The sequence below is a fragment of the Diorhabda sublineata genome, chromosome X (assembly GCF_026230105.1).
Source record: "Diorhabda sublineata isolate icDioSubl1.1 chromosome X, icDioSubl1.1, whole genome shotgun sequence".
In the NCBI taxonomy this organism is placed as follows: domain Eukaryota; kingdom Metazoa; phylum Arthropoda; class Insecta; order Coleoptera; family Chrysomelidae; genus Diorhabda; species Diorhabda sublineata.
The window spans coordinates 16,300,144-16,422,039 of record NC_079485.1 but is presented as its reverse complement, the minus strand read 5'-3'; the positions used below and the strand labels follow the sequence as shown (position 1 = coordinate 16,422,039).

General features: G+C 32.5%; 2 protein-coding genes across 2 annotated transcripts; both read right to left on the bottom strand.

Moving 5' to 3' along the window:
- Positions 1 to 238: 238 nt before the first annotated feature.
- On the bottom strand, positions 239 to 71,349 carry LOC130451477 (pituitary homeobox homolog Ptx1). The gene is made up of 5 exons (XM_056790509.1): positions 71,011 to 71,349; positions 62,146 to 62,490; positions 38,325 to 38,441; positions 26,530 to 26,765; positions 239 to 8,564 (listed from the first exon to the last, which is right to left on the bottom strand). The coding sequence occupies exons 2-5, from the start codon at positions 62,414 to 62,416 to the stop codon at positions 7,962 to 7,964; spliced, it is 1,227 nt and encodes a 408-aa protein (XP_056646487.1). The 5' UTR covers positions 62,417 to 62,490; positions 71,011 to 71,349; the 3' UTR covers positions 239 to 7,961.
- A 1,940-nt stretch (positions 71,350 to 73,289) lies between these two features.
- LOC130450623 (uncharacterized) lies at positions 73,290 to 76,677 on the bottom strand. Its single transcript, XM_056789115.1, has 3 exons — positions 76,672 to 76,677; positions 73,664 to 75,097; positions 73,290 to 73,574 (listed from the first exon to the last, which is right to left on the bottom strand). Exons 1-3 carry the CDS (start codon positions 76,675 to 76,677, stop codon positions 73,290 to 73,292), a joined length of 1,725 nt encoding a protein of 574 aa, XP_056645093.1.
- Positions 76,678 to 121,896: the final 45,219 nt, after the last annotated feature.

Below are 121,896 nucleotides of genomic sequence, written 5' to 3'. Positions count from 1 at the left end.
TAACTGAAGTCCTGTGGGGCTATATACTGAATTTGCAAGCATCACAATAAAATTGAACACTATAAAGTTCGACGGAGAAGCTTTTGTAATCAATAACGCAGTAAACGATAAATTTTAAGTAAGTTGCCTCAGAGGCTGTAGTCCTGCAGTCCGCTGAAGAGCTTATTGATTTTTACCAGTATTTGAGAATCTTCCTCTCTTAAATTGGTAAATTGGTGAGGAGATAAATAAAAAACTATTTTGATATGGATATTTTTATTGTGACTAGATGGTTGAAAATTTTTGAACAATTACAAACGATATTCAGAGTATAATCGAATAAAAGGTACGATAGATTTTCATTTTTTTTTTGGAAATCTCTAGATGTCCTATTTTATATAATATAAATAATGAAATAACAAACTTTCTTTATTTTTTTTTTCATTCATTCATCGTTTCATTCAACATATCTACGACATAATTTTACATTGCACTTTGCAGCCTTTGTACATGGAGCCTGCAAAAAGGGCCCCTTACAATCACAAAAGAAACAAAACCATTATGCATTCGTACAGAATGATTATTTACATTTTACATTTCGAAAAATATGATTTGTAAGTTAGGAGAATGGTCTGTTTAGAACAAATTTCATGTTACTTCAATTAAGGATATAATAATACTGAAATTTATTATGGGAGGGGCTGACCATGATGTATTTGACATATTGAGGAGTAATACAATGTATGGATAGAAGAAAAATAAATTAAACAAAAGGTGTCTTTATTAGAAAGGAGAATATTTGAAAACAAGGTAGACGAAATCAAAATATTAACGTGAATATGTGAACTTGATACAAAATCAATTTTTAACAATACGAGGTATAAACACGAAACTGAAGAAAAACTTTATAAATCAATAATATCACCAAAGGAAAAAGTCTACGAATATTTAATTGAAACCATAAAATTGGTACTTAATTGAGATTATATCCATCAATATGGAATCTATTTATAATTCTGAGACCATTCTACTGTGCGGTCCATCTTCATTGAATATATTGATTATATTGATGTTTTTCTGATCATATTACTCTTTCTTAACAAAATTATATACTCCTCTTTCAGATTTTAACTACCCCTTCAAAGCTTCAGCTTAACAGCCGGGATTTATTGTAAAATATGAATAATAAACTGGGAATATTAGAAATCGAAAATGATCAGGTTTCACCTCTCCAGAATAATAAAGTGAATGCGTAACGACTTGAAGAATTGTTTCAATTTATTTAGTCCAACCATATGCACCAATAATTTCAATTCCCTTCCATTTAGCAACCGCAAGCTCCACCTTATCAAATTCACTGAAAAACCATGGCTTAACTTTGTAAAATTCACCTCATTCTGCTACCAAGGCTTTTGGTCTTCGAGGTCTGTACATGAACAGTTATAAAGTTTCCCTTCCTCTTCTCCGCAGGACATGTTTTTTACTTTTCACTCCTCTAATATCTCTAGCACTGGATCCAGTGATTTTAATGTTTTTCTAACTTTTCATGCTATTGAGAAGCGGGAGTAGTTTTCGCAAAACGACCAAAAAAGTATTGTAAAATATATATTTGCTTAAGTCTTAACTGGTTTTTACCACATTTACTGTGCCACGAATTTAGGAAAGCTAGGCAATAGAGCTATTCTGGATTCTTAATATAAAGGACTCAGGAGCAATTAATTTGCCGATAATCTGGTCAAGATTAGAGGGCACGTGGAATTTCGTTATCATAGACAGGCAAGACTCTGTGCAATTGAGAAGGAAAATTGGAATTAGTCTAGCTTTTATTAACTCAAAGAAGATAATCCTAGGATTTCACGTAGTGGAAGAGTTTTGCTTTGAAGCCGGCGATGCCTGAAGGATAATCCAATTCTGTATATTCTCTATAGGCTACGACAACCAAGGTGACTGCGAATGGATAACACGGGTAACCCATTCTTAGTAAATGTGTTAACTCATGCTACTTCTTCTCTCTATTGTTTATTTTACATATCAGGGACTTGAAAAGGGGGCATTTTATTCAGAAAGTGTAATCTATGAATAAACCACATGTTAAAATCGAATTAAAGTGCTAATATACTTCATAAATATCGACCGCAGCATATAAAAATAATCAAAATGCGTTAAACAATTCAAATTAAAGTCTTTGGATAAATCTGAAAACATTTGGCACAATAACAATGGTTATTTTTTATATTTGTACTAGATCAAGGTAGTGCAAGGAGTTTGTTTGTTTATTATTGATGTATAAAACATTCAAACTTTTTGCATTATCTTAAATAAAAAAAATATTTGAGCAACTCTACCATAATAAAATAAATTTATAATTATTGAATAAAAATGTTTTTATCTATCTACAGTACGATGGGTTGGCATTTATGTGATATGATTACATATTTTTTGTTGTGTACTGTGTTTTCAGAGAATTTTCTAAAATATTATTTACAGCATGAACACAAATACCAACAAGGCAAAATCCAAGTCATTGCCAAGATTAGTTTTTAATAATTTAGATTTCTCAATAATTGTCACGATATTTAGTATAAGGGTAGTAATTAAGGCAGAATATGATACTAAATAAAAATGGAAGCTTTTTATATAGTATTTAACTTGAAGATTTAAATATCTATTCATTTCTGCTTTCCTAAATTTACTAATAAATGATCATTTAAAAAAATTTTCTGTAGTGTATTTTATAACTTTCAAATTGGTCTTTAATTGAAAATTATCTTAGAAATAATACAATAAAGACATAAAAATAATCCATTTTTGATTAGATTATCAATTTTTTGTGTTGATAAGAAATTGTTGTAATCTTGAGAAGATATCTTTTAACGGCATAATAAAATCCTTTACCGACGTCAATCTATAAAAAATGATTGATCAGTATTAAATGATACTTTATTAACAGGGTAGTTTTCTACGTATATTAATACTTAAATTTTATGTTATATAAAAGATATGCCTTGAATGTCATTTTCTGAATAAATAAAATGTTACATTACACATACAGTCATTGGAAATAAATATACAGGGTTTCATAAATAAGTCCATACATAGAAAATGGTTTAACATCCATCCATCAACAATTTTATTCTTAATAAAAATTGGGGAAACTAGTATTTGAGATCAGAAATCTAAATTTGAAAACATTTTGAAAAATATATCGATATTTTCAAATGGTCTACAAGCATAAACGTTTTCCTCAAGATAACTCAATATAAAAAAAACTGAAGGATTGAGTATCTACTCATTTATATACTCTTCATTCTCAGTTACCGCTGATAAAATTTTTTTTTGTGATTCATGGTCCAGTGTTTCTTATCTAGTATGTTTTTTGTTATTGTCTATAGATCTCGTGTTTTCAAAACATTCGTCCTACATTTACTTATGTGAGATTTTCCGGATGAAGTATAATAAATATTTCTTGACTTTTCTGTTTTCTCCATGGAAGAGAGTTGTCATCAAATCTTTAGTTTGCTAATTGCTATATTATTATAACGCATATTGTTTACTGTTTCAAGCTTTAAAACGTCTAAACATCAAAAGTAATACATTTTTAGCAATTTGTAGAGGGATTTCCTTCCTAAAATATAATCTTTATGAGACCCCTTGACAGGATCCAACGCTATGTGGATGCAAACAAGCTCAATCTTTTTAGATGAGACGAACCTCTCAAACTAGGTGACGGACATATTGTAGGTAAGGAAAAGAAACGCAAAGATTCTAGGTAGTTTCTGTGGAATAGAGGAGGAAATTACGATATGCATCTTCTGCAATTGTCAAGTTATTAGTTACTCAAGAACGTAAATCCTAATATGTGAACTAGTAGGAGAACTATAGTAAAAATCGGAACCATTTTCTACAAACGAAATCATAGATCAAATCTAAATACTGTTTCTAATTCAAAATAACTTTTTTAGAAGAACTTTTTTGATAATATCGAAAATGATGGTAGTCTAGAAATTACTATTTTTTGCTTTCCTTCGTGTGTCGTGTCAAATGTAGATGATTGACAACTCAACTACCAATTTTCCATTGTGTACCAAATTTAATCTAAAATAAAATTTCGCCAGAAATATAATAATAAACACATTTCCATATAGCAAGTTTGAACCCGCATATTATAGTCGACGGAGCTCGAAAGTAAAAGTCAACATTTGGATGTGTAATTTGACAGTTTCTATAACATCCCGCTCATTGGTACATCATGGAAATATCTATTTCATCATAATTGTTAGTTTGAGCAGTAAGCATAGTTTTATTATGAGTTCTGACACTGCCAATGTAAACTGTTATAGTGTCAGCATAAACTGTTAGTGTTAATCAGCGCACATATTTTCATTACACCAAATATTTCAATAATGATAGATATGCTTTTGTACTTACGCAGTTTTCCAAGATTATCCAAACTTTGCTATTAGCTGAACCACAGTAAATGGGGAGGATTTCATTTTGACAATGACATTGGAATTATGAACACGTGAAATATCTATTGGAGTTATTCACTCTTTCCAACACTTTACAACGCGTCGAGAAATATTCAGTACTACAGGGTTATCGATCTGAAGAGCTTGAAAGGATAATAATATTTTGTTTCTTGATAGTTTTATTACCTCAAATGGAAAACCAAAGAAAAATTAACTTATTATAACAAAATAACACTAATAAATGATATTCTCCATCAATGCTCACAATTGGATTGTGCGTAGTTTTGATGTAACGGCAGTTATTAAAGGAATTATTTTTGCTCTCATTGTCATTGCCAGGTTAAAGTAACAAAACCTAACATTTAATAGAAAATTTAATAATTGAAATTGGCTGATAATTATGCTAATTACAGACGTTGTCGCATAGATAATTTTATATATGAAAATGCCTATGCCTCGATTCGACAATTTTTAACTTGTTAAGACTAGTTTCAAAAGTTCAAGCCGTGGCAGCAAGGAAAATATGTAAAATTGAAGGGAAAGACACAGCTAATGAGCGAACAACACATCGTTGGTTTAATCGTTTTAATAGAGGTGACCTGCGTGGAATATTGTGGTTACAAGGGAAGCGGTAGAATACCAACCATACGTCACCATTTAAAATCATTATGTAATATCTACAAAAGTTATCGAATTAACTGAGATTCATGCGAAATGTCAGTAGATGTATGTAAACAGATCGTCAACCTTCCGATTGGCGTATTGTGATGAAACGGGAAAATTCAATAGTTAGACAAAGGACGATTATCAGAACCCATAGCAAAGAGAGGGGAAAGTCTTGTTGTGTGTTGGTGTAATTATGAATGTTAAGTGTACTCTAAAATAATTTTCAAAGACCGATCCATCAGGATCACTATCGATGGACCACCTCAGAAAGGTTTGAGCTCAACGGTGGTGCCCCCGGGAATTCACCTACTCTCTTTCTTTTGTACATCAACGATCTACTCGACAAAACTTCAAACCCGATCTAAAGTTACGCCGACGGTAGCAGACTGGTGTCGTAAGTTAAATCAGCCGCTCAAATAAACTCAGCTAACACCCAAATTCGTAGACAGCATTTCGAGTGGGGTGGAAGCAATCTGATTGAGTTTATTGCTGCAAAGACGAAGGCTGCTGTTTTTACGAAGAAAGCTAGCACTGCGAGTCTCCGGATTTGGTCCTGTCCTGTTGGATGTTGAGGTTGAGGGCAATATTTCCTAGCATAGTCATGTGACCGATTAGCTGAAGCAGCTTCACAAAAACTTACCCCTCTTGAAGACCAAAAAGCTATATACTCCGCAACAGCTTCTAATCCTCTACAAGGCCTAAATTCGTATATCTTTATACTATTGCTCGCATATTTGGAATTTGGCTCACAAGCATACCTTGAAGATGCTCGACTCAATACAGAAGAGAGCAATTCGTGAACCAGAGCTGAGAGTTTAGTGCATAGAAGAAATGTCGCTAATACCGATACTATCACGGCAGATACTCTTCCGAGCTGTGTAACATAAACCCACCTAAAGCAGTATTGGGAGTACTAATGGACAGGCAGACGTGGCTTATAAGCAGCGATTTCGCCTGCAGACGTCCATAATTTCAATTTATTGGGAATCCTTTTTTTGGAGAAGTGCGAGCTTGTGAAATCAGCTACCAGGGCACGTCTTTACCAAACACTATAGTCTACAGAAGTTCAATATCAATATTCACACGGCAGGCATCACTCGAACTACTAGAATGTAATAGGGTTTACCCTCTTGTGCTTACTTTATACATAAAAAAGATATAGAGGTATTTAAACAGCTCCTTGCCTTGTCGAAAGATGATCGTTTAATTTGGCGCCAATCGGTACTAAGACAAAAAAGAGAGGTTGATTCAAGCGGAAAGTCTTATTGTTGTCTGGTGGAATTTTGAAGGTTTATTGTGCTTCTAAATCATTTCAGATGATCAAACTATCAATGTCGAGGTATGAAGTAAACAGCTAAAGTGAATGTATGAGATTATACCGGAGGAATATCCAGGTTTAGTCAACTGAAAGCGGGTTTTTTGCAGCAATACAATGCTAAAATCACATACTGCGAAAGTTACGCGGAATAAGATAAAAGAAATTGGAGATATTGAGCTCCTACCACATCCAGCATTTAGTGCAGATCTTGCACCTTCAGATTACTATTTATCCATGGATCCATGGCGTGGAAAAAAATTTGAATCGAAATAAGATGTTGAAAATGCAGTTCGACAATTTTTTGCCCAAAGAATGGTTTTACCAAGGTCTCAAAGAGCTTGCTGAAGAGATCAATTATTAATAAAGGCCTTTTGAATAAATAGAATAAGAAAAATATGGAAATTGTTCACTAAAATTTCTGAAAAAATGGAAAAATTCCATAATAAAATTTAAATTTGTATTTTAATGACCAAAAATCACTATTTTTATTTTAAAATCAATGTATATGACCAAAATAAGTGGATAGTTCCATAATAAGGAATAAAACACTATAATAAAAAATGTTTTCCATTACCCATCTCTGGATTCCTTCCAAGGTACTATTGTAAATTTCATTTCATTTACTTGTGAATTGTGATTTTTTTTCAAGTTAGGCTATTCATATGGAAGACTCAAGTTGAAAATTAAACTAAGAATGCGTCTTTCAAGATTTCAAAATTTCTCATTTCAATTGTTTTACACATGACATCAAACTATAGTTTTTACATATTTACACAATTTGATCAAAACTTCGAAATTCCGGTGACCCTTTAATTTTTCTTATTTCATAATAAATATTTCCGAAAAAACGGGAATGAGCTTGAAATTTTTACACCTTCTAAACATTCTGAACTTCAATCAAATGCAATCGGAACCGTGATACTTTTTTTTTATTTGTTATATTTGTATGCATCAACTTGTATTGGCTTTTTAAGCTTTCCAAGTACTACCTGGCATCTAACTTGTTAATATTGTTTTTCGCTGGTCTGTCGTGACCTTAGATTACCATAACATTAAGTTTCTTTGGAATGGCTCTTTCCAAACTAAGATGAAGTCCACGATTATATTTTCCAGATCAAAATAAATCGTTTCAGACGACTATGTATTATGCTACTTTGATAGAACCTATCTTAGAAAAAATAGTCTCACTTAACCAGTTGATTCTGTCTCAATCACTGTGTTAATTTAAAGTAGTTAATATCGGCAAATACTGATAACATAACTTTCAAATTCGAGTGAACCGGCATTTGGTACACCCTCTAAAATGGTAACGTAAAGCCAAATGTTAGAATTCATAAATTTGGTCGAAAAATATTTCAAATAACGATTTTTCAAGTGCCGTATTTGCTAATTTTTCATTTTAATGTATTGAATATTGCTTATATCGTCCAGAATAATTAAAAACTTCAATACCATGTCCGTAGGTCACTGTAACTTCAATCGTCTTGGTCTTCGTGCTTGAGTTGGGCCACAAGGGCCACCTCCTGCTCTCAGCCATGCCTCTCCCCTACACCTATCCCACTACCTGCATACTGACAAGCAGATAAACCTGTCGACGATGATCGAACAGGACTTACACTAGAATACCCCACAAATCCAGTATGTTGCTTAGCTTTTAGTCTTAACGAAGCTATACTAGATGACATAGCTGTGCAAGGTTCAGCTGCACTTCTGTGATGATACATAGAATAAGGATTTGCGGGAGTAGTGTAAGGACAGGGTTGCGCCGACACAGCTCCGGGAGTCGTTGATGTCATCACCGTGCCCATGGCGCCTGGAAGCATGCTACTGACCGCGCCACTCATTGTTGCTCCTGTTACGGAAGATGCAGCGTTAAAACAATTCACAGGGCTTTGGTGATGATTCGTAGGAACTACCGGCCAAAATGGTGGTTTAGTTCCTAAAGGACTCGGTACTTTAGTTGCCCAATTGTTGTATGTGGAGTAGGAGTAGAAGCTATCGTCGCTTATTGTTGGCATAAGACCGTTGAATTGAGTACCGAAACCAGTTTTGAATTCCGCAGCTGCGTTCATGGCATTCATTGCGTTTCTCTCACGTTTTCTCCATTTTGCTCGACGGTTTTTGAACCATACCTAAAACAAAGAGAAACGAAATTGAAGAAAAACAAAGCAACTAAGAACATAGTTATATTCTTGCGATCATTAATGATGGATTAGTGCATGCTATTGCTCTGTTCATTTAAAATCATTAAAGCTTTAGTTCTCATAAATATAACTAAGGAAGTATTCAAATAAATATAAACTATTAATAGTATATTTTGTATTAGAATAGTCATCGTGACTGATTATACACTGCTATACACTGTTTTTGTAACACAAACTTTGTGATGATTTTTATTTGTTTTGATATACCCTCATTAAAAAAAAAACTTATTATTTGCTTCAGTCACATCCAATTTTTTTGTGACAGCTATATTCTTTTCTGACCTCATTTATGTGTTTTTGATAATTTAAGTTTAGCGATTACATTTAACTAAATTACGTTTGTTACATTGGACAGTTTTTGTTAAGTGTGTGAAGAATTAACTCTTACATCTCAGCGTCGAACATTTACGCTATTAAGACTATTTTCGTTTCCCTCTGCGCCACTAAGATAAATCCTGGGCTCTGTAACTCGTATCCTATTAGGTTGAGCTAAACATAATTTAGACATTTGTCTTTTGGTATACTAATGATTTGGACGGAACAGAAGTCGTCTCATCCATGTCCAAACACACTATCCAATCCTACATAGTACCGAACTGCCGGTGCTAAAACCAGCCAAATCAAGCAGAAAGTCAGGATTTTCTTTCTATTCAGGAATTTGTTCTTAGTCAACCCGATAAGGTATCTCAAGAGAGTGAGCCAAATTATGAACCTTCATCTTCAAAATAACCACATTTATTGTTACAAAGTGATTTAAACGATTTAGTACGTGATTTGAATTTGTCTAAAAAACAAGCTAAGCTTTTGGGGTCTAGATTAAATGATTGGAATTTAATTTCTACTGATACAAAAATTTTTATTTCCCACATCGTGACGATGAAATAAAATCTACTTTCTCCAAAACAGATTATTTATTATATTGTAATAATATTCCTGTAGTGATGAGTTCATTGAATTTCGAATATGATCCAAGTCACTGGCGATAGTTCATTGACTGCTCAAAAACTAGCTTGAAAGCAGTGTTGCTATACAATGAAAACAAATGTCCTTCAGTAATGGTTTTCCATAGTCCTAATATGAAAGAGACTTTCGAGAACTTGAAGTTACTTCTTGAAAAGATTGAATACAGTTTGGGAAATTTGTGAAGATTTTAGTCATTGCTCTTTAACTTGGGCTACAACTTGGTTACTCGTTTGCGAATGAGACAGCAGAAATAGAAAAAGTTACTACACAAAGAAAGTATGGTCCAAGCGTGGATCACTTACTCCAGTGCAGGAGAATGTTGAAAATAATCCTTTAATGAAGAATGCAGTGAAGCTGAATGAACTGGAAAAAGTCGCCTGGATATGTTTTGTGAATGTTGTCCAAAATTCCCTCAAAGCTTTGGGATGTAATACATCTTTGTGCTGTGAGTGACGAACAAGGCGAAATATTTCATCAACAAATTTCCTTAATAGAAAAGCAATAGATAGAAAAAAAGTCCAGGAATGCTAGCAGATTACTGTTGGAGATTTAAAAGGGATCTACCAGAAACCAAACATTCACGGAAATAATAGCTTTTTATTGTAAATTAAGGAATATTTCTTCTAAGTACTTATACTTTTTATAAAAATATGTCTTGATCTCACAAAAAAACCTGATGTGTCAATTTTTTTCCATTGATATATTATTGTTTGGTGGCCATAGTATATTTGAAATTGGGTATAAGTTTTCGTGTAACAAAAAAAGGTTTAAATGTTGTTGACTAGTGTTAATTATGTATAAAAATCGACTGCGTCACGTAGCTATTGATCAAAGCATACTCATGACCACAAATAGCATGACAAATATACCAATTTATATTCCGTTACACACAGCTCATTGCATAGCACGCTTGACCGTTCAATCACAGCTAACATCACCAAAATGGCAAATAAACGACGTCCGAACGTAACACGACGGCCACCCTTAATCGCAATTCTTTCCTAGACAAAAATAATTGCTTTTCGATATATTTCAACTAGGGAAATTACTATTCATTGCCTCAATAAATCGAAGGTTTTACCAAACTGATATAATTAGTATCAAAACAAACCTTATAAAAATTTCAATTGCTTGTTTTAGATATTTGTTCATACTAGATGTTAAAGAATTGGCGGAAAACGTAATGTATTACTTCTCTAGTTTAGAACATATTTTAGGAATTAATTTCACATTTTTTTTCTATCTATAAATAGCTCTAAATTCCTGTCACGTCAGATAGAATATTTTAGGGAAGAATGTATCAAACTTATTCAGTGGACTAAATTTATGACTTACTCATTATATAGTCTTTCAAGTCTATGTGAACCGAGATTTTTAATTCATTTGATGGAAATCTGTTCAATGCCGTGTCCAATTTTCAACAAATTGTGTTTTTTACTGATTTTGTTATTGTTTCTTAAACTCTATCAAACTTTAACAACGAAACATTTGTAGAATATAACAATGGTTATGAGAACTTAACTCCTTTTAATGTGTAGAGTCTCAAAAACTTGACTTACTACCCAACCTGACAAATCCAGAGTTTTTATTTTCGGAAGTTCTGGACTTCAAATTATACCATTCACGACAGTTCTAAAAATAAAGCATTGTGAATGCTACAGGACGATGTGACAGAAGGAAGAGGAGGGAATGCAATGACATCTTCTCTTTGGACAGTTGAGTTAATGGGAAGTGAAACTAATAAGCTAACAACAATCTCTCGAAGGTACAAAGACTGGCTTGCATATGTAGCAGCAGGGTCCATTAAATCATACTGCACTAGAAGTGATTCTAAAACTCCAACTTCTCCACATAGTACTGGAAAGCGTGGCAGAAAAAACATCACTTATAATGTTCAGAGGCGAAATCATCAACGAAAACACGTTTCCAAATAATGACCTATCCTGAGATATGCCTCAGGACTTTGTATCGTAAAAGTTTAGCTAGTTTTGAGAAAAATATCACTTCAATAATAAACTGTAAAAGCAAGGGGGATCAGAAGACCATACAAGAAATGAACAGAAATGCCTCAGGATGTTGTATTGAAAAAGTTTAGTTAGTTTTGAGAAAACTATCACGTCAATAATAAACTGTAAAAGCAAGTAGGATCAGAAGACCATACAAGAAATGAACAGAAATGCCATTAAATGGAATACGGATGGATCAAAAGCACCAGATAGAACTGGAATAAGAGTGTACGAGCCCAGAAATAAACACTCTGAAAACCTGTGTGACACACCAATCATTTACAAACAGAAATATAAGCAATTGAAATATGTGTCCAGTTCAATCTAGAGAGGAACTATCGCAAACAGGAGGGATTACCTATAAAATTAAAAGATCGCTAAAGCGGGGACAGACAAGTTCTTCGTGGACCTGGGCTCTTCTGTGGTTTCAGCTACAGAACAATAGAAAAAGCATTGAAAAAGAAGTTAGATAGGAGCAAAACTAACTATTGGGACCGCCTACAGGGACTGAGATAGGCAAAGACTCTTATGGGAAACTTTAACCAGAGAAGATCTACTGAATGTATCAATATAAGTGAAAACAATAAACGAATACTTACAGGAGTTCTATCCCGGGCACTGCGGCGGCAGATAATGCGACGAGCAGGTTTTGTTACACCGAGACGAAGCCTCTATCCACATTCTCTCGAAGTGTGAAATACTAAGGAACTTCAGAGCACTACACCTGGGAGCGTATGAAATAGAAGACGAGGATCAGCTGTAAACACTGGGTGGTTTTCCAGTATCGCAGCAAGAAAGGCGGACACAATAGATCCTTTGGGCCGCAGTGTACATGACACCCCAGTATCCACATTCTACATATATGCATTCAATACGCTAATGGTATAGATAGATAACTGCAGTGGACAAAACCAGAAGAATATTATATTGATCAATTGATCAATTTGAAAAGACTTTCTAACTTTACCGAAAACAAAGGGCTACAAATATCTCCTATCGAAGTCGATGGATAACACAGCATCATACGAAGAGCATAGAAAAATCAAATAGTAGTTTTTACATGCAACTATTCGGTAAATTTCATAGTTAACTGTAAGAAGAAGAGCCCATTCATTCTTCAAAAAATGTATGTAAATGATATCCTTGATTTTTTATCTCTCATAAAGACTAGAAATAGATAGATAGACGCATAGATATTTAGAGCAAGTCACTGAAAGTGAACATTTCAATTTTTGTTTTTATATTCAACTCTATTATCAGTATCATCCAATGTCAACTCATTTGAATGGGGCGTCAATTCAAAAGATTTCCTTAATAGATCATCTCGAATTACTTTTTTAAATAGCCTCTAAATGACCTTTAGGTATATCAAAATAACTCGTACTACAAATAGTTATAATAAAAACAAAATCGCTACTGAATATATCTGAACAGAGCTTAAACTCAAACACGAGGACACTGGAGGAGAAGTAAATTATTTCAAAATTCTTTTAATAATATATGGATAACTAACTGACTGGGTTTTTACTAATGCATAATATTCGATCAAACCAATTTGTTGCTTTCTTTTATTTTAGTGGTAAGCCTGTGATTGCCGGTAGTCATATTTTCAAGCATCTTGCGTCTGTTTCAATATTTTCATTTTTTATGTTATCCTTTTTCCTCTGAACAAAAAATTTTTGGTTATATTTTTCTAAAATTAATTTTCATGGGAACGTTGTCAGCTGTCGCTGGGTAACAACTCAATCCGTCTACAGTAGCAAAAGGAGCAGGCAATAAAGCGCGTAAAAAGTTGCACAAATTACAGTTTGATACGCGCATCGGCACGCGTAAGTATAGACGACCCTCCTTTACAATTCGTAGCAGGGTAATCGCGTTAGCCACGCCACACATTCACACGCCTCATCTAATTCTGATTTTCCCTTGCTAAACTCATTACTTAGTCTTAGAGGGATCTAGATTAAGGAGAAGGTTCCTGTTTTTGGTAGATAATTCAGAGAATTTATGCACAGTTTTTAAGGGTAATAAACACATGTATGAATGCTTCAGTTTTCTTACGTCTCAAGGAAGAAATGCAGGATAAACAAAGTTTTGAAGCAATACCGAAACAAACAAAGACAAATTAACAAGGAAAACTATAAGGGAAATCAAAGATAATGCCTAAAATGGATAGATCAAATTGTGAGTAACCATAAGAATTAAAATGATTTGTGGAGATGAGATAATGGAAGAAACCTAAGAACCCACGAATTGAGGCAAAATTCGATTCCAGAACATATAACGAATATAAGAAAAATCTAAAATATTTAAATGAAAAGTTTGATGATCATTGTTCAAGTTTTATTGATATTGAATGTTTTGTATAATAATTTTGGCAGTATTCTGATTCTGGGGAAGTTGAGTCAGGTTTTCAACGAAGGTCGAAAAAACAGAAGTTAACAAAACTCACAGCACAAAATATAACTAAAAGGGTAGAGTTTTTTTCTGAATTAAATAAACAAGCAAATATCGATTCAGTTGACCAAGAAATCAACAGAAAACAGGGATAGGTCATACACTACGGAAACCAGCAACAAACATAACCAACAAGCATCAAATTATTAAATATAACAAACAGGTCTGTACTAACATGGAGGAGAAATTTTGAGAAAAAAACTGCAACAACATGGAAAGAAAGTACAGAAATAGCTAAAAACAGAAGGAAATGGAGAGCCCTCATCAACAAAACGATGGATGAGGATAGGAACTTCATCAGTTATTGAAACCCATTGCTCCATTCGGAGATATTTGACGTGGAAGACGGGTTTCAAAGTGCTGCCAGTTAACTTGTTTTCTTCATTTATGGTCACATCCGTTTAAAATTATTACAATTCAGATGACGGCAGGAATAAGTAAAATAAAAATAATTTGTCATTGATTTTCGAATGATCTCAATTAGGTATGGCTTTTAATATTAGTTAAACATATCCTGGTTGTTTTGTTATTGGAAATATAAGAAAAAATGTATATTTGGATAAATAGCGAAAACTACTATGTCTCTAAAGAACTTTCATTGTGTTGGCGTGGATACACAATTTTTGTCATAGCTGCAAATCACTAAATTACATGCATAAACCAAAAATGACAGTTATGAAAAGTTTTTTTATTGAAATTTATTCAAGAATTAGTGTTGATAATAATGGATGTGTCATTACGGAAGAGGATTAGGGGTGTGATATATCTAAAATTAACGCTGCTTAATACCCACTTACCGAATATTTGTTGCTTTTTATTATCTATAGAATTAACAAAATTTGTTACTGGCAATAAATCAGATATTAACCAGTAGCTTTACATATCCTGTAAATATCTCATTGAAAAAATCATCACATCCAACAGTGAAATATCATAAATAAGATAGCATATTAGTGCTTAATATTTAACAGTCACAGCAATCCTATTATGAATCCCAATATTTTATATAATATAACATTTGTCTCATAAATAATGTCGGTTTCTGATGTTCACTTTGTTTATTAAATAATCATATAAAAAGAAAGTCTTATTATTCGAAGTATAGCCCAGTGTATTCTATGGTTTCAAACCAACGTTCAGGAGACCTAGGAAAGATCATTCTCTTGGCACAGATGAAAAAAATTGTCGCTCTGTATTTCCAACATTTCCTCTAGATTAAAATTTTTTCCGTCGCAAAAATTCCATCATGATAAAAACTAGTAATCAATCTTTCGCAGGGCAAGCAGCTGTTTACGCACCTCTACTCGATATTTAGCTTGCCGTATAATTCATGCGGCACAACTGGACAACTTTTATAGATCTTACATACTTAATGATATACGATATCTTTAGAAGGTCAAAGAAGTTCCATTATCGGCGGCTGCTGGAACTAGGCTGGTTTTCTACTACTTCCCTTGTAACTTCAATATCCCAGACAAGTGGACGATATAAGCGCGTACGATCATCAAAGGTCAAATCTCCACTATTTAAATGATTGAACCAACCAACGCTATGCCGTTCGCTCATAAACTGTATCTTCCCCTTCATTGTTACATATGTTCCTTGCTGCCACGGCTGCTTGAAATTTTTGTTTCCAATAATGTCTTAACGATAGACGAATTTCATTGCAATCCATACTATTTATTATAAAAACGTACTGCGTCATCAATAAACAGAGAGAGATGATTAGCACAAAACCATTGTACTTTTCATATTAGAGTTACGACATATTGGGGAGTAGGATTATTTATATATGAAAAACTACATTACTTATGAGATACCCCTGTAGTTCTATCAATTGTCAAGTAATGAGTTAGAATATGACATAAAAACCTTGCAGACCCAGTCATAAGCTATTATCTATCAGTTACATTTTTTCCATGGTAGAAACATCATCCATTCCCCGACATCATCTTCCATTACGTTGTCGTTCTATTTGGGGCGGCAGGGCAACATAAATTGCTCTCGCGAGGTGGCGACGCCGCTCCCGACCCCCCACCCAACATGGCCAACGACCCATCTAATTGCGGCGACTGGAATGAAGATCAACGAGCCGCTCTATTGGCCGCGACGTTTGTGCGAAGTAAAGTTACAGCCGATGGGGGCGAAGGGGTTGGAATGAGGGATGCGATGCATTTCTCCCTTTTATTCTATCGTGGAAAATCCGACGGAAAATCGAAAATTTATTCGAGTAAAAGAAAACGTTTTGGTAGGTGGTAGTTTGGTGGATAACGGTAGCACATTATAATCATTATACATATACAATATTGGAAAAAAATACCGAATGTGTCAAAATTATTCCACAAAATTCAAAAGAACCCTTTGTGAAATTTTGATGAAAAATCAAATCAAGAGGAAATGGCATTGGAAGAGTTGTAAATATCAACAAATCAAGAAAAATGTGGGGAAGTACCGTCCTATTTAAATGAAAGTATTTTTCTAGAAAGATCTGCATTTGATACATTGGGAAACATAACAGTTATAGCAGGTACTGATTCCAATCTTAAAAAGTGTGAGTATCGTTCAGCTGTACGGCTTTTCTCAAACATACATTTACTGACAAATAAAACATAAAACATAAAACCTTCACAAATCCAATGTAGACATTTACGATTTTAAATATGATAATAGTGCCTATTAATTACTCTATTAAAATGAAGAGTAGCTCATGAAATTGTATACGTATGTCATTGTCATCTTCCAAAACCTTCTGAATAAGACATATATTTTATACGGATGATTTTTTCTGTTTTCAAAAATCTTCCAATCGTTTATGTAGACGCAGCGTGGTTTTTGGGTTAACTGTTGAAACAAATAAATCTTTCTACAGAGATAAAGCGATGTAGTATTTTCTATTTTCATCTAAAACATGTGGCTGGCCATCGATTTACCACTCTCTTACTCTTTCTACTCGCTATTAAAATCAAAACTTGTTATTCTCGTTTTTTGCCGTTTCCAATACCCAAAACTGTGACGTCGTGGTGATCAAAGCACATTAGAGAAAAGAGAGATAGAGTTCAGAGATTAGCAGAATCCCAATTCACAGAAATTTTTAGAATCGAACCAAAATATTTATCAAATCAACAAAGAAATAACTTTTTCCATTTCTAAAATACACTGCTCAACAATTGCTTATGATTATACTCATTTTATGTTTCAGATGTTCTGAAAAGATAAATTCCAATGAATGTTGTGTTTTAAGTAACATAGGAAATCAATAGAATAGGGAGCTCTAGATGCCCAGCCTGGCTTGTTTTAAATACAAAATCATTCAGAAACCGGTTTTGCCATTGCTTGGGAGTCTGCTAAATGTAATGTGGAGGATCTGCTACGTTAATCTACCTCTATTTCTTAATAGCTCCATAAAAAAATGGTATGGGGGATTCAATTTGTCACAAAGCTTTTCGATTCTCCTACATAAGACATACCTCTGCATTTGAAAAACAAAGTTGGGTAGGACTGAAGCTGAGAGTTTGAAGGTGGAAATTTTATTTTATTGGTACCAATATGTCTGGTCTCGTGACCTGTACATAATTATCGTTTGTGGATGGAATATTAAAAGGTGGACTATTTGAGACTTGATTACGATAAGATATTGTTTATTATTGGTTTGCATTTATTTGATCAGTAATAAAATAATATTTTTGAAATGTGGGCCATTATCATTGTCGACTATGGATTGGACGGATGTTTGGCGTCGCGGGAGGCCACAATAAGCGAGAATCCCCGTCGGGACGCGTGTGTGCATACACATATAACTTGTTAATCAGTTAAAAGTTTCATTATGCGACCCTTGCCGTTCGGAAATTTAACACACACACACTTTCGCCCACTGAAATTATTACATCACCATGTCGATTGGTTTTTGGTCACAGGACGGAAGCAATTACAAAACAAAGATGAAAATTGATTTTTAATGGTAAAAATGATAATGTATACAGCGTAACCAATTAAGGTTTACCCGATTTTTTCGAATTGAAGCTAAAGAATTGGATCCAACAACAATAAATAACAACGTTTAAATAGAAATAAAATCAAGTTTCATGAACAGTTTTCAACATGGAAAACCTCAATTATTTCTGAAAAAGCTTGGACTATTTTTGTAAATTTTGATTCGTAAGGACTTAGTAATATTGCCGATATTTTGATGGTATCAAATCAAATATTCAATGTTGATTTTAACAACTCAATTTCTCTCATTTTTGAGGTATCCAATCTTTCACATTCTTAATATTGACAAGTTTTGTTTTATGAATTGTTTTTGATTGATCCCATAGGAAATAGTCTGAAGGATACTGGTCGGGTGATCACAAGGGCCGTCCAAACACATTTATGTATTGCCTCATATCACGCGCATAGTGAAGTGGAGGTCATCTCATTGTAGTGAAATATTGTTGTTTGGAACATTGTTATCGTCTGGAAGTATAAACCAATGATATTTTTGCATCGAATAGCAATTGAAAATACTTATTAGGATTTGGAAATAACGTAACCAACTTATATTATAAGGTAAAATATTATTCACTAATATAATTTATCACATAGGTTCATTTAAGTTTTCTTCAATAAAAAGGAAGTTTGACGTTTATTATTCCAGCCATGGACTTGAAGTCCTCCGTTCACTGTTATCTGTTAGTAATGTGCGTCCAAGCCCGTATTATTAACTGTCACAGGATTTGGTATTTAGAAAGTCCTGATTCTCGCATGGTCAATTTCTCCAGTCTGCAATTTAACATTAATAGTCTATCGAAAAGTTGTTATTGCTGCAATTGCAGTCATCTTAATGTATTATTTCAAGGTTTCAAATAGTAGTTATAGGGAACATTACATGAAAAATATTCAGCAACCGTTAAGGATCGTGTTGATCTAATTGAAATAGCAAAATTCATCTTATATACAGAAAAGCAAAATATCTGACAACACAATAAATAATAATGGGTAGATAAAGAAATATTTACGTATACGCTGCGATAGAGTTGTAAGAAAAAATATAATTCAATTTGATGAATAGAAAAAAAGTACGTACACCAGTAGAAAACAGTTGCAACAAATCCCATTTATACAAATTTTTATTTCAGATATCTACTGAATATGAAGGGAAATTGAAATATTAGTATGAAAATCAGGATAATTTATTAGTTTTTGAATTGGACTAGTTTGTGTTAATTTGTGTTTTAATTATTCTGTTAACTCGACATTCAACTAAGCACCCTCAAACTATATACAACTTCTCTAATCATATACTTATCGAAACAAATGAATCATTAGAGTTCGTCATAAAAAGTCCTCAAATATTCAACTGAGTGATGCTTTGCAAATGCGCTAGTCCGTTCCTGTAATCGGATATACCCCTAAATCAGTTTACTTGGTGATTTGGCGGTGGTGTTATATAAAGGGAGTAGCAAAATGAACTTAAATCCATTTAGGCACGTGTGTGTTTGAATATATAGGTTTAATTAAGTTTTAAATGGAATAAGATTGATTGATGGTGTTGAAGATATTTTCACAGTCAGAGAGTTAGTCATTTCCTTTATACCCACAAAAGTGACACAAATGTTAAGTGTTTTAATATTATCATTCAAATGTAGAATATCATACCATTGAAATAAAAAAAAACATCAAAGTGTTCAGACAATTCTAACGATTTAGTACGATCCCAACTTGAGAATATCATTTTCTGAAAATTTAACATGCAACTAATGAATTAAGTTCAGTAATAAAATGGCGTCGAATGCTTTAATTTGTGCATGTAGTTGACACAAAACAAAGAGGAATAAAGCAATCAAATCGAGATTTGTCAAATACACTATTATAAAGTAATAAATTTAAACCAATAAATCGTATATTAAATATACGTATTGATTTACGTGAGCTTTTGGTAGTAGTCCCGTGGACGCTAAGCGTCGTATAATTCACCTAGCATCGGCGAGAGTTAGAAACCAACCACACTTCATTAAAAATAAATTCCGGTGAAGAGTGCCTTGGCCGTTAACGGAGGCCCTAAGGATCTACTAGGATTTCCCGGATCTGCTGGAAGCGCCGTTGCTTGCCTCCCCGACGCTCGACGTCGGTACAACCACGACCTACGGATGCGACTCTTTTTTCATTTTATATAGTGGGTAATATGTTTTCCAACTGGCTTTTACAAATCAGTTCGATGGTATGTTTGTTTTTATGACGTTAGGAATTTGAGATTGTTTATCTTTTTATTTATTTCAAGTACAAATAATTTGAATATTCAGTAGACATATTTCCAAGACGCAGAGGGCATTGTATGTATTGCCGACATTTAAAAACTCACTCTATCAAATAAAAATTTTTTCTTTATATAAATATTTGATTGATTTGGCGTTTATAAAATTTGGATATCTACGTATACCTACTTAAATTGTATTCTAGTTTTAACTTAATCAAGCATATGTTTTCGGTTCTCACTTTGATAATTTTGGGCATAGTCTACATTAAAAGAATCCACACATAAAAAAATATGACAAGACACATGTAAGTGGATAAAAGAAAGCCGTAGTTTTAAACTGAAAACTTCAATTTGGACAGTGCTATTTTTGAGATTTTCTGTCATAGATTAGGAAAATATAAACTACATAATCGTTAAATCGTGAATAGTTTCCATAATAAACGGACATCCATAATGTACGCATTTATGGGTCACACTGTAAACCAGTTGGTGTAAACGATGGTATATAGTTAGAGGGATTTTATGTTTATCTTTCGATTTACTACATTCAGAGCTGCATCCAAATATGTGGTTTAGAATTAGAGGTCCAACAACTCAGATTTGGCGGTTTCAACGGATAGTATAACAGATTACTTCACTTCGAAATTTATTTATAATTTGATTATGGCGGATTAAAAGTTTTGCTTTCAAATTTATTCATGAGAATCTATTCACATATTTCAAATATAAAACAAAAAGATGTAATCATACGATTATAATTATTTGATTTGTTCATCATATTAAAATTTTCATCATAAAATACGTTTCCTAATAAAAATTTCTTCGTATTTTATACAATGAAACTTACTTCTAAAACAAGTATACAAAAGATTTTATTTGCATTGCGATGCCATTCGCACTTCTACTATTTTACATACAAAAGGAATCAACACCTGAATGATGTATAGAAGGATTCAGAGTAAAGCTCCGCAGAGATCTAGAAAAGCTTCTAAATGCAGTAAATGGCCCTCATTTTCTGCGCCAGACTGAACTTTATCCAGTGGTCACTAGATTTATAACTTTTTGAGGAATAATCTTAGAACTCGGTAGCATGTATATGTACTCTTATAGTATAGAATATAATTGACTAAAGATAAAAAAAAGAAATACATACTATCAATAAATCATATATAAATTAACCAAGAGTAAAAATAGAAAACAAAGATAAGAGTTTGTTCTTGATTTCTGTCACGATCTAAAAGGGCAGACGTGTTCGCAGAAGTTCTTGGCCATTAAGAACATTATGAGGATATTTAATATTATTCGTTGTATGGTAACTGGAGAAAATTAATTGGTAACATTTTTTTTTAAATAAAAATATTAGGATAGTTCAGTACCGACATCGGCTGTTAGCTGTTATCAAACTTGGAAGGAGCCTTCTAAATCATATTCGCATCACAAAAAATATGTAGACAGAGTATTCGTCTGCGTCCTTTCTGTTGAATGGTTTTATTTCAATTGTGAAGTTACAAAAAATTTCATTCGAAAACCTAATTGAAAGCCAGAAAATTTTGAGAATCTACGAAGAAAGGAGAGACAAGTGACTAAAATAAAAGATCCATGTCAACGTGTATCTTCAGGAATGATTGAGAGCTGATTCAATATCCACCTCCTTCGACTGATTCGTACCAGTTTTTAACCCAGATATGAAAAGAGCCTTAGCTAGTTACTGCAAATAATTATATTCCGAACTTACAAAAAACAGCGTTAGCCTCAGATTTCAGAGATTTTATGAAATGAGGGAAAACAAGTGTTTGTTTCCATTCTGCAAGTGTCTCCGGGTGTTTCAGGAATCAAGCCGTGCAAGTGTTCGAGTGAGTCGTTTTCGATAGCTTCATAAAATAATTAAGAAGCACAAATTCCGCTACGATTATCATCATACTATGCAATATATCAAAAGTGCTCTTACTGGCAAAAAGATTAAATTGGAATTTTTGGAACCGTTGGTGATATTTTCAGTGTATAAACTCAGTGTGCGCCGTTAGTGGTACTGGAAAACACGAATAACCCTTCTTCTTAATATTTTCGCGCAAAAAACAAAGAGAGAACTGCTTAATGATGCTCCAGCTAGTTCTATTCAACTGGATTTTTTTTGTGTTGATATTCTTAGTTTACCAATATAAAGCTTCCATTAAATGCAGTTTCTTAATAGACAATTTTTCATATCCTTTTCTTTTTCTGTTTATGGAAAAGTTACATGTCTCTAATCTCAGGTGACATAGCATTTTCTAGCATTCCTTGAATAAAAAAAGCCGTAAATGCTTTTTCTTCCTGTGGAATTTGGCCCTATATATTCATGCCCGAAAATTTCACACTAAATATTGTTTACATCTGAAAAAGATGGTGCAGGCTACATAGCATATGCAGGATTGAGGGCCAACTATGTTCAGAACGGATCTGAGTAAATTTCCCATGGAAATACATTCGTACTCAAAGTGCAGTTTTTTATTTGATAAGTAAAAGAAGAAATTATCCAATGGAGCAAAAAGAATGTATTATATTATGACGTGGTAAATATTTAAATTCTGAAGGTTCGTATAACCCTTTCTCGTAACCACATACCCACGCACGCTAAATACCTATAGTTCATATAAGTATACATGGCAGTCCACGATGGCGATCGCGTTAATCCACGGCAGATTTATGGTGTTAATCATGCAGGGATTACTCCACAGCATTCGGCCTTTCTCTCTCGCTCTTCCTCTCTCTCTCTTTCTCTCTCTCTCTCTCTCTCTCTCTGTGTGTACCTGGTTAGTTGTCCCAAAGGAATTAAGGCTACTATATCACGGTTCGCTCGGATGCATATCTCATTAATGTGGTATGATATAGTGACGCGCCGTTTCTGCATGGTGTTTATGCTAAATGAGTTATTATGACGCGCCAGCTGTCCGCTGATTGGTCGCTACAGATTACGTTTAATTATTTCATAACGGAGGTGACAACAAAAAGTAAATTTATCTCTCTTGGGGATAACTGACTTTGTTTGCTATTAAACTGAATATTTATCGATAAACATTTAGATTTTCCATTATAATACTGGAAAGAGGTACACATCGTCTATTTTCTAATACTCACAATGTTATGAATTTATAAACTATTATTGATATTTTCGAACTTATGTATGTATTATTAGCCATTTTATTATATATCAATAGATGTGACTCATTTAGAAACATGTAAAAATTGTTTTCACCGATTTGAACAGTTTTTTTAATATTTGGCAGCGGTCACACATTTTAGTGACATTTTGAATTCATGAATATTTCAGTAACATTGTTTATATACAGTTGTTTGGTTATGTATCACGACTGAGAAAAAATTAGAATAACACGCCTTTCAGAAGGATGTGAGATATTCATGACAGATCGTCCTAGTGTTAATATGGGCGCGAATCTTAGTACCGAGGATGGCTGAGAGGTAACACAATAATCAAATTTCGATCTACTACTTAAAGCTTACGTAAATACTATAAACATTTCCAAAAAAAACATATATACAAAACATAAAACTAAAATCAGCCGATATGCACCACGCGTGTCTGACCTCTAGAAGCAGCGTAGCTGAACGTTCGAGATCTGTTTCGTTGTCCTGTGAAAGAGTGAGTCCTGAACACTTGGATTTAAAACAACTCGTTTGGTGTAAGGAGGTAGGTATATTTGTTATTCCTGAAACGTGCTACCAGGTATATCTGAGAAATTAAGTTGATTGCATGCTGTTGGGACACTAAGATGGGTGACTTGGGATTCTCAAAGAAGGCAATTTGGAATTCTCTGGGTCAGAAGTCGATCAGTTAGGGGTTGAAGGATTATTTTTCTATTCAGGAAGTTGTACGACGAAACGGTCGAAGAATGAAAAAGGTCGTAAATGAACTTGTACTCGTATTATGCATTTTTAAATGCGACGGGAGAGTTCCATACGGCGTTGTTACCACATAACTCCCCTTCCAGTTATGAAGACACAAAATTGTGTGCGTGCGTATATGTGTAAACGTGTGAATTAGTATTTGTGTTCTCAAAAACCCGGCTTATTGTCAAGTGATCTATTGTTTTTTTTTTCATCGTTCGATCATTCGTAAGTCTGTCATGCGCAGCGAGTTTTTGACTCCGCGTAGAAAAACGAGTTTTTTTGTGAGCAGATCTTTGACAACGAGCGGTATACGTATGTTGTGTCGTAGGAGGTGGAAAAGTTGTATTATGTATATTTTTTAATGCGGTAGGACAGGTGTCTGGAACTGATGTGGTATAAATAACTTCTAAAAATTGTTGATCAACCCGCATTTTACGCAGCAAGAAGCTGACGAGGAAAATCGTTTTGAATATTGCAGATGCGTTCCAAAGGAATATCTGAAGTTTTTTAACAAATTTGATTTCTATCAATAAAACCACGTATACTATACATGCAGTAGTTGCTATCCATGACCCTCCAGTGAATAATAAACTGTTGTAATGAATTTTTCCAAAAAATCAACGTCTGGTGAACTGTGTGTACTACCCAAATTAATTACTAACTACGGTTTTACAAAGGACCTTTCAAATTTTTTGGTAAATTCCGCCAAAAACTGTCACTGGTACCTAAGTTAAGGAAGTAGGTAAGTATCCGTAAACGGAGAAGGAACAATGGTTTTCACTCAATCGGTACACATTTACATTTTAATATAATAATATACTTAAAAGTGGTTCATTTGGTTCAAGTATTTTAACCCATATGTATTTTAATATCACAGAATTGTTTATAAAATGTGACTTTCTATGGGTGTGCACTTCGTTTTATTGCAATTAAAACTTTGTCTTTAATTGATTCACTCTTGGCATTTTTTACTTCAAATGAAATGAATTTGAGTATTTATTCTGGTACACTTATCTTAGAAAAACGACTGGGAATACCTCTAAGTATAGCGGGGATATAAGAATACAATTCTTGGAAAATTTTAATCATCGTTAGCTTAGGTTAGGTTAGGTTTTTATGATTTCAACCCTGAAATCTGTCAGAGTTTACATGTTCAAATATCGCATTCCAAATTTGTCTTGCCGAATTTACCTCACCAAAATGTCATGTACTTGCTATCTGATCCAATTTATTACAACCACAACTCATTCATTGGCCCTTTCTCTTTTGGAGAAAATTTCATCATGCAGAATTTATTAGAATATACAATTGAAGGTTTATGGGATGCCATTCATATGCTAGCAATTAATGAACGTTTAATTTTAGTCTATTGATTAGCCAAACCGATGGAGAAGCTGTAGTATTCCGTAGATAGATTGGCTAATTATGTCTCCATTCAACTTTAGATATGATAAATGTGATTCCATTAAAAATGAGTTTCTCTGTATATCACATTTCTTGCTCTATCGCTATTCTCAGACAAGTTGAACCTTTAAAAATTATGTCGAGCGGCTTTCGAGTTACATTTGAAAAGCATTCAGTCGAAAAACCATTGATTGATCGCTTCCTCGGCATACTTCAATAAACATCAAATAACAAACAAAACAGTAATTTTTTGATCGGAGTATAATGTAAGTGCGTGTTTCCTTATCGGATGACAAGAAAATCAACACAAGAGGGTAACAACCACCAGTTATCTAGTTAACACATGTTTACACATGTTCATCTGTACTCTCGCATTCTTTGATACCGCCGCTTCGACTTTAAGTCGAGTGCCTACCTGAACAAACACAGGCTTTGAGAATATTTCTTATTTGTTATGTTTTATTTTCATTTTAAGGACTCTGAAATTACAAATAGAACATTGTTATACTTTTATATACAGGGTTACGTGACACGCCTGTAATTAGTCGATAGTTATTAATTTGTAAGATACAGAGTATATAAAATAAGTAAGTGTTATTGTTAACTTCTTTGAGAATATAAATAGACATCTAGTAATTTTTCTTACATCTAATATACTTCAAAAGAATTAATTTCATCACATTCCAATATACTTTATAAATAATCCTGGTTAGTTTAAAAAATTCTTAAAATCAAATAATGAAAATAAATCAGACGAATTTTATTTCGTGTTTTATATTTCGCTTATTCTCGGTAATACTTCTCTATAATCAGTATTATTAATTACCAACCGTTAGTTTTCTTCCTTCTACAATACTACCCCTTATATCTTCTCACTAATAGTATTATAGTGGATATATTTAAAAATATTTGATTAGAATCTCAAGTAAATTATTTTCGGACTTACCCTAACGCGAGCTTCAGTAAGATTTGTCCACATAGCTATCTCTTCTCTAGTACTCATATCGGGGTATCTATTTCTTGCAAAAGTTGCTTCCAGTTCTTGCAATTGTTGACTGGTAAAATGCGTCCTTTGTCGCCTTTGTCTTTTATTCTTTTTATCGTTTTTGCCATCATCAGCTTCAGAAGATTCCACGCCTACGCCCGTTTCTGTCTTTATCGTATCCGATAAAGATCTGCTAGCTGTAACAAATAATTTTCATTGAAATAGTGGAAATAATTTTATAATTCTTTAAGAATAACGAAAAAATATAGCAAACAAGATAGAGGAAAGAAGAATAGTATATTAATATATTCCGAACTGTTGACAAAAATTTTTTTGGATATTTATCAATGCTATATATATACATATATATATATATATATATATATATATATATACTTTCTGTAAAGCAATTAGCGCACCCACATCAAAGTTGCGCGCATAAAATATAACAAGACTTCTAGACTTTCGCTCTCATTTCCCAATTAATTTGAATTTGGGAAAGTTGGTAGCGTAATCCCCCTATGTCAGAGTAATTATTTAAAGGCACAACCAAAATAGCCTGCCCTCTTCTTCAACTTACTGGGATTAACTTTATAGGATCTGTATAACTTTTTTAATGTTACATTCCTGTCTTCTTAGACATCGTACATGCACATGATTTCTCACAAATAGAGGCAGACATGTTTTAAATATACTGTCTATATATTTCTCTTTGTTAATAGATTTTAATAGATTTATAATTTATGTGTGATAGTCATAAAAAAGTTTCTTTTAAAACTGAACTTCGGGAAATGTTGAACTTCTTGTAATTTCTGCGATTTTTTCCAACATATGGTAGTTAATCAAAACATGGTTTGTATTTTATTCCTATTCAATACACTACGCAGCGAAACTAACGCATATTTTATATATTTAGTATAATCCTTAAATCTTCTTAATGGCCTAACATGATAGCTTACAACTGTATTAATAAATTAAACATTTACTCGACATATTATTTCCCCTTGCTTAGAGTACGAGGTCTGGGTAGTAAATAACGAGACCTTCGCGTCTAGAGGGCGCCCTATACGGACGGGGTAAAAAACGAGTAGTGCGTTGTGTATCTAGATATCTTGTCTATGCACGTCCCAAAACACGTTTCTGTCACTATTATGGTATTTGTACAGTAGCGATTTGAAACGAAAATGTTTTTTGCGGCGAAAAGCAGGAGCAACGTATCAATCTCAAATTTTTCGTTAAATTGAAAAAAACTCCGACTGAGTGCTATAAATTGTTGCAAGAGGTCTATGGGGACAATTCTCTATCTCAAGTTGCTCGTTAAATTGAAAAAAACTCCGATTGAGTGCTATAAATTGTTGCAAGAAGTTTATGGGGACAATTCTCTATCTCGTGCGCGTGTTTCTGAGTGGTATAAGCGCTTTAGTAAGGGCCGAGAGAGCACTGAAGATGACCAGCGCCCAGGTCGCTCTGTGACTGTTTCAACTGATTGCCGAGGCTGTGAACGCTGATAAAGAAACGGTTAAAAAAATTTTACACGAGGAATTACACATGAAAAAAGTCTGTGTGAAGTTAGTGAATTATATTCACTTTTTTAACTTGACATACTTTATTTCATATGAAATTATTCCATTGATACCTCAAGGTTTTTATCGTGTACCGCTGGCCACTTTTTCAACTTCTACTATTAGAGATACTCCTCCTTCTCTCTACCCTCCATAAAATAAACCATAGAAATAGAACAACGAAAACTGTCAGGAATGAACAATAATACAATACACAGCGTTCTTTGATTCCAAACCGGTTGTGTTTGTACTGAATATTCAGAAAACGATCATCGTTGAATAAATGGCTTGAAACCGATATCGTTCTCAAATTGATGCTTCCATTTTACAAAATTTGCGTCAATTTTGCGAGGACTACAGACTTCATATATGTACCTACACACAAATGTGAAAATCTTTCAATATTAAATTATCTACATAACATCATTGCTTTATATTTTCTCAAGAACCTTATAATTTTTAAAGTGACATCATATTCACTCATTTTTTAAACAGTTTTTAGCGCCTCCAAGCTAAAATAAGAATGAACTAAACGGAAAAAAAACCGGCTTATGTGTGTGTGTTTTCTTTTTTCTTATTTTGTTCTTTTTTTATTTAGTAGGAATATTGGGAATTAGAATTTTCAGGTAAGTGAAAAATTATTTATTCGGAGATTTCAGAATTTCAAAAATCAATTATGCTTTTTTCAGATTATTGCCGAAATGTTGGTTTTATATCCAAATAAATAATTTTTCACTTTACTGAAAATTGCACATTGTTTATGTAATTTACAAATCTAAAAGAAACGAATGATGTTTTATATAGCAGCGCCAACTACCTTGTCTAAGAAGTAAACAAAACTCAGTTTCAGATCTCCCATTTGAGTGTCACACCTTGCTTTGGCTTCTCTGAGTCGCATCTCTCAACGCTTCCCTGTTGCGATCTTCAGCAAACTGTAGTTAACAGTGCGTGCTTATAACAGTTACACGGTTTTATTGTATTTTTAGAAAGTACTTTGTTAAAGATATTATTTGATATTCGTTTTTTTATCCATCATGTCAAATAGAAAGAGAAAAAAATTAGGTGATGAAAACAGAACATTTAATGTAGAATAGGAGTTAGATTTTTTCTTTACTGCTGAGAAAGATAAAATGATGTGTCTGCACCTACGGCGCACCTTCCATGAGAGGCAAAAAAGAAGGATTCGTTGGTGTTAAAAAAGGAAAACTTAAACTTGGAAAAATTGATATCATTTCACTAAATTTTGGATCAGCAAAATCTTTGCGCAAAATCTACCATTTTGCAAGACACTCTGAGTAGAACCATTGCCATTGTCTACTATATTCGCTTAAATGCAATGCGTCCTAGTGAATTTCGGCAGATGCCCTCTTTAGATGAGGAAACGTATAGTGTTGACCTATCATACTACTGCAATGTTCGCTGGCTATCAACAGGTCAGGTTTTGATAAAAGTTTTGTCTTTACGACAAATTTTAAACTTTTATCAAGAACAAGGAAAACAATGTGATCTATCGGATGAAGTATTTCTCAGAAACCTTGCATTTTTATCTGATATGATGACAAAACAAAATATTTAAATATTTACCTGCAAGATCAAACGGGGTATATTTAAGAAATGTGGCAAAATATCCAAGCGTTTAGAAAAAAATTATCATTTTTGAAAACATTGCTTTGTCGATCGGAAATATATGCAGAACACTTCCCGGAGCTAGCTGAAATGTTAAATGAGCAGAACTGTGAAAATAAAATATTCGATGGATATCTAGGTGTCTTGGATTGTTTAATAGAAGAGTATACTAATAGATTTTCTGATTTTGACGAGCACACTCCTGCTATGAAACTGGCATTTGAACCACACTCAATAGATATATCCGAGGCTCATGCAGAACTACAAATGGAGTTAATTGATTTAGGGGAAGATAGTATCATCAAATCTCTTTTTAACGCTAAAAAGGATCCCCATAGAAATCTGGAAAAATGCTGTTGAATATCCATGCCTTCGAGAAGATGCTCGCCGTTTACTTTCCTGCTTCGGAAGTACCTACTGTTGCGAGACATTTTCTCTCATGTCAAAAATAAAAACAAATATAAGAACGCAAATTACAGATGCACATTTAGAGGATCAATTAAAGCTGTCTGTTACGAAGCTTGATCCAAATATACAATTACTGTCAAACAAAAAACAAAGCCAAATAAGTCACTAACTTAGTGAATAAAAAAATATTTTTTATTGTATTCTTTTATAATATTTTTATATTATTTCATATGTATATTATATTTAAAATTTTGTAGTATTATATTTTATTTTTTCTATATAATGCAATAAATTGTTAAATCTATAGAAAAACTGTAATAATTTCATAAAAGTCACTTTTTTAGGTCAATCAGCTTATGCGGCCTCTCTTATTGCTGCCTAATTTAAATGTGGCCTCTAATGGTAAAAAGGTTCCCCACCTCTGAACTATATAATAAAACTGATTTAAAGCAAAAAGTTTATTTTTAACATTGAGTTATTTACTGTAGAATCAAAATAATATATATATATATATATATATATATATATATATATATATATATATATATATATATAATATAAAATAATATATATTATATTATATAATATATCTGAATGCAAATGATAAAACGTTAGTCGATTGTTAAAATGTCATAAATGACAATAAATTCTTATATAAATAGAACCTAATTAATTTTGTTTGTCACTGTCACTATCTGTTATAATGTTATAATAAGGCATCCAACGAAAGTAAGTCATTATTTGAAGTACAAGTGGACGTGTGTGAATTGTGTGAAGTATCTAAATTTATATATTTATATATGGCTGTACACCCCTTGTAGGATTGAACCGTATGAAGCTTTCTAGATCCTTTTTGCGGGTTGATCAATCCTCATTGTGTATTCATTCCACTCTGTCACTAATTAATCTCCATGTGATTCTATCTTTGTTCTGCTTCTTTTCTTTCCTTTCCCCTCTCCTTCTATCTCCTGAATCCCATTGTAGCATTGAAAAGCTATTGTTTCTTTGCTAGCTCTTCACAGATGGCCTAGTCTTCTTATTATTTATTTCCTCTTTTATTTCATAATTCATATGTTTTCTGTATTCATTTTCATCAATCTTTATTGGTCCAAATATATATAAAAATATCTCTTTTCACAGAAAACAGGTTTTTATCAGAAAAATAAGATAAGTAGAATAGAATAGAATTTTTAGGCTTTTGTTATTTCTTAATATTTAAAACACTTTTATGCTTCTAATCTCATTTGTTAATCAATTCAGAATAATATTTTAAAATTTTTATTTTAGCGTCACTTGAAATCTGTTATCTATAGATATAACATTCGCTTTTTGACCGAATAGGAATTAGTTTTAACCTAAAACTCCGCCTTCTTTATTCGATCGCACATTCCATGATTAATTTTTCCAAATTTATAAATGATTGGATAACAAAATATTATTCGACAATCCACCATTACCAGATAAGCCAAAAACATGATAAGGATTCTTTTAATAAGCACCGCCTCCATCAATCAAACATTCAATGACAGCCGACATTCTTAGCTGTCAAAACAAAAAGTCGAGCAGCGCTTACTTCGACGTACTTGCAATTATATTTTTATCAGAATTTGTTTGATTGTTTGGAGAGACGTTTGAAACGGTTTCGATAATGGAGATAAAATGCCCCCAATAACTGATAATTTTTTTTCTATTTGGTTGCAGAATATTCCTGCCGCTGCGATAACGTTTTCTGTTATATGTATTTTTTCTGATACTAGGAACGTAATTAATTTATAGGTAAATATTTGTATAATAGAAAAGGTATGACGTTCTCCAATTTTAGATATGATACCAGGGCGGATCAACGAATCTGTAACTTTGTTGGAAACAAGTTTCATTATTTAATGTGCGTTTGACAACGATTGATAGCAGACTACCTCAATAGAATAATAAAAAGTGAGATTTTTGAGATATCATTGTTTGAGAAAAATAAATCACGCAAACTAAGGCTAAGATTAATAAATGGTGGAAAAAATGGTTTAGTGAATTCCGTTTTCGTACAGAAAATGCCGAACTTTCTAGTCGCCCAGTTGAGCTCTATATACAAGATATGTTGGAAGCCATAGGCACCTCACATAGTCCAGTGATTTTTTTCGTATTTTTCAGTCGCAATATTGACAGTTTTGAGCCGTTTCGTAATCGTGGATCTACCAATCCGACCAGAGATAAAAAACAGTGGATTTCTTGGAGTAAATCGGCGCCAAAGAAGGTCTAGATTTGTCAGCCATAAAGTCTAAGTCACCTTTTTTAGTGTTCTCAGAGAATACCTCAAAATAGTGCACATATGTAGTGTCCCCTTAGTAAAAATATATGATTCAAGATAGAAATTGCTCTTTATACACTCCTGCTACTAAGTGACTATTTATTCTTTCCAATCCTGAAGAAATATATTGACTCATAAGCACATATCTATTTTTTTTTGGAAAAGTTAAAAAAAATTGGATGGACTTTTGTATACTAAATAATTCAACAACATAAAATTCCCATTGGTTTACAATTAAATTAAATTTTCACAATTACAGTTTTATATGACTGACTGAATGAAAGTATAACGAAATGTAAACATTTCCGTCGTCTCATTCGATTCAATCGATTCCTGCATTCCTGTGAAAGCCAAGTTATGAATTCAAAGCTCAAAATACTCCTTTCAATTATGCGGACTCTGAGCATACTTGATACAATGATACAATGATCGTTTTCGTCCCAAGAAACTAAGTTAATGAAGACCTATTTCTGTACTAATCAAATTACTACTACTATATCAACTGATCTAAAGGAAAATATCACCACGAACTTGTATTCTCACTACAGCTTGACATAACCAACCAACCTGATGTGAGGAACCAGGGTTACTTCAGGCGGTTTCTTTTCATCATGATTGAATAAAAAAGAAATCATTGACAATCATTATAAAAAATGGTAAGGAATACTACAAAAAATGATTGATGATGAAAAATTTTTTGCAAAAATTAAATTCCAACAATAACAGTAAAAGGAATGTCATCTTTTCTTTCTTAACATCTTCATACACACTCAACCTACTCATTACTCAATATTTGTTCTGCCAAACGACCCTTGTGTTGGATAAATTTTTAAATTAACAGGAAAAATCATAAGCGTTTAGCGAATGCTGGAATGGTTCTATTTTTTCACACCATAATCCAATTGCAGTTTACATACAATTTTTTTGCATTTACGAGAAAACAATGAAATTTTTCCAGATTTTGGAAAAAAATCGAATTATCGAAGTGTGCTCTAAAGATAACTAGAAATGTATATAATTTTTTTATGTTTTAAGATAAAGAAATGGGTTCAGTGAATTAAAAAGCCTTCCGTACATTGCTGACGGTTCCTGTTGAAACGATTTCTCTTGAAAAATAATCTACCTCATATTGGTCAAGAAATCAACCCCTCTCAAAGTGGCTCAGTTGACTTCGGTCATCGTCAAACTATATTAGATGGTTAAAAAATACTAACACTTAATCACGAATTAGATAGAGAGAAGTGTAATTTTTTTTTAAACCCGGGCTTGACATTGTAATTTAATTGCTTCCTTAAGAAGTCAAAATAAAAAACTCTATGGAAATAATTAAAAAATATTATTAATAAAGGGTGGAACTTCACAATTTCTTTTTACTTAACTCTTTAAAATTTTGCGTCTTCAGTGCTGAAGACTAACCAGCCTATATAGGATTTTACGATGGGCCCAGTATAGGCCCAAACTTGGGCCAAGTATGTACAAACTGGCCCTAGCTTGGAAGCCATTATTGGCCCTGACTTGGTGGGACTCTGGGATGAAAACAAAGACCCTCGCTTGTATTGCAAGCCTAAACTAGGCCTGGTTGCCTAGATAAACCCAAGACTGATCTGCAGCCCTGTTCTGGTTGATTGTAAAAATAGATTTTTAATATATTAATAATAAAAGTATAGTTTTATGACAAATTTCTCTTAATGCACTCTACTAATTAATGTACATAAAAATATTAGTTTCATAATAACACATGTAAAAAAATGATACTATTGTCTTTTATGCAAAAAAAAATTATTACTTTTAATGTTAATATACCTATTATGGATAAGATATTAGAATGAAACTTTATATAGTTATTCGGAGTTATGCCAAGCCTGGCTGACTATAGGATGGCCGAGGTTGGGTTACATAGAGTTCAGCCAGTCTTGGCTGACTATAGAATGGCCAGGGCTAAGTTACCCATACTTCAACTAGGCTTGGGCCATTATTGGTCTACCAAGACCGGGTTTCCCAGCGTTGATACAAGCTAAGCCTCGTCGTTCAAGTCTGGGGGCTCCTACATGTGAGAAGATATGTCTACATGAGAATTGTAACTTTAATTATTTATTGATTTGCTAATAACCATTTAATACTTTTATGTGAAGATAAACAAAAAGTGATAATGAATTGTTTATTTTTTTGTAAAGCTACAGATACCCAGTACATTTAGAAGTTTATCAATTGAAAACGTACCAATATAAACCAATTTTATCCGACCACAAATCCTTAAATCCATTATATAAACATAAGATAAACAAAGATTATTTTTGATACACCAAAAGCAAGCTACTCCCATTATAATTTATAGATGGCACAGATGGCATTCTAATAAATTGGATATGAAACGTCTTTTTGGTATTCGTAAATAAAGATGTAGGCACTGATGGGACGAAAATATACTAAAGGATTTTAATTTCACGTCTCTTCAAGCTTTTGAAGTTCTCAATTAGTAAATAAAAACTTAAATCGCATTGGGTATTAACATGTTGATTTTATGTGAAGTTTATGAGCACTACAGACAAATACAAGGAAATAATGTTGTGTCAGTAGTAGGTGAAAGTTATCGCCTATTATTTGTCACCTTAATCAGAATTATTTCGACACATTTAAATTTATTAGATTATTATTTCGAAATACGAAACAAAACAGAATGCATACATAAACAAATAAATGTATTCATTTCTAGAAATTTTAGTTTATACCAGGTTCTGTCAAATGACTTTGTTATTCCAAATGAATCATTCTAATTGAGGTATTAGGCCTCGGTCTCCTATTAAATTCTATATGCGGCGTCTGACTTCATGTCGACATGTTTTGATCGAGGCCTGAACGCTAGGCACAGCGTCAACGGTCAATACATCTCATACGCCAACGACGACGCGTCGTTCACAACAGTAGTCGACAAATAGTGTGGTCGTGTGATATCAAATTAATTTAACTTCGACACAAGACGACTATATAAGAAAAAAAATTAGAGTAACCGAGGCACCGATTATTTATAATGAGGAAGAAAAAAAAATGTTTCCAGATTTTGATAATAAAATACTTAAAGAAACAATACTAAATTTATTGAATATTTTCATGTTATTCAAGAACAATTCAAACATCGTAGAACTTGTGCGGGAATATATAATAAAACTGCCATCAAAAAGGAATCCTAAGCCCATATCACCAGAAGAAAAACTTGTATGTCATTTTCATTGTATAATGCACAATAACATTGGACTTATTCAATTTTCTTTATCGAATTTCGACATTTTGTGCTGACGCCAGATACGACGTTTATGCTGCAATGGTTCGAAATAACTAGCCGCGGCGCAAAGCATTTATATGACGCCTAAGTGTACACACGCTAACGTCAGCGTGTGCAAGAGACCACAACAGTACATTTCTATAGTAAACATTGTGACGTGACGCTGTACGCAGCCGATGGCGTTTATAGGAGATCGTAGCCTTACATATTTGAAACGCACTTTGTGTATAAAGAAAGTTGATATGGTTATTCTACCATGTACTCGTATTATTCTGTTAAATATAGAGGTGAGACAGGTTAATAGCTTATAATTTTTTCACATGAAGATGATAATGAAAAGCTTAATTTACTGTTGCGGTTGTAACACAATGAGTTGCCTCAATCCCTTGATAGGACCTGCTTTGATTATACGTCTCACTCTTTATTATATTTTTCAACAATCAAATTCAACACAAGCTTCCTGTTTTATCCTGAGTTTATCCCATTGTTTTCTGAGAAACTTTTGAATTACTTATTAATTTATTTCTCATTCTCATTAAGTGTCAATTTTCCCATTTCTTCTTCTTTTCAGATATACATTGCTTAAAAGTCTTCTTCAACTACTTCGCATTCTATCATGTGCTTCAGTTTTTGTTGTCTTATGTATTTTCATATATTATAATAACTGATTTTTTTATCAAAATAAATAATAATTTTCAGTTTCCCCAAAAAATGCAGGCTCTAAACGCCCATGCAGTACTGGCAACACACGAGTCGCGTCTGAAACATTGCCGTGTTTGAGAAGCTGATTAAAAATTCTGGTGCTAAGCCCCGAAAAGTGCTTCAAAAACCGATTGGAAGATTTCGCGATTATTTTTCTTTCTTTTCGTTTAACATATAGATGGAAAAGTGCACAATGGTTGTTTTTCATTTCCTTTCTCGCTTATTATTTCCAGGTTCGAGGTGGATTTAGCCGGTATGTTCTGTTTATACATTTAATCGACCCTATGGGGTTGTATATTGGAGAGGAATCGGATAATATGGAAATAAGGAGATTTAACAATCACGTATTCTCAAACGATATGCGGCTTAAAAATGGATTCGAATGCTTGATACATTTTTAATATTCGTTATCACGTGTTAAACATTTTTCACGAGATACGGGAATATATAGAATTTAAATTATTTTTACTTATCGGATAGTATTGTTGAAAGCATTGAGCAGAGAAACACATTTTAAAAAGTTATGTCCATAATTTCTTTAATTCCTCCATATCTAGACCATTTTATATATTTTTGATGATCATTGGTCTAGATTTTAGGACTCTCTTAATGAATATATTATTATTTCAGGGAAAATATTTCTTAAGTTTGAGCTTAATATCGTGCTATATCAAAATTTAATCTGGCAATGACAATTCGCATAATTATATCAATCCATAGATTATATACCACATGAATATTATATCTTTATTTTTTTATCCTTAGTCACATTATAAAACAAAAATTATTTTTATACAAGGGTTGTCTTCTCAGTTTTTAAGGTTTATACGTTTTTGCATACGCTCAAACAAATTCTGGAAACATTTTTCCTATTCTTTAGCTGTTATAGTAGAAAAACGGTTTCGAAGGTCTTCAACACTTTCTTGAGGAGATGAAATCTGAAACATCTTTTGTTTGACAGTGGGTAGCAAGAAAAAGTTATTATTATTATAAACAGGGTGAATACACGACGTGCTTTGGGAGCTGGTGTGTGGAATCCATCTGAAACATTTTATCTTTCTCACATCTAAATATTCATGCATAATCGATTGTATTCTAGTCTTCTACATTTTTTGGCCGACCTTCTCGATATTCATCCCAGACGGACGCTCGACCATGATGAAATTCTACAAACCAATTATAAACAGTCTTCTATGATGCTTCGTTACCAAAAGTTACACGAAACAATTCTATGCATTGTTTTTTTAAAATTATAAAAAATAATCCAACATAAACCATCACGGGTGATTACCATTACCACAAATCTCCTTTTTTTGAACGTTCACTATCAACAAATAAATTTCCATATTGCTACTAATTTCGCAATTACAAATGTCAATGTTCACAAAAACAGTATTCTCACAACTCAATTTGAGACATTTTGAAAACAATTTGAAAGAGTGATCGTTCGATCTCTACTACAATAGATTGGAACGAAGCAGCAAGTTGAAACTTGTGACTCACGCATGCATAAAGATTTTTGTGAACGCACTCTATTTACTATATGAGGCCAAGAACTCATGGACCGTACTACGTATCCTCCGAAAATCAATACGCCTTAGAGACTCTCACAACTGCCTAGTCACATAGACGAGTTTTTCCTTCGAAGCTAAAAAGAAATCTTCCATAGTTGAGTCATAACTTCAATCACAATAATTCTACTGATTGCGCCAATTAAGTAGCGTAGATTTGAAAACACTTGAAAAAATTCATTTTCCATATAGGGGATTTATTACATAGATTAGAGTGGATAAAATAATGTGGCAAGATGGTTGTGAACTAAGAACATAAACATATTTGGGAAAAACTGTTCATATATTTCTTAAGCAAGTTTTACCTTTTCGTTCCCTTGTTCTAGTTCTGACAGCAGCGGCAAAAGGCAGTTGTGGATGGTCCATTGTCGATCCCGACATTCCATTGTGAGCATCTCGGAAATCTCCGGTTTCAGCCCAAACTATAACAAATTATAGACAATTTATAATAAAATTTGAATATTCTCGGAACGAGATTTGTATAACGAAATAAAAGTTTTTATTAATATGGGATTTAAATTTGTGTTAATGTATTTTTTTATTACCAAACAATCCTCCATTCCAAGCCGTCTAAAATGGTTAATTTCATTTACCTATGTGAAGTACTATTAATAATTCATCATTTGGAATGAAATGGAACTGATATCCAGGGAAAAATTTATTCACAAATATATCATTAATATGATTAAAGTGGCACAAATTCTAGAAGAGGAACTAGAACATTAATCAATTAATACTACACAAGATATTTAAAAGTTTATTTATCTCTTCAGTTGATCTTTACATTGCGATGTTTGGACTCAACAATACTCTCTATAGTTGAGGGATGGATCTGTTATAGATCAAGAACGCTTCATCGAAGTAGGTCATCTTTATAAGCGAATTTTGGACAAAAATCAACAATAAAACTATTTGATGATCATTTATCAACTCTACGTTTTTCCTTTTTTTGTTTCGTCGTTTTTGTGTTCACACTGCTTCAACGTTTTCGAAACTGTTCTAAATAGTTCCAACTTAACGGAGATTTGTTTCATGCAATTCTTCTCATCACATTCCCTCTTTCAACCTAGTACCTGTCCAAGATCGTTTCCCAATTATTCTGCCAAGTTCTCAAATTGTGGTTTTTTCCAGTAGCTGTCTTGTTTCAGTTTGTTATTTTTACTTCTCCAAAATGTGTTATTTGGAAGAAAAAACGCTTGGAAAACATTCAATATTCCCAAGAAAACATTAAAATCGTTGTCTCGAAAATACTTTCCTTTATTATTTTTTGAACAGTTTATAAAGAGTAACGTTTTTTTAGTCCGCAGTCGATTATATTTTTAGCCACCTACTTTATTGCCACCGATTCACAACTATCATCCCAGAAGCCACGGAATGTTTGTTCAAGTTCAGAAATTAGTGGGGCCTATAACTCACTGTCCTTCTCTCACATTAATTGGCGTTAACTGCCTTGTCATTTGTGCTAAACGATTTTTGAGTTTAACATGTGCTTCCAGAAAATTAGGACTCAACAACTACCTTGTATTCGTTCTTTAAAAGATCGTTTAATTTATTGCTAACAGAAGTTCGGAATAATTTATTAGATTTTTTGGTATTAAGGATGATATACGAGGAATATTCCAATGTTTGAAAAAATGTATAAAAGTTTTACTATGCACAAAATTATCTCTAATAAAAATTGTAAGTAAAATCATTGATTTGTTTTCTATTATATTATTGACAGTTCTCCACGTGTATCAACTTTTTTATTATTAAAACCATAATTCTTTGTTTATCATTCATAACTTCTTGTTATGGTTCTCAATTGTATTGAAATATTCTATAGCTTTTTTTAATACTAATGATTTTTTACAAAATTATTATTATGACAGCCATTAACACCTTTGCAGTTATAGAAAGTTAGCTGGTATTAACTCTATGGATATTAATTTAGAAAAGTCCAATAAAAAACAAAGTAACAAAATCCAATTAACATTTATCTGAAAATTAAACTAAGTGATATTTTTCTTGCCTCGTTTTTTGTATTTTTTTAGTTTCTAGTAGTGTGATACTTTTCTAGAATTTTCGAATTATTGTATACTGATTTAGGCTATGAATTTTGTCATACAAATATTTGGTGTGACCGCTATTATTTTTGATGTCTCAATATTGATCCTCATTCTATTTTCTTTTATGTTTCACTACGCTATTGTAATATAACGGTATTTTTTTCATTCTACATACAATTTTCGAAGACGAGATCGCACTATTCATACAAATACATATTTAAATGTAGAAACAAATACACAGCGACAATGACTATATTTATCTCCATATACATGTGTATACATTAAAGGCACGAGGATGTCATTGTTACTTTTTATTTACTTCAAAAAAAGGATCTGAATAAATATAATTTTTGGGAGAAACACGGTTTTCCTCAAATACAACATGTTTGTTCTTTTTAATAAACATTGTAAAAGACGAACGTCTACTTACACAAATATTGTTATTTAAATAATAGTTTTATAACAGGCTGTTATAAAATTAAGATACGTATCTGATGATATGGAGACAACCTCCAGTTTTTTTCATATTATAATGCATCGTTATACTGCAGTTTTCTATTGGTTTTAAAACAATATTGATGATCAATCTCATCTATATATGTGCAAAACGTTGGGCTAAAATAAGTTCGTTACACGAATTGCTAAAAGTTAATTCATCTGCTAGATGTAAATAATATAAATGATAAAAAACGACAAAACTAGATATAATAGTAGATAACTGTAGAATCTGTGATCTTCGATACAGCTCTCAATTTTCAATATCGATACAATATGAAACATAATCAGTTCCATGTGGTCTCGCGTTATTATCAACAGAAATAAATCGAGAGCCTATAGCAGCAGCGATTCTTGCCTAGGCCATAATTGTATCTACTTCAAAGAGGTTAATTTACTAGACAGGTCGTCGATACAATGAATTTATCAATATTCTTTCCTGAGTACAATCTGAAAACAATCCCTAAAGATATTCATCGGTGAAGCATTCTAGCACTCATTGTTGGTGTTAGTGTTCTACCGCTAAAGATTTTTACGAACTGTAAAGTCCAAGTAACAATAATCAACAACGGTTGTTACTCTGGGTGTTTCGACAATAGTTTAAGTTTCTTAGAACCTATCGAGCATACTCAAAATGACACTTCGAGGCGTAGCTAGTCAATTTGCAACATCCGTCTGTGTTGAGCCCGCTTCGAGTATTTCAATAACTCGAAAATATTATTCGATGGTTAATTCTCTTAGTAGCTTGTTAAAATCAACTAATATCTTCATAACTTTTTATTTGAAGACATTAGCATTCATGAACACATGGTGGTCACCTGTACGAGAAGATTCAAAAGTTGATAAACCACCTTTAATAAAAATAAAACTGTTTGAACTGGCGACGTGTGTTAATATCAGTCTGCGCTCCTTTCCTGATGGTGGTTTTGAATCAGTAGATAAATTATTTGGAAAAGCCTGTCTTCTACTTCTAACAGTTTCATATTGCCAAAATTTATTTGCTGTATGCTTCTTGTTGATTCATGTTTCATCTAAATAAAAAATATTTCTTCTTTGGTTAATCATTTCTTTTATAGTCGTCAAGTTATTTCGTTTCCATACTACAATATTGCCCCTTTTCATTGAACTTCACTCTCTGAAATGGTTTTTCCAACGATAACCTTTTTCTCTAAAAAAAAGCCATTCATTCAGTTCAGGATATTCTAACCGTGACAATCTTCTGTCCGAAGTTCTTTTCTAAAGAAGAACGCATATACTTTCCTTCGAAGTCTTTCTTTCAATTTCTATTTGAAATTTTGGTTTTCTTGGAGCTTTATGTGATGTTTGAAAGTCACAACATTTTTCTGTAAATCGTAACTAAGCGTACTACTATTTTCCATTTCCATTTTTTCCAGAATCACACTGGAATTCACAATAGACTGCACCTTGCAAGTTGCAACTAAACTAAACTATTAAAAGTACACAATTTCTACCTCCTTACGTAATGGAAAAACCTAAAATCGCAATTTCGGTAAAATTTATTATGAAGAGATTTTTGGAATTAAAATTAAACAAAAATTCCCACCTTTTTTGGCAAATAGGTACTAATTGAAGAAAATCTTATGTTACGGTTATGTAAACTTTAATACAAAAGGCTTTTGGCCCGTCAAACCTTTATCTATTGTTGTGTACAGCTTATGGTTGTAAAATACCAATGAAAGACCGAAAACTTTATTAGCTCAGGTACATTTATGAAAAATTTAGGAAATATTTAGATGATTCTTTAGTAATATTTAATATGGCCGTATTTGTAAGTTTTGTATTATAAATGAGGTTTTATTACTCTCCCGTATATAAAAACGGACTACAGTTGATTTTTATTAGTTCGCTGTACACCCATAAGAAAGAGAGCAGCATGAATATCAATAATGAATAATTGATCTTATAATTTCGATAAGGTTTCGAAGTATATATCAAAATATTGAAGAATAAATGAATATTACGTAATGTATGCATATGACAAGTGTGAATATTGTCACAATTGCAGTTGATTACCGAACACAATAATAATTCAACGTGTTCACCCCTCCCCGAATCTAAACAAAGCGTATTAATTTCTAATATGAGCGTATTGATGATATCCGCAGACCCTTTTGGCAGCTAATTCATGCGTACCACACACACACACACAGACATACACACAAAACATTCAATGCCCTGACGGCTCTTTTATGAGGCCTGACGATCAATCAAATATTTCACATCGACGCTACACAAAAAATAATGACGAACGATACGTTCTACTGTGAATATAGCATCGGAGGGACCTTTTGTAATAGCTTCAGCCAGTTGAAATAATTCGCTAATCTAACGCGAGGGGCGCCGCTATCATAACTGAAATGCCGACACTTGTTTCGATTCTCAGGCGTTTTTTTCGGTAATCTCAGCTATTTTTCATTCGACATGATTTTTAATGGAACGTTTTGTGTTCCGCTCGCGCAATACTGTCAATATTTAAATTTTATTGTTCTGACAGATAAACTCGTGATGTATTGGTTTTTCTTCAAAATAATAAATAACACAATGGATCACACCAGATGAAAAAGGCTATTAATTATTTGAATGGATCAATGAAATTTTCCAATAAAAAATTATAAATAACTAGAATGTTTTCTGCTCGAAGTTGAAATAATAACAGAGAATTCTCATAATCTAATCTGATTTTTTTGTTTCACACGCATGTAGAAATGCAAAGCAATCGTTTTATGTTGATCAACCAAAGTTCGATCAAGATAGTCGTTCACTTCCACGTAGCTGATCAACTTTTTAGTGGATCAATAAATGTTTGATCGAATCAATTGTTCAACAAACTGAATCGAGTGGAAATCGCTCAGAGTCACGTTTTATTTCCCTTAATGAAGAGAGTTCTATTGCTTCCAGGTTTGTTTCATTAGTATATAACGATTATGTTTTTTTGTTGTTTTTACGTTCTTTATCTTACTACACTCAAAACAGTCTACAAAAAAGCCATGGATTTCATATAACAAGTTGTGATGAAACTGGACTTTTAATTACTCTCAATTTATTCTTCCAACATTTATGCCTTGATTCATGTGGTTTATTAATTTTCAGTTTATCGTTGGTACAACTACACAAACGTCAGATTTTGTTGCTATTTTTGAGGCAGCTTCGTCTTGCTGTAATGTAGAATCCGAGCTCCTCTATCACAGATGTTTAGATGGATCACAACAATGTCATAGGTTGGCAACTCAGTACTTTCGCTTTTTACTGATAGAGAGCGTTGCTTTATTTTTCGAATAACTTATGTTAATATTGTACTTTGCCGTTTGTCACGTGATACTGGTCACATTGACGTAACTTTAGAAGCAAGTAGTGCGTGATTTTTATTAAAGCTATCAATGGAGTGCAGAAACGAACATTTTCGGCATATTTTACTCTTTTATTTCCACTTGATATTTGGGTACCTCACGAATTTAAATAAATTCATGTAATAAAAAGAATCAACATTTGCGATATGCACATTAAACGATGAAACCGACCCTTTTTTGAAAAGAATCGCCACTGGTGATGAAAAATGAGTCCTGTACAGTAACATAGTTCAAAAAGGATCTGGAGCAAACATGATTAACCAGCACAAACCACATCGAAAGTTGAAAAACAAAAAAAGCTCATGCTGTCAGTTTGGTAGGATTATGAAGGTGTTGTGTATTTTGAGCTGCCTCCAACAAACTAAACAATCAATTCTGATATTTATTGTCAACAATTAATGAAACTGGATGAAGTAATCAAAGAAAAATGGCCAGAATTGTCAAATCGGAAAGGTTTAGTGTTTCATCATGATAATGCAAAGCCTCACACTTCTTTGTCAATTCAGCTTGGCTGAGAAGTGATGCCACATCTCCCAAACAGCCCTGATCCGCTACCATCTGAATACCATTTATTTCGAAGTTTGCAGAATTTTTTGAAAGGTCAAACTTTCACAACTGACGATGATCTTCAATCGCACCTGTTTCAGTTTTTTCCTGATAAGGAACAGAAATTTTATAAGTGCGGAATCATGAACTTGGAAGATGGCAAAAGGTCATTGAACAAAACGGAAAATATATAATTTTTTTTAAAAAAGTGTTATTTTTTATACTACAAAATCGAAATTACTTTGGCCATTAATAATATTAATTCTAACCAAATTGACGACGACTGGGGAGTCTGAATTTGTACTACTGATATGCCATCTTTAGTAAAATACTGGCAAATTTGAATTTTATTAATGGCGCGCGATTTAAATTATTTGAAGGTAGTTCATAGTACTACCTTACAGGAGAAAAATATTAAAGTTATTGCAAGCGCAGTTTTGTCCTTACTCAAGTGAAATGTGGACAAATCGAGTTTTGGAAGTAATATGAGAATTTTTTAATTATAATAATAATATAAATAATATAAAGTGAAAATAAAACTTGAAGAAAATATATGTTTTCAAATGAAATATTGCATACAAAAATAACCAACCAGAATGTCTAATTTTGATAAATTTTATCACTTGAACTTCAAAACAAATCCCTTGAAGTTAACTTAGTTTTATCCATAGCCTGCAGCCGTCTATTAAAACGTTCTAAGTCCTTATGCGGATTTGAGAACAAATGCATTATATTAAAGCCCCATCCACATGATTGTCAAACAGTGGCAAACAGCAAATAACAAACAGCGATCACGATCGTGTAGATGGGTGCTTGTTGTTGTTTGCCTGTTTGTGTTTTTTAATCGGTGTGGTTTTTCTTGTCAGATCAAAGGATGTTTGGCAAACAGTTTGCGATCTATCCACACATTTGGCAGCGATCAGTGATGTGCGGGAGCTTGCGGGACGTTAATGTATTTATTTGCTGCACTTTCGGTCATGCACTATCATCCTCGCTTTCTTTTTTTTTCTTTTTCTTCCATTTTGCTTGAATTTGTAATAAAAATAGGTCAACCCGAAATTAAAAGCTTCCACAATCCCGTCGTCGGCCATGTTTGCCGATGCGGAACGTTATGAACGTTCGCCAAGTATGTGGATGGCTGTTTGTGTTTGTGGTTGGTGTGATAAATAACCAACGTGTGGATGGGACATTATACACAACATTTATTGTCATTTAAAAAAAATAATAACTAACACTATATATACAATATCAAAAGAACACAAAAAGACGAGCACAACACAACGATAATGAATCATCAAGAAAAACTATACAATGTGTACCAACATTAAATTCGTCAACTTGATATCTACTGGCAGACCCATCTAGGGCTCTGAACTTTAATGACAAAAATGATTCTATCTTAGGCCATATGTGTGAAACGTCTATAAAATAGGTGGTTTGTGTCTTTTATCGTGTGTAATATTTCTTATGAATATTTGTTCTCGTTATTGACAATACCATCTGTGAAGTATAACCAACTTTGACCAAAATCGCCTCAATACTATAACGGTTGCTGGAAATTTAACTTTTCATTTAAGACAATCTGTATGACTTCACATTTCCAATCCTGGTCCAGGTAAATTTCTTTTTCTCTAATGTTCCGATCAATAAAAGTTGACCTTTCGCCTGGACAAAACGATATTAAACAAGAAAATTCGTATTTTTCAAATATCACTTGAAGGTTCTTAGCTTCGTTGTGCTACATGGATCTTGAAACATGCTTTTCTACAGTATCAATTCAAGAAACATTCTCTTCAACATTTGTTTCTAACTTCTTCTATGGTTATCAGTGAAATTGCTTTTCTTTGTCACTTAATGAATTTTGTTAAAATAAATATCTAAATATATTCCTCTTTAAGAGTATCTTTTTGTTGATGAGCACGAAAGTAAAATCCTTGGCTTTTTCCTTTAATTTTGTTACTTTATTTGCTTTTTTATATGTTACGTGGGAGTATAGGACAGGGCTTCCTAAACTTTTTTATATAGCGACCCCCTTCAAGCTTAGGAAATTTTAAACGACTCCCTCCTCCATATAAACGTTCAGTTGAAAATCGAGGAGCGCGTTGTATTTATTATTTTAAATGCTACTTCCATATTTTCATTTATAGACCCTACATAACAGATTTGCATTGCCACTTTTTTCAAAAAATAGTTATAATAAAACTACAATAGTATTTTGTATGATTTTTATTTGTATTTATATTTGTACATAGTATGTATACTAATTTTAAAATTTTATTTATAATGATTGAAAAGTATCAGATCTTTGCGACCCTTTTTCAGTAGTCTCGCGACCCCTCTGGTGGTCGCGACCCTCAGTTTAAGAAGCCCTGGTATAGGACAAACTACTTCAAACTTATGTCAGAATCACTAAAATAATTCCTTTTTATCTATTCTCAATATTTTAGTTCAGTCTCTTTGTTGCAAAAAATAACAAATTCATCGTAATTATCAAGAAAACTACTTCGAGTTTTATGAAATATTCGAAATGGGATTTGTTGAAATATGAATTAGAATTGTGACGGTCCAAATGGCTTGATGATGAAGAATATGAACTACATCGACCAATATGTGCTAATGAAGGTCTTGGAGAATGCATACCACATGTACCCCAGTTTCTATGTTCTAAACGCCTCATAACTTATTTAAGAAACTCCACATGCCATCACACAATTGAAATCGATGAGGTATTTGACTTTCGTTGTGAGATAGCTAGAAGACTAAATTTAATTGTGCAATAAAATGTTAATATTTCTATTGAGTTTCTAATGAATATTTATAACACATGATGAGTTGCAAAAGTTTTTTCTGTTATACCGAACCAAACGCCCCCTCCCGATTTTTTTTTGTTACGACCTTGATTGATTTCGATAATAACATCAGGACGATGAAGAAGAAAGAAAATTTATTCATTTATACGATTCTGAAATCTCACCAGAAGCTCATTAAATTTATTATAGAACACACTCAGATGATTTTAATATTCCATTTTATTCTCTAATTCTTATTATTTCGAAAAACCATGGTACAAACTAATTTTTTATCAGAAGACATTTAAATATTACGCAACTCTTTTCTAACTATTTATTTGTAAATATACTGTAAATAACTGTCACCAAATAATATATAGAAAAGGAAAGTAATGTTTAGTAAATCGTTTTACTTGAATCTTCAATGATATGGTATACTTTGGATAACTTAGTAATTATCAAAATTGGAATCTTGAACCATCTAAAAACTAAAAGTTTAGACTGAATTGCTTGGAAAATGTTTAGCACTAGATTTAGGACTTAGAAGTATGAAAATATGGACAAAATTCCATATTTCAGTTTCGTTAATCATGATTTCTAAGAATTTTTTCATTTTCAGATAGCTAAATCTTTCTAACTGACATTTTATAAATGAATTTAGTTCAGACTATGAAAATTGATTTGTAATATGTGTAACTTTTTTCGAAACTTCATTTCTTTAACTAAAATGTAACTTCTATATTTAGAATCGGTTTTTTTGTTTATTATCAGGTAGACGACACAATCTCAACTATTTTCCTCTGTTTAAAACCACCAAACCACGGAATCAGCTATACCATCACGTTTTTTGAAACGCCCAAAGACAGATACCTGACCCCGTTCACGTTAACGTCACCGGTTGCGTCGCAACTTTTTACTTTCATTCAGGGCCGTACTTAATCAAAAATGGAAAAACTTCTCTACGTAAAGTAAGCAAAAAGTATAGGAATCAATTGAAAATTTAAAATAATATAAACTAATAAGTAAATAGAAAATTAATAGTTAGTCTAATAGTTATGGGAAACAAATTCGACTACTATGAGAACTGGAACGTCCGTGCTGCTTTCATTACACATTATACTCTAAATTTTTTGTCGGTTTTTTAATGTATTCTACAGAATAATTTTAGTTTAATGATATTATTCAAACTCTCACAGCAAACGTTTGAGAGAAGACCATATCTGTTACTAACCGGTATCGTCATAGCATCATTCAACATTCAAGAATCAATAGTATGTTGATTAAACTATAATAAACATGTTCAAAAAGTAAAAATAATAATAGATAGTTAATATTATTTGTGACCCTGATTTGCATGTATTATTGCAACACATCTTGCATGTTTTTAATATATTTGATCCCAGATTGTGATTGCATGCTCTATGATATATAGATCAAGCATCTGGGTGGAAACAGTAGATGAAGAAAGCCTCGATTTTCTATTCCTTCTAAAACCACCGCATCTTGATGTGGTCCCGCTTTATCCAATACAAATGAACATCTCTGGTCTATAGCGGCAAGAAATTGTGGTAGTATGTCGGCCATCATTTGTTCCTCATATACCTATTCTGTCATCTTTCTATCCAATACTGCCAAGACCATAACTGTACTTCCTCGAAAGGAATGAATTTCTTGCATTTCTCTATGCATTAAATAAATGTGTGTGCTCCAATCACCAAGATAATCTTTACTTTCCTTAAAAGTAGCCAGGACCTCACATAAGAATTACGGATTCTTTTCCTTATTGTTGAGATACAGATACTAAAATACCTATAGAAAGTCTTTCTCCGAGGATTCCAAAAGTATTAACTACGAGTCGTGATTTCCAGGTAACCGTCATCAAAGGTTTCAGTTTCCTGAAACCGATTTAGCATCCCTCTTTGAGACACATTTAGTTAATTTGCAACGTACGAACATTTTTCGATAGTTAATTTTTTTTGTTAGCATGATTGAATCACAGATCCTAAAAATTGAGTAAAAAGGCGAAAAAAACATCAGAATTATTTTTTTCTAATGATAGTAAATTTCAATAAAAAATTCTAAATGATCGATTTAGTTCCAATACAGGGCGATTTACTTTTGAATAAGTATATATTCATGTAATTGATCAACATTGACCATGACATTTTATAGAAAACTATTTTACAATCTAATTTAAATTTGATAACGAAGAGTCCAGCGCTGTGTAAATTTTTCTCAGGTTGACAGTATTGCTGACTCAGAATGTGGCGAGGAGAAGGCGTAGTTACGAAGAGGGTTGATTCTTGCCGTCAGGCCCACGACACGTCCACTAAGCCTTTAATCTCACTTTCCTTTAGGATTTTAGGAAGTCATTTATCAGTCACATATTAGACCGCCAGGTGGCGAGACCATAAACTAACACTTTGGAACGGATTCGAAGGATTAACTAGGAAGATTATAAAGTGTTATCTACTTTTCGAGAACGTGTACACCGTTTTCAGAATCGAATAGTTTGTTTAGAATTTTATAGGAAATTCGGTACAATGTTGTACAAAACGAATATGGTAGATTTTAAATTCATATGACTCAAGAAATTATATAATTTAAATTACCACTGAGTGTTAATTTACTATACTCAACTTTACAGTTACTCAAAGGCATTTACCTCAATTAGTTTATTTTTATTTGGAACACTTCCCCTTATATTAATTCTACTAATCAATACTTACAAATTATTAGCAACGTATTTTTGCTTATAATCATCTCATATGCACCCAAGCCTAGCTGAACTCTCGGTAACCCAGTCTCGGCCATCCTTTAGTCAGTCACGCATTGCAGAATTCTGAGTAACCCGACCTCGGCAATCCTATAGTCACCCAAGCCGGGCTGAGAGCTCTGGGCAACCCAGCCTCGGCCATCCTCTAAATAACTATATAAAGTTTTGTTCTAATATCGTATCCATAATAGATATCTGAACATTAAAAATAATATGAATATGAATAACATTCATTCATCCATAAAAGACAATAAAGAATAGAATAAAAAATAGTATCATTTCTTTATGTTTAATTACTTAACTAATAATTTTATGTTCATTAATTAGTAGAGTGCTTTAATAGAAATTTGTCATAAAACTAATTTTATTAACAATATGTTAAAAATATATTATTACAAGCAACCAGGGTTACAGACCAGTCTTGGGTTTATCTAGGCAACCAGGCCTGATCCAGGCTTGCAAGCCATGTCTGGGCCAATAATGGCTTTCAAGTCTGGGCCTATATTGGGTCCATCGTAAAATCCTATATGGGTAAACATTGATTTAACAGCCTTTCCAATCTTTTCATGCCATTTTCATAAAAAAATCTGTTCGAGTGACGACTTTCTTAAGATTGGTATTTTTCTCCTTGGGGTTCTTTTTTCTGATCTGAAAAGAGCAAGTAGTGTCTTGGTGTCAAATCTGTAGAATATGGCGTATGCATTTCGAAGTTCAATTTTATCGAATTGTGCATAGTCCCGATTTTAAGAAAATATTTTTCTGCATATGAAGCAATTTCTTAATGATTTCCTCCTTCAATTGGTTAAAAAATGTACAGTACTAGTCACGATTAATTATGTTTACTTTATTAGTTTTTTGCATCTTTTCTCTTTAATTGATGGTTACATACAGAAGCAAAGAATCCTTTTTATGTCGCCTGGATAGCTTCAAACAGCTTATCAATTCATTGTTGTTTACGTGAGGAAACGCAGCACCCCTTTGAGATTTCTTGATCAGACTTTTCAAGCCAAGCCTTTGTTCTAACAATATTTTTTTAATCAACAAACAATGCTTAATCAAATAACGAATTGTAACCAAAAAACTATTCTAGGGAATTATTTGATAGTTGTCACTTGAGAAAAATATGCGGTGATTTCTATGCTTTATAGTAGAGACTTGATGGATTTTGTATGTGCTTTTCAAGTTGTTTTCAGCCATCCCTTTGTAGCATCAATTCATAATAGCTCAACATTTGAATATTCTTATTTCATTGATCTGATACAAACGATGTTTCTATTTGTATCACCTCAAAGAATATAGACGAACATAATTTCTTTCCTTCTGAAGAGTGGTGAACTTTTCTTTCTTAAAGATAAACTAGTATGATGGAACTGAATTGGTGAAAAAATATGCTATAGATTTTTATTTATAAAAATCCATGGAACACGTTTATATTAATTAATTTATGATTGTGAAATATATATGGAAAATCATTGATGTATAAAATTTTTAAAAATATATTTTGAAATGTCATGTTAACAAATTAGTTCCACGCCTTTACAAAATTCTTGCAATTCTAACAATTTTTGAAACATGATATTTTTCAAAGTAGTTTTCAAGCGCCCTATCTCAAATTTATTATACTGATTGAGACAAATATTGGAGGAACACACCTCAGACATAATCTGAAAAATGAATATCGAGTTTCTTTTTTATAGTTCGGAACGGATTTTGTTACGGATGGTTTGTGGTTTATTATAAAAATTTCTATCGTTTGATCCTCTAAAATAATAATTATACCAGATGGTGATCTTTTAAAACAACTTACGGTGGATTAAGTTTATAGTTAGTGTGGAAATTTAGATTATGAGGATTCATTTTCTGGTTGTATAGCGTTAGTTTATATTTCATTTAATTTTTATTCAATATTTTCGAGTGTTTACATTCCATTTTTCACTTTTCATGACATATCTTTCATTCTCTTCAACAATTCACCGAGTGCGTACATCATTTCCAAACGTTTCCAAATTTCCTTACCAAGTACCAAAGAAGCGCAGATATCCAGATATGGAAAATATCAATCTTGTGACAAACACATCCTCCAAAGCGAAAATTTCAAAATATTTGTCCCAGAAGTGGAAAGGTCGATATGGTCAACTCTTGGAGTTACTCTATACAGAATATTAAACCAATGTTAATAGCATCAATAAAAAATAAAAAAATTTTATTTTCTTATGTTGCAGATTGAGTCGAACATTTTCCCATTATTTTTAACTTAGATAAAGTGTTGAATCTTAGGAAAATACATTGTTTAAATATATACGAATAGACTTTTTCATTTCGTTACCTTTGGTATTTTCCTCTAGTTTAACATTCCCATTCACCTGTTATAGGATAAACCGTCCAGCAAATTGTTTGACTCTTCGCCACATTACTTGGACAGCTTTGAAATGTCTTGCACAGCAGAAGTAGATCTTTTGTGAAAGAGAAATATTTGAATTTGAATAAACTCTAGCTGATCTTTTAGAAGCACTTCTCTATAACAAAATGCATTAGCTTTTGCTAGATATACTTTATCTCTCCCAAGCTCCTTTATTTCAGTTAAGACATTTGCTTTTTAATGTTCTTGTGATTCATAAGTTTAAGACTCCAACGAATTTAGGATAACACCAGTTTCGTCACAAATAAATACAGCGGGTGTCCGGCCTTGATTAACCAACACCAATTTGAAATTTTTCATTAAACATTTCTCTGTACCTATTAAACGATATTCTTGAATAAAGACATTTAGTTCTTTGGGTTCTATGAGTCTTTTTCAAAATATGAAATATGTTGACAAACATCAATGATTCTTTCATCTGTGAGCTTGTGTGGTCGATTTCTGTGTCTGCCAGACCTTCCAAAATCTTTCAAACTTGTTTGTATACTTTGTATTGTACGAAGCGTTATTCCATGCTGAGTTAAAAATGTATATATATAAAGTATTTTCTTTTTTTCTGATTTACTGATTTTCCAGAAGCACTTTTATATCTAAAATCTGGACTAATTTCATGACTTTAAACTCTTAGTTTCTTTGCAACGTTCGTTATTTTTCGGAAACTTCCACGATTTTTAGTTTATTCCTCCATATTCCACATAATATGAACAAAAGCAAAGATTACATATGTCAAAACGTTAATTTAAAAATGTCTCGGAGTGTGTCGTAAATTCAATCGACGCTCTTCTTCTGGAATATCATCGTTCTTTCCAGTTATGCACGGAAGTTCTGCGAATGCTATCATTATTTCGTTTTCTGATAGTGGCAAATGATTTATCGACCCAAGATATAGATATAACATCACTCAATAAGTCGTGTGACTGACACACAGATGGCGCTAACATTGTCAAATCCATATGACATGAAGTACCAGCTCTCAAAAGACTATGTTTAAAATTTCGATTGATCAGAAAAAAGGGATAGCCATTTAAATGAAGCTACTATTGTTATTTTCCAAGAAATGAATTCGAAACAATTTCGTGTCTTAATTTATCATTGCTTCTTAATGAAAAAAATACTGTATAAACTCAGCAATGACTTCAAAAATGTTATCCGGACTCTGCCCCATCGAAAAGAGCTATTTGTTATTGGTTTGCTGAATTTAAGTGTGATCGTACAGACACCGATAATGGTGAACTTTCTGGTCGTCCAAATGAGATGGTTACTCCAGAAAACATAAAAATGTTCACAAATTGATTATATCTAATAGTAAATTGAAATTTCGTGAGGTAGCTGAGGCCGTAAAGATATCAGAAGGCAGTGAGTTTACAATTATGCATAAACATTTGATCATGAGAAAGTCAGCTGGGAAAGTTATGGCTTCAGTATTTTGGGATGCACATGGAATAATATACACCGAATATCCAAAAGGATGAGACAATCAAAAGCGAACACTACATAGAGTTGTTGGATTGCTTTAATCCAGAATCAAGGGAAAACAGCTTCATATGTCGAAGAAAACACCACTGTTCTACCAAGACAATGAACCGGTTCACAAGTCGATGGCAACGATGGTTGAATTAAACGAATTACAGCTTCGAATTGCTTCCTCATCCATCGTATATTCCAGATATGGCACCCAGTGACAACTGGCAAATCGCTGTTCTCAAAAAAACGCTCGTCGGTAAGAAATTCAGCTCAAATGATAAAGGCAATTTTTAGGTAAAAGACATATTGCTCTCAAAGATCACATTGATGAATAAAATTGATTTTTGGCAAAAAATGTGTTTTTCTCAGTCATACGACTTATTGAGCGATGTGTTATATTCTTGTTTTTGAAAAAAATGGGTAAGTTCCATTTTCGATGTTGTGATACCTTTCCATTTTACATTTCTCTCGCCACACGATGTATGTCGAACACCCGGTACAGGAGGGCAGTAATAGATTGTAGGAACTTGAAAATAAATATAGAGACAAATATTTGCCGCGTTTTACCTACCCAAATTATCGAATTTTCAGTTTCATACGAATCTATCAATATTTACCCCTCTAATTGTTCACATTAGAAAAGGATATCCTAAAATAATTTCACAGTTTGGTGTTACTTTGTTATCATCTTTTGATAAACCATGTTCAGTATAGGATGTTACATATTATTAGATAAAACAAAAATCGTACCAAGAATACTATAGAAAGATCTATAGTTATTTAAGTTAATGCGATTTAATTATAGATGCAGAAAAAATTTGTTTCATTATTGAGAAATCTCTGTTCCTGCTCTATAATTGATTTTTTATGGTCGCTCCATTAGTTATACTCCAAAAATTAATGCTGTAGAAGAGAAATTTGAAAGAGTCGACAAATTCAAGCACATGAAAATAAAAATAACAATCAGAGAAAAGGTAGTAAAGCTACTGGATCTTTTTGAGACTCCTAATCCTGAAATTAGATTCAACGAAACAATAACATGGATAGTAATATCTGCAACTAAAGGGATACGAACAAGACTGAACAATAAATGGAACTGTAGAATGAGCCAAAAAAACAAGTAAGGAGAGAAAATGGTAATGGCAAATACCACATGATTGCAATATCACAAAGATTTACAAAATCAAATATCAAAATTTGGTATTTTGTACGTTTCTCTTAAAAATTTCTTTTCGATCTTATAAACATGCTCACAATGAGTCTTCAATACCTATTCGTATCGTTTAGCAAAATAGGCAAATAATTGTCAGCTCTCAGGACATGAATACCAGATCTATTGCAAATCTTGAATAAATTAATTGAAAACAAAGTGAGAAAGTAACATAAAGTTTAAATTAATTTTTCTTTATACTACTGCCATTAGTTAATAGTACACTTATCTCAACGTTGAATACATGACTGGAAGCATTTCTGGAAGGCTTCTCTCTGAATAGGTGCTGCTCTGTCGTGATAAATCTTCTTTTCAGAACATTTATATTTTCGACAGTTCGCATGGTACTAAATCTGGGAGATAGAATAGATAGAAAAACTTTCGATGCAAACCTTAAATTCGGAGTTTAGTGTTATTGTCCTCATAATGAACTATTTAGACTAAAATATCCTTAAATTTTGACTTTGATTCCTGAGCAAGATACTAGTTTTCCATTGAGACTTCTGATTTTCTATCCCTGTGTCATAGCTATGGACAGGTCTTAACATTTCGTGACCTTCGATAAATTTTTTCATCTTGAAACAAAACTTCTTATCCATAATTTCGTAGAAAAATATATACATGCCCTTATCAAAGACAGTTTAACGGATTTATGTTTGCTCGGTATAAGATTATTCAAAAACTACTTTCAATTATAAAAATAATATCCTGAAGGGTAGATAGTTGTTTTATTATATAATGTCGAAGAAAACCATTTTTACGTAATGAATAAATGGTCCCTAATTCATTCAAATTTTTATATGTAAATTGAAGGAATACTGGTCCCAGTGAATTATCATCCAGAATTCCTGTTCAAATAATGACTTTTTGCTGTTTACTTTAAAGAGATTCATTGAAAGATATGTTTATTTCAAAATTTAAAACCTAAAAATTTGTGAACCTAAACAAATTCCATAAAAATACCGAATTGTGGTGGTTGGAAAGTACGTAATATTATTTGGAACATAAATTTCTTAGTCGTAATGTAATTAAAAAAATATTTTTATGAAAAAAAATGAACACGTAACCATGCAACTGGAAAGTTTCAGAGCAATTCAAATAAAAAAGACTGTTAAACACACATATTTGCCAAGACAATTGTTAGTCCTGTTTAATCTTATCATTTTGATGGTATTAACAAATACATTTCAGCAATAAATTATATGGTTCACAATAAACAAATTCTATTGTACTGAATTTTTGACAGCTTAACGAAATCTGAGAATAAATAAAGAAATTCAAATACAATGTTAACTTAAAACACAGTCGCGAATTTGGCAATTCATTTATTTAAAAAAGGAACGTCTCTAGATAACTTCAACAAACAAAAGTATTTATTTTATTCTGATATTTTAATAATATTTCAATAAATATCTCACAGTTATTATATTACTACTCATGTTTTATATATGAAAATCGCCCAAGTTGCTTGTTACAGCACTTTTGTAATTCGATTGTCTTCGGAGAAGCAAATAACAGTAAAAAAATTTATTGATAAATCTTGATCAACAGAAACAAACTTTTAAGCTGCACTTTTTCCAACACCACTAAATGCCATTCATTTATATATAATTTTTTCGAGAATATCGAGATAAATTAATTTGCATAATTAATTTTCAACTTCATTGTCGAGATCCTCTCCATAGATCTCCGATGTTATATTAGTATCACTCAGTTTGTGTTAATAATAATTTGTACAAAGTGGCCTGTTTTTATCTTTTATTCACTAGCTGATTATAAAAATTGATTCAAAAATATGTTTCAGGATCGAGTAGGATCGTCAACAGCTTCATAGTCGAAATCGTTCTATGGGACCGGGCAGTGTTGGCAGCTACTGTTTTTTCAAAGCTTGGCAAATAATAGTATAAAAGCGAAAATCAATTAGATAAACGATACTATAACTTGTAATTAATTGAATAGTTAAACAAAAACGATTATTGAAAAAAATGTTTTCATTCATTTATTTTTTTATGCGTCGTGCTTTTGAAACATGACAAGAAATTTGCCAAACGATAATACCTCTTAGATCGAGCTTACAAGTGTAATACTATGGCTTAGAGGGATCATTAAAATTATGCTTGGGAATTATGGTATAAAACTTGATAGCGCATCGAAGATTATCCTGGATAAGCATGTTTTGAGAAAGTACTTCTAATTTATTTTTACTCTGTTTTATTTACTTGGAGATTTTTCTCGCTTTTTAAGATTTGATTTAGTAATCGTGGCATAAATACAGATTATGAGATAGTTCAGATGGTTTTATTTTCTTAACTTTTTGTAATAACCGGAATTATACTGGCTTTTTGAAGTTGTTCGAAGTTATCACACCTCTCCAAAGTTTTTATTTATTGTTTATTTTATAGTATCAAGCGACTAACAAAAATAACACAAAACCAGTTAAATAAAATATTGAAAAAGCAGAAATACGCAGGATAGAGATAGAGAAAGAAGAAAAAATCAAAAAGTGTGACAATAACAATATTTTGATAAGGACTCCAAAAATTATTCCTCTTAAAGAAAGTCACATATACTCAATCAAACTTTTGTAAATTTATGTTTTTCAAGAAAAAGTGCCAATATAAAACAGAAAAAGACCTACAGTTTTAGTAACAAACTACAAAGTAGGTCGCATAATGACAGTTTCATAAGAGAAAATTTTCAAGCTCTACTTTCTTTCCATCATTCTTTTTGTTTATTTTCGACGTAATACGGTTTTTATAATATAATAGTATGGATTGCAATAAATATGAAATTCCTGTATTGTCATAGATAATTATTAGAAACAAAAGTTTAAGGCAGAGTGTTTTTACCATGATATCGAAGAGCTTGCTGAACATTCGGTTAAAACCATAGAATACGATGGGCTATATTTCGAATATTGGGGTTTTTGCATGATTATTTAATGAACAAAGTGAACAGTGAACATTATTTATGAGACACCCTCTGTAGAATCACTAATTCAGAATATTTTCCAAAATTATACTCATCGACTGTTTTACACACAGAAGGAATTTATTGACCTATATTTTATGGTAATGTGATAGTTTTATAACATGAAGTAAAAAATGAATTAATGCATTTGGTGATCCTGTAGCTGGATACACTTCTCTACATCTTTCCAAGTAACTGCACAAAAATGTATGGAAGGTGATACAAATTGGACAGCCCCCTACATGGGATTTAAATCTAGTCACAGGACGGCCACGGCAAAACATTAACCCTACCTGTTTGCAGGAACTTCTTAGTTCTATGTCCAAAATATGGATGTAGTTGTCTTACTGAAAAAGGATTTGTCGACGCCAATTAGATATTGCCATAATATGGTTGATAGGACATCATCGACATAATGCCCTGCTAAATATCATAGGAAATAACCTCCAAGCCATTACTCCAACAGTTCTGAATAAATACCTTCAATAACACACTCAATATCATGTCTTGCTATTCTGTCTCCCAATCCTGTCGTTTACCCAAATGTTGATGAAACTTTTTTGAAATAGAAGGATGTACTAATGATGAAATATATGAAAATGCTCGAATGGGGTATACAATCTACGCACAGTAATAAGTCTATCTTTCTCTTAAGACCATTGGTTAACAGTTTGACGTGTAATATCAGATTGGTCTCGCTAAGTTTGGTGCCTGTAGCGCCTATATTGTCTGTTTGTGGTACGATCAGTTGATCTTCTTTATGTTCTCTCACAAGCATGCAGTACAGTAAACCTAAAGTAAATTTGCCATAGGATGAACCAAAATTTCGATAGGTCACAATTCTACTACGGTAACCTCATGATAATTTTGACTTTGCATTTTGTTTAAGTATGTAACGCGCCATAACGAATATCTGTACCATTCGGTTTTCTTCAAAAAAAAGTTAAAGGAAAATAATGTTTTTATCTACGTAGTCAAAGATAAAACTTTGATATTTTTCTTATAGCCTGCTCTAAATATGGTCACGATGTTATGAAAACATAAATTACAGAAAAATTGTTTCTTCTAAATCAGTGTAACACTAAGAATATAAGGCCAGAGGTGGATATATGTTATATAAATAATGTATTGACATGTTCTTGAAAAATGTATAAATTGTTTACCCTCCTAAAATTCCACAAACTAATTTCGTATTTACGGGATTAACCCCGAAATTTTTCTATAAACGAAATGTCACTGCTAAATGGTATTTTACTTGAGACCAATTCCAAAGTGAGATTAATCCAAATTGTAACGGCAGATGTGACTATTTTTCGGAGATGGGGTTGACCACACCATTATACTATACTATACATAAAGCAAAATTAATGACTTTCAATACAAATAGAGGGTTTTCGAGTCATTCGTAATGCGTTTAAATGAGATTTTTCTTACAGATATATCCACCGTTTATTAAAACCATCTATAAATGTTTGGAAAGTGGAGGATACGAATTTCTGCAGGTAAATCACATATAAAGTAAATTGACAAACTCAACCAAAAATTTTAATGAAGTTGTTAACTTCTAGATAATATTTTTGTAAATGAACATTTAAAAAAATGAATTCATTCAAATGTAAATGTAATGCATCAGGAAGAAGGATAGAACCTAGGAATTATACTACATATATAAAAAAGTGGAAACAAAACATTAGTTAAATCTATTCCGTGGTATAACAGTAAGCATACTAGCAAAAATAATGTACTCATAATGTGGCTTTGGGAGTGGAAGAAGCTCTAACGATTCAATATTTACAATTAGACAATCAGATGACAAAGTAATAGATAAAGGTAACGAAATTAATTTATGTTTTATACATTTTAAGAATGCCTTTGACAAAATATTTAAAGTACAAACAATAATAATAAGAGCAAAAAACGAAGAATTGAGGGAATTTACGACAAATATAGGTGTTAAATAAGGATATTTACTAAGAAATATATAACGGATTTGATCTTCGTAGATTATTTGGTATTATTCACCAAATCGGAAGAAGATCTACAACATAACCATGAAATATTAAGTACGGAAATGATTAAGATGAAACTGAATAGAAATAAAACTAAAAGCGTGATAATAACAAGAGAACATATAGTATTAAAATAAAGAAAAGCAAGTCAAAAGACTTGAGCAGAAAATCAAAGAAGAACCGAGAAAAGTTGATTTGAACTTGAACTATTTGAAGCAGAGAAAGCCAAGAAAACATAAAAATGGGAATGGTGAAAAAAGTAGAGAGGCCTACTATACTGTACAGCTGTGGGACATTGACTTTGAATCAAAATCAAACAGTCCGTATGAAAATGGAATTCTGGGGAAAATAGAAAATAAAAAAAAATTATAGATTAAATAGTTGGAGTAGCATAACAGAAAGAACAAGAAAAAAAAGCAGAGGTGGCAAAGATAATAAAAGATCAAACAAAAAAGAAAGGTATGGAGAAAAAGTATATGTCGTATCCCCCAATTAAACATCCATACACCTAAAAGTGATCTGGTTTAAGATTAGATAAATAAATGGAAAGAAAAAGAAGAAAAACTAGGTAACGATGGAGGCGGAGACGATCATATATAAAATTTCCACATTTAATTAGAGAAGATTCTCCTACTGGAAATAACACTATTAATCGTTCAAGGCATGCGGTTTTATAGATTTTAATTGTCGATAAAAGTTATCAATTATAGGATTATATTTTATCAGATGATAAAATTTATGGCTTGATCAGTAACGACATAGATTTTTATATTTATGGGGTGCTTTAAGACACCATTATAAAGAGAAACGACTGTTACAAAAATTAATACCGATAGATAGATAATTGCTTAATGGATATTGAACACTGTCTTTATCGAATAATTATTTAATAGTGAATTTTTTTTATATTAGTAATACCGACGTCATTTGGAGAGAAAAATAAAATCAAATTTACCATTAAAAATTTTGTGGTAGATAAATTGTAGTGGATTGAAGTCGTAAGCTATGATACTGTTGTTTTGTATGTATGTTTATTTTAATCTGTCGTATATAATAGACTACCTTGTATCTATGTATCAGTGTTACGTATCTACTATAAAAAAACTGAGACAGATAACTAAGTATTTTATCTCCATATTGATTGGCCTTATCTTCAATTTTGTTTATTTTTAACTAAAGTGTCAAGAAATAGTATTGAAAAATTTCACCGTAAATATATTCACTATTTGGGAAAGGTATCTGAAGAAAACGAAAAAAGTGTCTGTTTAAAAACATAATACAGAATATCCCTTCATATTAGGCAAATGTTTGGCCAATGGCAATAACAATAAGAAACATAATAAGAACGAATTATAAGAGGAGGTGCCTACATATCACAAGAGCCGATAAAATAAGAAATATGGCAACATTGGAGTGTCAATAACAAGAAACTAGTAAACTAGAAAACTGAGCACTGCAATGATATGATCACCTCCAAATAATGCCAGAACACATGTGCTCAAAACGAATACTGAAGCCTTCAGAGAAAAGAGGAAACATACATTGAACCCGCGATGATAGATAGATACCTGAATCTAGGAGACTGGAACTGGAAGAAAAAAGAAAATGAATGCTGAAAACTAAGCTTAGAAGAGTAACAAAAAAACTACAAATTGGTGAGGGGGATACATATATAAATGGAATACAGGTAAAAAGAAGATAAAGAAAGTTGAATTGCTAGTTTCATTATTCCAGAACTTGTGATAGATTTCTCTACTATCTACTGTGAAGCGAAAGAATAACCAAAATCTTCAAAATATTGAAGCATTTGAGATATAGAGAACGATACTCAATCTATAGACTTTCATCGATGAAAAAATTCAAGGAAAACTCGATATAAGCAAAAAATAATCGCAATTAAGTTATTTGCTTTATAGATTTTATGAAATTAAAAGAAAATGGCCTCGAGTCTATATAAATTTGATAACGAACTAATCAATTATTTACTATCAAAAGAATGAATTTACTATCCAACTAGGAACGAACTCACCACGTTTCAACTTCTCCAGAGGTTCGTGATGCAGTGATGGCGTATGAGGTACCACTCCGGGATGATGCGGCGATTCATGAGAGGTCACGTGATGACCGAGAACTGACGATGATGTACAGCTCATTATTCCGGAAATAGCCGAGCTCACGGAAACGGTGGTGTCGTGTAAAGGATGATGACCGTGTATGTCTGAATTGGCTGAAGACGTAGTTACACCAGTCACGAGGTCTTGAAGACACAACGACGGGTCTTGTAAGGATTCTAAACGTTCCATTGTATGGTTGATTAAGTTATAGAGATTTTATTGACTGTATTCAGTTTGTTGATTGTAATTTCATAATTCTTTGGCTGAAAATGAAAAAGAAATATACGTTAAGAAATGTTAGCTTTTGAACGTTCTTATCAAAAAGTTATTATTGTGAATTTCATTTTCAATTATTTGTTTAAAGCTCCTTGTCTAGTGCTTTTGGTTTAAAAATAGACATCTGAGTTTTTCACGATAATCTATAATTTATCTGTATCCACATCATATCTAAGCTAACCTTAACTTACTTAAAATTCTAAACTAATTGTTACATAATACTGTTATTTTTTTCATGTTTTATAAGGTAGTTCATTTTATCAATATACTAAAATATAAATAATAACTAAGGTCTTCAGCAGCAGTAAAAAGAGTCGACTGTGGGAACGATACATTCAAAATTGCATGAGTTTCTGAAGTTAATTGCCAAGATTCAGGTACCACAGAGGCATTTGTATTTATTAAAGACGGAAGCTCTTCCTTGATGCACCGGACATATTTATTTTTCAAGCTGGTAGCCATTTACGGTATACTGTAGATGCGAACTGCGAGATTAAGGGTTATATGATTATAAAAGAAGAAACTTATTGCTTATCATTTATTAACCTACCTTCCAAGACCTTTAAGGGTTGTGAGGAGTCTCAAAGATGTAAGTACAAACCGCATTTTTTTAAGGTATGATACAGAGGGACTAATCAAGGAGTGTTAATACATTTGGATCTTAAACTTTGCAAATTGCATCTTAAATTGGAGAAACACAGATTGTGGCGTGACAATCGATCAAATCAAATGAAAAGTAGGATGGAATTCAGCAGTTCTAGCGACTGGTTGCGTTGGAGAGAGTAATAGTAATAAGAAGAATGTTTCAAACATCATAGTGGAAATGCAGCCTCATTGACTTTCTATTGATTTCTTGTCACTTAGAAAACCGAAATATAGATATTTCTAATAATCCCAATTATATTTTTTACACTTATTTATGAAAAAATAATTATTAAATATATAAATAAAGATTTTAAAACATACGTTGATAGTTATTCCTATCAAATAAGAGAGAAGTTGACATGTAGAATAGACTTCACGTTTCTTGGGTTGTTAATTTGCTATGAAAACACGTGTTTTCTTTTTCTTACATCTAGTTTACTATTACTGTTATCCAATTTTTTTTTTCATTAATAAATATGTATAAATAAATACAGTCAAATTCATCTTTCATCTTTCAAGAATTCTTCTTTCCTTCCATTATTATGCTCTTACTGCCAATGCGTAATGCATAATTATGGTTATTATCTATTAATTTAAAACAAATATGTTTATATTCTATGAATGTGTAAATAATAGATTAGTTACCTGTAAATAATCTACAAATATGAAATAGTTTGTACACAAAATCTGGTCTACCTATAATATTTCTTCCAATTGTCACAAATCACCCAACTAAAATCACTTAGTGTTAAAATCTGGAGATCGCTTAAAAAGACGGTAAGTAAATCCAGGTGCGACGTGAAACAAAGACCAAAAGTCGCTTAAGTCCACGAAAAAAGCTGCGGAGCTTAAAAACAGCTTTGGCCAGGTTTAGATCGGATCATGAAGCGTCGCGGCAGCGCGGTGAAAGGAGACGACGTCGGCGTCGGTCTGAGAGCTTTGCAGATACTAAGCTCGACGCGTTTTCCCTGCTACAAAGTCGGTCCGCCCTCCAATGCGCCTCGTTTTGTCTAATTTTCCACTACCAATACATTCACTCATTATCAGATTGTTTTCAATCTACTTGTAGTTTTTTTCTGCTGGAATTGATTATTAAAATAGAGTATGAATTATATCATATTTTTCTAGAAATGTGAAAAATAATTTACCCAAACTTTTTTAACGGAAAATTTAATATGACGAAAACGTAATAGATCATAAAATATACAGAATTAAATTCTTGCAACAATATTCATTGTTCCACAGATTAAATTGTGTTATTGACAGGTTCAAACCTTGAAATCACTTATTATTATTAGTGAAAACGATCATTTTAATCTTTAATCAGCACATTCCGCGTGATTCGGAGCAAGAAAAAAAGCAATTTCTATTCGTTGGTAGATAAACTTCTTAAGAAAAGTTTCAATCCCTTGTTAGATAAAGTTCTTAAAGTGATTCAGTTGTTGGTAAATTTTAATAATTTCAAATTTTTACAGCGTACCAGAGGCGGTTTTGAAAATAATGAAATTAGGTAATCGATTATGTGAAATAAAGGTGATCCGGTTGAATTGCTGAAGCAATTAGACTGATACTAACAATAAAAATGATCACATTTAAAACAATGGTGCACGCGAATGGTGGTCGTTCGCTCAAATTCAACGATAATAGGCTAAAGCGTATGTACAGGTCCGTACAAGAAGTAGTTTGAAACACAATTTTCGACAAAAAAAATTAATATCTATATAATTCATATTATATAGATATAAAAATTAGTTATAGTCAATTTATGTATGAGTGAGTAATAAAATGATGAAGCTTTCGCAATAAAATTCGAGTTCAATCGGGTTTAGTTCGAAATATGGTTGAGATCTAACCACCGTTTTTCCACGATTTCCTGTAGTTTCATCAACTTCATATTTTTCAAATTTCGCTTTATGAAAGGAACCCAAAGAATGCAGTTTTTTCTCACAGACCTATGATGGAAATATAATAGTCTTTGAATTTAGCTTTCCTTCCAATAAAATAGACTTTCTGCAAATATGTTTCCAGCGAAAACCTATTCCTTGTAAAAGTTTCCATAATGTGTTTCGGCTCATTTCGAACCGTAACAAGAACTTTGTCTACTGTCGGAAATTGTTTTCTAAAAAATAACTCTTGAACTTTCTTTCAAAGCTTTTCATTCAAATTTTTTATCTGAAATTTTAGTTCTCCTGGACTTTACGTGCTGCTTTGAGCTTGCCACATTTCGTTTGTGTAATAACTGTGTAAATCTTAGATGTCCCAATACCAAACGTATCAATTACTAATTCCACAGTGTCTGTAAATTATTTAAAACAATTAAAGGACCGTTCACGCGGTTTCAAAGTTTCCACAATTACACTAGACTTTGCAATGGATTGCACACTGCACCTTACAAGCTGCAACTTTTAAGAATTCCTTACTATATGGAAAAACCTAAAATAGTATTTTTGGTGAAATTTGTCGTGAAGAGATTCTTGAAATTAAAATGAAACAAAATTTATTTTATTGGCAAATAGGTACTCATATCTTGAATAATACGGCTATGCAATTTTTAATATACAGGGCTTTCTACCATTTTGTACAGACCATTAACAACATGAAAATTTGTTTTAGCTCCGGTACATTCATGAAAAGTTTACGAAAGATTATTCTGCAATAATATTTAAATCATCGTTTTAAATTAGTAAGTAGGTTTTATTACTCTCTCGTACAGAAAACTAGACTATACATTCAGGATTCACAAAAACAACACAGGAGATAAGTTTGGTCCAAGAACAAGCTAATTCCAAACAAACCCCTAATGAGTTCAAATGTTTGAAAGCAATTGCATTATACACAGTATCTCTACCCAGACATTAATTTTTAACTGAATTATTATGAAATTAAAATATTTCAAAGTTATTTTTGGAATTTCGAAACAACAGTATCAACGTATTGAGACATATATGGTTCTAAAACCATATAAATAATAGTTTTATAATTTATTTACCAACAGATATAATTCAGAAGCAAACACGCAATGACATTATTATTTATAAATTTTCGATTTCAATACTTGACCATATGCTTTGAAACTTCTCTTGCGTTTAAAAATAAACACATTTTGTGTCAATTATCAACTAAAATGTTTAACAGAGTCTTATAATCCCTCTTTAAGTCCGTTCCTAATCAGAGTTGAATCTGAAAATCTGCGGGTATATGTAGAAAAGTTTCACCAAATTCCAGGTCGACGTGTCGGACTAGACACAAATCTACAGACTTAGACCCAGCATTCCCAGGACTTAATTCAGGATTTTGACGGTTTATTATAAGAAAATAATGAACGCAGAGGTTATTATCTTGGATTAGTTTCAATGATATCTTTCAACTAGTTACAAAATCCGCTTGAGCACACGAATTTGAGAAATAAAAAAGAAGACTCCTAAAAACTATCTATTTAATAGCGGTAAGCTTATCTAGACAAAAAGTATTGAAGATAAAACAAATTATAGCTCTATGGATTTGTGGTTTTAGCAAATCTTGGTGAAATAAATCCATAGTTTTTTTATTAAATTTTTTAATAATAATAATTTTTATTAAATTGTCTTTTAGGTTTTAGGTTTCTTCTCATTAAAAATTAATTAATAAACAGGTCAAAATATTGACCTATTTCGTTCTTTATCGAATATATCAAAAGTTTTATATATATAATAATAAACTCGTGGGGAATCTGGTATGTAGTGTGTTTTTTTTCTCCACTATTCCTCAATTCTAGCATCTGTCTATGCAATTATTTTCGATGAAATTGACCTTTTTCTTTTCTAATAATTTCTCTTCTTGACCCACAATAATCATTCTTTTGTGATGACGTCCTCGTATTAGTCCATATTTCTTTAAACTAAATGCTTGATTATTTCATTCAGTATTATTCATTTGTAACTACTTTTTTATTTTCGCAGTTATTGGCGGCAGAAGATATAGAATATAGAAATTTACAATGATACAGAGGTCGGTATTATGCAGGCAAGAAATTTGCATTAAGAGAAAAAAGGGATTCAAAAAGGATTACTGTAAATTCAAATTAATGTTCATCTTGATCAATGCGTTTGATGATCAATGGGGAGGCGGATCCGGCGAAGCATATCAGCTGTCCGCGAAGAGTTTCAAATTCTTCTTCAATACCATTTTTGAAATCGGGAAGGGTGCGTGGTCCTCTTGCAACGCGGTCCTTGAGAAGCCTCCATAAGAAGAAATTACAGGGTGTCAAGTAACATGACCGTGCTGCCACTCAACGAATCCTCGTCTGTCTATCCATTCTCCAATATGAACATTAAGGTACGGATGTACAATATGATGTACAATATGTATTTCGAAATAATTTTTCCCAAGTTATTAATTTTCACAAATATGTAACAAATATTAATAAACTTACAATTATTTGCATTAAAATTTTTAAAATAGTAACTATAATGCAGTTTTATTATTTTTTTGGTGTTGATGACCTTCCAATCTATTTTCTAACTACTGAGATGTCTGTCCTAGATAAACCTTACAATCATTATAACGTATTTCATATATAATATCACCTCTTCTCTTTTTGGTTGTCTTTAGTTTAGTGAAATATTTTGATGATGTATTATGTCCTGTAACACTTATACTAATATCATATTCATTGTAATAATTCGATAGGTGTTGGGAAGTTCTTGTTTTATGTTTTAATGTTTCTGTTTGGTTTCTCAATTGATTATAGTATCTGTTTATGTTTTTTGCGGATTATTATCACTTTTTTAATTCAGTTTTATAGCTAACTTAGAAACAAAATAAGAACTAAATATCACAACATAAACAATTTTCCATACAGTATGTAGGAGAGACATCTCAATATTTAGAAAATAGATTGAAAGTTCATGTTTCCTTTTAATCTATGTTTATATGTTTTATTGCTTATATTCGAAAGCGCGATTTGTTGAAATAATAACCACTGTGTTTAGTATATATTTTTTTATTGGAAGTATAGTTCTAATTATCGATTATAAATTCTCGTCTTAAAACTACCCTGTCTAAGAGAGATCCCCTCCTATATCTAAGAGTGTTCTCACAAGAATTCTTTACACTTTCCTCTGAATTTGATCATTTTTGTAGTACATCTCGTTAGTTGTTTCTTTGTTTCTTGCTACAAATTGTCATTTTCAATATTAAAACTGAGGTACGCTTAAAAGTATCATATACATGAGGAATATGGTTCAACAAATATTATCAGAGAGATAAGTTGTCAATAAGCATTATAAAAAAAATTTGTAGACCAAATTTTACAGCACATGTGGCTCCTAGATAAGGAATGATTTATAGTTGACTAACGTAATTTATATCCATTAGCGCTGTATATTATTATGTTACCGAGTTAACCGTTTATACGTTAATATCACGGAAAACGATTAGAGTGTGTCCGTAATGACGGTTCTGATAGGAGAGGTGGTACACTGTCAGGTGATAATTTATGTAAATAACGTGCATATTAATTTATGATAGTTGAGTGTCTGAACATTCTGGTGGCTTCGCCTTCCTTGGTGTATCGATTTTGGTGGTCGCTCTCTTCCTCTAAATCTATTTCATATTGTCAAAAAAGAAACAAGAGAATTCTGTTCTTTGGCAGAAAAATCGTGATTTTTAATCCACCGTTATAACACACTTTTGAAATAATGAAATCTCGACAACTAACCTATAGCCATTTCATTAAAATATTTGTTTATTATATGCTCAAACTACCTTAGTTTATTTTGAAGCAGGTGGTCAAGGATAAATACTGTTTCTATCAGAATTTCAGATAATTTGTTTCAATTTCAATTCTACATCTAAAAAACGTTCCAGTAATCATTTTAATATAATTTATACAATATACGAAGTAGTCACTAAATCGAAAATAAACATAATTTGAGGGGCAATAGAAAAAATAATATTCTTGGTCTAGTGAAGATCCAACAGTAGAAAGTATCAAGAAATATTTGAAGAAATACGTGGAGAAGACATACTAAACAGATTAGAGTGACTGAGACATTTAATGAAGAGACAACTGGAAGTGTAGAGAAAAAGGCTATTCTACAATACCAACTGGGAAGAAGATCCAAATCTAAATGGTTAGTAGACGAAGAAGCGCAAATACGCTGGATGGATGATGAAGAAAAGAGTTCGGAAAACATTAACAAAAAATAGCAAATACGTAGATACAATGCTGAGCCGATGATGGGGTCACTTAAGGTGTTAAGCCATATATTATAATGGTATTAATATTGTTATCATATCTATCTTTGTTGTAGGAATATAATGAACGTTGATATATTAAAATTTGAGAAATGCTTGATATTTATCATGTATCACAATAAGTTAACTTCGATTACAAAAAATAACTTTATCGAGATTTTAATATGGTGCGTAGCAGACAACAAAAAAAGATATTTAATAATCTATATCCTAACCAAATCAAATGACACGATCTACTGGAGTTATTTCATAAAAAAATGTTAACCAAATTGATGGCGTAAATAAAAAGAACACAGAAAAACTGCATCACGTATTGATAAGACGATTCATACTTGATATTTCTCTAATATCCGTAATCATAATTTGATGATAATAAACTTCATCAGATGATGATTTTTATAGATGTGGATAGTAAGCTAATCCAATAAAGTAAAAAAATCACTATGAAGCAGAATCTAAATAATTCGACGTAGATTTGAAGGCGTTATTTCATCGAATAGTGCCTCCAATGACCCGATATGAATATTTTCGACTATTTCATGTGTGGTAACTTGAAACAAAACCTACCAATATTCAAAAATTGAAAGGAGAAGGATTACTACAAAGATAAGAATAAATAATCAGACAGGAATGTTACAAAATACTTTATAAAGTTTTGAAAATTGCATGAGGCGACATTTTGAATATAAGCCATTATTTCCATTACCTTCTGTTTTCTCATTTGCTTATTATTCGTATGTGAACCTTCTCTGAACATGACATAAAGAACTAAAAAATTTTGTTGCATGTTTTCTGCGGCATGATTTGAAAAACTATTCAACTGCTACAATTTCTTTACTAATTTATTAAAATTAGATTTTATTATGAGTTTTCTGTTAGGATATCTACATATTATTAAAAATTAAATCTCGGAGTGTATTGTAACCAATAAAGAACGGTCTCCAAATATTTGGCATTTTCGAAAAAAAGTTATTTCCATGAAAAGTTGAGTAAGAACAATCACATTTTGAAATAAAAATCCTGTTCGAAAACTTGAATGTTTTTTATCTCTACAGTTGATGTATCCGATATTTCCCGACGGGGAAATATCGTCTGATAAAATAATTTTATAGCATTTATATTATTACAGAAATAATAAACGATAATAAACAGATATGTTAAGTTGAACAAGATGGTGAAATTTCACTTAAGTAATTGAAAATGAGACGTAAAACATGAAATTGTACTACTTAAATCATAATATTATACTAAAATATTTTTCCTTTATTTCTTTCATATTTCACAACGCTGTCAATATTCTGATTTTTGATCTTTTTTGTAAATTTAGAAATCGTGAAAATTTCATTATACAAATGGAAACATGCTAGTGACGATAAGTAGCTATGCAAATTATGTGCTTTTTTGAATTCAATTTTTGGTTTCAATGTGGTTGAAAACTTTGATAATGTCCATAATTAAATAATAAAAAATTTGTGAGCATCCACAAATACTTAGATATACAAAATGTACATTTTTCTAATGAAAATACTTGGAAAATATATGAAATTTTCATAAACTTTAGGTAAAAAATAGAATGAAATTAAAAATAACTTAATCTAAAATTTATCCATATATCTATAACTAACCTTAAATATTTCGTAGTCGTGTACAGGAATTTGATGAGCACGAAAAAAATCACACAAGTCTATCACAGTCTGAATATACACTACACCACACTTGAATAAAGTAAACTGCGAAATTATCTTTTTATTCGTTTAGAAAAAAACGATCGTCGTCTGAAGGGTACTTATGATCTTACAAATCAGCGTCAATCGCAAAACTCGGCGGTTTTCAAGAAAATCCCTAGGAAGTATTAAAAAGTCTTAAGCGCTTAGCGTCCGTACAGGATATCGGTTTAGGAGTTGATTCTGTAAAGTCTCAGTAATCTGGGCCACTTCCCAGCGCGGTTTAATTCTAAGTCGTCTACTCTATATATCATCGTAGGAGCCTAAGAGGCAGAACCGAGAGTGGCGCGCGATCGGCTTCATTCGATTCTATCTATCTTCCTCTAATACTAGAACGCGCTGTTGCCACATCAAAAAAATCGGTAGTGTGCTCGATTTTTGAAATTATCTACTTCCTTGCTCTCCTATGATATTCACTCCAGAACTGTTTTTTACTTATAAACCACCCTCCATGTTTCTCAAAGTCACTTCCTCTAGAATAAAACGATTCAGTTGGTTATTCTTCTATATTTTTTATTTCTTTTATTTTTCCCCTATTTTCCTTATTGATAATCACATCAAAACCTCACTGAGGAGCATTCAATAGAAATAAACATCCTGATATTAAATTAAAACCTTGTAATAAAAAAATAATTCGATTTTAAGTATATAATCATCTATATCAACTTTGATATTAATCTATATGAGCTAAGTCCACATGCATAATACAAAACTAACGCGGCAACCTTGCTACATATTCGGTCTCTCATGTATCGTAGACACGCCCCTACTAGTAAATTGAGGAGCATGCGTGAGTATGTCATGTTTTCTATCGTCCCATCTCCTTCTTTCCTATTTGACAGGTTATTTTGCATCGCTAGAGCTTTTATTGATGGGGGGCGGATACTGTAAGGCGCTAAGTCAAGAGAATCACGATACAGGATAGTTCATCTCTTGTATATTGATACAGGATTATGGTTATTTATAGTAATACCATGATTCTTAATTTAGGAATGTTGGATTCTCCGGGTTTAAGAAGACGAACTTGGATTACTTGAGTTGTTGGTTTTCTCAATTAATTTTTATCGCCCAAAAATATTTTTTGTTGAATTATTACTTTATAGAGGGTGGTTCGTATTTGGTAATGTATGTCCCAATAGTTTTGGCACAAAATATTTAACTATACATTTTTGTAAGTATCTTTAATGAACTAAGTTTAATTTTCTGCAAATATCTCTTATTAGGTCTTGGAAGACTTGAACATATATTGCGAGTATTTTTCTAAAAATTCTACGCCGTATCTAATTGTTCCTCATTTTAAGCTTGCTGACAGGCCTGAGGTAATTAATGAAGGCTATCTTGTTGTGGTACAAAAAGTTTGTTATTTGGATGTAGCCAAGTTTTAGTTGTCCTTACATAATGATAGGATGGTAAGTCCAGCCAAAGCATTATATAGTTTCTAACGTGATTGTGAATTATAAAATCATTCAGTTTAGTAATGCAGTTGTTAATACACCTTTCAGAATCTACAGTTTTCCGCTTTACTCGACCCACATAATGTCTGCGTATCCCTCTTGTCGAAATCGCACACCAGAACACTTTATCATTCTTTATTTCTTCTTGCTTTCTCTTTATATTTTACATTGTTAGGGCACTCTTCTATATTGTCCGTATAAAAACCACAGTTTCCTTCCATTTTCGACTTGCCAAGTGTGAGGTACTTATTTTTCATCGTCCACTCTCATTCGCAAAATTTATGCACCTTAGTTGACGACAACATCTTGGTATCCGTGCTTATAGGTTTCGAGTATTTTTAGGACACTTTCGGTATTTTTGCTAACTTCTTATCAATTCCTGTGATATGGTACTAATTGTGTGTTATTCAAGCACTAATTTCCTTTTATAAACCCCAACTATGTGTGTTGCTTTTCTTATCAGTTTTCGGCTATAGCACGGTCAATGATTCTAGGGTAAAACAGGCAAATGTGCCCCACTATTCGAAAAATCGAAATAAAAATCATTTTTTGTTTAGAACATGTTTATTAAAGTAATCAGTCTTAACCTCTGACTCAATTGGCATAAAAAAAACTAAAAAATCTTCTAAAATATAATTGCATATAACTGAGATCAACAATTTTGTGAAACTTAGGGTGGGGCACATTACAAGGATAGATCCGTCTTATGTGCCCCAGCAAAACCTCTCATTTAGAGGTTCTTTTTCCTTTCCCTTTTCCTTTTTCTTTGGTACCGCAGTTATTGCATTTCTCTCTATAACTTGTACAGTCTTCATGTAACCAGCCAGAACACTGCAAACATCGAATCCATTCGCTCTTCTTCTTGGTACGGTAGTAATTCTCGTGACATTCTACACATGTGTTTTCATTTTCATCAGAACATTCTTCGCTAGATTCACTAAGCTGCAACTCTACTTCACTTTCTGATGACGATGATAAATCCCTCACAACAGTCTTCTTACGTTTTTTCTCCTGTATTTTTTTTTGTCTTCAAACAGTTTACGAGTTGTCAAATGAATTTTTGATGTCAAAACCTTAACAGATTGCTTCCTTTTACTTACTTTTTGTTGAATAATAGGCAATGGACTAATTATTTGTAAGGTCTTAGATGGTGTTAATTCTTGTGCAGTCTCAGAAGATTCTGATGTGGACATTTGAATGGCTTGATTATTATTATTACTAATCAGAGATGTGGATGTACTTGGCAAGGAAAGAGCAATAGTGTTCTGAGTTGGCTGTGAATGATTATTAATTGCTTGCGAATCATCATTATTCTGAATACTTCCCATTGATGCATCAGAAATTCTGAAGAAATATTCAGGCACAGCATTGGGATCATAAGGGCAAATCCCTGTCGCTTTAAATCCTGAAACGCCAATTGCTGGTATAGCAGACTTGAACCAGGCATCACCAATCATTTTTGAAATGTGGTATCGATTAAAAGGTCGGCCTTTGTTGTTGATAAACCAAGTGGAAACTTCTTTAGACAAGTAACTTTTGAATGGCTTAAAAAAACTTCTATCCAATGGTTGAAGAGCCTGAGTAGTATGACTTGGTAGACAGAGGATAATCACATCGTTTTCAGATGCCAATTGTAGCATTTCATATGAATTGGAGTGCGAAGAATGCCCATCTAAAATCAGAAGAACCTTGCCATCTTGCTTTCGTGGTATAAAATGCTCTTTCATCCACTTCAAAAATAGTTCAGCGTTGATGTAAGATGATTTCTGATTCATGTATACATTTGAGCCAGGTGGTAGACCCTCACAAAATTCCGGTTTTTTGTATTTACCCTTCAGTATCAAAATAGGCGGAAGGAAAGTACCTTCCGCATTGCAGCACGCAATCAAAGATACATTTTCACCTTTTTCGGTACTGGTTACAGTATTTACACATTTCGCACCCTTGCTAGCAATTACGCGTCCAGTTTTATTGTTAACTTGTATTCCGCTTTCGTCCATGTTGTAGATTCTTTCTGGTTTACTAATCAAATCGTTATCAGTCAATACCTTCAACAACATTTCAAAATATTTATCGACATCCTGTCTATTCATACCACTAGCTCTTGCCAATGACAGGCCTTCTGCTTTACGTTTACTCAGGTCTGGATGACACTTCATAAATCCTTGAAACCAATCCCAGCCTGCTGACTTCTTCTCATTATTGAATCGATGTGGCAATCGAAGATTTTCAGCAAAGTCGTAAGCTATAGACTGCAGTCTCGATGGCTCCAAGGGAAATCCGATGGATTCAAGCTTTTTAATGTGAGCTACAAGTTTTAGTTCGTTCTCATATCCCAATTCTGAAGGTCTTCCAATTCTCTGCTTAGACCTCCAACCCATGAGGATGTGTCTTCGCAATGTGCGCGAAGGTATTTCATATAAACGACTCGCTTCATTTACTCCCATTTTCTTATTTATTACATCCTCCACCGCCTTCTGCATATTTTTTTCCGTCCATTTTCTTGGATCAACAGCTTTAACCTTTCCCATTTCCTAAAAAAAAAATATTAAAAAGTAATCAAAATAAGAATTCAGGAATTATCTCCAAATGGGGCACATTAGCCGAAAAAAATCGGGGCGCATTAGACGATGTACAGTGTAATGTGCCCCACTTAAATAATTCTGATATTTGTTACGAAAAACGGAACGTAATTATAGGCAAATAAAAGTTAAATGAGGTTAGTTTTCGATAAAAACTTTAAAAACACGAAATAATATGGAGCAAATACTTTTAATCAACTTGAAAATAGATATAAAACAAATTCATGTAGTCATAAAAACCTTTTAATCACTTTTTCTCACTAAAACTAAATAAAAACCAGCACAGTGTTGTTTACATCGCGGCCATACTTGGAACACTGACCAGCTAGGATCAAATAAGCGCCAAATTTAAAATGCTTCACCGAGTTTCGCGAGTGGGGCACATATCCGACTGGGGCACGTTTGCCTGGTTTACCCTACGTGAAACATTTTGAAAAATCTGAACTATGTCAGACTCAGGAATCTATCCAACCAAATTATAGATTTCCTTTTTTTATTTCCAGCTTATAAGACATTCTAATTCTACTGATATTTAAAAGTACTTATCTAATGTCAAGAATATAAACAATTTTTTGTTTATGATGCCATTATGATATTGTATTGTTATAACCTATTTATAAACTACATTAAAGATACTTACAAAAATGTATAGTTAAATATTTTGTGTCAAAACTATTACGGCAGTACGTTATGAGATGAATTTTTTTTGTTTAATGTTAAAAAGGAAAAACAAGGAAAAATTTCGATTAGTGTTGTTGAAGAGCTGTAGATTTGATGGCTCTCACGAAAAAGCATTAAAACTCCTTAAAGAATTCAATATAAGCTTTCAAAAAGAATCTAGGTACTACATACTTTTGCAAAAATCTCGATATATTCAAGAGCTTTCAATGATTTTCTGAACTCATTTAGATTTTTTCATAGATACGCTAAGAAAAGTAACTAGTTTCATAGAAAAGTTCCAATATTGACAAGTGTTTAACGAGATAAAATATTGATTTTTTAAAAATTTGTTTTGGTTTCGTCGAATTAAAAAAATAATATAATTAGTCTCAATCTCGATTTGTTTGTTTGCGGATATGAAAGAATTCATCAATCAATGCGAAGTGCCAGGAATAAAATTTTCAATGTAGTTAAAGTAAAGAAGTCCAGAACATCGTTATTAAAAATTTGAAATATTTCTAGTGATGGTAAACTTAGCCAATCGTCAGTAGCAAGAATTCTAATTTGGATTCTTACAAACTTGATAATCCCTTACTAATTATTGGAAGATGATAATAGAAGACTGCAGTAAGTATTTTTAACAAATTAATAATCAAATAGATGCGAACAACATTCTAATAGAGAACACCTTCCGAAAAATTTAGATTATATTGTCGATCTTGGCAGGATTTACAGTCCGTAACAGATGATGAAAAGAAATAGTCAATGACAAGTGAGTACGATATTTGAATTGCAAAAAGCAATGTTGCCTTAGAATTTAGCAAATATACCAAATAAAGACATTTGATTTGAACAAGATGATTCACCTCCATACTTCGCGAAACAAACCTATTCATGAGTTGTACCTCAAAGTAGAAGAATAGCATAACTACCAAGATTTCCAGATATCAATCCTTCGAGTAAGTTCAATGAAAGTAGTTAAAAATCAAATATTTCAAGACTAAATCTTCAAATTCTGAGGAGCTAAAAGCTCTACTAATAGAAGAATACAGAGAAGAATAAAAATTCAATATTTGGCAATTGTGTATAACTTTACATATAAAAATAGCCGTAAAAAAGACAGTGTTGCTATTTAATGTTATATCTCTAGAATGAGACATCCTGTATACATTGAAATTGTATATGATCAATTAAAAATGGTGATACTAATCTACGAATAGTAACTGAATTATTGAATTACTCTTTCTGTATCTTCAAGAAGAAATTAATTACAAAAAACAAATTCTAATATTATTGAAATAAAAAATACTCTATTAAAGATGGCTTTAATATACTTTTTCTGAAGAAAATATAATATAAATGAATATATCACTTTAACCCGTAAACTATTTTGAAGAAATTTGTTTAATAATTCCTGCTGACGTTTCCTTTTTAAGCTACTGCATTTCACCACCTGCGATGTTATAAATACTTGTTGACATTCATGAAAAAAGTTTATCAAAAGTGATCATTTGTTATACGAAATAAATTTCTTTAATTTAATGTTAAAACTTGGTTCTCAATAATATATCCCAGATATCTACAGCGAAACTAGTCAGAAAGGTTTTCGAAAGACCAATTTTTCCAAAATATATGGTAAAAACGAGAGAAATCTGTTATATAACTTTTCATTTTGCTTATACAGAAACATCGGAAAATATATTTTACAGAAAAAATCCTTCAAAAATTTCAAACAATTATCAAATAATTATATAGACAAAAGTTATCGAAGGCTCCTCTGATGAAGGTGTCTTGATTATTAGTATAAGCTACGCAGATAATAATTGTTTGAAGAGGCTGTATACTGTCTTGTTATAGTCAGAATTACAAATTACTACTCATAAAGAAGAATAAATATATGGTCATAACTTTTTTTATGATACAAACAATGCACTTAATCACATGATTAACCGATTTATTACATTGTAATCTACTAAGTACTTTACTGTACTAAGTATTCCCAATGGTCCACTTAGAAATCGACGTTTATGAGCACCATTGTGGCTACTAACTATTGAGTTGGGTTTCAACTATCACTTTTTGTACTTACATACCAAAAGGCTTGGTGTGTTTGAGCCTGTAGACTGTGTCTTGTTTACCGAGAAGTTACAGTTGATTATACGGCTCGCACTTGTTCCTCGTGACCTTTAGCAATCAACTTCATCTCTTCTTTGACTGTTCTCATATAGAGTTCTCGGTTTAAATCTTGGTGCTCGTGGTTAGAAAACTTTTGTCGATGATTCGGGAAATCAACAAATCAGCTATCGCGCATTGCACTAAATAAAGCAATGATAGTCAATATGATAGCCAACATTGGGAACCAGCGATCGTTAACGGTCTGTTAATCGGTTATAGCCAAGAAAACTGTCACTCTAAATCAAAGAATTAATATGAATGATATGAAATTGTTCAAATAAATTGTTGAATGCATTAGAATTAATTAGATGTGAATTAAAAATGTTCATACAGAATGAGGATTCTTCATTGGAAATTTTTTCTTCGAGGAAATGTTCGTTGGTGCCGGAAATTTAGAATGTACAGAGGGAACTGGTGTCACAAAGTTTACTATCAAAAAGTTATTGACTAAAATACAAACATTTTAAAATTATTTACAGAGATACAGGGTCTTCACTAGCACTGTTCCACAACTAATTTATTTTAGTTTCTCGTTATAACAATGCGTGTGGTTATACAGGATAACAAGCAAAATGAGGTATGATAAATAAAAGTAAAGTTATAAAGAAATAATTTCAATGTAATAGCGTGTTTGATGTCCATTGATGTAAATATTTGATATTGATAGATATAAGTAAAGTCGTAATAAAATTATTATTGAAAACATGCTTTTTTACATTAAAATAAAGTATTTTATCAATCCCTCTACCCTGGTGTGAAATATTATTTTCCAATTATTAGTTTGGTTTGCTATCAAAGCGTGTTTTATTAGTTTTTCAAACTATTATTTATTTTCATTCAAAGTCGGTAACTTATCCAAGAAGTGGATAAATTACGCGCCTGCTACCTTCCTCTGATAAGATAAGAGGTTCTTAAGCTTCCTCTCTGAAAATACCGATTATGAATTTAAGCATTGCGCATGGCTGAGCACGTCCGTTGGTAGTTGGTACAAAGCACTACCAGAAAGATTGAAACACTGCTAATGTATGAAATTATTGTGTTTTCATCGGTGTTTAACAAGTGTAATAAGTTTCTAATAAAACCCACGTTTTGAAGCGCTCAAAAATCGATTTCAACGATTCAGTTACTTACATACCAGGCCTATATAAGCGTGTTAAAAATCAAAATGTCTTATACATTTTTTTGCACTTCTCATCTACTATCTGTGAAAGTTTTTGATAGCTAGGCGCTAGCATTGTGAGAGGGCGTACAAAATGAATTTATTTATGTTAGAACATCACTGTATTTCCTTTAATTCGATTGGAAAGATAATTTTATGAATATAAATACTTGTGATGAAAAAGTTGGGTATTTTTCATTAGATCAAGATAAACGCCCATTGGATTTAGATAATTCTACGGTATTTTTTATTTGGCTTTATCTATATCATCATCTCATATCAAGTTAAATATTTTTTTATCATTATAAAACTTTAATTTGGTTGAAGAAATAACTGATTTTATTTTTTGTAATATTGCTCAATTTTTCGTCAAAACTTCTCATGAAATGTAGGTGATTCGATATGGGTAGAGGCATACGGCTCGTGAAGTTATACGAGGGCTGCTACCTAAGTTTTGAGATAGACACATAAAAACAAATATATATAATGGATATGGCTTCATTGTTTCTCAAAATATTCTCCATTAGGATCAATACACTTATGCATGCGTTTCAATTAATCAATTAAGTTTTTTTGCATTTGCTGCATCAATCGCTTCATCAATTCAATGTTTTGACTGTTCAATAACGTTTTGTCTGAACTAATGTGTGAGAGATCGCATTGTCGTGGTGGAGAATGATTCATCTTCTGCGATTGGTTTCCCTGAACACCTGGCAAACAAATGTTGGTATACAGCCAAATATTCATGCAATATAAAAACAAACGTGCACTCCACGTCGTTGTTGTTTGCGACTGTAGGTTCCGACACGTTCGCGGCACGGGCCCCTTGCTGTGCTTGTGGGTGTTAGTTAATGTACACGCACACATCTAACAATGTTGGCGGCAATTTTAAATCATGAAGCGGGAAATTTTAAAAATAGGTCTTATTAGGACATAGGCTTTATTTGGGTCACCCACCTTATGCGAGTGGAGCTAATGCCCAAGTATGCTTCAATATCCCGGTATTTCATATTACGATCTTGCAATATCAGTTAGAAATATAGAAAAGGCTGTACTGGTCGCTAAAAACAATAAAGCAGCTGGTCCAGATGAAATACCATCAGAAATACTGAAACTACCGGACGAAAGGGGCATTAGAGTGCTTCACAAGCTGTTCAACAAGATATATGATACTGGTCATTACCCTTCAGTTTTTATTCCTATCCCAAAAAAATCGAACGCCAGAAAGTGTGAAGATCATAGGCTAATTAGCCTTATGAGCCACTCCCTAAAAATATTCCTAAGAATAATACATCAGAGATTATATAGAAAATGTGATAATAATATAAGCGACTCGCAATTTGGATTTAGACAGGGTTTAGGTACAAGAGAGGCAATAGTCGCAACACAGGTCCTTGTACAGAACTGCTATGACCAAAGAAAAAATGTTTGTCTATGCTTCATAGATTACGAAAAAGCTTTCGATAAAGTTCAACATCACAAACTTATGCGCTCCTTAAAAAATTGGATTTGGACGAAAAGGACATTCGTTGTATCGAAAATCTGTACTGGTACCAAAAAGCGCAAGTCAAAATAAATCATGGTCTAACTGAGCAAGTTCGGATTCGCAGAGGAGTACGTCAAGGTTGTATATTGTCGCTGCTCCTGTTTAATATATCCAGGGCCGGATTAAGCTAGGGGCTTGGGGGGGGGCTATAGCCCCGAGCCCCAGGTCCAAGAGGGCCACATCATTTGGAAATCATTCTGTATTTTTTGAGGTGTTGATACCACAAATCTAACGTATTGATATTATTTTGTGAATTTTTCCGGGTTTTCGAATTCCTTAAGGGGGCCCCCTCATTATTTTAGCCCCGGGCCTTATAAATCTTAATCCGGCCCTGCTCTGAAGCCATCTTTCGAGAGTCAATTGAAAATAGAGACATTGGGATCAAAGTCAATGGAGTCTGGGTCAACAACATACGTTACGCCGATGACACAGTGCTGATTACAGATAATATAGATGACCTACAACAACTAATTAATATAGTAGGCGGACATAGCCAAAACATGGGATTAAACATCAACATCAAAAAAACTAAATTCATGATTATCACTAGGGAAGCGAATACGTTTAGAAAATCTAGAATAACATATAATGGAAAACCTATAGAACGGGTAGAAAAATTTAAATATCTAGGAACATGGCTCTATGAAGAATGGTCGAATTGAACAAGCTCGAGCTTGTTACATTCATAAAATTTAAAAATGTATTTACATCTACCGACTTTGACCTTGATCTTAGACTGAGACTTGTGCGGTGCTACGTTTGGTCAGTGCTTCTTTACGGGATGGAGGGTTGGATCCTTAAGGTAAAAAACATCAACAAATTAGAGGCATTCGAAATGTGGGTATATCATAGAATCCTGAAGATACCATGGACTGCAAAAATGAAGAATGAGGATATTCTCAGGCGTATGAATAAAGACCGTGAACTCTTTAACATCGTGAAGAAACGAAAGATTGCATATCTTGGCCATATAATGCGAGGTTATAAATATCAATTCCTTCAGCTGATAATCGAGGGCAAGATTGAAGGTAAGAGAGGATTGGGACGAAAGAGGATGTCATGGTTGCGGAACGTGAGGCAGTGGACGGGTATACAAGATATTCAGACATTGATCCATACCGCTAGAGATAGAGAAGCCATGAAAAATGTGGTCGCGAGCATCCATTAATAGATAAGCATTAAAAGAAGAAGAAGAATATCAGTTTATGCCCAGCATCGATGTTTTCCGCCAAAACAGCCGATTTGGGGCGCCCTTCCCGAAATTCATCCTGTAGCGAAGTACGACCACGATTGAATTCGGAAAACCAACGAAACACGGTGGTTCAAGATGGTGCTTCATCACCAAAAGTAGAAACGAGGTGATCGGTACACTGCTGTGTCGGAAGTCATAGAATGATGAATGTTTCAAGTATATGCAAGCAACTCAAATGGCACTCGTATGTCAACATATTCTACATTGTCATATTGACATATTCGCACCAGTGATTATCTTTTACAAACCTACATTCAAGAAAGCAACGACAATCAATGGTTTATGAACCCTTAAATAGAAAATTGAAAACCTATTGTCACTAAATTTATTCTGTGGTATATTTTTGTCTTTTTCTAATATTTTCAATCTAATAGAAGAAGGAAATGATATTTGTTCATCTTCATGTCTTATACTGATGACTTTAGCGGCATCGGATGGGGACTCCAAGCCAATGAGCTATCTCTGTTGAAAATGGAGGTCTGGTAGCTCGTGAAATGGCGTACTTTTGTTTACATTGCTCGTGTATTTTTATAGTCTCAAATTACCTAGGCAAGTGAATCAAATTTCGCTTCAACTAAAGATCTTATAGGTAATGGATTGACTATGATTCAAAACGACAATACGCCAGTGTTTTCATCGAACCCTTTGCAGCAATATTACCAGAGCTTTGTGTTAACCTCGTACACCGTCTATATTACATCTTTCAAAAACTAATCATTCAAATCTAAAATAAGTATACCTTTTTTTGTTGCCATGTCAATATAGTTTATATGAGCATTTCTGTTTCCCCTGGGATTTTATTATCCACATCTCGAAGGAAACTTAATTTAATTTTTCAATTTTCTCCAGGCCCGCATTTCGATGTAGAAACTTAAAGCGAGCTGTAGAAAAATAAAACGATAAGTCAGGAATGACGATATAGTTGGGGTGAAAGGGTTTTCTCCCAAAAACTATACTTTCAATATTTATTGCCAAAGGTTCAAACGGATTTAAGGATTCCTGGTTTTAGCAAACAACTAAAATTTCAAGATCAAGTGGTAGCAAGGAATAAAGTTGATGGAAATAAGAGGAAAAAAATTATAAAATAATATGAGTTTGATCCAGGCTAGTTTAATGTTTAATGTTCTTCTTTCTTCCTTAATAGGTCTAACGCCGGTTCCTTCTCCTTTTGTCGACCTCCACTCCGTGTGCGAATTGGAGATGTATCTCTTGCTTTTTTACCATTTTATCGTCTCTCATTCGACTTATATATTGGTTCCATTGCTTTTTACGCTGCGATACCCATTCGTTGATGTTATCCACATCACATTCGCTTCTTTCTTGATCTAATAGTAAATTTTCTGTTTCTTGTCTTAGGTATTTTGTTAATATAACCAAATAATAAAAATTATATAACATATACCTAATAACAAAACGAATAATCGGCAAAGCAAGAAAAACAGAGAGAAATGGGAAGCTCAGTGAAGAGGAGAGAATAGAAAAGAAATAATCAATTTTTATAAAATCTTTCTATCTATCTAACAGAATATCAGAAACAAAAAGAAAGATAGCGTAATAATAGAATTAGGTATCTAGGAAAACATTGAGATATATGTACTTCAAAACAAATTTAATTAATCATTGGTATCACTTTCATTCATCAATGAACTCAACCCAAGAAATAATTTATTCAACAAAATATCAATTTTCACGAATAATTTTCATTAATAGCCGCGATTTTCCTTATATAGCATAAAACGAATACCTCGAACTGTTAAATTAATTTTCGAAAAGCCCGATAACATTAATACGTTGTTGTTAATATGATTTCTTGAATTTTATAGGTAAATTCTCTGGAAATAATATCCTTTTTGCAAAAATAAAAAATGTACCCACTACCACAGACGAAATTCGAATTGCAATATAGAACATACATAAATAAATTTTTGTACAATCAATGTATTGACAAAATGGAGTATAATAAACAAACTAAATAACGCCGAAGCGTGAGAGTAGAAGACAGAAGTTCTTTCCACAACCCCTTTAAGTTGATTCTATTGATGTTCCATTAAATGAATATAAAATGTAAACCTTTTTCAATGATATCTAATAATTTTTTACATCATTGTAGAAATAAATTGTTAAGAGATGTTTTCGAAATTATTGATATGAACATATTCCCTTGAAACTAAAAGTCTCCGGTATCACCCATGTACTGATACAAGTGCATTCTTATCAAAGTCATGCTGTCAATCAAACAACGGAATAGAGTTTAGGCTCCGCCTTTCAAAATAGCTCTGTATCAACCACTGAGCGAGAAAAGGAGGGGCCGAACGAACCAATATGGCGTCGGACGACGCTTCTACCGAACGTGGCTTATTGCAACCACAGAAGTCGTTGGTTGTCGTCGTCCGTTTCTGATTTCTTTAATAAGTTTCTTATAATGATTGTTGCGTGATTGATATGAGTTTTGGTGAGGCAGTTTTTGTGAGTGTATGAATCTGATTGTGAAAGTTGGCGTTTCTTGAGGAAAATACAAATATTATCAATTAAAATTTTATATAATATAATAAAACAATTGATGCTCTTCACCGATTTTAAACATATGACAAGATGATTTTTTTTACAGTAAATTAATTACCTAAAATTGAAACTAACCTAAAGCATTTGATAGTCAAACTGACATTTACCAACACGGCAGGACTAGGAAAATGTTGGTCTTGCAAGTTTATTTTGGTTCTTGATTTTACTTAAATACTCATAATCTTGAACTTTTGATTGTTGTGGGATTATGGCAACAAAGTACTTATGTACTCATTATTAAAATGTATTCCGAGCTTTCGAATAACTATGTATTCATCATGGGGAACTGGAAAGTTGATCAAAGTGAAAATATAAGCATTGTATATAAATATAAAGATATCAAAACTCTTGAAGAATATATATATATATATATATATATATATATATATATTATATATATATACATATATATGTATATATATATATATATATATATATATATATATATATATATATATATATATATATATATATATATATATATATGAGTTCCTTACAATTGTAATCGGATTATTTGAATATAGAAATTTAAAAAATGGGACAAAGTTAGATGATACTCAGTCGAAGATAGATAAGTATCTCAAAACGAATTTTTCAAAGCTATAGAGCTGACACGTACACTTTAAATTTGAAAATGAACTTTAGGAATAAATAGATGGTTGAATTTCGTTATGTGTAGGTGATTGCATTACCTACTGCTGTACTAAAAATGAAATTGAAAACATAAATCAAAAATTCAATTCTTATAAAAAAAACTTTCGCAATCGAAATCGAATAAAATTAATTTCCTTGATGTCACTTTATATAAAATTTAAACTTCAATTCATGTCATCCCTCGTCACAAAGAAAGTTTGAATGATAGAGCTATCCAACTATCAAATCCTGAACATTAAAAAAGCAAAAACTGCATCAATAGATAATAATTATCCTGAGAAAAAATGATAAACAAAATATTCAAGAATAGGATAAACAGATACTATAATCAATTGAAGAACAAAAACAGAAACTAAACGTCAAAACATTTTTCCTTAGCTTATGTACAAGTACTTTTCGGATAACTATCGAATTATTTTGATAAATATAATATTAGAACAATCGTACAGGTCGTGAAACTGTATCGAAATATTTCACTAAACTACCCGACTAAAATATTTTGTAAGGACCTGATAAGGACCTTATCAGGTTATTCTGAAATCTGGTGAGTTATAGGTCAGGATAACCTGATAAGGGCCTCATAAGGACACATATTACTAACGAGCTCCTGATCAGGTTTACCTTACATGGTTCTGATCAGGATTACTTCACATGGTCCTGATCAAAATTGCTTTAAAGGCGGTAGTCACGATCATCTCATATATTCCTGATTATATTTTTCTTATGTACTTTTCGTAAAGATTACTTACTGGTCAGGGTACTAATCAGATTATCCCTTATATGCATGGTTTTATGGATAGTATTAACGTATGTGCCCCTGACTCGGATCACTTTATATAGTCTCTATCTGGTCTGGAAAGTAAGAGATTCAAACAAGTAAACGTTTTTTATAAGAATACTTTATTGATCATAGAAACTCATCAGGTGATTTCTTGTATAGACTTGATCAGGAAAACCTGATGAAAAATCAATATATTTTAAATGGGAATATACACAAAGCCTAGCAGCTTGGGGTTTACCCCCGCAACAACGCATTTCCGTCTACATAGTAGGGAATATTTCTTGTTTGGCAGATCTCCTGATTCAACTTTATTGACTATATTTATGGTGTTTAAACTGCAGGTTTATCAGCGATACCTTAAATTTCCGATATAGAATGCCTCAAGAAATATCTATTATCAAATGAAAGATCCAATAATGGTTGTAACCAAAGTAATTGTCAGATATTTTATAGACAATCATTATTAATTTGTTTGTTCCAACGAATGACCCTTCGAAAAATTATAAAATCAATCTAACTAATTGTAATTATAAAACCTATTTGCGGTATTTAAAAGTTCCTAAGCCATCTGTTAGTCTTTCGGGATCCATCCTGCCCACCATATATATACATATAAATATAAATTTATGCGCCATTCGTTTAAAAGCGGTGATCAGTGTATTTTGTGATTTTAAAATCCCATTCAGACATTGTCAGCGCGCATGATGGATTGTTGATATGACAATTAAAAGAGGATTAAACAAATTGAACACATTTTTTACTGGTACCAGTTTTTTGAATGCTGTTCGGAAGCATCAAAGTTACGTTTTCACAATGTTTTTATTTATATTATTATTGGATTCAGACAATAATAAATCCTGGTTAAAAATTAAATACCATCTACATTATTTTGAATTGGTTATGTGTATATAAAATTGATTGATTTCATAGAAAATACTGAAAAGACGACAGAATACATTTTGTAACAAATTTACTGTTAATGGCTGAACTAATATGTCTAGAACCTATAAAAGAGTACACGTCAGAATGACAGCTATATGATGTAATTAAAGACTCAACGAATTTTTAGAAGCTCTTCTATGTGTCTTGAACTCACACTCACATATCCACGTCTGTATATATATATATATATATATATATATATATATATATATATATATATATATCAAAATGTAGACTCAATAGAAAACCAAATGCTGCACTTCACTTTGATAAGTTCAATATTCAAAAGAAACATTTATATAATTCTACCTAAAAAGTTAGTCTTAAAACTTTCCAAGGAAAACAAATATTGTTTCGTACCTACAGATGTAACTAGGTAGTCAGGAAAACGCCGGCGACGAATTTGTCATTAGTAGCGACCTTTTTCGAAATGCAGGTGCAAGGATTACCCTGGGCTAGATACCAATTTACGTGGAGTTTTGGAGTTCTTCGAAATGTCATGAATATTACTTGTAATAAACTTTTTATTGCTTTTTCTAGATTGAATATGGAAGCGCCATCCTATATACATAATTGTTTCTATTACGCTATTGTTAAATATGTTCCTTATGCGGCTGGTCACATTAATTATGTGTCACGACCAATGGAATTTGATTTCTCTATATAGAAGGTTCGCAAGTCTAGCAAAAAAAGGATTGTTTTCTTTGTAAGAAAGAGTAATTTCGTTTTGTATCCATACTATATAGATTGTATTCATTCAACTGTAAGAAACAGTGGATTGGTATGTCAATATGCTCAATCCAATCTTTTGTCCTAGATTGAACACGACAGTAATTATAATTGATCACTCAAAATTATTTTGGAATTATACTTTAAATACTTTGAAGGTCTAAGGAAAGTATCAAAGTTAACCGAAATTTTGTTTTTCTTAAAGAAAAGCTCTCTGCTGAAAAAATTCAATAAATTAATTACAATTTTATCGTGTGAGATCTGAACAAAGATTGAATTGTGGATAATAAAATGGATCTGCATATGTCGCTGAATAAGAATTTCGATGTTTAGAGGTAAACCGCATATGTAACTCCGAACACCAATAAAAGTCGACGATGCCACCAAAGATTTTATACGGCGAATGGTGTATGATTTTTTATATTGTTCTGTACAACTTATAATTATAAAAGATCAATAAAATTTCGAAAGCTTGTGTTAGCTCAGATACATTTATGAGGAAATATTTAGATTATATTCTGTAATAATGTTTAAAATGACCGTTTGCAAGTAGGTTCTACTTCTCTCTCGTTATAAAAATAGAGAAACAATTTTGTTTTTTAATTTGTAAACTAATTTTTGAAAATACAATTTAAATATAAATTATCTATTATAACATTATTTTCCAATATAATACTTGTCATTTTAACAATGGGACGCCACTGAAACCGGTAGAATCCTTTATTATTTTCCACTTTTAACATATTTTTTGCTTTTTCAAGAAAAAAGGAGTAGTACTCCTATATAAGTTAGCATTCGAAAATACTTGACCCGAAAAGCCTTTATTGTCTTTTCATTCAATTAATCTGTACGAAGATATTCAGTACAAATTTAATTATTATACAATATATATATATATATGTATATATATATATGTATATATATATATATATATATATATGTATATATATATATATATATATATATATATATATATATATTAAACTCGGATTGTTGTAGGTACTGGAATTCTATTATTTCAATTGTTTTCGGTTTCCTGTTCCCAAACAATATGAAAAGTAATTACTCTATTTGTTTCCTTTTGATTGTCTTTAGTAGACAATTCCAAAAATATTTCACTAGACTCTGTAACCATATAAACGAGTTTTATCTTTGACAATATTTTGTTTTCATTAAGGTCATGAAAAGTATACTTTTGTTATTTTGTAGATTCCATTACTACCTCTCGAAGTATAAATTTCACTAATCGCATCCCTTGTTTGTACATATCGCAGCAAGAGGTAAAAAACGAATGATAGTTTTCTAAAATTTCTCGTTAGAAACGCGAATGTATCGCGAAAAAATGAGAAAACACGTTTAAAATATTTGAAAGAGCCCCTGCTGGCAATGTCAACACTCGGAAACGATCAATTAGTCCCATTGACTGGACACCCTGCAGGGATTGGGGGCACAAAGATGAATTGACGTCTAAATGTTTTACTGTTTGTACACCTGATGATGCGATTAGTCTTCATCAATGGTACATCTATCAAATTGGCGAGTGAGAGGTAAATTTTTTGCAGACGAACTTTTTTAAATTTATCTGATGAACAGTCATAATACAAGATATTTTGGAATTAATCTTCGTAACAGCAGAGACGAAACAACTAAGAAAAATGGTAGGAAACACGATGATGGATAAGATAAGAAATAAGGTAATAATAGAAAAGCTCAAACAAGAACCAATAGGAAACAAAACAGTTAAAATATGTTTAAACTGGTACAGACACATAAAGAGAAAATCACTACAAAGCCTAATAAAAAAAGAGTCAGAAGCAAAAAGACATAAGGAAAGAAGGAAAAGAAGACCCAGGAACACTTGGCTACAACAAGTAGCGAAGGAGAAAGAAAAGGGAAAATATTACAGCAAATGAATAAAAGTAGCAAAGGATCGGAAAAAGTGGAAGAATTGATAAAAGAGAAATGAACTACAAACCGAATACTCTGATGCTTGGGAGGGTATAGAGAGTTGTAGACAAGATCTTCGTATATTGAGGATTCATAGGCCAATAAGGCATCGGGATTGGAACATATACACAAAAAGTAAAAAAATACAATCTGCACAGAATGAAAATATCAGATTACTTTGAATAAACTTGACAAAGAGATAAAGAGATTTAGATGATAATCATGTGTCAATCAATAATGATGTCACTTTCTACGGAATAAATGAAAGCTATTAATTAAAACTAGAAAATACCTAAAAGAAAATGAAGAAGGATAATTTTCAATAGAAAATCACACAAAATGAGCATATCCTAAAATAGTTTTCGGTAACTATGATCGGGTTAAACCGGTCATGATTTAATGTTCCGAAACTAACTCGGATCACGTTCATTGTTGTTCAGAAACTAACTCGGATCACGTTCATTGTTGTTCGGAAACTGATCGAGTTAATAGGATCGTAGTTATATGATACTTTCTACCCCGGTAGACCGGTGGGTAAACTCGATCAGCTGATGGGTTGTTTCATACAGAATCCATTATACAACTAAATAAATATCATGGAAGAATTAACGCACAAACGAAGTAATAAAAGTCAGAAGCTCTAGTAGAACATATTGTAAATTTGAAATTTCCACGAATATTTCAACGCGACTGTCACAAACTATGATCTAAATCTCGTTCTGGGTAAGAATCCGCAATAAACTGATCGCTGATCTACTCGAATACGGGTTATAGTTTCCGACAAGTAAATGAACCATTTATTGCCAAAATACAAATACTAATATTCATTTTAAGTCATCGTGTTTCACTGGCTTCCGAATTCAATCGTGGTCGCACTCCGCGACTGGATGAATTTCGTGTGGGTCGTCCAAAATCGGCTGTTATGTCAGAAAACATCGATGCTGGGCATAAACTGATATTGCACGATCACAATGTGACATACCGTGAGATCGAGACATACTTGGGCATTAGTTCCTCTTGAATACATTCAATATTACATGAACATTTTGCTGTAAAAAAGATTTGTTCGCTTTGGATACCGCATAATTTGACAATTACTCAAGAAAAGCTCGTGTTGATTGGTGCGAATCAAGACGAGCCAAATCCAACAAAAATTGTTAATGGTCGCCTATTTTTTCAGAATAAGGGGACATATCGCCTCCGTCTCATTAGAGCAACGTAGAACGGTGAATTCTGAATGGTACACCAAATTCTACCACGACAATACGAGCTCTCACACATCAGTTCAAACAAAAACAGTCAAAACATCGCATTGATGGGTCATCCACGGAGCATTCCTTGTTTGGCGAGGTCAACGTTTTTCTACAGCTGAAGAAGCGGTTGATTCGTTCAAATCACACATGTTTAGGAGGTACCTCCATCGGAAAGGAAAAAATTCTTCGAGAATTGGTTCAAACGCATGCAAAAGTATAATGATCTTATTGGAGAATATTTTGAAAAACAATAAGGCCATATCCAATTATAAATATTTGTTTTTATTTATCTTATTCACTCTTTTCGTGTTTTTGCACAAAGAAAGTTCTAAGTAGCTCAATCTCGCTTTTGTCTATACGGAATCAAAACCGAACTTCTAAATTGAAAGTATGCTAAGAGCTTTTAGAATAGCGAACAATCCAAAAATGGTTTGCTATAATAAATTTTTTCGTGTTATAATTTTTTATTAATTTGTTTCCAAGTTTTACTTACTGATCATTCTATTCTGTATCGAAATATTCATGTTTATGACTTAAATATATATGTGAGATCAATGAAAACAGCTTGTTGTCGGTGTTAGGAGCGCTAGAACGATTCAGATACAAACATATTTATTTATTGAGGATAACGTATCAGACGCTGTTTGTAAGAGAATATGGGATATCAGTTTACTTTATCGGTGTTTGCTTTAAAGACTACGGAACTCAAAAATAATGAAGGATTTATTAAGGAACTTTTTTTTAAATACCCACTTATACTTCGAAGATAAATGCCGACGTGTAACGTTTAACAGCTTCCAGACATTGACACAGATAATTCTTTTTTTTAAAAAAAAGCCTGCCATTGTTTTCTTTACAAAATAAGTTTATCGGTAACTATGAACAAATTTTTAATAATTTTCTCAAAAAATTTGTTGCTCCACTAGAAATTTCGATTTCGACGTTACAAATATTTCAAAATGTTACGATTTGGTTGTAATATTGATAAGAAAATTAATGAACTCATAGAATCTAATATACCGAAAAATACTGTTTACAGTAGATTTTTCTATGGAGAGCTTTTATGGATTTTTGCAATGATGGAAAATATCAATTAGCTGGAAATCGGACGGCAGAAGAACGAGATAACAAATTGAAGGTGTCTATAGTAGAAAATTTAGTTATTAAAAAAGTGTCTAGAAAGGAGAATTTCTCTATTTACGACACAACCTGTATAAACCAAAATAGAAGAAACAATGATATTTCTTAACTTAGTTTGTTATTCTTGAAAAATCTCCAACGATATTCTCACTCCAATCGAAAATCATTTTTATCGAAATATTTACATTCAGCATTGAAATTCACCCCATTGGCTTCCGCTTATATGGCAATAATAACATGTTTGTATCCAGGCGATAGGGAGAGAAACTTTTATTTTACAATCATTTATCTTAACCTTCCAACAAAAGGCTGTCACAATAGGGATGACATGGACACCTCAACCCCTGCACGCCCCTATAAGAGACAATGCCATCTCGATTTCGAATGTGACTTGTTTGATTTTTTTTATGTGATATATTATAGTGTGAAATATCAAGTGTGAGAATGCTAACTTGTCGATTATGTCGAATATTTTTAATTATAAAATCACTAAATGAAATGGACAAAAAATCTTTCAATTTAAGATCTTTAAAAAGTTACACAAGAAATATTAGCTGAATAAAAAAAATTCCTTTATATATTCTCTTGAATAAATCATCATTCATCAGTAGGCAATTGGAACATGCATAATATGAAGATAGAGATCGATTATAGATTATCGTTTTGGCTCTTTGGCAACTCTGCACCTAAACTTTCGCATAACTCTGCATTTCATTGTTCTGCCTCCAAAATACGTAGACTTCTCCCAAAGGAGGGTATTTTTCTGGACGTTTTTTGTCACAAGAACTACTCCTTCAAGTTACCTAAACCTTTCGCTGCAATGGGCAGGCCATTCAGAAAGTAGATGCTCTACTGTCTCTATGGCTTGCTTGTAAAATCTCAAGTTGTCGTTTTCTGCCATATCTATTGTCTTAAGTTGGTATTTACCCAAGTAGTTTCCTATTACAAGACCCACCATCAGTTTAATGCCATTTTTGGATATCTCGTGAAGTCCCCTAGACTGATATGGTTATGAATCTTTTGGATTGTCTTAGATCTGGATTGTTTTCCATCTTTGTTGTTGATGTGCCATGTGATAAGGGCTCTAGTCGAAATATGTACTTATTGTCCCTTTTTGACAAGACTGTCTTCTTTATCTTTGCCTGTTATGGATTAATCGGAAAATATAAAAATATCAATTAATCGAAAAAATCGAATATTCGGAAATAATCGGTTAATCGAAAATAATCGATTAATCAGAAATACTGGATTAATCGAAAAAATCAAATATTCGGAAATAATCGGTTAATCGCAAATAATCGATTAATCCGAAATACTCAATTAATCGAAATTATTCTATTTATCGAAGATTGATTCTTTTTCATAATTTTCACACTTTTGTACTTTTTTGTGGTCCTGTAACCTGTAACTCAATACTCTGTTCTGTAGGTATACTGGATCCAAAACTTGACATCGTCAACTTCTTTTTTTTTTTTCTTTGCAGAAACTTACCTATTAAGAATAAAATCCTCTCTCTGAGAAATGAATAATAAGAAATATTTCTATTGTTTAGTTTTATTTTGGTGGGAATCAAATCACAATGTTATTTTTCAACTTTATAGCTGCAGTAATCAAGAAATATTTGTTTTGAGTTTTCGATCTCTTTGGCCCACATTGTATTAAATGGATCACAATTATTGATTATATCAATCAATTACATAAAATTAAGTAAGAGCACATTCCCTTTTAATTAATCGCTTTAACCAAATACAAATACCTACATATCGATAATTAGATATACAACATTTTAACTTATTTAGTTAACTAGGTACAAAAATTATTCTTAAAAAGCTCTTTACAAATGGCATTTACCGTAAAAAAAATAGAAAATATTATTATTTTCTTTAATGTTAGATAGAGTATAGCGGCCCGCGTCTTTCTAAGTTTTTTATTTTATTTAATACCTATAGGTGTCGGCGAAAGCGAAACCTTTGCGGCCTAGTGCCCAGGGCCGGATTAAGCTAGGGGCTTGGGGGGGGCTATAGCCCCGGGCCCAAGGTCCAAGAGGGCCCCATCATTTGGAAATCATTCTGTATTTTTTGATGTGCTGATACCACAAATCTAACGTATTGACATTATTTTGTGAATTTTTCCGGGTTTTCGAATTCCTTAAGGGGGCCCGTCATTATTTTAGCCCCGGGCCTTATAAATCTTAATCCGGCTCTGCTAGTGCCGCATAGATAATTTTGCTGCTGCATTTTTTTTTTGGATCACAGGACAGAAAATATTAGATCATTTGCTTTATTAGAACCGTTGTGATATGCCGATTTGGCACTTTTGGCAGTGTACATCGTAATAGAGTTTTGATATTTCACATAACGTTTGTTTTTTTAATTCGACCTATCCTATACTGTGCTTTCCGAATGATTTTTTACAGTGTGCAAAGAAAAAATCAAGGTAAGTTTCTAAGCATAACCAAATTACTAATTTGTTATTATGATTATGACTATTGCTAATTTTTATGATTATGATTATTACTAATTCCATTGAAAAGGATTCAGGTTTGTGTGCCAATTATTTTCTAGTTTTTGTTACAGATGATCATTTATAAAAACAGTTTTACTGGGGACCGGACTTTTGTCGAACTCTGTATATTATAGTACTGTCAAATTTTTTGAGAGCGGCTAGTTTAAAGTTTATTCTTGCAGTCGGTAATAAAAATAATGTGAATGATGTGCAGATGCAGCATTTTTTGTCTGAATTATGATTTTTTTAGGAATATAGAAGAAAATAGAGGAAGAAGCTTACTTTGGAATTACTTCAATAAATCTGGAAATGGAGACACCTCAGTTTGTAGAAAATGTAAAAAAAACATTAAGTCATGTGGTAACACTACCAATTTAAGGAATCACTTGAAGGCAAAGCATCCACTTCTTTACGCTGAGATTCAAAATATTCATCGAACAGATAACTCTGCGAGTACTGAAATAAGCGATGATGAATCAAGGTATTGTATTAATGGTACAAGGATATAGTGCGTTTTTTGGAACGAATTTCCTCATCGCTCATTACGCTCTAGACATTTACCGAATGCGACCTAGGCCAAAAAAGTGTCAGCCGACACCCTAAACCGACACTTTTGCAGTTAGTTGAACAATCCATTGGAAATTTTGCACAAACGGTCAGTTCAGATTGATTTTGAGCAAAATCCCTCAGGGGAAGGAAAACAAAAATAAGGGATAATTTTGATTATCTCTTAAATTATTTCTAACTGAGGTAAACTTAAAAAATAATTGTTGAGCATAAAAACAAAGAATACTTACATTAAAAAGGAGATGTTTCAACCATCTATACTTATATGGAGAAGGCAAAATTGAGGCCAACAAATAATTCTGCGTAAAACGAAATAGCTATATTATTTGATATACGAGCTACTCTAACTAATTATGGATAATAAATCAAGTATAAACCGGTATAAAATAAAATCACTGATAAATGCTTTTGTTTTTAGAATGTCGAGTTATAAAGAGGAAATGGAAGATCTTTTGTCGCCAAGCAATATCGTGATCCAAATTACTGATGTACCTAGACGAAATCTCAGTAGTATCGACAGAATCGACTTCTTCTTCATCACAGATATCTCCATTAATACAAGTCCCTTCAACTTCCAAACAAACGTCCATAAAAAGCTTTACGATGACAAAAAAGTTACAAACCAAAACCGACAGGGCTTTGGCTTTTTTCGTAGGTACAGAAATGATGCCTTATAATATAGTAGAAAAAGACGGTTTAAAAAACTTTGTACAAATTTTAAATGGAAGCTATAAATTACCTAGCAGAAACACATTGTCACAAAAGTTAATTCCTAATTTGTACAATGAAACACACCGAGTTATTGAAGCCATTGAAGCTAAGTTTATATCTTGTACCACCGATTGCGGAAGTTCCATTGTCGAACAGGTCCTATATCGCCCTTACATGCCATTTTGTAGACGAAAATTATCAGTTAGTAAGCGTTTGTTTGCGCTGTTATGAAATGGATGAAGATCATACTGCTGAAAACTTATGTAATAATATAAATCTTATTTTAAACGAGTGGAGTATTGAAGAAAAAGCAAATACATCGTTTACCACAGATTACGGAAGTAATGTATTAAAAGCTATTAAGGATATGGGAATAGCCCATATATGTTGTTTTGGACATGCAATTAATATTAATATTGCAGTAAATAAATGTTTTGAAAATGCAAAAGTAAGCGAAACTATAGGTAAAATTAAAAAAATTCAGAATATTTTTGCACATAGTTGGAAAGCTGTTGGAGATTTAAAAATAATTCAGAAAAAATACAACACTAAGGAAACAAAAATTCCTTCCTTTTCTATAACGCGATGGTGGTCTCTTTTAAATTTAATCAAGATAATTGTTCAACAAGAAGTAAATCTCTTAAATTTTTTATATATAATAATGGACATTACAAAAAGCTGATACTAAACGCTCTGACGATTTGAAACTCTTGAATGTTATCTTGGAATTACTAACTCCAATTCAAAACATTTCAGAAACTCTGTCTGGAGAAAATCATATAACGGGATCTACCATTCTACCTATTTCTTTGGAATTAGGTAAAACATTGGTAGATGAATACGATGAAACTGAAATTGATGAAGACATTGTAGAACTAAAAAGGTAAATAGCTTCATTAATTTTAAACACACTTAAAAACAGATATGAAAGCAACGAGAAAACTCATAAACTATTGCAGACTGTCACCGTCATGGACCCACGTTTTAAAGGATCGTTTTTCAGTTCTGCAGAAAACTAGATAATTGAAGATATAATATTACAACTTAGTAGCGAATTAGAAATAATTCCAGTTTCTGAAATAGAGCTGCGACATCAAAAAAAAAGAAAAGCTGACTTTCATCAATTTTTAAATCTATGAAAACTGTTGAAGGTAGTAATGCTGTGAGTTTAAATGTAAAAATTGAAAATTAAATCGAACAATATATGAATATACCAGTCATTGATGTTGAAGAAGAACCACTGATATGGTGGAAATATAACGCACATGTATTTCCTTTTCTTTCCCAATGTACAAAAAAGTTTCTCTGTATTTAAGCTTCCAGTGCTCCATCTCAGAGAGTATTTAGCAAAGGAGGCTAAATAAGACCTAAGAGTGTCACTAACTGGAGATCATATATATATAACTATGAATAAGACGTTTGTTAACATTTCTAAAAATTTATAATAAACATCTATCAAAATAATGATTTTTTGTTTTGCTTTTAGTTGCAAACCTAAATCGAAGACTAAAGAGTTTATTTTGAAACAAACTCATTAAGAGCTAGTGACAAAGAGAGTTTTTAAGTGGCTTTATTACAAAGTAAAAGACTGAAATACCTAGTTATTTGTATGCCTAGGCCGCGAAATACCTTTTTAACGTACCGAAAGAACAGTTATCGCCGAGACAGCTTGCGGCCGAGGAAGGATAATCTTGAGGTCGTTAAAAAGTTTCGCGGCTATGGCATACACACTATTTTTCGTACAATCGTTAAAATAATCAAATAATATAATAATCAATTTAACGATTAAAAAATTTATTTTCTGAATAATTATTTCAACATAATTCAATATCGGAATCTTACTTCCAAATATCTTCTGTAGGTTCATTATTTGGTTTGTTTTTATTGGGAATCAAACCATAATGTCTTCTGTATGCTCCTATTGGTATACTTGCTCTTTATCTTGTTTTTTGTAGGAATCAAACCACAATCGTTCTTTTGAAGCTTTACTTCCGATTTTCGAATAATCGAAAATTGATTATTTTCGATTAATCGATTATTTACGATTTCCGATTATTTTGGATTGATCGATTATTTTCAATTGATCGATTATTCTCGATAAATCGATTATTTTTGATTATTTTAGATTAATCGAAAATAATCGATTATTGTATATAATCGATAATCAATTATATTTTTTGATAATTACCCAGCCCTAGCACTAGCTTCTAACCATCTCTATACCAGATGCATTTTGAGATTTTTATTCAACCATAATTTGCAAACATTGATAACCCCTTCGAATAGCATGTTTATGTCTATAATTCTATGCATTTGGTAGATTGATTACTTATATTATTCTGTATGATGAAAACTAAGATAGATATTAAGCAGCTTAAACGAGATAATGATTGGTGTTTGGATGATATTTGCAGTCTCTTGGTAGATTATATCCCTCCACTTCATTCAATTATTTTCCTCTTTCTCCCAGCATTGACTTCTACTCTACTTATTTGTCTATATTATCATTTGGGTTTCCATTTAATGAAGCAGCAATATAACAATTGTGACAAACAATCTTATTCTTTGTACCGTTACTGTACCAACTACTACTCCGACTAGTCCATAATTAAATTTGCTCTTCTATTTGGCTTTATTTCGTTATTATTGAAAATCACATTCTTTACCCATTATTTAACAGTACCAGATTTTTAGGTTTATGTCTATTTGTTACAATTTTCCAACTCTGCCAGTGACGAATCCTGATGCTTCTTGTGGTAAACTATTGCAGATATAATAATGCTGCTCCAATCATCTTCACACCTTGTTTTTAACTTTGTTTTTTACAATTAACATTTTATTTTAATTATTCTTGATAAATCGGGAATAGATTAAATTTTACTTTAACAATTTATTGAAGAAACTCTAAAATAGTAATAGTGAGTAATATAAAATGATTTTATAATATAAAAATTAGGTCCCACCGAGATTTGATTTCGGATCGCTGGACTCAAAGTCCAGAGTGCTAACCATTACACCATGGAACCGTGCACCATTTTGTGAATATAAAGAAATTGTTATAAAATAAAATTCACTTACACTGATAATTTCAAAAACATTGTATTATTATCTATTAATTATTATAACCCTTAACTATGAATGTATTAGGAAATAAAATTGATAAATATGCTTTTTCTATTGACTACATTAATAAATAAGGGTGCCGTTTTCTGTGCGTATATCTTCTATTCCGTCCCTAACACATGTTATCGTGAATATCAACCTTTGGCAGCAAATCTACCGTGAAATATGAATATGCTCCATACAATAGACTTCATTTCGTTTTGTTGAGCATGTATCAAAACATGAGATAATCATGCATTGACCACAATATAAAAATTTAATCGACTTTGAGACTTTTTGTTATAAAAAAGCATATATTTACATCTTACATTCGCACATACTTATGTGAAATTGCTGTGGTTTCTGATATTTAACATCTTAATTGATAAATTGGTTATTAAGGCTGCTTGACATGGAACAAGGACATAATTTATCTTGATAAAAAGCATACGCAGATGAATTTCTATCGGTTTGATGTTATTGCAGTTGGAATTCTAGGGAGAAATCAACTTTTTATTCAATAACTAGCTGCCTGTTTATATAAATTGCGCAAAGAATTGAAAAACTCTTAAAATAACTGCACTTTTTGAAAATGTAAACATCAAAAGCTGCACTCTTTTTAACGTACAAAAATTATTGAGAATAGCGATACACTTTATTAAAACAGCTTAGTGGCTGCAATCAGTGGTTCTCAATTATATATTTGCGATCTTGTGTACTTCTAAACTAATGTTAAGTTATGTATTTGAAAGTTAAAAGCCTAGGAAAAGAAGTACATTTGCGAGTATCTATAAAAATTAGAAAGTAAAATTAATTATTTGTAACAAAACAAATTAAATTAATTACATTTTTTCATAATTTAATTACAGCAGTAAGTCTGTGTCTTTCTGAAACTTACGATGCATGATTAAAACAAAACTCGTATTGATAATTTTAGTACACCTTACAGTTCAGAATTTAGAAAAAATTGAACATTAAGCGTTGCAATAACATATGATAACAAGTTTTCAGATTGTTGTCTAATGTTTTCTCTTATTGTCTAGTTGTCTAGCTACATAGCTTAAATAAGATTAGTAATGCACAAAAACAACCTTTTCATCTTCTGTGGTAAAACTAAACTTCGTTTTGGTTCATGATTTGGCTTTCTGATAAGTTTTAATACTGGTGGCTTACCAACCACACGTAGGTTAGAAGTTTTTGCTATTGATAGCCATGATTCAATGTCAAATAAAAAAAACAACATTATTTGATTAGCGTTGCCCATGATATTCTCGTTTGCAAAAGTCTCGTCTTATCTCGTCTCGCTTTCTATTTATCTTGTTAGATTACCATGTTTTTGTTCATAAAAATGAATTTGAACAGCTTCTATTTGTGTATTTCATTTAGGTAGGAAACATAAAAAAGTGCGAGACTTGCGAGATCTCTACGAGATGCAACAAACTATATTTGATTGGAACATTGAGCGCTGACGACTCTTATTTAAGCATTCTTAAATAAAATAGAGAACAAAATTCGATTTAAACAAGAAATAGTTCACAGTGAAGAAATTATTTTCCAGTAAATTATCTCAAAACGGTCACGTGTAAGTACTGGTATAGCCAATTACACTATACATATTTACACACTCCTTAGCAATATCTTAGTTCATACTACAGCAACCCTCACAAAAATAACTCAAGAGCTGGTTCAATGTATACACATTCTTTTATACTTTTTGAAGTAAATTGTTTTAACTGCTCATTTCAATATTTCACAAAATATGGGTTAAATAATCTCAATCAGCCCTTCATAAATTGAAATCAACAATCGAGTTGAAGCCTTTCAATACAACGCAACTATTATGTCTGTAAAATAAAATCCGCAACAGACAGACAAATTTGCTGTTAGAAAATACGCTGTGTATAATATTAATTGCCAAGACTGTTTAAATGTATATTTCCTGCACCATAACTAAATTCACTCGTTCGTAATGTGTGTTTACAGGAGCCTAAGGATATATATATATATATATATATATATATATATATATATATATATATATATATATATATATATATATATATGTGTGTATGTGTGTGTGTGTGTTATTTGCTAAGCCCTCTACGATACATGTGTCAATAAATAGTGAAGTGCATCGCTAAGGCACGAGTCGTGCCCGGTTCACTTAGATAAGGATTACGTCAAATCCTCGAAATCCCTATATGCATCTCTGGATCAAGTTGGTTCTTGATGCTCTACCATCGGATACAATAACCCGCTTTTATTAAATACATGTACTGTAAAAAATTTGTTGTCAAATTGATGTATACTTTTTTACTAAAATTTCAATAAAACCAAGATGTATTTTTTATTTATATTCATAGTTAGATGTTAACTCATCAACTATAGGATTGGAAGTACGCATAAAATGATTTTGTGAATTCATTTTTTAAACATTCTCTCCATTATTGATAAATTGCTGCAAATTTCATTTGAGTGAGTCATGACCTCTATCACCGTTTATTAACTAATATCTTTACTATAATAGGACTGCCTCTAAAGCAAGATGGAGTAAAAAGTGCTAACAAATAAATATCTAGTGGTTCTAGTTTGAATAAATCAACAAGTCTGCTTTTTCACGCTACTATTGACAAAGTTTCAATAGCCAACGTAGGATAGGTAAGCACTCTAAGAAGAAGAATAGAGGTGTCTGTTTACATACATCATCCAGCAGATTTTTGGACACACCAACTTCTTAGGTCTTGGAGAACCAGAGTGTCGCCATTCCATCGATTGTTGCTTTATTTCTGGATCGTAGAAATGTACCCAAGTCTCATCCATAGTAACAATTCGGTTTAAGAAGTCTACGTCGTTTTTAAATCGAGCACAGATCGAACGCGATGCTTCTACCCTTGCACGCTTTTGGTCAACATACAAACATTTGGAGATCCATTTTGCAGCAATTTTTCTCATGTCCAAATTGACGTGAACTATAGGATGAACGCGTTCGTATGAAATATTCAGTGCTTCAGATATCCGTTTTAGTCCAATTCGACGGTCTGATAAAATCATGTCATGAAATGCATCGATAAGACTGACACAGAAACTGGCCTTCCCGATCGGTCATCATCTTCAATGGAAAATTTACCACTTTTGGAGCTTGCAGTCCAATTTTTCACGGTCGCATACGAAGGACCTTAATCACCAAGGGTATTAAGCATATCTTCGTAAATCTGCTTACCTCTTAACCCTTTTAAATACAGGTACTTGATGATGACTCGATACTCCAATTTTTCCATTTTCACAATTTCGGTGTACATCTTCTTTCTTTTAATTTATTGCGTAATTCTGGTTGACTTTTTTGACGTCAAACTTTAGACTGACACTTCTAATAAGTTATTGTTCGTTGCTATGGTAACGCATTATTTTGTTTATGCATGGAACTGGTCTAGGCTAACTAGATATCAATACATCCTCGTACTGTGAATTAGTTTATTCCTTAGTCATTTTTTTGCGAAAAATTCATATATCGAATTTACCCTTAATTACTAACACTTGGTCTGACTTTGTGTCGAACATGTTAAGGTTCTACTTTTTTGAGCGCTTGCCATTCTCAGTAGCTTCCAAGTTTCTGGTATCTTCAAAGTGGCAAATCGATAATTATACGTGATTAATATATCTCGACAAAAAGCTTTTTCGAAAGCTATGATCGTGGATCAGATTGATCACTTATCAGCTGACTGTGGATATTAACCCAGAACGAAATTTTGATCACATCACAATTTTCAGTGAAAAATTCAATTTTAATACATGATTCAAAAAACTTTTGAATTTTATTATTCTGTTGTACGTTAATCCTTTCATGATATTTATTTAGTTGTATAATATATTTTAGATGTTTAATAATTGTTATTGAGCAGTTATCAACAATTTACCCACTTAAGTTCAATACCAATAAGATATTTTTATGCTGGAATGCTGAAAAGTATAAAAACCGCAAACCTCAGTAACTCCTACAAATTACGCTGCTTATGAGAATTAATAGTAGACAATCATTACTTTGAATGGATGCTCTTCATAGACACAATTTTCTGAAATTTATTGTATTTTTTGTGCTAAGTTCAATAGTATGAAATTACTAAGCTACAAAACAGGCTCAAAAGTTTCCATAGAAAGTGCGGTTTTTAGCACCACCAGCGCCCTGGGCGAAATTTCCACGGCGCTCTTTAATTGCTATTCCAATCTATATGAAAAATGGCAAAGGATTTAATTGAATAACCCTTTATGTAAAAATCCAATAAAATTTCACATTTCTAGCCTTTTTATTGGAGTAATCTTTGATTCAGTTATCGAAGTCGATATTTTCAATTGACAAAGTTGCCCAGCATGAGTTATAAAATTTTAAATTCGAAAAAAACGTTGTTCCTATGTTATTGAGATGAGAAATGAAAATTTGCGATTAGGCACCTATTCAAATTAATGTTAAGAGCTCTAATATGCACAGTATTTTCTCATAATTTCCAATAAAATTTTCGGTATAATACAAAAAACAAAAATTTATCGATTTTCTTTAAAAAGTTTTGTGTTTATCTGTAGTCACGGATTCCTGTTCTTCCTGTCCAGCTTTTTTTTCGAAAGGTTATATTAAAAAGAGATAGATAATATGTTCCTTTATAGTAGGATATACCCGTTACAATGAACTGCATGCAGTGCAGCGATTGTCCATTCCACTGGTGCCAATATAATGAATTATTTGCAAATTTTTGAGAATTTTTGGGCAAGTTAGCCTATCTTGCCAGCAGTGCCTATTTATGCCTGGGCGGTCACTCTGCTGCCTTCTACCCCTAACGCTGCTATTGCATAGATACCAAAAATACAGTAAAAAACATCAAAATAATGAAGAATGATTAGAAAGAAAGATTAGAACATGTAACGACGTTAAAAATATACAAAACTTTTGGGAGTTGCTACTCATTATATCTCTACGTCCTTATGTCCTACGCCCTTGCCTGCTCTTTCGAGCTTCGCGGAGCGTGTTTACCAGCCCTCTCCATTTTTGTTCACTTGTAGCCATTTGTTTCCAGTTATTCCAAATCAATTTACACCTCATCCAACCATTCCCTCTCCCTCCCTCTAGCATCATTATTATCCCATCTTCTAGTCCAGCTCTCCATGTACTTACTCTTCACCACATTTTCGACTCCTTCCCCTAATTCTTTATTTGCTCTTCTTCTGTTTAGGTCATTTTTTTTATAATTTTTCTTTCCATTTTCAGCATCTTTTCGGCCTCATTTCTTGTCATGTTCATTTTCGCTGCAATATAAGTTGTTATGGGCTTTATTGAAGTTTAAATAATTAAGTGTATAGTCACTTTATTCCTAAAATAAGAGATTTATATTCAACAGCATTTATGTTTTACCATAAACTCCTTAAGTTTTTCCAGTTATTATTATGTATTATTAATTTAATACCATATTAAAGCTAAATTTACCGAATATTGATGAATCGATTGAAATAATATATCATCAAATCACATATTACGTAACAATTTTAATAAATTTATAGACAGGTTCGATTTAACATCTCAATCCAGATCTGATTAACTGAATACAAAAGAGATTAAAAAGCCACGGCTCGCAAAGCTCAGCTTTCGAATCCCATGGCAATAATCCTACTATTTAAAATCAATTTCGAACCCAACCTCACTGATTTTTAATATCCGCAAAAAATTAATGCAATTCAGATTATTTACAATTCATCGATTTTTAATGAATATCGGACCGATTGTTTCGTTCGGAGATGTTTCAGGGGGTTTCAGAGCAGTTTTATTGCCTACTGAAAATTGCCTTATTTATAATTAGCGTAAAACATTCCGGGACTATTTTTAACTTATACAATCAGTTTTCACCCTCATTGTATCAACTTTTACACACCTTTGTCCCCTATGAATGGAAACAGTGGGTGACAGACATCTTCTATTCTTCGACGATGCTAAAACGCTTAGAAAACGTGAAAATCGATGAAAGCAAGATCAGGATAGTAGGGTGTACAGTACTCAAGGAAAAACTTATCTTTTTTAAATTGTTAGGGCATAGTGATATATGAGTGCATTGAAAAATATTTGTAAACTTGTGCTACAAGTCACATTTAATTGCCAAGCTTTTGACCTCACTCACAAGATTAAGTATCATGCGACTTTAAACTCTTCCCGAAAATGAAAGATGTGCTAAAAGGAAAACTTTTGACACCACTCCTGACAAGCAGAAGCAACGAAGGCGCAAATGAAATCTTACACTTTTTATGTTGGTTTTAACAAAATAATTAATCATATTTATTCATCACACTTTGTATGCTGAAACTCTTGTTCATTAAAAAAATTCCATGGATTTTGCTAAGCTCATGATTTGTGTGATTCCATAAATATTTACTCATTCTGCTCCACCTTTGAGCTCTAATTCTTAATAAAAAGAGGGCAGCTTCACCAAAAGATAATCGCCAAAAAAGCTCAATAATCTTTGCACATCTCACGATTTTAAATATATAGAAACAGATGATGAATCACATAGTATGATCTACCTTCTTTTTTGAAAATGAAAACAATCAAACTACACTTTGCATCAAGTTTAATAAAAAATCTCTATTAAAAAGCTGGATGTTCTCAACGGCATTGGAACTTAATTGAATGTGCATCTGTCGTCGTAATAAAATATATATTTAGAGCGAAGTAAGAGCGTCGGTGGTCAAAAGGACCTCTCTCGAAGCTCACTCAGGTAGCTTCCGGGTCGCCGTCGAAGCTCCTAAACAAATCCCGTAATCCCTGCCGGCAATTTACTTCAGCCCGAGCTTTGTCCAGCAACGGCTTAACCACTGAGTTTTATTATCTTAGTGGACTGGGTGCCGTTCGGTGGCCGCTCTGACCGAATACTCGGACACGACACAACTTTGCTTCATACGTACGCCATTTTCCACAATTAGGCCAGTTAAAAATTCACTCGAAATTATTCTAGATCTTCGGAAACTTCTCATTAGCTAAATTTCTTCTTAGTGTATGTCGTAAACAATTATATATATATATATATATATATATATATATATATATATATATATATATATATATATATATATCATTAATAATCGAAGGAGGAAACAGGTAAATTACAACAGCAAAATAAAAATTGCTTAGTTACTCCTTAAGCTACGGTAATATTTAATCAGACATTGATTTAAGATTAGCCGGATGGGGCTATACTATAATCAAAATATTTTGATCAAGAACTTAGTATCGAACACCTACTATACTTTCTAGATAAATATATTTACGACTGGCCTACTGTCCGCAAACTAGAAAACTGCTTTCCTTACTACATACGTTCTCTACGGACTACTAAAGCTGTCGCCTAACTTTATTACGGAATTTACTGAAATATTCTTGCAGACTTTATTTGGAATTCATTGTGCTTGGACCAACGTAAGCGATAGATTTACTCAGTAGTTCCCCGACTTTCCAAAAAAGATGTTCGACGACCGTTGTAGTTTCGCAGCATTTCGAGTACAATATAGTTTAGTGAATTATGAAGTCGGCACCGAAATAATGTACTGAGCAAATAGAAATACAGTCGTAGCTAAAGGCGGTAATGTACGACCGACAAATATTTTCGTCGAGTGCACAACGAAAGTTCGGAAAGAGATACCGCTCTAAAGTGTAAATGAGCGTTGTGTAGCTAAAGACATGAGACGACGTAGAGACACTTTTAACTGAAATACAGATGTTCGACTCACTTTTGTGCGCGCGACTGTCCCTTACACTGTTATTAATAATTACTCACAGAAGTGAGTAATTTAGAAATGCTGATGATTACTCCTTAAATATACTTGAAATATCAGGGTGGTGCCTAAACAGACTGGACAGAAAACAAAAATTAATTTTTACTAAGTTTAAAAATATTATATTTCTAATTATCTAGGTACATATAGTTTCTCAATAATATTTTAACGTTTAAAATTTTCTGTTATACACCTTTTAGTAAATTTAATACTATTAAACAGTTTTTTATTTCCCATCGGTGTCCGTTACTATTAACAATATAAACCCGATAAATTGCGAATAAAAGTGGACGTTTTATGTTTGTGAAATCAACGCGAAGGGAAGCGTGGCCTGTTGTTTAGTCTGGATGCACGATTTTGGTGGTAAACCACCCTTAGCTGAGCACTTGGGTGAGAACCAAAGCTATAATGATAAGAGATTAAGTGTTTTACGTAATATAAACAAACTCCCCACATAAAGTGGAGAGATTTTGACCTTGTATTATAAGGGACAGTCGTTTAGTGAACTTTGTCTTGAAAACACGTCTTTTCATTCTCGCAAAAAACACAAAAGTGAATTTGACTATATTTGTGTGGCGAGACTTATTCAAGCAAATATGCCAAAATACAAGACCAATTTAACTCCTGGCAAGCAAAGTATACGTCAGAATGAAAAAAATTCGTGATAGCAAAAGGTAGGTAAAAGTGCTTCAAACCAAAATAAAAAAGTGATCTCTCTTGCAAACCGAGGGCAAAGTGTCAAAAGCCGAGCCGAAGGCGAGGTTTGCAGGTGCACTTGTTTATCAACTTTTGAATATGAGTTTTCGTAATCATTTCCGAAAAACTGTAAACGGGGGTCTAAGAACTGAAGAATTGGTTGGTACAGTCACAAAGAGATTAATTCATTATCACTTCAGAAAAGAATTATTATTGCATTGTAATGAACTGCTTTGAATTAGATTACAAAGAATCGAAATGAAGTAAATTTTTATGCAACGGTGGAATTTTTTCGAATCGTTAAACATTGAATTAAAATTAGTAAAGATTTCATTTGAAGTGGTAAAGATTGACTTTGAGTTGGTAAGAATTGAATCTGAATTCTGAAAATTGCATTTGAATTGGTACGAATAAAATCAGATTCCAAATGATTTGGAAAAATGTGTTTGGGAGTAATTGAATTACAGGTATGTTAATTTACATGAATTGAATAATTGTATCAATACTGAATGCAGTTGAAGTAGAATTAAATTTACAGTCAAGGTGCTAAAATGTACCATAAATAAAAGTGTACAATTCAATACTTTCACAAAAAAATTTTAACGCCAAGTTTGATACATATGTCAGATTTGGTATAACACCTGTTTTATAAGTTTATTTATTCAGTTATACATATAATACCACTTTTCTTGTTATGATGTGTTTACGGAAATGATTCCGAAAAAGTTTCTTCAATGTATTTTAACTGATTAAAAACAATACAGTAAGTACATTCCACTCACTTACTTGCAGAACAAGGTAGTTACTTTGTGACGAAAATGTAACTCCCAGACCGATAAACGTGGCTACAGAAGAAATAAACATTCCAAGTACTAGTAGTAGTGCTACACCACCACACCAGGATGTACGAGAAGTTGCGGCTAGTAGTAGTAGGTGCTACACCACTACCTTTTAGAGAGGACGTACGAGTCGAAGTTGCGGCAACAAGCTCCATGTATTTGCAGATAGAAGATGGTGTTCCAAAACAGCGAGAAAGTTTACATACCCCCACCCTACTGCAAGGACCTCAAGAAAAGTTACAATTCAAAGTAACAGGTCGGCGAATTGTGAATTTTTTCAATGACATTACCTGTATAAACTTTAAACATGTAGACATCTTCAATTGTAGAAATGAGAATTTAGAAATAGTGAGTGAATATCGTCAGGGATTTCGAAGTGTTTTTACAATTAAGTGCACTAACTGTCTTGAATCTAAGAGGGTGGACACTGATCCCGATCCTACTATGTTAAATGTGAATCAAGCGATTGTCTTAGGTGCAATATCCACTGGTGGTGGTTTAGCACAAATAGAGGAACAATTGGGGTTTTGCGATTTACCTGTAATGAGTTCACATTTGTACCAAAAAATACAAAATGAATTGACCGACAGTATCCACGAGTTAGCTTGGGAAATAATAGAACAAGCTGGCGTACAAGAACGCAGAACTGCTATCGAAAAGGGACACATAGGTAAATATTCCATTCCATACATCACCGTTATAGCTGATGGAGCCTGGAGCAAACGCTCTTATAAAGTAAACTATGATGCAGTAGCAGGAGCGGGAGTAATCATTGGTCAAGAAATCAAAAAGGTATTATTCCTAGGAATACGCAACAAATATTGTTGCTTGTGTGCAAGAGCCAAAAACAAGGAAGAACAACCAATTGCACACACGTGTTTTAAAAACTGGTTTGGTCCATCAACAGGCATGGAATCTAACATCATAGTTGAAGGTTTCAAACAGAGCATCGAGATGCATGGTGTTAAATATTTATATTTTGTTGTTGATGGTGATAGTAGCATGACAAAAAACTGGCCGATACACGTCCGTATGATACACCAGTATCAAAAATCGAATGCCGCAATCGCTTGTTGCGAAATTATTGTACACGGTTGCGCGCACTAACCCAGAAGAAAACAAGTTCCAAAAATCTGCCTGTTAGTGTTAAACAAAGGAATATTTTGATGAACAGTATAAAACGTTTACGCAGTGGGATTATTGGAGCGATCAATTATATTACCACTGAAAAAAGCGAAGAGTGTCATGCTGAGAAAGTCCGATTATTGAAAAAAGACATTTACAACGGACCCTACCACGTTTTTGGAAACCACGAACGACAAACATTGACCAAGATGAACAGAAAAAAGGATAGGATTGGTTAACTGAAATGAAAGCTTCCGGACTGTTCCAGGATATTTTGTATGTCGCAGAACGTGTTACACGAAATGCCGAAAGTTTGATTTTAAATATGGACAACAATGACGCAGAATGTTATAATTCTGTTGTAGCAAAGTTTGTTGGCGGGAAAAGAATCAATTATACGGCGCGACGCTCCTATGCAACAAGATGTGAAGCGGCTGCCATATCCTACAACGTACCTGCTGGCGAATTTCCGCGCTATATCCATAAAAAAGTGACCCATGCGAGCCCTGGAAAGTATACCAAAAAGATCATTGCAAGACAAAAGAGAAAAGCAATAACAGAGGCTGATGAAGATTATGGATTACCGTCATCAGATATGCATGAAGAAGAATACGAATCAAGAGTTAAAGTATTCCTCAATAACCTTCATCTGAGCAAAGAAGAATGTGAGATTTTACAGAACAACACAATCGGCCAAGCAGACTGTTTATTGTGGAAAGAAGAGAGATCTAAGAGACTAACAGCTTCTGTTTTCGGACAAATTTGCAAACAACGTGCAAATACCCACTGCGCAGCTCTTGTTAAAACAATTCTGTACAATCCATTTCACGGCAATATAGCCACAAACTGGGGCAAAGAACATGAAAAAATTCCAATTCTTTTGTATGAAGAAATTCACAACGTCGCTGTAGCAGAATGCGGTTTATTCGTTGATGCTGAAAAGCCCTATTTGGCAGCTACACCTGATGGTCTAATAGGAGATAACGGCATTATTGAGGTGAAGTGTCCTTATTCAGCAGCTAAAGCGACACCTATAGACGCCATCCAAAAACAAATTATTAAATTTGCAGAACTTCGGGAAGAACGTATGTTTTTAAAACGTAGCAGCAATTTTTTTTAGATATTTCGAGATGACAACTTATGGGACCAAAAAATGTGTAAGCATCTAGAAGAGTTTTATTTCAAATGTTTGTTACCAGAAATCATCAATCCGCAATATATTAACAAAAGGCGTATTAAGGATCTTAGAAGATGCTAAAATATTTAAGTATTTGTTCTGTTATAAATCTATTGATACGTTATGAAATTTATTTTTTCTGTATCTGATATTTTGTTGTTTAAGATACCTAATACATTTTAAAACCCGCATCCTCTAGTAATGGAGTAATATCCCATACATTATTGTTCACGTAATTGCGTATGCTGAACAATATTTTTTCCGACCATGCAATTTACAGTGTAGCAGACTCCGCCCCGATAATAAACACTTATACCGATACTAATGAAAATTGGGCTCAACGCCTGTGACTAGGCAACCTTCTCTACATAAACATCCGTTCGTAGGGGTTCAATTGTGCCCTCATTGTTCAACATTTTATGTTTTTCAGTTGATGACTGCAAAGTTCAAGATTCAATTCACTCCGAAGCAGAGTGTTTTTATGTACATTCTTTTACATTTCAGTGATGTGCGCGCTCATATTTGAGACATACTATGGGGTGGTTTGTAAATCTGTTTTTTTGTTTTTTGTTAATCGGTCTTTGCTTCGGAGTAGAGCATTGTTTTGGATACAATATGCAAGTTTTTTTTTTAATTTAGTTAAATACTTTAGCCACAATATTACCTCGCGCATACGGCATTTTCGGACAGCTAACATTACACCCTTATATAATTCAAATTGTTTTAAGTAAATCAGACAATAAGAAAGTCATTTTTTCCGTTACCTGCTTATTCAAAAGTGTAGTCCAATTAAATTCAAACCATTTTCAAAAAGTGTAGGTTTTTAGGTTATTGTTGTGAATTTACAAATGAAATATACAGGTTCTTTTAAATATACCTAATTAATTAGATAAAATACAATTACAAAATAGTCTTTATCGAAACTTGATCCGATTTCAAAGCGCATTCTGGCTAAGTGATAGATTAGAATGATATTTCAAGGGACAAGTTAGTATCCTCAAAATCTATGATCACGCTAATTCAATAAACGTTCTGATCCGTAGAACAAATAAAAGGGCGACGAAACGTAGGCTCAAGTCACGTGTCTATTATTTCGATGGCTTGTCACACGTGACTTTGTATATACAGAGAAGAACAATGGTGGGAGTGTACAATCACCGCGGCAAGGAAGCTTATGAGAATATTTTCATATTATATGGTTAAGCATTGTCTTGTCGTAAAAGAATCTGCTTTTGGTTAACTAAAATTGAATATTTCTCCAATAAAATCTCATATATTCATATCAACTGTCCACTATATACCTCGGCATTTATAGCTCGACTATCTGATATGATTTTAAAGTACACTAAACCTTCACTACAAAGTAGGTTGCAACATGTTGTTGAAAACTTATTTCCTACAGTCTCGTTCAAGTTCCTTTCCGGATAACATGGGAAGAGTTATCAGGGTAGATGGGAGCCAACCTTGCGTGAAGGCTACCAGCCTCTAAAAGGGTAGTGCCACTACTAACTATGTAACTAATCGTTACCTCAAAAAATTTTAAGTAAAATTATCTTTGTTGATTGAGAAAGAAAACATTGTGTTATGACGATGAAAGTTCTTGGAAAAAATTATTGGATAAGAACGTTCTGGAAAAAGTTTATATATATATATATATATATATATATATATATATATATATATATTATACTGATAAAGCTTGGATGTATATTGGTCGTACAAAATAAAAAAATTGGTGAAATTAGCTTTCAAAGAAAGAGTTTCAACAAGCTTAAAAGCAATTATGGGTAAAACAAGACATAGGAATTGACTACAAGCAAAAGTAATTAATTGATTGTATACAATCAAAAAGCCTATCATATGACTCAGTATTGTGGTGAGAATTTATAACAAAGAAACAAACAAAAATAAATCTCTCGAAAGTACAGAGGATAGCAGCACTGGGAATCACCGGAGCTATGAGAAGTACTGCACAAACAACATTAGAAACAATACTAAGCCTTCAGCCTACAGAATTGTTCTCCGCTTAACAAAGCAAAATATTTATGGACAAATATCCTGCGGACAATGGGTCAAACAGGAGGAAAATGAATAAGAAATCTATTAGCTCAGAACACCGACTGTATGATCTTAAAAATGGACTTGAAAAACTGTCATGAAATATAATGAAATTTACAGACGACTCGGTAAAAAAATATGGAACGGGAGCTGGTGTGTTAATTATATAGAAGACTGCTAGACTTATAGGCAAAGTAGTAAATCAAACGGAAACATAACAATCTACACAGACAACCAGGGAACTAAAACCAATAACATCTAAATACCTATGAAATGGAAGGGAGCTTTGAGACAGATAGGCTTACTAAAGATGGGACGAAGGGAAAGTGTGCCAAAGACACAGTAACAGTGCTACTACCGATGGAATTGTTGAAAGATGTTATTGACACAGAAATCAGAGTCCAACATCAGGATATATGGTCAAATAGAAGTGATTGAACTATATCCAAAGCGATTTAGCCAAGGATCAGTGAAGAGAATAGAAAAAAAAAATAAATTACACGAAACACCATTAAACCGATCACTGAACATTGTACTGTTGGCTAACTTCAGAAATGGGAAGTAACAACTATTGCAAAGAGTATGACGGAAAAGAAAGATAGAGCATTTGCTTTGCCGGTGTTCTGCCTTGACAGAGAAATGACGTAAAATGCTTGGGGACGGCACAATAGATTACCAAGATAAAAAAGCAGAAGCTAGACACAGAAGAAATAAAAACTTTATTTTAGGTTGGGTATGCTATTAAATTCACTATAAAAGGGAAGATAATAGGAAGGTGATCAACTAGTTAACTAAGTTTCCAAATCGTGGATAAAAAAGGGTAACACAATGGGGCTCAGACCACCGAGTGAGCGACAAACAAACTAGATCAAGGTTGCCCGTAATAATTTAACCTAACCTAGGATATTATTTGAGACTATTGGAAGGTAATTTCACAATTATATTAATTTAGATAAGTACTAGGAAAACTATATATTTTGGTGAAACATTTCTTAAGATTCAGCTACTTTAAATTAATCTATGTTTTCAGTGGAGGAATTTCACAAATTTGCATTGAATGAGTTTTCTAGGCTAGGTTGAACATGGCGAAACGTACCATAATTTCCCATTGCTGTGTTTTCAAGTTTTTGTATTGACAACATTGTAAAGCAGCGTTAGGTATTTTAAAATAAGAGTATACGAAAATGGCAATAGATCTCTTTTGACAACATTAGTCTAACTCCGTATATAGTGATTTTCTTATTTAATTATGAAGCTACTGAAATTTCACAGTATAACTTTCCCTTTTATGAATTTTTTTATATACTATTTCCAGCCTGACATAACCTTAAAAAACCTGTTTATTACGATGCCATGTTACATTAAGCATTTACGGTATATATAACTATCTTATCAGTGAAATAAGCACAATGGTTGATAAGTATATTTATATGGAAATGGATTACCGTAAACCCTTGACTCGTTTCACTAAATGATGAACTCATGTAGCTTTTATAAAAGATTTTACACTTATTCAGATTGCGAGAATCCTTTGCTTGTTTTTTTAATCGAAATTTAAATAGAATTAACTTATATCATATCCAACCATATGCGAACAAGTAGACTGACTAATTGCTCAATATAGATTATTATCGTTTTTGACGAGGATTGTAAGAGAAGCCCATTTAGATTTAGAACTGGGGTGCGACGCCCTTTTTTCGGTTTTATCTGTATGCTGTTTTTAAATCCGACGATACAGACATATGGCTTTTAAACTAATTATATCAGTATAATCATTTTATAAAACAACATATATATATTTTTTCATCTCTGTCACATACTGTGTTATAAAGATAACATAATTTAAAAGTCACCTAAATGTAGACAACCAATATTACGCAGAAATGGTCTTTAAATTAAGTAAAGAACATATCAATGTAAATTTTCAATAGTTGGAAAATATACGAAGGCTGATCCTCTCGCTCTATCATTCATCTATAGTCTATTTTTGTGACTGAGAGAGTAATGAAATATTGATACATTCGTAATCCATAGGCGTACCACTTCTTTTAGTAGAAGGTTAAAATATTTTTTGTTGTTACATCTCAAGTATATTCGTATGAAATAATGTTTGTATGAATATATTGAGTGTACACTTATATTTTCATCTAATTACCATGCTTATAACTTCTAAACAGCCGAAGGTAAAAAGTGCAATTTTTTCTAAAATGTTTTATTTTTCACAAAGCATGTTAAGAACATTGTGTAATAGTGGTTATATCACCTATATATCTAATCACCTTCATTCACAATTTTCTGCAATTTCTCTTTTTGAAGGAAACCCAAAGATTACAGTTCTTTTCTCACATGAACGGGATGGAGCTTAATATTCTTTAAATTTAGTCAATTATGTAAATCCTTGTTCAACCACTTGGTTGTGGTCATTTTTTATTGAGTGATAACATGCATTATCCATTACCTACTATACAGTTCTGAGGAAAAAGATCTATCATTCAAAAGTCAATTAACTACTTTTAACAAAACCGTTTAAACTGATAATTTTTACTAGTATCAGTCTGCACCCCTTTCCTATTGATGGATTCCAACAAGTAGTAAAATTATTTAACAAAACCTGTCTTCGACTTGTGACAGTTTAATCTTTATCTGGTGTCTGTCCCTCGTTCAACCATATTTCATATAAATAAAATATATTTCATCTTTGGTTCCTCATTTCTTTTATAGTACTTACATAATTTCTTCTCCATACTACAATATCATTTTTTGCATTAAAATATACTTTCTAGAATGCTTTTTCTAGAAAAAATCTATTTTAAAAGTTTCCATAGTGTGCTTCGACTCAGTTCAAGATTATCCTTATCGAACCGTGACAAGTGTCATCCACACATCGCACAAGCATTCACAATAGACTGCACACTTAACCTTCCAAGTTGCAACTAAACTAAAATATTAAGAATACACAACTTGAACCTCCGTAGTAAATGGAAAAACCTACAACCGTATTTTCGGTGAAATTGCTTTTAGCCTGTTCAAAACTTTGTTTATTATTCCTATACATAAAAATAGACTATAGTTACAAGAGAAAATTCACGAAGATGTTTTATTTCCAAAATAATCTCCAATAAGGTTAACACATCTTTCTATCGATGTTCTAAACTTTATAATGCATAAACTAAATTTGTTACTTTCATTGTTGTTGCTAGGAAAAGAGCAGTAGTGTTTAGTTACAATAAAATCTAAGCATTTATTCAGAAAAATAAAATACCTATTTTTTTCTTCACTTATACTTCAAGTTAACAGTTATATGCTCAACATCTCCTTCCAATATTCTTGCCTCCTTCTCGACCTTCCTACGAACATTTTCTCTCCTAATCGTATGAAAACGGCGTAGCAATGTCGTCGCGTTTCGAGTATTTAGTATTCAGATAACACGCTTTGCTGTTCTCTCATGCATATTCATCGGCCCCGTAATTAATCATCAAGGAAGGGAGCGGGTAGGAAAACACCCTAAATAGGCCCTTTCCTCATAGACGGCGTTTTCCTATCTACAACACATCCAATTATCTTAAACACACATCCACACAATAACACTTTATATCATTTGTTTGCCAAAAAACTCAATAACGCGGGTACTTGAAATTGATCCTGCTTGAAAGAAACCTGTCACTTGGTTAACAATGCTCTATTTTAAAACTTTCGCGAGAGAAGATTTGTGGATAACCAAGAAGATCTCAAAAAACTTTGAGCTATAATTTCTACTTCATAGTTTCAAACTCAAATTACCATATCGAGACAAACACATAGTCATGAAAGAAAAATTGCTGTGAATACTGAAGCTCATGTTGTGTTTGGAAATGTAGTACAAATAACATTATGCATGACTGATTAAGAGGAGGATAATAATTTATAGGATTGTTGATGATGCGCGCAACTGTGATAATAGAAGCCTCAACTAAATTATGCAGCATTGCCAGGTCGCCAATACATACCTATTATAACCACCAAGCTTGAAAAAAGACAAACAACTCTCAAAAATGTGTACAACAAACACGTGATAACCATTTGCTGATGATGACCAGGAGAATCTGCATTTTCATCGGCCTGCAATTCGTAAATTTCGCGCAATCCAATGAGATACGAAGATGGTCCCAGAAATACCTGGCCTGACCTAGAGTGGCGGTAATTACTTGAAAAATACTCTATTAGAAAGTACACAATCTACACAGCATATCTTTCAAGTTTGTTTAGTATTTCTTTGGCAGCCAACAACAGTGAACGTTTTCAGTGAAATTGTAAACATGGAAAAAAATGTTTCATCGTTATGTGATACAACACTCTGGGTAAGACTGTTCCTTCGTTATCAACAGTAAAATATTGGGTAGTAGAGTTTGAACAAGTCCGTACGACCTACGAAGACCAAAATCGTAATGATCGACCAAATGAGGTGACGATTCTAGAAATATTAAATAAAATCCACAAAGTGTTACTGGATGATCATCGATTGAAAGTGCGCGAACTAGCAGACATAGTAAACATTTCAAAAAGTGCGGTACATCGCTTATTAACTGACAATTTGGACATGATGGGTGCCGCGTATTAATGGAACAAAAAAGCGCCGTGAAGATGTTTCCATCGAGTGTTTCGCAATGTTTCACAGAAATAATTTGCGCAGATTCATAACTATGGATGAAACGTGGGTCCATCACTTCCCACCCGAAACAAAAGAATGACCAAAATTATTGAATTAAAGTTTTAATTGCTACCTTTTGCACCCTATTCGCCAGATTTAGCTCTCTCGGATTGTTTTCTGATCCCAGACTTGAAAAAATGGTTCAGTGGTCAAAGATTTTCTAACAATGAAGACGTGATGTCGGGAGTTAATGACTAATTTTGAGGAGCTTGACGATTCTTATTATAAAAAGGGTATTGAACTTATTGAACATCGCTGGGAAAAGTGTACGGAACTAAAAGTAATGAATGGTGCTGGGTTTAGAATAAGTGATTTGCTTACAATTTCATTAGTCCGAATAATCTCTTTCCTAAAAAGTTAAAAGTGTATGGAGCTTAAAAGAGATTACGTTGAAAACTAAATATATTTTTCTCTCAAATTTTTGTGTTTACTTTGTTAGGCCAGGTACTTCTGGGACCATCCTCGTAAATGGAATAGGAACACGCAAATTGAATTCCAGGCCTACCGGATAGTGATTTCAGACTTTGTACAGGGATATAATAATGAGCTTCATTTCTTTTAAATGCAAGTGGAAAGGAATTTGGTACCATCGTAAAAGATCGTTAAAGTAATACAAGTAAATAGAGAAATAAATATAAATGTTACAGTTTTTGTTTATTTATGAGATAATAATTAAATTTTCTTATCATTAGTATTTATATTGAACTGAATAATTTGGAACCTTGATTCTAATTAATGTTACGGCTATGTCAGTCCGCATTAAAATTAAATCAGTATTTAAATTAGAAGAATATCCTGCCACGAAAGAGTCTTGTTATTTAGAAAATTTGTGATTCCTATACTTTTCAAAATAGGGATCAAATAGGTTTTTGCAAGACACTTTATCAGATATATTACAGACTCCATAAGCAGTTTGTGTATGCAATTAGCAGAAATGCGATTTATTCGAAATACTTATTCCATATTTTGCATTCAAGTACCTTGTAATAAAAAACATTGACATTGAAAATAGTTCATAGCGGAAACTACATGATATGGCTATGACTAAATATCAGGCTGTTTGGAATTTATGCGTTATCGAAATCATCTGAAATTTTGGTGAATTTCCACACCCATGTCCAACTAGACAGAAATCATATTACAATTACATAACAAATATTTCCAAAAAAAACATAAATGGAGCACTAAGGCTGAAAGTCTTGGAAGAAACTGAAATTCAGTCCTTCGTTGATTAGGCTAAACTCATAGCTGATTTTATGAGAATGAGATATATCTATCATGGATGTCTGCAAACTGATACAATGAGGATGAGGATATTAGCTTCATAAGAAATTAACAACAAAAAAGAGTTTTCTACATGTTCCAGGATTCAGACTCCTCAGCAAGGATGAGTGCTCAAGTCTGGCGATACTAAACGCTTGTTCTACAATAAAAACTTACCAACCTCAGCACCAATAGAGGGACTTTTTATGGTAGAATAATGAAGTCTAACAGAAGAAAAATGAGTGAAGATGTATTCGAACAACTGGTATTGTTAAGAAATTTAATCAATAATAATAAATAGCAGTGGTGGATTTACCAGCAGGCTGAGTAGGCTATAACCTGGGGCGGCAGATTTCAAGGGGCAGTGAATTTTGATCAAATTATTTTGGTTCAATTTAGAAAATTTGAAAAAATTATTGCTCACACTGAGAGGACAAGTTTAGAATTTTTCACAGAAATATTCAAATTTGACCTCTACATGAATTGCTAAACGCTTTGTAAAACATACTATTGGGATAATGAATTTTCAGAATATTGCAACAGCAATCTGATATTATAATTGAGATTTAGTTATTTTTATAACTTAATTAGTATATACTGACCAAATTGATTCATTAAATAGTTTCAAAACATACCTAATCTTACTTTAAAAGTAGTACATGAAAATTTCTTTGCTTCATAGTCCATAGTAGAGTAGTAAGCGACCAAGGGCCGTTAAGCGCATAGCCTACTGGGTCATCCGTAATGCTCATAGTATGGTGATGGCTTCTTAGATGACCGTGTTCAGCCAAAACTCCAGTCAATAGTCAAATTTCACGCCTATTCCATTTGTTTAGAAAGAGAAGTAGAGGCCCATCTATGTCTGCCTTAGCTTGTCTCATGCCAGGTGTCTCTATCCATCTCCACAAGCAAGCGGACTGTTGATAGACGTAATAGCAACACTTTTGGCTACACTAAGAATAGGGCAAGCAAGTATCCTTCGTCGTTGTCCGAATGACCGGACACCTAAACGAGCTCATCATTCACCATTTCTTGTACTCCAGCTTTAGTCGTTATGGCTTGTATGGCAGCTTTGCTGTCTGGGCAGATTGGGATTACTGTGTTTATATGGCGTTGAGTATCACGCGTCCACAGCTTGTTCCCCGAACGAGAAAGATTCGCTTATTTTGGTGTGTCCTCCGCATTTTCTTTGCTTAAACAATTCTTCTCAGTGTAATGTAATTTGAATAAACTATCGACTTTCAGAGGTCAGAAGAGGCAGCAAACTATGAATAGCCTTCAGGCGGAAAATCTATAAATCCGCCACTGATAAAGAGAATTTAATTAAACAGAAAATTATTTATATTTTGAAAATACCTATTATGCATTATTTAGTATTTATTTATTTTACATTTTTTACTAAAATATATTTCTTAAAATATTTTGTAAATCCCCAAGAATTAGCTATTCGGTCTATGTCATATTTATTATATTGTTGTGTCTAGGTTTCATTTGTATAGGTAATTGGTCCCTTTTTGACGCATATTCAGATGATTAGTAATAATAAAAATTCATAATTTTTATACAAATTTAGAAGCATTTTATTAATGAAATGATTTCTTTCATCAACAATCATCAGTATAACATTAGAAAACGTTTAAAACATACTACTAAACTAAACTAAGATTTCGCATTTTTTCATTACTCAAAGTCCAAATAAAAAAATGAACACAAATTGAATTTTCGACATAGGGTTATCGTTTGTTACTGTTTTTAAAATTATTTTTCAATTCCTCGTCGGCAATCGTCTCTCAAGATAAAATAACAAAGGGTTCACAATTCAATTATTCCAATTCCAAAAAGGCACATGCTTTTCCATTCTTTGTTTGAAAAAGGGCTCTTGACAACCGAATATCTAATTTCCAGACACTGATTTAAAAATTTTAAAATATTTCACACGGACTCTTGATCAAATAATAGACCGTGATACGATTGTTTACTTTATTTAGTGGATATAAAAATGTTTATGCTAATTGGAACGTGTCTAACTGTGTAAGGGGGATTATGTCCTCCAATTTATTCTCTTTTTATTGGAGAAGGTTCAGCACGTGCCTTTGCATCACTTTTTTTTAAAACAGTGTCTTCTAAGTAGGGAGACCAAAAAATATGGTGAATGCTTTAAATAACTTTGAAATATCAAAGGAACCGAAAATTGCTATATTGTTAAATTCATGCTCCATTTAATAATTTAATTTGATAATATTCATCAAATTGTGGTATTCTTATTAAGAATATACGCTTAATAAATCGTTTTTTTTTTCTTTTGGAAAACCGCAAATAAAGCGGCTCAAAATATCATGTCTTCCCAAATTGTGACAGCTAATAAAACAAAAATAGCATATCACAGGAAGATGTTCCTAACGAATACTCCCCATATGTAAGACATAACTCACACTGTCTTTATTTCAACTATTTCCTACTAAACAGTCTATTATTCAATGTAGGCAATATCTGTGGTGAACCATGGATATTGCACAACTCATAAGTATTGAGTTTTATTTCAAGTTGAAAAAAGTGCTAAAGAAGTTCACGAATAATGAAATCTGTTTGGCAATAATTTAGTATCTTATTATTACTGTTTACAATTGGTATAAGTCAGTTAACGACAAGACACAATTTGCATTTAATTGAATTGTCTTCATACAGATCCAAACTTCGTAGCCACTAGAGATGAGAGTTGGGTCTATCACTTTGTCACTTACACAAAAATTCACAGTTTTCAATGAAAAACTCGTGACTCCCCTCGCCCTAAATAAATCCGATAACAAAAATGAAACATCATGGTTGTGGTTACTGCTTTCCTCGATTGCGAAAGCATAGTGAAATCGATCATTTCCAAAATTTGGTCAAACGCACACTTCTTCATAATGGTACAAGTTACTTTTGTTAAGTATGTTTTGGCCTGCTGAAAGTCTATCTATGTCCATTTCACACACCAGATGTAGCACCATTCGAGTTCTCGCTCTTGTTGAAAGTAAAAATTCTTTAAATGGGAAACATTTTTACATCATGAAAGCCATGACTGAACAGATAAAATGCTTCCAATCGTGGATTCAATGTTTAAAATAAGTGTATTAGTGACAAAGGGCAGAGCGCGTCACACAGCTTTCAAACCTCAATTGACATACGATTGAATAGATAAAGTGCTTCCAATCGTGGATTCAATGTTAGGTTAAATGCATTGCTGACAAAGGTACACGTCGGCGTCGTACATGCTTTCAAAGCTCAGTTGACATCCATGCACAAGGAAAAGATGATTGAATTGCTTCAGTTGATGTTTTTGATAAAACACTTTATTTATTAAACATCCAAATTGTGGGGATATTTAGAACAAATGCATTTCTAAAGGCGTCAAGAATTTATGAATTAAGGCATAATT

Coding starts and splice junctions, on each gene's coding strand:
- LOC130451477 (XM_056790509.1), bottom strand. CDS start 62,416: ATGGAACGTTTAGAATCCTTACAAGACCCGTCGTTGTGTCTTCAAGAC. Junction 38,442..62,145: donor ACCTCTGGAGAAGTTGAAAC/GTGGTGAGTTCG, acceptor AATTTGTTATAG/TTTGGGCTGAAACCGGAGAT. Junction 8,565..26,529: donor TTACTGAAGCTCGCGTTAGG/GTAAGTCCGAAA, acceptor TCTTTGTTTTAG/GTATGGTTCAAAAACCGTCG.
- LOC130450623 (XM_056789115.1), bottom strand. Junction 73,575..73,663: donor TGCCTATTATTCAACAAAAA/GTAAGTAAAAGG, acceptor AAAAAAATACAG/GAGAAAAAACGTAAGAAGAC.